Source organism: Polypterus senegalus, chromosome 3 (genome assembly GCF_016835505.1).
Source record: "Polypterus senegalus isolate Bchr_013 chromosome 3, ASM1683550v1, whole genome shotgun sequence".
Classification (NCBI taxonomy): domain Eukaryota; kingdom Metazoa; phylum Chordata; class Cladistia; order Polypteriformes; family Polypteridae; genus Polypterus; species Polypterus senegalus.
Genome location: NC_053156.1, coordinates 41,827,195 through 41,971,373, shown reverse-complemented (window position 1 = coordinate 41,971,373; position 144,179 = coordinate 41,827,195). Strand labels below are relative to the sequence as shown.

The 144,179-nt window shown below is 38.2% G+C and overlaps 2 protein-coding genes across 4 annotated transcripts; both read left to right on the top strand.

The window, feature by feature from the left end:
• The first annotated feature begins 33,442 nt into the window (after positions 1–33,442).
• asgrl2 (asialoglycoprotein receptor-like 2) lies at positions 33,443–86,366 on the top strand. 3 transcript variants are annotated; one of them, XM_039747057.1, is made up of 10 exons: positions 33,443–33,586; positions 51,440–51,529; positions 62,719–62,832; positions 63,159–63,269; positions 66,286–66,381; positions 70,794–70,865; positions 71,023–71,115; positions 77,039–77,190; positions 82,330–82,439; positions 85,978–86,366. In XM_039747057.1, the coding sequence occupies exons 3-10, from the start codon at positions 62,763–62,765 to the stop codon at positions 86,123–86,125; spliced, it is 852 nt and encodes a 283-aa protein (XP_039602991.1). In that variant the 5' UTR covers positions 33,443–33,586; positions 51,440–51,529; positions 62,719–62,762; the 3' UTR covers positions 86,126–86,366. The 3 variants fall into 3 exon arrangements, with proteins under 3 accessions (XP_039602991.1, XP_039602990.1, XP_039602992.1); XM_039747056.1 differs by lacking the exon at positions 51,440–51,529; XM_039747058.1 differs by lacking the exons at positions 33,443–33,586; positions 51,440–51,529 and adding an exon at positions 61,620–61,694.
• A 13,622-nt stretch (positions 86,367–99,988) lies between these two features.
• Positions 99,989–139,251, top strand: LOC120525068 (C-type lectin domain family 4 member M-like). The gene is made up of 16 exons (XM_039747044.1): positions 99,989–100,022; positions 102,118–102,230; positions 102,994–103,101; positions 107,567–107,593; positions 108,029–108,112; positions 112,484–112,579; positions 114,328–114,453; positions 114,871–114,966; positions 116,662–116,745; positions 120,553–120,648; positions 121,151–121,246; positions 121,328–121,417; positions 123,804–123,878; positions 131,096–131,235; positions 138,656–138,768; positions 138,898–139,251. The coding sequence occupies exons 2-16, from the start codon at positions 102,131–102,133 to the stop codon at positions 139,100–139,102; spliced, it is 1,536 nt and encodes a 511-aa protein (XP_039602978.1). The 5' UTR covers positions 99,989–100,022; positions 102,118–102,130; the 3' UTR covers positions 139,103–139,251.
• The last annotated feature ends 4,928 nt before the right edge of the window (positions 139,252–144,179 follow it).

The window sequence follows — 144,179 nt, the reverse complement described above, 5'->3', positions numbered from 1 at the left end:
ATAAAAGGCGAAAGATCAAAATCAAATACAAGGGAGTTCAAGTCAACTCAGGATCCCAGATTAGGAGCTGAGTGCAGCCATGCAGTGGGTGACACCTCAGCACCACACTAGTTTAGATGGAATAGAACAGTGTGAGGGTTTTTTATGGTGGCTGGAGTGCAAATTCTGCCACCAACCCCCAAAGCAATGAGTTGTGGTGTAAGGAACTTTAACAGAATTAGGTGATACTAGAAGTAGTTTTCCTCAGGTATTAATGAATTAACTAAATGTAACTAATAAGCTGGTTAGGTTTTTAGAGTCAGGAGATTCATTACAGGCAGTTCTAGACAGTCTTGGGCAGAAACATGGGAGATAAAAAAATTTAAAGACTTACACATATGTAGTGAAAATGTCACATCTGCTTATATATTAGAGGTATAAAGCTTGAAATTATATCTTATGAGAAGCATTTGAAAAAATCATAGTAAATATGTCACTTTTATTGTGGAATAACCTTGTCTCTACTTCAAAGAAGACAGTTAGAGAGTCCAGAGAATGATAATGCAATACAATTCTTTATTTGCACAGACCTATGCACAAATGTTTTTGTCCATGGAGTGAGCTCTTAATTAAGCAATTAATTTCCTTTTATACATTTTTCTGTTTACCATCACCTTATCTAGTACATCATGTCATCTTACTCCTAAGATGCAGTACTTTATCACTTCCTCCAATCAGCTAAAGCTACCAGTAATTTCTGTCTTTTGTCGATTCTCCCATTATTCTGAAAACCACTTTGTTAAGAGGAGTGTTTAGCAGATTTTCCTATCCATCTGAGCACCGCATCATAGGAAGGGTGTTTGGGCTTTGCCATGAGTTTATCCCTGCTTTCTTGAGTGGTGTTTGTTACTCATTTACCTCACTCTAACCTTGGAAAATTATGTTGTTGGCTTCTCTATGATGAAGCACTGACCTCATGTCCTTAAGCTTTAAATTATATTCAGTTAATGAAATCATTCTGTTATATATACAGTATAGAAGAAGATACGTATATCCCTTATATATATTTCTCTTCTGGTTTGTCCTGCTTCTTCTTCAAATCCTTTCCCGCCCACATGTAGCCCACAAAGCATTTCTCGATTCATATTCCTCATCTTCCAAACCCTTCCCAATGCTGCCTGTGGCCTCCCATACACCCCCACACTGCTTTTCTCGATTCCTATTTCTCCTTCGGACTACCGTGTTCCCCACTTCTCTCTCATGACCCCATTGGTTTCACGTCACCGCCCTATATCGAGCCTGACCGCATGACCTTTCACTTTGGCCATGTGTGCACCTGGGAGTCTTTTCCATAGACATAGAATTACTAGACGGTGCATGGCCAGCAGCATTGTATATCAACGTTGCCGCCATATTGTGAGTGGCACTACTGTGGAGTGAAGTAATGAATAAAGATGCCTCACGCATGCGCTGCTTGGGATTGTACAAACCTCTGTATGCTCCAAACCAGATCCAGGGGGATTACATTTCATAGGTAAGGCTGAACAATTGTTTTGGTTATATTTGTCCATTAGAAAATCCCATTTTATAATCTTAGCACTCAAGGTCACTTTACAATAAAATTTAACAACATTAGTAAAATTAAAACAAGAGAATGATAAATCAAAAAGCAATAATTAGGAAACAAACAAAGATAACTGTCAGTAACCGTGCAAAATTCACAATTGGTATACCAGTTTGAAAAGATAAGTTTTGAGGGCATTTTAAAAATGCGTTATTGAATTGAGCTGACATATATGAGAGGGAAGAGAATTCCAGAGTTGAGGAGCACTATGAGAGATGCTCGAGCTCCCATAGAACAGAGTTTGATGTGTGGTACAGAAAGTAGAGCTGCAGATGAGGATCTGAGCAAGCGAGAGGACTGCCAGTCTGTAGGAGATCAGTGAGGTAGGGGGGAGCTTTAAATGTTAAGAGCAGTATTGTGTATTGAATTCTGTAGTGAACAGGGAGCCAGTGAAGTTGAGAGAGAATAGGTGTAATATGTTCAGTGGATTTAGAACAGCAGGTTATTATCCTGGCAGCAGAAATTTGAAGAAGTTGTAATTGATGGATACGTTTTTGTGGGATGCCAGATAGAATAGCATTAAAGTAATGCATGAGGTGACTAGGGCATTAAGCAATACTTCAGTACTGTCAATCAATCAATCAATCAACATTTATTTATATAGCACATATTCATACAAAAAAATGTAGCTCAAAGTGCTTTACAAAATGAATAGAAAAATAGAAGACACAATAAAAAATAAACATAAGTCAACATTAATTAACATAGAATAAGAGTAAGGTCCGATGGCCAGGGTGGACAGAAAAACAAAAAACTCCAAAGCTGGAGAAAAAATAAAATCTGTAGGGTTCCAGACCAAGAGACCGCCCAGTCCCCTCTGGGCATTTTACCTAACATAAATCATCATATTTTCATGGAAGGACCTGATGATGATGGTCACGTAGACTTCTGGCTTTCAGTCCATCATTGTTGGAGCATCATGATGCTTTGAGTAGGTGGTGGTGGCGCAGGCCGCCACCACAAAGAAACCGGAAAAAGAAACAGAAGAGAGAGTAGGGGTCAGTACGGATTTTAGAGCCACCATGAATAGTTATTATGAAGAATTGAACATACAGAGTATCAGGATTATGTTAAAGTGAAGTTATAAAAAGGCCATGTTAAAGTAATGTGTTTTCAGCAGTGTTTTAAAGTGCTCTACTGTATTTGCCTGGCGAATTCCTATTGGCAGGCTATTCCAGATTTTAGGTGCATAGCAGCAGAAGGCCGCCTCACCACTTCTTTTAAGTTTAGCTTTTGGAATTATAAGGAGACACTCATTTGAAGATCTAAGGTTACGATTTGGAATATAACGTGTCAGGCATTCCGATATATAAGATGGAGCGAGATTATTTAAGGCTTTATAAACCATAAGCAGTATTTTAAAGTCAATCCTGAATGACACAGGCAACCAGTGTAGTGACATCAAAACTGGAGAAATGTGTTCGGATTTTCTTTTCCCAGTTAGGATTCTAGCAGCTGCATTCTGCACTCGTTGCAAATGATTTATGTCTTTTTTGGGTAGTCCTGAGAGGAGTGCGTTACAGTAATCTAGTCTACTGAAAACAAAAGCGTGAATTAATTTCTCAGCATCTTTCAATGATATAAGAGGTCTAACTTTAGCTATGTTTCTTAAATGAAAAAATGCTGTCCTAGTGGTCTGATGAATATGCGATTTAAAATTCAGATTACAGTCAACGGTTACCCCTAAATTTTTACTTCCGTCTTAACTTTTAATCCTAGTGCATTAAGTTTATTTCTGATAACCTCGCTGAATCCATTATTGCCAATTACCAAAATTTCAGTTTTCTCTTTATTTAGTTTGAGAAAATTACTATTCATCCATTCAGAAATACCAGTAAGACATTGTGTTAGTGTATCGAAAGAGTCGGAGTCATCAGGTGCTATTGATAAGTACAGCTGTGTGTCATCAGCATAGCTGTGGTAGCTCACATTGTAACCTGAGATAATCTGACCTAACGGAAGCATATAGATTGAGAATAACAGCGGACCCAGGATAGAGCCTTGTGGAACACCATATCGGATATCATGTGTCTTTGAGATTTGATTACCACAACTCACAAAGAATTTTCTCCCTGCCAGGTAGGATTCAAACCAATTTAAGACACTGCCAGAGAGGCCCACCCATTGACTAAGGCGATTTCTAAGAATATTATGATCAATGGTGTCAAATGCAGCACTCAGATCTAAGAGGATGAGAACAGATAAATGGCCTCTGTCTGCATTTACCCAAGTCATTTACTACTTTAACAAGTGCAGTTTCTGTACTGTGATTTGTTCTGAAGCCTGACTGAAAAGTATCAAGAATAGCATGTTTATTTAGGTGGTCATTTAACTGCATAATGACTGCCTTCTCTAAATTTTACTTAAGAAGGGCAGGTTAGAAATGGGTCTAAAATTTTCAAAGGCAGAGGGGTCAAGATTATGTTTCTTAAGAAGGGGTTTAACTACAGCAGTCTTAAGACAGTCTGGAAAGACCCCGTATCTAATGACAATTTACTATGTCCAGAATATTGTCAATTAGACGCCTGATATTTCTTTGAAAAACCTGGTTGGTATTGGGTCAAGGACGCAGGTGGAGGATTTCAGTTGAGAGATTATACTATGTAATTCAGGTAAATCTATCCTGGTGAAAGCATTTAATTTGTTTATAACGGAGTACCGGGGCTTTGGAGGTTCTGCAGTGTTGGGGAGATATACTATGTTATCTCTAATATCATTAATTTTTTGAGTGAAAAATACAGCAATGTTCTCACAGGTTTCACTGGAAGTATTCTGGGGCATTCCTTTGTGTTACCTGGGTTTAACAGACGGTCAATTGTTGAAAATAAGACTCTGGGATTACTAGCATTGTTATTTATAATATTAGAGAAATAGCAGCCTCTCAAGACGGACAGTGTTATTGTATTCTGTTATTTTAACTTTTAATATTTCATAGTGGATAGTTAGTTTAGTTTTCCTCCATTTACGCTCAGCTCTACGACATGTTCTTTTAAATCAGACACTCTTTGGGTCTTCCATGGAATAACAGTACTAGAGGATTTTTTAACTGTCTTTTCAGGTGCAACTATGTCAACAGCAGTTCTTACTTTAGAGTTAAAGTTTTCCACTTTACTATTTACATTATCCTCGCTATTATAGCTGGCATTATAAACGGACTGATTGCTTAGAATAGTTGTAAGCTTTAAAGCTGCTGATGAGTCAAAGAAGCGTTTTTTAACAAAATGCTTCTCATGAGCGTTTTCTATCTTTATTTCTATATTAAATAGTAGAAGGAAATGGTCTGATAGACCGATATCAGTGACCTGCTTTATATCAACTTTAAGTCCTTTAGTAATCACTAAGTCTAACGTATGACCTGCTTTATGTGTAGGCTGATTTACGAGCTGCCTCAAATCAAAAGAGTCCAGGAGGTTCATGAATTCCTTTACCTTTTGGTCACACTGATTGTCGACATGAAAGTTAAAGTCGCCGACTATTAAGAGTGCATCATAGTTTGTAACTAAAATTGACATTAAGTCAGAGAATTCCTCAAGGAAAGACGCGTTATATTTAGGAGGTCTATACACGGATAATACGAGAACGTGAGAATCTCCATGAATAACAACGGCGAGATACTCAAAGGACTTAAATTTACCAAAACTAACATCTTTACATTTTAATCGGCTCGAGTAAATGTTTGCCAAACCGCCCCCCCTTTTCCCCTGGCGGTCGGCACGAGTAAAACTGTAATCCGGAGGCGCAGATTCGATTAAAACTGCCGCCCCAGTGTGTTGCGAAAGAACAGGACGTCTAGAAATTTTTCGGAGATGGAAGAAGGCAATAATTGCATGTAAAAGATTCGCCAAAATCTGTTGTATGTAAACGATACTGTTTTAAACGTTATTGTTTTTTCATCAGAAAACCCGGTTTCCACGTCTACCTGTATTAGTTTAAATGGCATTTCTGCCACTCGCAATAGGGCGGATGCGCTGATGTGTCGTGTCGTGTCGACTGGGCAACACAGTGAATGCGGCATCTATCTATATATGTCTATGGTCTTTTCCGTAGCCTGCTACAGGAAGGTACTCTCTCCACCATTGGCATTGGTTTCACTCCTTGCTATTGTTTTCGCTCCTTGCTATTTTCGTTATACTGCGATGGTATCTTCTTTGTTGATGGGTTTTTCTACAACGTTATCTGTATTCCAGGATCCGGCAACTGCCTGTTCCTATCAGTGGGTTATTTCTTGGTGAGTTATTTCTTGACACAAACGGTTGACGAAGGCAATGCATTCTCACTACGACATCGGACAGTAGATTTCGTTGCATCACATTGGGACAAATTTGGAGATATTCTTTCTGTTGTTCTTTCCAATGCCAGTCAAGTTATCACAACAATTTAGGAGTACTATCAATACATGTCAACATCTGGAGTTTATGGTGGTGAAGCTGAAATTCAAGCTGTTTCCGAGATTCTCCATGCTACCATTGTCATTCACTTCAAACATGACCCCAACATCCCACCTTTCATTTACAATTCTGGAAATACTCTCTTCACCCTCACCGTTGCCTCATGCATCAACAAACACAGGATGTGGAGCGAAATGAAGATCCTAAAACTCACAAAAAATATGAAAGCTCTCCAAAGTGAAACTCAATTTGTTCAATGGCTTCTTCAAGTTGGGGATGGTAAAACTGGAGACACGGCAGAACTACCTTCTCAATGTTTACCACAACAACAAGACCCGGTTGCTCAAATTTACGGTGATATTAATTTCTCGACTGTGACTCCCCAAGAACTTGCTGCAAGAGCAATACTGTAAACCTTTCAAAACAAAACCCAGCCTTGCCAAACACAAGAAAATTCACTGCAACGACAAATTGTTTCAGTGTCACACTTGCACAAAACGTTTCACAACGCAGAACTATCTTCTCAAACACAGAAAAATTCACTCCGCTGAAAAATTACCTGCAACAAAACTTTTCAAACGCAAACCTGACTTGCTAAACACAAGAAAAGGCATTCTTCCCAACAACTATATGTGTGCCAGAAATGCAATAAAAAGTTTCTATTTTTACACCGCTGTATGCTACGGTGCGTGTCAGTTAGTGTGTATATATATAAACAGTAATTAAATATATATTGTAAGAAAGGCGCTATATTGCACCCGACCTGGCACAGACTTGACACAGGAGGCACGTATAAAACAGAAAGACTTTTATTTTTCTTCAGCTGGAAGGCACGTCTTCCCCGTAATCCCTCCAGCCACAACACAGTCCCAAGCACTTATCACTGAGTCACCACACTCCTCTCTTTCACCACCACTCCTCCACAGCTTTGTCCTCCTTCCACCCGACTCTATCCAAAGAGTGGTGGTTTCTGGCTCCCTTTTATCAGGCACCTGGAAGTGCTCCAGGTGGTTGATTGCTGGCCTCCAGCTGCACTTCCAGGTGCGGTAAAACCAGTACCCAAAAGGGGCCAGTCGTTCCTGGTGCAGCACCCCCTGGTGGCGCGTGCGGAACCCCACAGAGCTGCACAAAACTTCAATCCCCATGAAGCCCTGGGGGAGTCAGAGACACTGTTGAAACCCAGGGATGCTGCCATCTAGCACCCAGGGGAAGATACTGGGCTTCCCACCCTTGTCTGGCTAGCAGATGTAGTGAAAGGGCATCCCAGACAGGCATGGGCCCCGGCCATCTACCACTATATATACTGTATATATATTTTGTGAAAAACTATTTGCCCCCTTCCTGATTTCTTATTCTTTTGCATGTTTGTCACACAAAATGTTTCTGATCATCAAACACATTTAACCATTAGTCAAATATAACACAAGTAAACACAAAATGCAGTTTTTAAATGATGGTTTTTTATTATTTAGGGAGAAAAAAAAATCCCCTAAGGGATGCCAGATGGAGCCCTCCCTGCAGCATGGAGGTGCCCCGAATGCCAGCAGGGAATCATGGACAATGGAGTGTTTATTCTCAGCCCTGCTGTATACCATGGGGGCCGCCAGAGGACGCTGCAGGTAGGATCAAGGATTATTTTCCCTACAGCCCGTAAGTACATCCCAGTCATGTGGACAGAAGAAATGACGTACTTCCAGGATGAAGAAAAGGAGTTTTTATCCAACCCGGAAGTGTTGCCAGTTACATGGACAGAAAGACAGAGAAACACTTCTGGGTTGAGGACTATAAAGGACTGTGAGATCCCAGATGGGTGAGCTGAGTTGGGAGGAAGGGAACAACGCGTCTGGGAGAGGAGGATTGATTATTGGTTATTGTAGTGTTATATTGTTTATGAGTATTGTGGAGTGGAGGGTGCTGGCATCTGGTTTGAGGGTTCAAGGGGACGACAGCAACCCCTATCTGTCATTATATATATATATATTTTGTCACACACACGCGCATGGGAGGCAGCCAAAGGGCTTGAGTAAGGGCAGTTCCGAGACATACCGAGATGTGGCAGAGTGCACTGACTCTTTTTCTCCCTTGCCTGCAGACTATTCACGGGAGATTCCACCTGGTCCTCTTCACGTCACTTCTGGGACTGAGCCAATAGAAGGAGACCTTGTTGGCTCCGGCCCCTGTGATGTCACGTCTGGGCTCGCACCAATGGCAGAAGACCTTCATGTGCCCGACCCCTTTGACTTCACTTCCTGCCTTCCCCTTTAAAAGCCTCCTCCTTTTCCCTATTCCCTCAGTTCTGTTTTGGACTTGGTCTTCTGCTCCTGTTAGGGGTTGCCGCAGTGGATCATCTTCTTCCATATCTTTCTGTTCTCTACATCTTGTTCTGCTACACCCATCAGCTGCATGTCCTCTCTCATCACATCCATAAACCTTTGCTTAGGCCTTCCTCTTTTCCTCTTCCCTGGCAGCTCTATCCTTAGCATCCTTCTCCCAAAATACCCAGCATCTCTCCTCTGCACATGTTCAAACCAACGCAATCTCGCCTCTCTGACTTTGTCTCCCAACCGTCCAACTTGAGTTAACCCTCTAATGTGCTCATTTCTAATCCTATCCATCTTTGTCACACCAAGTGCAAATCTTCGTATCTTTAACTCTGCCACCTCCAGCTCTGTCTCCTGCTTTCTGGTCAGTGCTACCGTCTCCAACCCATAAAACATAGCTGGTCTCACTACCATCCTGTTGACCTTCCCTTTCACTCTTGCTGATATCCATCTGTCACAAATTACTCCTGGCACTCTTCTCCACCCATTCCACCCTGCCTGCACTCTCTTTTTCACCTCTCTTCCACAATCCCCATTACTCAGTACTTTTGATCCTAAGTATTTAAACTCATCCACCTTTGCCAACTCTACTCCTTGCATCTTCACCATTCCACTGACCTCCCTCTCATTTACACACATGTATTCTGTCTTGTTCCTACTGACCTTTATTCCTCTCCTCTCTAGAGCATATCTCCACTTCTCCAGGGTCTCCTCAACCTTCTCCCTAGTATCGCTACAGATCATAATGTCATCAGTAAATGTCATAGTCCATGGGGACTCCTGTCTAATCTCTGTCAACCTGTTCATCACCATTACAAATAAGAAAAGGTCTCAGAGCCGATCCCTGATGTAATCCCACCTCCACCTTGAATGCATCCGTCACTCCTACCGCAGACCTCACTACTGTCACACTTCTCTCATACATATTCTGTACAACTCTTACGTACTTCTCTGCCACTCCCGACTTCCTCATATAATACCACAGCTCCTCTCAAGGCACACTGTCATATGCTTTCTCCCATCCACAAAGATGCAATGCAACTCCTTCTGGCCTTCTCTAAACTTTTCCATCAACATGCTCAGAGCAAACATTGCATCTGTGGTGCTCTTTTTTGGCATAAAACCATACTGCTGCTCACTAATCAACACCTCACTTCTTAACCTAGTTTCCACTACTCTTTCCCATAACTTCATGATGTGGCTCATCAATTTTTTCCCCCTGTAGTTAATGCAGTTCTGCACATCCCCCTTATTCTTAAATATTGGCACCAGTACACTTCTTCTCCACTCCTCAGGCATCCTCTCACTTTCCAAGATTCTATTAAACAATCTGGTTAAAAACTCCACTGCCATCTCTCCTAGACACCTCCATGCTTCCAAAGGTATGTCTGGACCAATGGCCTTTCCATTTTTCATCCTCTTCATAGCTGTCCTTACTTCCTCCTTGCTAATCCATTGCACTTCCTGATTCACTATCTCCACATCATCCAACCTCATCTGTCTATCGTTCTCTTCATTCAACAGCCTCTCAAAGTACTCTTTCCATCTGCTCACCACACTCTCCTCACTTGCGAGTACGTTTCCATCTTTATCCTTTATCACGCTAACCTGCTGCACATCTTTCCCAGCTTGGTCCCTCTCTCTAGCCAATCAGTACAGGTCCTTTTCTCCCTCCTTGGTGTCCAACTGCTAATACAACTCTACATACGCCTTTTCTTTAGCCTTCGCCACCTCTCTCTTCACCTTGCACCTTACCTACTTGTACTCTTGTCTACTTTCTGCATCTCTCTGACTATCCCACTTCTTCTCTGCCATCCTCTTCTTCTGTATACTCTCCTGTATTTCCTCATTCCTCCACCAGGTTTCCTTTTCCTCCTTCCTCTTTCCAGATGTGATGCCAAGCACCCTTCTGGCTGTCACCCTTACTACATCTTGTGTAGTTTCCCAGCTGTCTGGTAACTCTTCACTGCCACCCAGTGCCTGTCTCACCTCCTCACTAAACTCAACCTTACTGTATTCCTTTTTCAAGTTCCACCATTTGATCCTTGGCTCTGCCCTCACTCTTTTCCTCTTTTAGATCTCCAACGTCATCCTACAGACCACCATCCTATGCTGCTTAACTACACTTTCTCCTGCCACCACTTTACTGTCTTCAATCTCCTTAAGATCAACTCTTCTGCATAGGATGTAATCTACCTGTGTGCATCTTCATCCGCTCTTGTACATAACCCTATGTTCCTCCCTCTTCTTAAAATACATATTCACCACAGCCAAGTCCATCCTTTTGGCAAAATCCACTATCCTCTGACCTTCTTCATTTCTCTACTTGACACCATAAGTACACATCACCTCCTCATCTCCACCATTCCCTTCACCAACATGCCCATTGAAATCCGCTCCAATCACCACTTTCAATCCATTAGGTACACTGTTCACCACTTTATCCAACTCACTCCAAAAATCTTCTTTCTCACCCATTGCACACCCAACTTGCGGTGCATATGCACTAACGACATTCATCACCACACCTCCAATTTCCAGCTTCATAATCATTACTCTGCCTGACACTCTTTTCACCTCCAAAACACTCTTGACATATTGTTCCTTCAGAATAACTCCTGCCCTATTTCTCCTCCCATCCACACCATGATAGAACAATTTGAATCCACCTCCAATCCGCCTGGCCTTACTCCCCTTCCATTTAGTCTCTTGCACGCACAATATATCAACCTTCCTTCTCTCCATCATATCTGCTAACTCCCTCCCCTTACCAGTCATACTGCCAACATTCAAAGTTCCCTCCCTCAGTTCCACTCTATTTACTCTCCTCGTCTCCTCCGGACACGTCTCTCCCCTCTTCTTCTCCTCCTTCTTCTTCTTTGGCCAACATTAGCCCTATTTATTTAAAATTTATTATAGTACTGGTGGGAGTCGTTGTTAACCTGGGGCTCGACCGATCTGGTACGGAAATTTGTATTGTTTTCCGCATATTGATTTGGCAAAATTTTACACCAGATGCCCTTCCTGACATAACTCTCCCCATCTATTCGGGCTTGGGACCGGCACAAAGAAACACACTGGTTTGTGCATCCCCTGTGGCTGGGTTATATACTGTATATCTGTCTATTATAAAAAAAAATCCTGGAAAGGAAAAACAGGGTGACGAGACGTGATCTTCTCGGATGTTCTTGGAAGACACTTAAAAGACCTGTGAGATGCAAACAATATCAAATAAGAGCTTGGCCAGCAAAACACTCAGTCGTGTAAAGGCACGTAGCACACACAGATCCTGTGCTCTCAGCACATATAAAGCGTATAAGGACAATACGTTCTAGATGAAACATCAACGACTAAGCAAAGAAGAAAGAGCAGCGTGCTGAAAAGAGACCCAAAAGCGTTGGAGAGAAAAAAAGGCTTATAAGAGATTATGAAAGCAATAGAATTTGAAAGCCTCAAAGAAACGATGGTGCGAGACACATGCAGAGAAAGGTAAAGAATATGAAAGCAGTACAATTCAAAAGTATTGTAGCATCCCAGCCAGGTTGAAGCCTTTTTTGTTTTAAGCGACTGTTAGGTCCAATTGAGGGAGGGCAGAGTACAGCACGGACGACTGATAGTGGGGTATTGATTGATGTGGTAAGGTGGGGGGGGTGAGACCCGGGGGATGTGGGGTTGGAGAAGGTGTTACAAAGTTGTGTTTGGGGTTAGGAAGTCTGCGATTACTCAAGTAAAACTTTTGTGACACTTTATTACGTCAGTCGCTACAGTATCAAAAAAGATAGTAAAGATCGCATTAGCGCAAAACAAAAGGAAATTAATCATCAGGACCAGGTATAATTGAAAAAATAGGTCAGAAATAAAAGGCAAAGAGCAAAAAACAGAGTCTTTTCACCTTTGCATCATTCAATGCACAAAACGTAGATTTACACAAAAATGGACCATACGCTATGAGAATCTGTGGTCCCACAACAGCTAAAGCAACAACACGTTTAATTTCAAAGAAAACACAATTTGGCCAGATGTATATTTATGATCACGGAGAAACGATGCAAATTTTAACAGGCAACTAGAAAGGTAATGTATATATTCCGCGAATAACATTAGACACCAAAGGAGAACTTGATATGCCACTCGTATTAAAATGTTTAGAGTTTCCCGTGAGAATAGCTTTTGCTATGACAATTAACAAATCACAGGGACAAACATTAGAAAAAGTCAGATTATTTATTAGAGAAACAGAAACAATATTCACTTACGGGCAATTATGTGTTGCGTTGTCACAATGTGTCTCCAAAAATGGAATCAAAATTCAATGTGATCTTGAAGAAAAGGTAATTCCAAATATTGTTTTTAATGAAGTATTAAAGTAAAAATGCAAATAATGAAACTGAAACAATTCCAAAGAAAAAAAAATCTTTTAAAATTGTATGTCCGATCAACCAAACACAGGGGTTGGCAGGCGAAGCGAGCAGGTGGCAGAGCCCCCTAGTGTGTGTATATATATATGTATATGTGCAGTACCATTAGGGCCCCCCTGTTTAGCTTAACTGATAGTAATTTATTGGCAACTAGATCCTAGGGTCTGGCTGGACAGTGGCATCCACGACTGTGTCACAATCAGATCACATACTGGTGAAAAACAAACCAACTCTCTAAATGGAATTTATAATAAATTTTTTAATCGCTTTATTACACCCACTGTAAGTTAGCAAAAATAAAATAAATTGTGGGAATAATATGTGAGAGATGTGGGTTATAGAAGTACATAAAAATCTGTAAAATGTGGACCTGCTTACTTTTCCAAGACAACTTTTTGAAGGAGGATGATTAAAATATAACATAAGCTAGAAAGTAGAAACTGTTCTGTGCTATAAAATGAAGCAATTTCAATTTGTCACAAATTAAAACAACAACACCGGCTGACAGGATGCTACTATACAATCGACCTGAGAAAATCGTCATCATAAAGTGTTTCACGCTCACAAATCCTTACAGTAGTTACACTAATGCACAAGCCATACTAAGGTACACAATAAAACAGATTACAGATGTGTTAAACTGTTGAAGTTTACAAAAATGGAACTGACTGACAAGTCACAAATCGAATTACTTATAATATCACTAGTACCTTAAAGTACTTGCTTGCTTGCCTTCTATTGTGCAAAAGTCTCAGCAATGTTTGAAACGTCAAGTTGTCTAGCACACTCGTTTTTGATTGAGAGTACAGCCAAGCCACTAAGTTTGTTTTACTACATGGTGCTTATAAGTTAATTTTTGATGAGCTTAACTTGGAGAAAGATCGTTCACATGCAGCAACAGTCACTAGTATGATCAGCAGTAACATGTAAGCCATGCAAACATCACTGAAGTAGATGACAGTGCACAGTGTTTATAGTTTATAGGAACTGTGAAGCACACTGTGTCTAGTACAAATCAAGGAAGTATGATTGGTGGGAACTGTTCAGAAAACCAAGACACCCACACTTCAGAAAGACTCCATCCCTGAATCTTGGCATGTGTTTATTAGTAAGCCAAAAGATTCAGTTAAAAAGCATTCTTCAGACAGGTCTTTTGCCAGTTAAAGGAATAGTTTGGTATTTTTTAAGGTAAAGTTATTTTATAACAATCATGGTATACACAAATTTGCCATCGGAAACTGTTCTTAAGTGGAACCATTATTTATAAAATTGAAAAAATACAGTGTCTGTTCTGTTTTAGTTTAAAATGGTGTGTAAGTGGCACTGGTTCAAATTGAAAGCAAAATCCACTTTAAGGTGGGTGAGGTTTTGATTTCAGAAAACATGCCTATCATGTTTCTGAAGTATATTATACATAAGTATAATAATACATTTTATCACATATATTTGGACAGGAAGATATGGAAAAAGATGATCCACTGTGGCAACCCCTAACGGGAGCAGCCAAAAGAAGAAGATCACATCTATTTGGAAATATTTTTCATGAGGTAAGGATACATTTCTGTTCACATGCCTGGGGTGCCGTTTTCTTGTAAGTAAGAAAGTGAAATAGAACAAAACCACATATGTCTGCAGTTTCTTAATGCAAAAATGCCTTTCCTTTGTCATTATTGGAAATATCACTGGTTTAAAAACAGCTTATTTGCATAAATTCTAAGAAGGATCTTACCCTGTTCACTTGATTCACTTTTTAAAAAGCAATAGCAACTTGTAGAACTAACAAAAGAAGCTGCAGGAAACCATAGCTCTAGTGTTGACATGTCCTTGTTGAAGTACACAGGCAATGAGAAGAAGAGCACAGCTACATTTATTGTAAAATGGCAGAATCTCACCAAAATATTAATTGTAAACAAATCAGAAGCAAGCTAGGAGAAAGGTTGGGGTTCCAGGGAAGTCCCATTTAATGTCCAGGTTAAAGGAAATTAATTGGTAAATAAATGAATGAAACAAATGGCTGTCTTTGTCAGTCTCCCAAGCATTGCTTCTTCTGCCAGGTCTGACTACCCTGGAAGCAGGTAAATTAATGAAAGCCAGGCTTTACATATAGTTGGCACCATAAGGGGCTTTCAGGGGCAGGACAGAGCTGAAATCATTTGTCCACATTTACTTTTCCTCCATTTTAAGGGCAGAAACAGAGACATGGTTATAAACTGTGTGTCCCCTTTAGTCTTTCTCTTATGTGTCCCTTAACCAAAATGCATGGGACACTCCACATGCTCATGTGTTTGACAATATATTTTTGAAAACGACTTGAACACTCTGTTTTATAATATACATCCAACCTTGAGATGAGGAGCTGTGCTGGAGAACATTTTTTGCCTGAATGTTCTCTAAGTATAAGTTTTAAGGCATTTGTTTTCATGTTTGGACCAATGCTCTTTAAAAACCAGTTTAAAACAAAAGAACAGGGATGGTATTTTTTTAAATATTAAATGCTTCACTTAAAAGCATAATTTCCCGTGGCAAATGAATGTATACCATGATTGAATGAGTCCTGAACTACCTTGAAAGCTTGCATATTGTAATCTTTTTAGTTAGCCAATCAAAGGTCTCATTTTGCATGATTGAAAAAAAAAGATTACCTTGAAAAATAATGAACTTAACCTTTAATGGAGTTGGTTACCTTTCACTTTTCAAGCCAAATATGTGTTCCTTGCCTAAGTTACAGGGCTAGGGACACTTTTTAGCCATTTCACCTTGGGTTGTTGTGATTAATCCTTTCACCATAACTAGAACTGAACTGCCCTTTTGAAGTCTTGCAAAGTTTTCTGGAGACACATAACAGGAAGGACCTTCAGAAGAGTGGCAGCGGACCCTCTTGCATCTGGAAAAGTCCAGACCTCTCCTAAACACAGAGAAAGACATTTACTGAGACAGTTCCCATTCTTTCATTTTTAGGTTTTACCTATGCCTCTGACCCAGCCCTTTTGGGAACTATGGTAGAATTAAATTCATAAGCTCTGTAATGCAACAGTGAGACCTTTTCACTTGCTTAGACTTTATTTTTTTGCAGGGTATACTTTTTCTAAGACTATGACATTTAAGATATAAAGGAATATTGAAGGCATTGAGTTTTTACAGTTTAAGCAAGTGATACGATATTTTGCAAAAGTTTAATGAATATGGAATTATAAGCTCTGTTGGGCTGAATGGTGTGTTTCTTTTCAGAATGTTGTTATGATTTTTGAACACTAGAGTATCCAGACAATAACTCGCACTGACTCAGGGAAACATGCTAACTCCACACAAATAGTTCAAATATAGAAATAAAAACACAAAAGTTTAAGTCTTTGACACAGTAGTGTAATCCACATTTCCACCATAACTAATAATAATCATTGATCCGTTCCTTTTCTAATGTCCTTGTCCAGTTCCGGAGGGATCAGTGCCTATTCTCCAGTCCATTATATGGTAAACATATTCATACTCATAAAGGGGTAATAAAGAGATCCCCATTAACATAACATGTACATTAATTTTATTTGAAATACAGTTTTAGACATGTGTTTAACTTGAATATATCTGAAAGTACATTTCATTTAATATTTTTTTTGTTTGTTTTTCATAGATCTTTTCCTTCTGTGTTGGTTATTTTATGTGCAATGTAGTTCATCAGCAGACCCCCGTGACCCTGTATTCGGATTCAGCGGGTTGGAAAATGGATGGATGGATGGATGTAGTTCATCTCCTGTGCCTATACTTATCAATCCATTTTTGATTCTCTTAAACATATATGTGGCCAAGTAAATGCTGAAGAAAATACAGCAGTAATGAATACATGATGGAAACCAAACCTGGACAGGGTACTAATCCATTGGAGGTCATTCTTACTTATGCATCACACTCCTTGTAGTTAGGCTAGAGTCACTGATCAAACTAACATATGTATCATTAAGTTGTGGAAGGAGATCTGGAAAAAAAAGAGGCAGACATCAGGAGAATGTGCAGACAATGGCTAGGCTGGGATCTAAACTCAGTTTTTACTCTGCTACAGTATCTACTTATACTCATATGTTACTGTTTAGAAAATTGCAACTGTTGAATGAGAATGCAAAAAATAAAATGTAGTTAAACATCAGTTAAGGTCATGGCTTCACAAAAGATGTCAGAGGTAGCGGTGTTGTTATAGTTGGAGGTGCTCTGTTGTTTCACACGTTAATGCAATCTTCATGCACTTGCCTAAACAGTCTTCTCTGTGTATTGCTAATCTGCTTAGGGACAGAGGGTAGCTGACTGGCTTGCATCTGCCAGAATGTTTTCATGCAGGAACTGGGGCCTTTCAGTTATCATCTCCAAGATTTGCCACATCCTGGAATTGTCCTTTTCACATTTCCCAAATAAGCCTTTACAGTATAGTACATTGCTTTTGTATATGATTGGATTTTTAGTCTGACTGATACTTTTGCTTTATTTTTTGTTTCAATGTGTAGTATATATTTTGTCTTTTTTATTCATGAAGTGGAATATTCTCATTGTTAAGTCCCCTTTAAGACTTCAGGGACTTTCACTCTATATGATGTAAAATGAACTAACATAAAATAAGTTTCAAATTAGGCTGAACTGTTAATATCATTCTGTTTTTCTTTGCAAATTCTTCTCTTGAAAGATGGAATGGTCCTTCACGCTTCTCTGGCAGCCTTTACATATTTGGCATATTTCAAAAATCATTAATGCCACAGAAGGGATGACAAAAATCTTTTCAATGAGGGACCAAAAGAAGTGACATGAGCCAAAAGACAAACAAATATTTTTAGCGAGGATGCCAAATATACCCTGCTATCAAGCCAAAAATGAAAAACTCTAAATTGTTGTTGAAAGTATGTACTGTATGTAGAGCAGAGGTGGTTTTCAAAGGGACGCTAAGTAAATAAGCACACGCTACTCTTTTTGTTATTTCTCCATAACCTAAGATGAATAAGAAATATAAGTCATGACCTTTATCATAACACACAATAGTTTCTTCCAAAATTTAGACTTTTTGTGTGAAGTATAACTTACTGGTTCCCATCCTGAAAACACTTCCCCTTAGTTCCTCTTGGTCTATAACTAGGTGTTATAATTCACTTTTTAATTAAAATAATTCTGTTCAATAAACTTTATTGATGGTTTTGAGGCTTTTATTGCTTCAGTCGTTACTCTACTTGCAATATTATTAGGCAAGTCAGTATTTGGACCTTATCATTATCTCTACAGTATGTACATATTCCAGCAGTAACCCATTTAAACCTGAATGCTTCTTGGATGTAATAATGTTCAGGTGATATGTCTTTATATAAAGAGGGAGGGTGTGGCTTAAAGTGATTAACACATTATATTAATGTGTGCATAATTATTAGGCAGCTTTGTTACCTTAGGGAAAATGAGACAAAAAAAGATATTTAACTGAGAGTGAAAAGTCAAATATTGTAAAATGCCTTTCAGACAAATGCAACACTCTGGAAATTCCTAACCTTTTTAGGTGTGACCACCAGTCAATCAAACATGTTCAATTTTGCAAAGCCATAAAGGAAAGTGTAATCACATTCTCCATTATTATCTGGTTTGGTTCAGCAATGACACACTCCAAATCTAAATTATAGTGTGTTGTGAGGTCTGCTGAGAAAATAATTGGCTGTGCTTTTTCCATCTGTGGCAGACCTGCATACATCTCATGTCACTAACCACATCATAAGGATCACCATGGGCTCATCTCACCCAGATCATCACTTATTCCAAAAACTCCCCTCTGGTAAACATTTCAGGTCAATTTAAACTAAAACTAACAGACCCCTCAGTAGTTTCTTTCCCAGAACCATAGCCACCCCAAACCAGTAAGTTAGCCTGTTTTCTTTTTGTATTCATGCATTCTGTCATATACTGTATAAAGGTGTGCCTGTGTGTGTAGAGTGTATGCACATGTATATGTGTGCATGCGCATACACACTATACACTCACTCTTTCACTTGCACATCATCATTTGCACATCTCCTTTCTAATTGTATCATTCTGCAACTTTGAAGTTTTTCTTTTTAACTTATGCTGTTTATGTTATTTGTGTGTAATGTTGTGTTCTGTTATAAGCAGCTCTCCAAGTCAAATTCCTGTATATTAAGTACTGGTGAATAAAAGTCACTCAGGTTCTGATTTTGAAAAAAAAGACTTGTGGAGAAGAAAAGGTGCAAATTAACTGCAAAAGACTTGAGAAGAATTAAACTTATACCTACAGGAACCCATCAGTTTCCCATGCCACCATATTCAAAATTAATATCTGGAGTTTCAAGTACAAAAAGTACAATGTGTCAAGTGCTCAGAGACATGGCTACGGTCAAGAAGGCTGAACCACTGCCTCTACTAAATAAGATTCACAAGCTGAAGTGTCAGGAGTGGGCTAAGAAATTTATGAATTTTGAATTTTCAAAGGTTTTATGGACAGATGAAATATAAGTGACACTTGATGGACCAGACAGGTAGGCTGATGGCTGTATTAGTAATTGACACAGGGCACCATCAAGGTAGGAGCTGCTATCATTTAGGATGAACTAGCTGGACCTTTTTAGGCTAAAGATGGACAGAAAATCAACTCCCAAACCCATTGTAAATTTCTGGAAGATACATTCTTCAAACAGTGGTACAGGAAGAAATCAGCAGCATTTAAGAAGGTCATGATCTTTATGCAGGACAGTGCTCAATCACATACATCCAAGTACTCCACTGCTTGGCTAGCCAACAAAGGCCTCAATGATGACAGAATAATGACTTGGCCCCCTTCCTCACCTAACTTAAATCGTTTTGAGCACTTGTGGCCCTTCTCAAATGTGTGACTTACAGTGAAGCAACTCAATACTCCTCTTTGAACAGCATGTAGAAGGCTGTGGTTGCTACTTCAGCAAAAAATCATTGTGAACAGATTAAAAAATTGACAGACCCTATAGCTGGGAGGCTCATGGAATTTGTTGAGAAGAAGAAGGCTATATTAGTCACTGTATATTTTCGAAGTGCCAAAAATTTCATTGTTAAGCGATATGTTATTTTGAAGTTACTTATTTGTTGCACTTACTGTAAAGCTTAATAACAGACAAGTGAGTGAGGTTAAAAATGATTTGTAATTTAGTTGCTTAATAATTCCACATATTAATAGGTGTTATTTTGGAAAAGTTGTCGCTTCTTCTACAATGTATTTTTGTGGTATGATTACTACTGATTACAGACTGACTTTTGTAAGCTGTTAATGCAAATTATTTTTCCTATGCGGACTTTCACTTCAGTGCTTGCACATGTGTAATGTGTTCCCTCATACAGAGTTTATCCTACAGCATGGATGTCAAATTCAGTAACAGGAGGGCCAAGGTGGCTGCAGGTTTTCATTCATGTCACTTTAGAAACCGATTACTAATGTTAATAGAACATATTGTGTAACTCTAATTTTAGCTGACTTTCATTTTAATTGTTCTATTTTTTTCTTTAAGAAGCAGCCATGCAATAATGAGATGTAAAATTAGCCAAGAGATAACCAACCTAACTGATAGATCCCATTTGCATTGATGTATTTTATAGAATATATTTCTGAATCAAATATTTCAAATGAAAAAATGAAGGTTTGAGAAATACTGATCTGTGGTGGTTAACAAAGCATTTGAATGTTGATCTCAGGAAAAAAACAATAACTTTTGGAAAGGGAGTGGTATGGCTGAATGAGAGCACTAACAGCCACAGAAGTAAATAACGGGATTGATTAACAGCTGCATATCAGATTGTCAGTCAGTCATTTTCCAACCCACTAGTCCTAACTACAGGGTCACAGGGGTCTGCTGGAACCTATACCAGCCAGCACAGGGTGCAAGGCAGGAATAAACCCCAGGCAGGGCACCAGCCCACCGCAGCATATGAGATTGAGTAAAGTGAAAATGGTGAACTTTTTGAGACTGCAGAGTTTGCTGGTCATCTCTTAGTTTACGTTGCATCCCAGAATTGTTTGGATGTGGATTAGGGAAAAAAAGTAAGTCAATAATAATTAAGGAAAAAGAAGTCAAAGTTAAATTAGCAGCAGCCCTCCAGGGTGTAAATGTGATACCCTTGCTGAATGTAAATACATATGTTGAGGCATGATGTAAGATGTTACATGAATAATACTCACTTTTTATTACAGGTAACACTGCCATCTGGCTCAGTTTTACCCTGCAGATGCCATAATTGAGGTATGTTATTCATATGGAGGTGTTGGACATGCCTACTTATATACAGTATCCTGTAAAATTGTCTCATAAAAGAATAGATTACTATAAAAAGTTTTTGCCACTGTTAATATCTGTGTAAATATGGCACCTTGGTATGTACTGCTATGTAAAAGACTGAACCAAAGTTTGGTAGTTCTGTCATTTGTTTGGCATGCATATCAATCAAACATGTAATATTATTATGAAAAAGAGGTTTTTAAAAGTACCTCAGGAAAAAGTTACTGATGTCAATTAGCCTGGAAAGATTTATCAACCCATTTACAAGACTCCAGGGTTACACTAAACTAGAGTCAGGGCTGCACTGAGCAGCATTGCTCTGAACAGAATAGAAGCCATTCTTTGTGCATATAATCTCTCCTGTTTATAATTTTCCATGAAGTCAAAAATTACATTATAATATTGATCTCATAAGAAATGATGTAATAAGGAACATCTACTGAAATATAATTGAGTAACTCTTTTCAATAATTGTTTTCCTAAAAAAATGAATATTTCATGTTGTTCTAAGTTAGAAATGATTTTATTTAGTTATTTAGATAATGTTCTTAGAAAACAGAACATATTCATTTTATTAGTGGTCATCAAAGGTATGGAATATTAACATGGAATAGCATGTTAATATTTGAAACATCATACATAGTGAATACAATCAAATAAAGTATATATTAGAATATAATATAATATAGGTGCAGTCTGTAGGCCTGTCCATGAAGAATGTTTACAATTTTCTATGAAGTCACAAAGAATCAGGACTTGCAGAATACTCTCATCTTGACTCAGCTATCAGAATGATGTCAGACAGAACTGGGTTCCATTAAAGTGGAAAGACAGACATCGATGCATAGGGAGGTCTGAAACAATGCTGTATAAAGAGTGGAATATTTTGACACTATTCCACTAGATCAGGGGGCCCCAGTGACTGCAGGTTTTCATTCTAACCCTTTTCTTAAAGGGTTTTTGCTCCTAATTAACTTCTTTTGAATTAATTTTATTTGACTTGCTCTTGAAGACCCGGACACCTTATTTGTTTATTTTTTTCTTAATTAGCAGCCAAAATGAACCAAAACATGACCAACATTATCGATCAAACTATCTGAAAGTAAAGAAAGGTGAAGGTCTCAGGAATGCTGATCTGCTCCGTTCCCCAAAACATTTTAACAGAACTCTTAGAAATGAGCAATTTTGGAAATGTATGCTATTGCACAATGAGAGCAGCAACAAGCCATTAAATTAAAGAATGGGTTTTTTTAACAACAAGACTCAGCACCTAATTAAGCAACTGGTTGGAGTTTGAGGCCGTGACTTAGTTTGTCTTCTGTAGGCTCACTCACTTCACATTTCATTTCTGTTTGGGTGCCATAAGAAACAAAGCAATTCAGAGGAAAGATGAAGAAGTTCAAGGGAACAAATCTTAAAAAACAAGTCAATTAAAATGAATTCATAAGAAGTTAATTAGGAGCAAAAACAGGTCATTAATAAGAAATGAGTTAGAATGAAAACATGCAGCCACTGGGGACCTCCATGACCAGATTTGGGGACCCCTGTACTAGGTGAACCTAATATCAGTGTTCATGACTGGTGATGGGCAAATCATGTTTTTTAAATGGTCTGCTGAATCAAGACTTAGATAAATTGCCATCACAAACTGTGGTACGAATGCTGCTCTGTAACAGAAAATGTCAGCACATCTGTATGGAGCACATCTGGGTTATGTAGCAAAATAATTAAATGATCTGAAACACACATACAAGTCTGTATCAGATTGGATGCAAATTGTAGTTTTGCAGTGGCCCAATCCAAGTCCAAACATTAATTCTTATGGAGATGTTGTGGCTGGTTCTAAACTGAACAGCTCAGAAATAAAAACCCACAAGTGCCATTCTAAGTTGAAGCAGCTCTTCAAGTAGGAATAGGACAAAATTCTTCCACCAAAACTGTAGGAAAGGTCTAGTTGCAGAGCATGCTCATAGTTTGTGTAACAAGTTATTAACATATAAGAGCGGGGGATATCTCAAACTATTTTATCTCATAAAGTATCTGCAGTAATCCTGAAAATAAACCTGGAAGCACACATATTTCATGTTTTCAATATTCTGTTTAATTTCACAACTATATTTTTGTTAGCTTTTCTTTAAATAATATTAATTTAAGATTCTATTCCGCAATAGACCACTAGATGCCACTGTAGCCTTACTTACAGTCTTTAAGCACATTAAATCTTTAGCAACATGAGTGAGAGGAGAGATTTTGGATCTTACTGAGAACAGTATCATGAGCACTGACATTTTTTGAAAACAGTGAAATAAATTGTGGTATGTTTATTGTAATGTTAACTGCACAAGGTAAATGGTATATCAGTATCACTTGCATTTGTTTCAAGAAACTCTACTTCCCCTCAGGGATTAATACATTAAACCAAATACTCACCTCCTGCTGGATTTTGTATTTACTGTCTTTTTTTTATCTGAATGTTATCAACGTATGGTTGGGTGATTCATGTGTTCCACTGTAGTTTTGCAGCCATGAGGATCTTTGCAAGTTTATGGAACTGTGTAAAAATATACCTGTTCGCCTTGTGTTCATATGAAAATTTCTCTCGGCACTACAGGTTCTTCCCATGTCCCAAATATATTTTTGTTAGGTTGGCTGGTGATTCTTCACCACGTATGACTGATTATGGATATGTAAATGAGTGGACTACAATTATTGAATAGTGTTGTGGACAGTAGCAAGTAGGATGTTCAAAACTCAACTCAATGTTGCTTAAAGAAATTAGGTGAATAGGATTGGTGAGCTTTCTTTGCCTGAATGGCCTGTTCTTGTAAAACATCTGCTAATCCAAAGCAAAACTGTTAGGTAGCTTGAGCCTATCCCAGCAAGTATCAGGCACAAGGCAGAAATAATCCTAAATAGGGAACCAGTCCATTTCAGAATGAACACACAAACACACACACACACATGTACAATTTAGGGCCAGTTTTGCAATGCAAGTTCACTTAACTTGAATGCTTTTGGACTGTGGGAGGAAGCCAGAGGACCAGAAAAAACCCATGCAAGAACACCTGGGACATGAAATCCAGTCTTCTAATTGCACCACTCTAACACCACACTGCCCTCTAATCTTCTACTGACACATATACTTTTATAATTTTGAATGCTTAGTATTTAATAAACAACTCACAAATCAACTTTTTCTATTTGAAATATTTATGCCAGGAGGACACCCTTTTGTGTTCCTGAACAGAACTGCCAACATTTGTTGAAGTTGCTTTCTGAATTTCATCTGATATGAGATATTAACCAAAGGTGACCTGTCATTGTTTGCAGACACTCTGCAGTCCAAAGAGGAACATCCATCTTAAGCCTTTAAATGCGGGCCAAACTAAATGAACTCTGATCCAATCTGATCAGTCTAACAGCTGAGAAGACAAAATCTTTCTAAGGGAAAAGGGGCATGTGGCAAAGACAAAGAGTGCAGTGTGCTGCAGGCCAACGTCTTCACTTGGACCAAGAACTTCAACCTACCAATCTATACAGTATTAGATATCATCCTTATGGTCTTGGACTTGCCAAGATAAATCAGAACTCTAAGTGGCTAAAGCCAGCTAAGGGCCTGCTTCCTCGTGTTTGATGGTTTCTGTGTAGCAGTCTCATAATTGTGTCAGGTCAACAGCAGGCTTTTATATGTTTTTAGCTTATCAGGGAACAAAAAATACTCCAGCTGTAGCTTCATGGTTTCGTCCTCTCTCACAACAATGAAATGAAAATAAAATATACACTCCATTTTTTGCTTATTATCCCTGTAATTACTGTCATATTTAATAAGCAAGACCATCCATGTGAGCTGGTAAATTGTAAAATAATAAATAAATACAAGAGGGAGTCAAGCTAAAGTTAGAAAATGGGATTTATTAGAAAATGGAATGAACCTTAACAAAACTGATAATGTCATTTCTCAATGTAGTCTCCACCCTTCTCAATGCACTTGTGCCACCCGACTGGAAGTGCCTGGATTCCAGCAGAATAAAAGGTTTTGTCTTGTCCTCACAACCACTCATGCACTGCTTTCTTCATTTCGTCATCTTCCTTGAATATGAACCTTTTCCTTGAACCACCCAGATGTTTTTTATGAGGTCCAAAAATGTTGGACATCACACAGTGCCAAATCTAGCGAATAAGGAGGATGTGGAAATACCTCAAACTTCAGTTTCTCTAAACAAGCCTTGGTGTTTTTAGCAGTTTGTGGGCGGATGGGCATTGTCTTGCAGCAAAAGGACACCTTCAGACACCAGTCTCCCGCTGCGTGGATTGAAGAGTAGGCTTCACATTGGTTTCCAGCAAGTCACAGTAACTTGCACTGGTGAATGTAGTACCCCGCGGCATGTAGTGTTCGACAATAATTTGGGTGCACGAATGGTTGCAAAGACGAGACAAAACCTTTTATTCTGCTGGCGCAAGTGCATTGAGAAGGGTGGAGAATACATTGAGAAATTACATTATCAGTTTTGTTAAGGTTTGTTCCATTTTCTAATAAATCCCATTTTCTAAGTTTACCTTGACTACTTGCAAAGAAAAAAAACTGAAAATAGCAGGTGCCTAATAACACAAAGAGTTAAAAAAACAAAGTTTAGCTGTTGCCTTCAAAATGATAGGCTCTGGAGAGTAGTCTTGTCAAAGGGTCAGAGATCCATAATTTGAATAAACTCATTTTCTGAATGAGATGCCACCTTACAGGAGTACCTCATTTTTATAGCTCGCAGACCCAAAGGTGTGTGGTCAGTTGCCCTTAATGCCCCACTCCAAGCTGTGGATGATAAAAAAAGGTACGAGAGTTAGTGATCATGCTCCCCCACCCTGGTGTCTCAGAGTGATAGTACACAGAATTTCTCTTAACTTGCCATTCTCTACAAACCCTGCAGGGTGCAGCTAGTTTATAAAGGAAAGTTGAACCTTCTCTTGATTAGACTAAAATTACTTTCAGTTACAAAATCAGTGTCTTCTAACAGGCCAGTTTTTCCGTACATCATAGTTGTCATCCTTTGCATTATAGATCTTTGTCCTACCTGGACTCTATTTTTGCACTTTCTGGATCAAGATGCCTGAAGAGGGGCCTCTGGAGAGATGCCAGGTCACCTCTGATTTACACCTTTGTTATTAGATGAAGTTCAGGCAGATCCTGGTATAAGCTGGAGTTTGGTCTATTACTTTGGAATGCAAGTGCGGGAAGGTGAAGCTGGATGCCTGTATCCCTGTTAAATCTGCTTTCTTAAAAGGCCTGGTGTGCCACTAAAGCTTAGCAGAATGATCAATGCCTACACTGCCCTGTCTATGGTTCATGTCTCCGTGAATTGTATAAAGCAATTTTAGAAAAAATAATTAATTTACATTTATTTTATGGGAGACAATGTTATAAATTCTGTTATAAAGCTATTTCCTTAACAAAGCAGCCATTCATATGGGGTTTCTTTTGACCGGCCCAAGACCAGAACTGCTTTCAAAATGGTGGTTATATAGCAAGAAAAAAACCTGTGACAGGAAACGGTTGGCAAAGTGGTGATGTGGCAACAGGAACTGGAAACAACGTTTTTCCGAAGAGCCGGAAGTGAGGTGTTTTGTGGGTGCCAGAAGTGACGTCATCAAAGGTGGCCGGAAGTGACGTTATCGCAGCCATTTTGGAACCCGGAAGTTGTGGTATTAGATTTCTTCTTGTTTTCTGTTGATGAGAGAAAAGAGTTCAGGTAAGTACCACGTGACAACCCCTTATCTCGCGATGTTTTACTCACCTTTAGGCTCTTTGACTGCCTCCTAATCGCCCATGTGTGACATGACCCCCGTCTCAGCCCAGACCCCTCGGGTCAGGCGACCTGCACCGCGAGGTCGTGAACACGAGAGAGAGCATCTGTGTTGGCCTGCAAGGAACCTTTACGATAAATGACACTAAAACGATAAGGTTGTAACTCCAAGAACCATCTAGTGATGCGCGGGTTTGACTCACGATGAAGGGACATCCACTGTAGGGCGGCATGATCCGTCACCAGAGTAAACTCGCATCCCAATAGGTAGTACCTTAAAGATGTGATAGCCCATTTGATCGCCAAGACCTCACGGTCCACCGCAGCATACTTGATCTCCCGTTCCAACAGTTTCCGGCTAAGGTACATAACGGGGTGTTCAGCACTGTTGACGCATTGGTTCAGCACGGCACCCAATCCTGTGCCCGATGCGTCGGTCTGGAGAATGAAAGGAATAGAAAAATTAGGAGATCTCAACACAGGCGCTGACATAAGGGCCAATTTTAGGTCACAGAATGCTTTGTCCACCGAATCGTCCCATACCACTTTTAAAGGCGCACTTTTCTTTGTTAAATTTGATAAGGGAGAAGCAATTTCAGGGAAGTGCGGTACAAAACAGTGATAGTAACTCGCCAACCCTAAAAATGCTTGAATCTGCCGCTTATTCATCGGACGGGGCCAATTCATGATGGCATCAATTTTATTACATTGTGGTTTAACAGTACCAACGTAGCCTAAATATTTGGCTTCCCTTAAACCGAAGAAACATTTCTTTGGGTTAATACGAAGCCCTGCTGATGCTAGTGTGGAGAGCACTGCTTTAACCTGCGATACATGATCCTTCCATGTGCCGGAATAAGTGACAACGTCATCCAACTAGGCGGCACTATAGGAATTGTGGGGCCGAAGCACTGTATCCACCAGACGTTGAAAAGTCGCTGGTGCCCCGTGCAAACCAAAAGGAAGAACCCTGTATTGCCAATGTCCACTGGGTGTACTAAAAGCGTTTTTTTCTTTAGCGGAGTCCGTTAAGGGAACTTGCCAATACCCTTTAGTCATGTCAAGAGTAGTTAGGAATCGAGTGTTTCCTAGCCGATCAAGTAAATTATCTACTCGCGGCATGGGATATGCATTGAATTTAGAGACCAGATTAAGTCGACGGAAGTCATTGCAGAACCTCCACGAGCCATCAGGTTTAGAAACTATGACAATTGGAATAGACCAAGGGCTAAAGCTTTCTTCAATAACCTCTAGATCCAGCATTCGTCTAATTTCCAGCTCCACTTCCGCTTTCTTTGCCTCCAGGAGCCTGTAAGGTCTCTCTCTGACAATCACTCCAGGGTCCGTAATGATGTCATGAACAATCAGTTCATCCAGGTCAGTTTGGCGATGATAGACTGACATTTTCAGATGTTTTATACGGAGTAATTTAGCTATTTCCCTTAACGTCTCCGATGTGAAAGGAGTCCCTTGGTCTGTTAAAACCTCTTTGGGGATCCCAACACGAACTAATATCCCTACTAACTCCTGTGCAATGGATTTAGTATTAGCTGAGTGCAATGGAACAGCTTCTGGAAAGCGAGTGGCATAATCAACTAATACCAAAATATATTTAAATCAATAAGGGGAAGGGGAACGAGGGGAGCTCGAGTCCTTCTAGGAATCTGGTGAAGTTGACACTCCGGGCAAGAAGCACAAAATCGCCGGACCTCTTCATTTATTCCCGGCCAATAAAATTGGAGTTTTATCCTCTCTAAAGTTTTTTCGGAGCCTAAATGGGCTCCTAGAAGGTGAGCATGTGCTAACTCACACACTTGTCGCCGAAAAGTGCGTGGGATTAACAACGATGCTTGCACTTCACCCCCGTGATTTGCCACTCTATATAATAATTCATTTTTAATAACAAAGAACGGTGTCAGTGGCATGGGTTCCAAAGTTGTACAACCCTCCGTGGACACTATAGCTTTCCTGGCATTTTTTAAGGAATCATCGTTCCACTGTTCTCTTTTAAATGATGAAGGTGTTAAAAGGAATTGTGAAGTTAAAGTTTGAATTGGGTCTGGCACGACCTCAAGGGGAGGGGCTTCTGCCTCTACGTCCTCCACGTTAACTGTAGCTCCCGCAGAGGACGATGGGACATCAATTTCTTCACATTGGGTGCTAGTATCAGCCCGTGCTACTGTGGGACATGGCGTGGAGGCAGTCAGAACAATATTTTCCATTACTAAGCCTTCATGTTTCTTTGGTATAGTTATGTTCTTACCGCTGGTAATTTCACTCCAATCTCTACCAAGTATGACTGGAAACGGGGGATCCGGTAATACAGCCATAGCCATGCTTGTCAGGATATTATTTACTGTTACTACACATCTGGCTGTCTTATAATATCGGATATCCCCGTGAATAAATTTAAGACCCCCAAATATCTGGTCATCTTGGGGCAGAGAGAAGACCCGGGCTGCAAGCAATGTGGAAAGCCAGAGAATATTAAGTGAATCTTAGGAATCTTCTTGTAGTATAGCTCTAACAGAGGAGAGATGTCACTGGAGAAATGACAAGTAACTAACAACATATACAGCACTTTTGGAGGAAGCAGCATGGAAATGCAGAAAGATTGGCAAAGAGACAGAGGCTTATTACTGTACCTTTGTCAGCAGTAGAGAAAAGAACCTCAGTCAATGGATAGTGGTGTGCTGGGAGCAGCCAGAGACTTGGAGATGATGGTTGACTTGAGATGATGAGCCACCTCACCCTCCCACAGGATATTGTCAGCATGACGCTAAAGCCAGAATTGTTAATCTGGTCCAGATCAGTGAAGATCCACATCACACTGGAGCTGACATTACCATAGGACTAGCAGATGCAGGAGGCCTACAGGAGTAAGATAAGCAAATATCAAGTACTGGTGGCTGACTGCATTCAGAAAAGGTAGAGAGCAGAGTGCCTGCATGTGAAAGTTAGAAAGTTATAGAAAGAGGTTCTCCATGCCAGTTCTCCATTGAAGATTCTGTGTATCAGAGGGCAGCAGTGGAAGAAGATCTGCAACAAAGTGCACAAAAAGATAAAGAAAGCATCACAGTGGTTGTAGCTCTTGTAGAGAGGAGCAATTGTCAAGCCGCCTGGCTCAGGTCAGGCCTCATCAACCCAGCCAGCAAACACTTCATAGGATGATGTACCAAGTGCTGATATCCTGATTTCGATAAAGTTATGTGTATTTTATAGTTGTTAATTTCTTTATATTATTTATATTTGCTGAATATGTGATTATGTGTTGATGTACTGTCTCTTAAAATATAAGAATGTTCCATGTTCTTTGTGGGTGGAACCCCCAAGAGGCAAAGGCACCTGTCAATCTCCATGTAGGATCTGCCCCCAGTCCTATAAAGGCTGTAAAAAAAGGCAATTCAGTGGGAATCATTGTGAAGTTTATTGGAGTGTGAGTGTTATTGTTTCTGATTCGATTTTCTGGATTTTTTGATCATTTTGCCATGGGCTGGGCTGACATCCTGGTTGGGATAAACCCCATACTCTTACCTGGCAGGGAGGCCAGTATAGTGGATGGTCAGGATGGGACTAGCTCCCTAGAGTACATTCTCCCTCAACACACTGGATGTCATAATTCCTGGATCAGTATACCCATTCCCATACCTGCAGGGCTTGTTGGGAATCCTGTGGGGCAGCCCTGCTGAGTTCTCTGGGCGCTGACATGGGAAGCTGCTGGGAAGGGCTGTCCCTACTATCTGGGGCTTCCACCTGACCTGGGAGTACTTCCTCCTTGACACCAGAAGTATTCCTGGGTCTGGCAAAAACTGTCCCCTGTGTCCTTTGGGTGGCAAGAATGGGGAGGAGGTGGATGAGACTGCCTGGCAGGTGCAGAAGGAGGAACATATTGCGTGTTGTGCAGGATCGAAGGAAGGAAACTGAAACCTTGTGGAGCTATTGTCTGAAATAAATGGCTTTTATTTGAACCCAGGACTATGTTGTGAAGTTGTGCATTGGGGTTTGGGGTGCTGCTGCAGGTCACAAAGGAAATTTTGGGGCTAATATTCCTTTTAGGCATGCAAAGCCTGATGCAGACCATTTGAAATGGAATTAAGTTAATTGAGTTGAGGCCTTTTCCAGGCAGGGGGAAGAGGCCTGGCCTGGCCAGGCCAGTAAAGACTTTGTGAGGCATTATTAAGGACTCACACCCTTTTGCTTTCATTAAGACTCTAGTTCATGTCAGCCAAAACATCCATTGATAAAGGGAGTCATCTGACAATGAGCCAGGTAGCAGCAATATCATCCAGCTGTATATATTGTGGACCACCAGGGGTCATACCAGCCACCTTACCCAACACAGACGGGCATGGACACAAGTGCAGGTGCAACACACCTTTATTTTTTCACGTGGTAATAGCTTCGCCCTGCTTCCCACCTTTACAGCACAGTTCTCCAGTAGATAACTGCAGGTCCTCTTCTTTCTTTCATCCTTTTCTCGCTACCACTCCTCCTCCAGCAAGTTTCGTCCTCTTCCACCTGACTCTGGCCTCTGGAGTAGTGGGTGCTGACTCCTTTTATAAGGCACCTGGAAGCTCTAGGTGCTCATTGACCTACTTCTGGCAGCACTTCTTTGTGTGACAGTAGTGCTGCATACAAGGGATTAGCAGTTCTCCAGGTGACCCTCTGGTGGTTTTCCACGGACCCCAGCAGGGTGAAGCTTCCAAGCTCCAAACTTGTGGCCCTACAGCAAGCCAGGGCAGCTGTCCTCTAGTGTCACAGGGAAGGTAAAGCCCAAAACACAGTCTCTCCTCCGGACCTTATTAAACAGGGGCATCCCGGCCAGGCATGGATTAAGGCCGTCTATCACAATACATAAACTACACAAATATCCAAATAAGAATTACAAGTTGTTAATTTTTGTCCAATCTGGGATACAAAGCAGCCATCAAGATGTCTTTTTAACTTTGTACCAACTGATCCACGATGTCATGACCCTAGATGTCACATCCCCAGCAACCAGGACCAACATCATGATGAATCCACAAAGTGATGGTATCTATCCTCAAAACAATCAAGAAAATTACCACAGAATTACACTCCTTCAGTATGAAAATCACATAAATGATGGCGAAAGGATTTTAACATCCCAGGAAAAGCCTGGAAAAAATGAAAAAGAACTCCATTCATAACAGGCAGTGTGAGGACTTTTGCATCTTTTTTTGAATGCAGCCTTTGAGTGTTAACTTATGTATCTAAAAAAGATCTACTGTGCCTCATTTAAAGATGAATGGCCACCTTTTGAATTTATTAATTCCATACTTGGAATGAAGCTTCAGACATTTTCCCCTGATGTGTGCGTTGTGCTGCATGTTCTTTATATGTTACCAGTCATGGCGACCAGTGCAGAGCATTGTTTAAATAAACTAAAATGGATAAAAAATTGATATACCAAGAAAAACTTAACAGTCTTGTGAATCTGCCAATTGAACAGGAGCTTGCATGTGTGTTGCATTTGTTTTAAAGTGTTAAAAATATGCACAGATAATCTTTGCATTTAGCCTTAACTGTAATAAAATAAGCATTGGAAATATTTTGCATTTGGCTTGAAATGCTACAAAATACACATAGGTATGGTTCTGTTACTGACAGTTCTGTTAAATGCTTGTGAGACTGAGAAGGGGACTGTTAGGACAGCCCTGTTTTGGGCCTTGCAGGAATAATGGGGCCCTTGCTTCTTTCCATTTATTTTTCCTCTGACCAGTTCCTTTTGGACACTCTTTCTGTCAAGATATCCATCAATGTCATTCTTAAATTTGTTTAACCTGTTTCAAGGTGATGGTGGGCAAGGCAAATAAACAGCAGGTGAGACCACCAGGTCTTTGAAGGGCCAATCATGCACTCACAATGGGCCAATTTGTGATCACCAGACAAACTATCCAACATGTTTTAGTACAGTGGGAGGAAAACACCAGAAAAACTCACACAGATAATGACTGGGCATGGTTTTCAATCAAAAGACCCTGGGATTGTCAGGTGACAGCACTATCACTATGCAGTCACAAACAGCAGTCCTGGGCAGCCTTGCAGTGGAGCCCATCAGAATGGAAAGGACCAGTTGTGGCAATTTGAGCTGATAAGAATGACATTTCATGACTCTTGTGTCTGTCTTTTGTGACAAAATGTACTGTATTACTGTATATGTTTTAATCTACTATATCAATATATTCATTACCAAAAAAGGAATATGAAAACCATTCAACTATGCTTATAATATGCCAATATGTTATAACTGATGAGTCAGCTTTTTAGTGTCTTGAATAGAATTCATCACTAACTGGTTGTCCATTTCAAAATTCCTCCAGTATGACTTCCTTTCCCTTAGGGACATCTTTATGAATTGACTGAAATGAACGACTTTTTATCTCTCAAGTGAGACTATATTAATGAAGGCTCTGGAAGGAGTGAAGTTCAGACAGGTAGACCTGTTTCCTATATAATGTGACAAACATCATTCTATCATTTCCCTCCTAAAACCCGTGCTTTGTGCAGAATGTGTACAGTAGCAGAACTTTTGTTGGTCTGACTTTTTTTTTTCTTTGTTGAAATCTTTTTCGGTTTATTTGCTTGTTAGCCTGAGTAAACTGGACAGTATTTGCAGCTCAAAGTACACTTTTACTGAAGTTCAGATGAAAGGTGGACAGGGGCCATTTTAGAGGACCGCTTTCATTTCTAAATTTATATCTTATTAAAGACCATACGAGGAAAGAGTGAATTAAAAAAAAGGGAGTGAAGATTAAAGACTAGAAAAGGTAAGTCAAAAACACAAAAAAATGTTATTTCAGAATGACAGTCTCAACACTGGCTTTCAATGGCTTTGTTGAAAAATCATCTTCTTAATAGTAGAATGTGTGGAGAGTTTGGGCCGGCTGCATGAGCAGCTGTTTAAAGGCAGGTAAATCTGTGTAGACACTGGGATTTTCTTTTTTTCTGTCATCAAAATCAGGAGCTCATTTTAACTTAATAAAAGCATACTATTTTATGTATTTATTTATTTGCTCTCCTACAGTAGATATTGCCTAAGTGTAGTTTGCATGGTTTCTACATGTCTGCAGGACACAGGACACAGAATGAGTGTCAGTGTCTACAAGATAGGGCCCAACGATGAACTAGCAAAATGTCAGTGGTTGTTTTCTGCACTCATGTTAAAGGAAGGCTATTGTCACCCTTGACCCTGAGTTGGATTAAGGGGCTTGATAATGCTATATATTAATTTTAGATGCCCCACCAAGGCCTGTTTTGTACTTTGTGCTCCATGCTGCAGGAATAGTCTGAGCTGGATTAAATGTGCGCAGAAGCTAGGAAACTGAATTGCTAGATGGGTTTAGCAAATTAATGGATTACTATCTAGGATTTATTATAACCTAATAAGGAGGTACAGTGGCAAGAGAAAGTATGTGAACCCTCTACAATTATGTATGTGAACCCTCTACTATTTTCTGGTTTTCTGCATTAATTGTTCATAAAATGTGATCTTGAACTTTTTCACAAGTATACACAAACTCAACATGCTTACACTAATAACACACAAGCAGTTCTAATCTTTCATGTCATTATTGTTCAAACATTCAAAGTGTATTTTGGAAAAAATATGTGAGCACTTAATAACAGGTAGAACTTTATTTGGCAGCAATAACCTTTAATAATCGCTTCCAGTAGCTACAGGTTAGGCTTGCATAATGTCCAGGAGGAATTTTAGACTATTCTTCATTTCAGAACTACTTTGGCTCAGCCATATTCTTAGGATGTCTGCTGTGAATGGCTCTCCTCCGCAGCATTTCTATTGGGTTCAGGTCTAGGCTCTGACTGGGCCACTCCAAAAGGTCGATTTTTCATTTTTTAATTTGAAACCATTTTCTAGCAGATTTATTTCAATATTTACAATCATTGTCCTGCTGCATCACCCAGCTTCTTAAAAGCTTTAGCTGGCAGACAACCACCCTGACATTATCTTGCAGGATTCCTTAATAAACCTGAAAATTCATTTTTACCTCGTTGGTGGCAAGCTGTCCACACCCTAAGACAGTAAAGCGGCTCCAAATGATATTACTCCCTCCAATGTACTTCACCGTTGGGATGTTTTCATGTTGCTATGTGGTTCCCATTTTACACCGTATACACCTCTGCATATTCTTCCCAAACAATTCAGCCTCAGTTTCATCAGCCCACAAAACGTTTTCCCAATTTGAGAGAAGTGGATTCCTCCCTGGTGTCCTGCCATGAACAATGTGTATATTCAATGGTCTGTGTATGGTAGAGTCATGAACATGGTGTTGAATCTAACCTGTTTCAATGATTCCTTCAAGCCTTGAGCTCTTTCTCCAGGGATACTTTTTATCTCATTGATCATTCCCCATTGTGTTTTGATTCATCTTGGCTGGGTGTCCACTTCTGGGGCGAACAGCATTATGTCTCTGTTTATAAACAGATTGTCTAGTGTATAGTGACAAATATCTAAACTCTTATGAAAAAGACTTATGCAAATCAACCATTCTTGCTCGTAGCTTTTCTCAGATCTCTTTTTTTGCTAGACATCCTTCACATAATCTTGTGCTTCTTTTGAATAGTAAATGTATCATGTCTGAATCTTTTTTGTAGGTCAAAATATTTCTAAACTGCACCCCCAGTCTCATTTTCTAACTCCTGTCTAAAATTAGCTTTTGTTGAAGTCATCAGACTAGGGCCTTGCACATTTTTTCCAGCCTAAACCTGTGAATGTTTGAATAATGTATTCAATATGAACAAGAACAATACCATAATTCAACACGTAAACGAATGATACAATAATTTGTGCATTACTAGCTAAATCAGACTTTTTTTGATTATTATAACTTAGATGACGATAAGACCATATTTTAAAGCAGTCTTATCCATAAACTAAGGGGGTCAAGGCCCCTGGTGCCATTCGTGCCCAACCTCCAGTTGCGGCCAGAATATTACTAAAATCTGTAAATGTACAAAAGAAAAATTATTATTTATTGCAGTCAAAATCACAAAATTCAAATATGTAAAAGAAAAATTAATTATTATTTAATGGAGTAAAAATCATGAAATGAGAATAAAATATTTATTCTTTTACAGATTGGAGTATTCCCGTTAAAGTGAGGTCCACTATGCTCAATGAGTATTTATAAGAGACTAAATAAATGATCCATTCGTTTTAACTGACATTCCTATAGATTAAAAAACTTTTTTTTAATTACTCATATAAATAACAGGAAAAATCACGTGAAAACTAAAGTGGAATGCAATGGGTCATCGTAACTCGACCTTCAGCTAACTAAACCACCTAAATACAAACATTGATGTTATGAATAGATAATTTTTTTTTAATACTTTGTTCCTGTGATAGAAAGTTTACTCGATCAAAAATAATGTAATTTATTGAATTAAATTATTACAATAAATTATTGAAATAATAATGATTTATTGAAATTAAAAACCATGACTTTCTTGATGTTAAAAACACAACTTTCTTGATATTTTAGTTTATAATTTAAAAATGGAATAAAAATCTGAAAATCTAACAACATCACATTACAGTTCGATAAATTCTGAAAAGAATGATACCAAACATATATATGTAGGTTTTAATATAAGCCCAATTTAAAGCGTCACAAAACGTGTGACATTAAAACATCACATAAAATTGTTGCACAAAATCGTTGTATTTTTAGGCTTAGGATTTTATATATATAGAGTAGATGTGGTTATTTCCGAATGGCTAACATACTTTATTTACATTGCCACTGCATAGACTTTTGTTTTACACTGCATAGTATCTTGTGGGCCCATCATTTATTGTGTGTAATAGCATCTTCCTTTGTGTTTTAGTATAACTATACTACATTAGACATGTACTGTATAAATGAAAGTTATACTGTGTGTGTATGTATGGAGCTGTCCATTCTGCTTACACTCAACCACAGCAATTAGATGGCACATGCATGCACTTTTACATTTTTTCTGCTCTTGCATGCACCACTCTACAAAATACCTGTGTGCAGAAAATACCACCATGCAACTACGACATTGTGTGAATGATATAGATGAAGAGAGAAATATTGAAATGAAGCAAACTCTGCCACTCAACAAAGTGCACATGAAACACCTCAGCAATGGAGGGTAAGGCTTGAAGTTTTCACAAAAAAAAAAAAACATTGTCTATCTGGAGGTATTTTCTTAAGACAAACATTAATAGGAATCATATGCCAGCGATACAGCTAAGATATGGTATTGCCAGTGTTTTCTTACAAAAGCCAGTGGGGCAGCAAACACAGATGGGTCCACGTCCTCTGCACTCAGTAATTCTTAAGAGTTAGCTGACATCTGTCCAAGTTTATGAATATAGTAAAACTACTAGGGAATCTTTGGGTTGTTTTTTGTCCTGAAGACCACACAGAGCTATTATACTATAAATTGAAAGGCATTGGCTCCCTGATACCCTAAAATTAATATTAGCACATTTGTAATATGTGATGTGTACAAACAGAAATTGAATATATATAATAGTTGGAAGGCAATGATCCCCATCACCAATCTCAAAGCAATGCTAGAAAAGACTTGTGATGGTAACATGAATTGAAAAGTATATCCAAGGTGCATTTGTGTCAATTATGTGATACCATAAACACAAATTTTTAGCTGGTAGCTCTCTATTTAACTTGTCAGTTTAACATGCAGCTTACAGTGTCGGTGACAGAATGATCCTATAGTGACCATGCAGCCCCATTAACCATAAATATATAAATTCAGTCATAATTACAGTTTTGTAATTATAGCAAAGTGTTTTTTTGTTTTTTTTTACCACAAACAACTGTCCATACATTTCACCCTATATTACTGAGAACACAATGCAAAAACTTTCAAATTGCAAAAAAAAAAAAAAAAAATGTCAAGACACTACTTGGAAAATCTGACCACATGATATAACTTTGCTGATATCTCTGTTGAAACTTAGGACGAGACACTTATGAGAATACAGGGGTAGCTTTTCTCTGGAGTGAGAAAACATGAGACGAAAGAAAATATCTTCATTTTATTTCTTTCTGACCGCATTGTTGTCTTGGAGAAACCAAAAAGCTATTAAGAAAATTTTCTTTTTGATTTTTCATTCCAATGGGAATGCAATCATAACATTTGATCAAACATAACTGTAAAGATTATCAGTAGAAATGTACCCATGATTCCTGTTTACTGTACCCTTTCTAACACATGCAAAATAAAATAATGTCATCATCCAATCAAAGCCTGATGTCAGAGTTTTTCCAAAAGGAGACCAATTTCAGAAAGCCTATTTACTGAGGTAAAAGTGGATGTGAAGAGTGTAATCAGAGAAATCATAAAAGGCAATGAACAATGGAAGATGATATATGTGGAGGTTTAAAGCAAATTTTAAAATAAGCCAGTTTAAGAGATGCTTGTACACACATGGGGGTGACCTGGGTTTGCTTCCTGGGTCCTCCCTGCGTGGAGTTTGCATGTTCTTCCCATGTCTGCGTGGGTTTCCTCCGGGTACTCCGGTTTCCTCCCACAGTGGATTGGTGATTCCAAATTGTCCCTAATGTGTGCTTGGGGTGTGGGTGTGTGTCCTGTGGTAGGTTGGCGCCCTGCCTGGGATTGGTTCCTGCCTTGCGCCCAGTGTTGGCTCGGATTGGCTCCAGCAGACCCCTGTGACCCTGTGTTCGGATTCAACGGGTTGTAAAATGGATGGATGGACACATGGGGGTGACACGGTGTTGAAGCGGTAGCACTGCTGTCTTGCAGGAAGCCACGTCGCTGATGTTCCCTGCTTTGAGTTTACATGTCTTCCTGCTGGGTTTCCACAGTGTGCTCTGGTTTCCATTCAAAGATATGCAGATTTGGGGATTTGGTGACACTAAAATGACCGCAGTGTATGTGAATGCTTGTATTCACCTTGCGATGACCTGAGGCCCCATCCAGGGATTGTTTCTGCGTCATGCCCAATGCTTGCTGGAATGGACACATCTCTGGATTGATGGATTTAATCATTAAACATCCTTTTCAGAGATATTGCGGTAAGGTGTCATCAGAATTTAATGGGTATTCCAGGCAATTCACAATACAGCGAAGCCGAACCTGTTTTCACCATGATAATATCTTGCACTGCTACCTGGGGGATTCCTCCACATTTACGTAAAGTATGCGTGCAAGTATAAACAGTAAAACGCTTGCGAAGCTGGAGCGTCCGCTGGAGCATGCATCGCGTCGCGTAATTGGCCTTATTGTTCTCACAGTTATAATTGGAATACTATCTATGTTGTAGCCTAGAATTTTTACCTTCACAATATTTATAATGTATTGGTGCCTATGACATATATTGTAGTCATTTGTAGACTCGTCATCAAACCTGCATAACTTAGTTCAGGATTGTAGGGACTGGATCATTAGGTGCAAGCTACGACTAGCCTTACATCTCATATACATGCTCACACTCACTGTGGGCCACTTTACGGGCTTCAATTAACCACATATGTTCACATCTTTGGAAATTTTTAGAAATAAAAAAAAACTTTGTATTACATTCATGGTTTTTGGGATAAATGTGAAGGTATCCACCCATCCATTATTCAACCTATTTAAGTCATTTGAACTGTAGCATATCCTGGGTGCTAGGCACACCCAACCACAGTGTCCAAATTTAGAATTGCAAACACTTGTGGTTTGTGGGCTTGTGGGTCCTGCTTCTCACTTTGTTGCTTCATCTGCCTGTGCTCCTGCTGAAAAAAAAACAAAAAAATGTAATCAGTTTTACCTCAAATATTGTATGTCACCAGGGATAAATTTATCAGTCTTACGATTACATGATTTATACCTCTAGCACTTTATCCCAAACCCAAGTCCAGCTTTCAGAATTGGGTAACAAATATGTACAAAAAATAAAGCAAAATATGTGAAATGATACAATGCAATCAAACAATGTATAAATAACTTAATAACATTAGAAATATACAGGTAAAATATGAAATACTAAGATAGAAAAATACAGCAGTAACTATATACAGAGTATAAAACTGTATGGCATGGTAATATTGGGAGAATATATGTGTTATAAAGAGGAAAGACTTGCGCAATTGCAGAGAGATTGAGGAAGAATGTTCTAAAGTTTTGGAGCAGACACACTAAATGACCAGGCTTCTATAGTAGAAAATTTAATTTGGGGAACGGAGAGAAGACCAGAGCCAGAAGACCTTAGGGAACAAGCTGGAATAGAAGGTTGAAGGAGAGCAGAAAGATAAGAAGGTGCAAGGGCATTGAGTACTCTGTATGTACTGTAAGTAAGAGAAAATTAAATTGAACACAATAAATCACAGGAAGCTAATACTGTATAACAGGAAAAGGATAAGAATAATATGGACAGATTTTCTGGTGTGAGTGAAAAGCCAGGCTGCTAAGTTTAATATATATTGTAATTCATTGAGAACTTTTAACAGCGAATCCAACATATAATAAGTTACATTTCTACCAGATGTGAGGTAATGAAGGTACAGTATACATTACAATTTCAGTGCCATGGAAACTAAGTGAAGAAAAACAGAGGCAGCATTATGTAGGTGATTGAAAGAGGCTTTACTTAGGGAGTTAATGTGAATGTGAAAAAAAGGGTCAAACATAAAACCAGGATTACAACATGTACTAGAGAAAGTAATTGTAATGATATCAAAGTTAAAGGAAATATCACTGACATTTGAGAGACTGGATCTGGACCGTACCAAATATGATCTCAGTCTTATCCTGCTTCAACATAAGAAAATTAAATGGCATTCAGTGGAGAAGGTGGAAAGGGACCAAAGGGGTGGGTGCTTAAGTATATTTGGGTTTTCTAGAAATTAAATTGCAAACCATGCTGATGATTACTTATAGTGCTCTGGCGAAGCAAAAAATGACCTGGAACAGAGCCGTGTGGGACACCTTGAGAAACTGGAGTGGTAGGAGACTGAGGTTTTGCAATAGAAAAGAAATGTAATAAGGTAGGACCTGAGGTATTATCACCAAATTTCCAGGTGACAGTGATGACGTCATGTTGTTCATTAACATGCTCACAATGGGGAAAATGCATGCATTGTATCCCAAAATGTTGTTAAATCAATACTCCCAGAAAACCAGGACAGAGTCCTGTTTTCAGTCCATGAGATCATTCCCAAGTAAACGTCTTTCCTCTGTGTGAAAGACATGTATGCATTTTGTCCTTTGTGAGAATACGACTGGATGACTTGATGTGTGGATTATATGACATGAGTAACGTGTGATTTTTTTTCATGGTTGTTTTTGATGTAGTTTGCTGTGATTCATCATTGGTCTACATAGACATCCATTCTATAAAAGGTTTGTTATCTCTACCATCCATATAAACATAAGATTTTCAGCCATTCCGACAAACTACATGGGGTATGTAACATATAAAAAATGTCAAGTTTAGGTGGAGTATTCCTCTAACTAGACTAGAGTCAAAGAAGTAGAGGAGGTCATTTATTGCTCTATGAAGATAAGTTTCTTTGCTATAATAGAAATGGAAACCTGACTGTAAAAGCTCAAACAAATTGCTATTGGACACATGTGCCTGTAATTGAGAGGGTTTCTCAAGAACCTTTGACAGAAAATGAAGGTTAGAGATGAGTCTGTTTCAGAGTTTGAGGATTATTGGAATTCCATCCATCCATTATCCAACCCACTATATCCTAACTACTGGGTCACGGGGGTCTGCTGGAGCCAATCCCAGCCAACATAGAGCGCAAGGCTGGAAACCAACCCCAGGCAGCGCGCCAGCCCACCGCAGGATTATTGGAATTAATTCTGAGAAAGTTGCAGGATTTCATCTTTTCCTTTATAAGTGGGTCTTGGCAAAAGCAGCAATAATGGAGTGAAACTTTAAAATCACATTTAAAAAATGAAATCCACAAAGAAAGAATTTTAAAACAGTAAAATGCTTAATAGGTTTAAAATATAGTAGAGTGAAAATGTATTTGTCTATCAAAATGTATTTGTTGCCACAGTTCATCAGGTAATTAATGGACAGATTTTGTTGTTTTTCATTTATATTTAATCATTTTCTACCTTGTTCTCTGCATGTTTTGACAAATCTCCATTTATGTGTGTGCCAGCTCTGTATTTAATAATTGGTTTAATCTATTCTTGTATTTTAACAGAGAATTGTTCACTGTGCTCTGTGAAGAGTGTTGTACAAAAATAAGTTTTATTGTGTATATTGTATTGTAGTGTATTGTATATACAGTAAATATTGGAGAAGATGTCATTAATACAAGTTAGACAGACCAGTGAGGGACTCCAGTGATGACCTCACCCCATTTGTCTCTTAGCTGTAATCTTTGTCTCCTACCCATTAGCCAACCTAAAACACAATTTTCATGGTAACAGTTTCTCATTGCAGATGGCACAGTGGTGCAGTGGTAGCACGGCTGCCTCACAGTAAGGAGACCTGGGTTCGCTTCCCGGGTCCTCCCTGTGTGGAGTTTGCATGTTCACCCCGTGTCCGTGTGGGTTTCCTCCCATAGTCCAAAGACATGCAGGTTAGGTGCATTGGCAATTCTAAATTGTCCCTAGTGTGTGCCAGGTGGTGGGCTGGTGCCTGCCCGGGACTAGTTTCTGCCCTGTGCTGGCTGGGATTGGCTCCAGCAGACCCTGTGTTGGGATATAGTGGGTTGGACAATGACTGACTGACAGTTTTACATTTTAAAATTAACTCTGTACTGTATCAAAGTCTTTTTGAAAGTTTAAGTAAAGTATGTTGTATGCTTTACTTTTGTCTACCACCGTAGTTGTCTGTTCAAAAAGTCTAACAGATAAATAGGCTTACTGCAGTATACAATAATAAAAACTACTTAGTAAATTTGCAAAGTTCAGATTGAGTAATATGTTTTTAAGTTTTTATGTCTGCACAGAGAGACAGACAGATAGTCCTCTAAAAGAGTGAACTTTAAACCTGTTACAGTTCTGTACAGTTTAGATAGCTTTTGTTTGTGGAAAGAAAGTAAAAGGTACTGTATGTTCATCAGACATTAAAAAGTTTTTTTTTTTTGTAAACTTTAAACTATATAAACTACTATAAACTATAGTAACATCAGATAGGAATGTACAAAAATTAATAATAAACTGGAAAAGTGAATATTTTGGTAATTGACTGTGATTATTAATACCATTTGTGCTACTATATGTTACTAGAAGTAATAAACCTGTAATTGAAAGACCACTACTTTCTTAAGAAGCTTCTAAAGAAAAGGAAAGTTTGAGATGGGTCTGAAGTTACTGAGAAACGAAGAATCAGAGGGTTTTTCCAGATAGTACTGACAATGTCAGTTTTTTAAGAAAGAGGAACCAGTCCAAAAAATGAGTTTTATTTATAACACAGGAAATGGGAGTCAAAAAGATAGGAAGACGGGCTTTTAGCAGTGATGTGGGACTGGATCAAGTGAACTGTTACGGGTACTCGATTTCACAATCAGCTCATGAATGTACACAGGATCAATGAGAGTAAAGCAACTAAAGAGAGTAACTGTATTAATATTATTACAATTAGACTAAATGTCAACTGGAGGGCAAAATGTAGTTACTCATATACAGTAAAAGAAACGATACGGGGACAATTAATTAATATAGATTACTTTTGCTAATATTCATAAATGAAAGATGATAACTCTAACCTCAAAGCCCGTGATTGGCAGCAGTAGCTGTCTTATTCAAACCAGAAGTTCCTATGGGTGGGATGTATTTGTTTTATATATATTTGTTTAATGTATATTGTGACCAATACAAACATCAAACCATAGACACAACCATTGTGACTCAAGTCCTGGTTCAAAAAAAAAGTTTTATTTGCACAAACACCTTACAAAAGTCACTAAAACAAAAGTGCAGTTCTCCTTCTTTTTTCCCCTCTCCTTCCACTCCTCCCAGGTGAGTTTTGTCTGTCTTCCACCCGACTCCAACACGCAAGAATGAGGGCATGTGGCTTCTTTTACTTTAGACCCAGGAGTAGTTCTGGTGCTAGGGTGTAGCCCATGGGAAGCAATTGTATGTCAAGTGGAAGTCCCACAAAATAGGGATCATAGGGGCAGACATGGAACCCGACAAGTCTTTCCCATGGGACTACTAGTTCCAAGCATGGCCTTGTGGGTGTCTATACAGGTAAACGCTGCAAAGGGATACTGCCACCTAGCTTGTTATGGGAGAATGTAGTCTTAAAAGGTTACTTACCCCTGTCCTTCCATCACACTGGCCTCCCGGTCAGGTATTGTTCCTTTGTCCAACTTTACCAGGATGCCAGTGTATCCACTTCCACAGTATCCTCTCCTGCCTGTCTCCTGGCCAAGATAGGATGATACTCATCTTATCTATCTATCTATCTATCTATCTATCTATCTATCTATCTATCTATCTATCTATCTATCTATCTATCTATCTATCTATCTATCTATCTATCTATCTATCTATGAGGAGAAGGTTGTGATTACAACAAAAACAGCTAACCTGTCAGCACAACAAACAGCCATTTCACATTACTGACAAACCTTTTATAAAAGACTAGATATGACAGTCCTCATCAACATAAAAATCCACTAAAAAGTTTAGGGTCAAGCAAAACACAATAAAATACCCCCAAATCATTTAATCCATGTTTTTCCATTTTGCAATGAATTAAGCTATCATTTCAAATTTATTAGATAGATAGATAGATAGATAGATAGAATTTTATTTGTCCCCAGTGGGAAATTTGGCTTTATATACAGTAGATGTTCAAATAATACACAAATAGATAAATAAATACTATACAGTGGTGTGAAAAACTATTTGCCCCCTTCCTGATTTCTTATTCTTTTGCATGTATGTCACACAAAATGTTTCTGATCATCAAACACATTTAACCATTAGTCAAATATAACACAAGTAAACACAAAATGCAGTTTTTAAATGATGGTTTTTATTATTTAGGGAGAAAAAAAAATCCAAACCTACATGGCCCTGTGTGAAAAGTAATTGCCCCTGAACCTAATAACTGGTTGGGCCACCCTTAGCAGCAATAACTGCAATCAAGCGTTTGCAATAACTTGCAATGAGTCTTTTACAGCGCTCTGTAGGAATTTTGGCCCACTCATCTTTGCAGAATTGTTGTAATTCAGCTTTATTTGAGGGTTTTCTAGCATGAACCGCCTTTTTAAGGTCATGCCATAGCATCTCAATTGGATTCAGGTCAGGACTTTGACTAGGCCACTCCAAAGTCTTCATTTTGTTTTTCTTCAGCCATTCAGAGGTGGATTTGCTGGTGTGTTTTGGGTCATTGTCCTGTTGCAGCACCCAAGATCGCTTCAGCTTGAGTTGACGAACAGATGGCCGGACATTCTCCTTCAGGATTTTTGGTAGACAGTAAAATTTATGGTTCCATCTATCACAGCAAGCCTTCCAGGTCCTGAAGCAGCAAAACAACCCCAGACCATCACACTACCACCACCATATTTTACTGTTGGTATGATGTTCTTTTTCTGAAATGCTGTGTTCCTTTTACGCCAGATGTAACGGACATTTGCCTTCCAAAAGTTCAACTTTTGTCTCATCAGTCCACAAGGTATTTTCCCAAAAGTCTTGGCAATCATTGAGATGTTTCTTAGCAAAATTGAGACGAGCCTAATGTTCTTTTGCTTAACAGTGGTTTGCGTCTTGGAAATCTGCCATGCAGGCCGTTTTGCCCAGTCTCTTTCTTATGGTGGGGTCGTGAACACTGACCTTAATTGAGGCAAGTGAGGCCTGCAGTTCTTTAGACGTTGTCCTGGGGTCTTTTGTGACCTCTCGGATGAGTCGCCTCTGTGCTCTTGGGGTAATTTTGGTCGGCCGGCCACTCCTGGGAAGGTTCACCACTGTTCCATGTTTTGCCATTTGTGGATAATGGCTCTCACTGTGGTTCGCTGGAGTCCCAAAGCTTTAGAAATGGCTTTATAACCTTTACCAGACTGATAGATCTCAATTACTTCTGTTCTCATTTGTTCCTGAGTTTCTTTGGATCTTGGCATGATGTTTAGCTTTTGAGGTGCTTTTGGTCTACTTCTCTGTGTCAGGCAGCTCCTATTTAAGTGATTTCTTGATTGAAACAGGTGTGGCAGTAATCAGGCCTGGGGGTGGCTACGGAAATTGAACTCAGGTGTGATACACCACAGTTAGGTTATTTTTGAACAAGGGGGCAATTACTTTTTCACACAGGGCCATGTAGGTTTGGGTTTTTTTCTCCCTAAATAATAAAAACCATCATTTAAAAACTGCATTTTGTGTTTACTTGTGTTATATTTGACTAATGGTTAAATGTGTTTGATGATCAGAAACATTTTGTGTGACAAACATGCAAAAGAATAAGAAATCAGGAAGGGGGCAAATAGTTTTTCACACCACTGTATATATGCACACACACTTTGGTCTGAACACACACCATTATAACTAACAAGGAAGAAAATATAAAAGGAAGGAAAACTTTTGACTTGGCTGTCACAGTCACAGTGAGGCATTATACAGATGTATTGCTATTGGTATAAAGGAGCCCCCGTAGCATTTCTTGACGTATGTCTGCTGAATAATTAATTGCCTGAAATTCCTCAGTGTTAGTGTGTTAGAGAGAGGATGTGCAGCATTGTTCATAATGGCATAATGGTACAGTCTTGTTTCAATTTTCTCCTCCGCTACAACCTCCAGGTTGTCCAAAATGCATCCTGTAACTGAGCTTGCCCTTTTATTAGCCTGTTGATACAGTGGGTCTCTCTTGAAGTGAAGTTATCAGCCCAGCACACCACAGCATAAAAAATCACACTGGCCATCATAGAGTTACAGAAGATGTCACTGCCCACATTAAAGAAGCACAGTCTCCTAAGGAAAAAATCCTGTTCTCCCCTTTCTTATATTGCTCCTCTTTGTTCTAAGAGTAGTCCAACCTGTTATTGATTTGGACGGTGAGTACTTGCAGGAGTGCACCACCTCTACAACCACTGCCTGAATAGTGACCAGACATTGGTATGGCTAAAATCAATAACCAGACCTTTGTTCATTTTGCTTTATGATCATTTCCCACTATACTTCTGCCAAGCTGAAATTATGGGTCTAAACTCAATACATGAAAATTTTCTGAGTATCACATGTTATATGTAAACCTTTGCCCAGAAATAATAGCTGGCATTGTGTACTTCAGTTGCTTGTGGCTTCTGTATGTTTGGTTGTGGGTTCAAATCCCGCAATTGACACGGTGAGAACCAGAACAAGTCACTTCACCACCTGGCTCCAATTAAAAAAAAAAAGAAAAGAAAAAGAAATTAACAATTCAAATATTGTAATTCACATTGGATAAAGGCATCTGCCAAATAACTAAATGAATGAAATATACTTTAGTCTCACATTCATACTTCATCAAGAATACACATTTTATGAATATATAATTAAAAATAAAACATATTGCCTCATTATCCCAGTATTTTTGTTTCTTGTTGTATATTATGAATTTTATTTGAAAAACTCTAAAAACTTATACACACAGAAAGAACCAGGCGGTATGGGAAATACAGGATACAAATTTATTGATATTTATGAAATTATGTACCTTGTCTATTGCAACATTCATTTGTGATACTGGCCCTACAAAACTATTTTTATTATATTCGATGCAGAATGATTCTCAATCCTGTACAATATTAATATGCTCAAAATGCTCCTGAAAAGCCTGTTGTACTCAAGCAGATACATATCTTCTGCCATCTGCTGGAATATATGTGCACTACAGGCAGAAGACGGCATTTAAACATAAGAGTGCAGTGGCAGCCTGCAGTTCCACCCTTCTCAATTTAAATGCTATTTTGAAAATGGGTCGCCTCAAGGTGAATATCCTTATGAGTTTCATAGTGAAATATTCAAAAGATGTAATGTTTAAAACAACAGCAACATTTATTTTTATAGTACATTTGCATACATGACAGTAGCTCAAAATGCTTTAAAACAATAAAAGCTAAACAGAGCTATGGAGGAAAGTAAAAACTAAAGGACTGTTGTTTATAACAGCAGAGAATTGTAATGTTCAGCTTAATAACAAATTATCTTTAAATGGCCAGAAAGGACTGGAAAAGAAAAACTCTAGCTGATAAGGTGATAGTAAAATTAAACCAAAAGTCCAGCCCACGAATGTGTCACCATTAAAAGGCTATTTTTGATGAGCTTTCTTTAGATTTCCACTTTTAGATGTTGTTGCAGCATACTTAGACCAGGAGACAGTGGCACCACCAAAAAACAAAAAAGGAAAACACAAAAAACTACTGATTAGTGACCAGTCTCTAAAATGGCATTTGTAGACAAGGGTCACATAAAACAATAGCCAGACCAGCAACCTCACAACAACAACATAACATTGATTTCTATAGCACATTTTCATATAAACAATGTAGCTCAAGGTGCTTTACATGATGCCAAAGAAAATAAAAAACAGGTAAGCATATTAAGGAATAAATAACCTAGAAAATAAAATCTATATAATTTATAAAACACAGATACTGTAAATAATGAATAGAAGGGTAGCATCTTTATATACAATATCATAATAAAAATAATTAAAGAAAAGTCTGGTGATAAGGAGAACAGAGAAAAAAACAAAGAAAAACTCAATTTAAGGACAGAAAAAAGCCATCTGCAGGGGTTCCAAAATTAAAGACCACCCAGCCCTACAATGCATTCTACCTAACATACATTTCCTTAAGTCATTCCTCATTGTATTCAGGGTTCTTCCATTTCAGAATTATTGATGCCACTCTGCTCCTGGGAGCACAAAAGTTTACAGATGGTTTAATCCCTTTGCCCTGTCAGTGCCTCACCACAATTTTACCATGGAGATCTACAGACAGTCCCATTGACCTCATGGCTTGGTTTTTGTCCTGATATGCAGTGTGAATTGTGGGGCCTTATATACACAGGTACACGTGTGCCCTTCCAAACCACGTCCAATAAATGTTTCTACAGATGGACTGGGTAATTGAATATAAATTGATGGGCAAAAATGGCAACTGTATCTATTTAAAATGAAATCTATAATGAAATGTGCAGAAAGTGAAGGAGTCTGATTACTCTCTAATCTACACTCACCTAAAGGATTATTAGGAACACCATACTAATACGGTGTTTGCCCCCCTTTCGGCTTCAGAACTGCCTTAATTCTACGTGGCATTGATTTAACAAGGTGCTGAAAGCATTCTTTAGAAATGTTGGCCCATATTGATAGGATAGCATCTTGCAGTTGAAGGAGATTTGTGGGATGCACATCCAGGGCACGAAGCTCCCGTTCCACCACATCCCAAAGATGCTCTATTGGGTTGGGATCTGGTGACTGTGGGGGCCATTTTAGTACAGTGAACTCATTGTCATGTTCAAGAAACCATTTTGAAATGATTCGAGCTTTGGGACATGGTGCATTATCCTGCTGGAAGTAGCCATCAGAGGATGGGTACATGGTGGTCATGAAGGGATGGACATGGTCAGAAACAATGCTCAGGTAGCCCATGGCATTTAAACAATGCCCAATTGGCACTCAGGGGCCTAAAGTGTGCCAAGAAAACATCCCCCACACCATTACACCACCACCACCACCACCAGCCTGTACAGTGGTAACAAGGCATGATGGATCCATGTTCTCATTCTGTTTACACCAAATTCTGACTCTACCATTTGAATGTCTCATCAGACCAGGCAACATTTTTCCAGTCTTCAACTGTCCAATTTTGGTGAGCTTGTGCAAATTGTAGCCTCTTTTTCCCTATTTGTAGTGGAGATGAGTGGTACCCAGTGGGGTCTTCTGCTGTTGTAGCCCATCCGCCTCAAGGTTGTGCGTGTTGTGGCTTCACAAATGCTTTGCTGCATACCTCGGTTGTAACGAGTGGTTATTTCAGTCAAAGTTGCTCTTCTATCAGCTTGAATCAGTCGGCCCATTCTCCTCTGACCTCTAGCATCAACAAGGCATTTTCGGCCACAGGAGTGCCGCATACTGGATGTTTTTCCCTTTTCACACCATTCTTTGTAAACCCTAGAAATGGTTGTGCGTGAAAATCCCAGTAACTGAGCAGATTGTGAAATACTCAGACCGGCCCGTCTGGCACCAACAACCATGCCATGCTCAAAATTGCTTAAATCACCTTTCTTTCCCATTCTGACATTCAGCTTGGAGTTCAGGAGATTGTCTTGACGAGGACCACACCCCTAAATGCATTGAAGCAACTGCCATGTGATTGGTTGATTAGATAATTGCATTAATGAGAAATTGAACAGGTGTTCCTAATAATCCTTTAGGTGAGTGTATGTTACTACTGTTTACAGATATTCTTTTACAGTTGATTACGGTAAGATAAAGCAACTTGCTCCGGGTCATAAAGTGATTCACAGGTGGGATGTATACTAATAATGTATGTATAGAGGTACATATACAGTATATTCAACCATACAACTTAAGTACAAATAAAAACTTTTGGCAATACGTGACTCACAGACGGACAACCATCAGTATAATTGCTGCTTTGTTAATTATAATTTGTCTAAGAAAACAATTAGAAGAAAACCAAGAGAAAAAAATGCCTTATTTCAGTGCTGTATTTTACTGAGTTCTAATCAATTTGAAAAAAAAAAAAAAAACTAAGAGAAGAAAATGCAGTACATAAAGCTTGCTGGCAGGACAGTGAACTCCATTCTAAATAAAGAGTGAAAGTTCCCTATTTTAATGTAAATCATAAATATCTGTTTATCTACAATTTTTTTCAGCCACTCTGAGAACCCCAATGGTCAGCACAGTTGCCATATTCTCAAAATAGTCAACACGGCACACAAAACTTATTTGCTTATTTGGCTGATGCCTTTATGCAAGGGAAAGTACGATATTTGAGATACAATTGGTTATGTTTTTTTTTTTTCAGTTGTAGCAAAGGCATGTGAAGTGACTTGTTCAGTAGCAGGGTTTGAGCCCAAAACCTCAGCGTCTTAAGTCCAAAGCCTTAACACCTACAGCATAGTGTCTGCCTAGATTACTAACTTGTTTAGTAAAAGTCCTCATTCTCAGTGCAAAACGCACTCAGCCACTCAAAACAAAAAAGTCCTTGCAGCAGTAGTGAATACTACTACTACAACTACTACTACTACCACTACTATTACTACCACCACTACTACTACTACTACTACTACTACTACTACTAATAATAATAATAATAATAATAATAATAATAATAATAATTCAATTAGTCACCAGCTAATCACTGGCAAAACACTGGTCATTATTTTTCCTGACTGTAGTCAGTTGTAAAGTGTGGTGCTTGTTGCTCACTATGTGTTGTGTTGCTCACTGTAGTACACTATCTGGAGAGGGAAAACTAAACTGTTTTGTACATGGGTGTCAAACAAAGTAATATAACCTACAGATATACATTTGTTGTCTGGCAACCTACTGGTTCTCATTCACAGGTGTCCAAAGAGTTGATGCTAAACACAAAACGTTTCACCATTAGGCCAGCTTCAATCATAAACAAGTCATGATTCAGGATAAGATCAATAATATTTGCTTGTACCTTATGTCATTACAGACCTCTGTTCTATGCAGTCATGTCCCAACACCTCTTTCAGCTTGCTTCTGAACTCTTCCTCTTCTTGGTGCTCACCTTTCTCCTTGACAGGTTTGTAAATGTCCTGTCCTTTAATTTTCCTTGATCAAATAAAGCTACAAAAACTGTTATTTTTGCATGGGCTGATTACTGTATCATTACAATACTACATCAACAAATCCAACCAAATCAACTGGAATGGTCGTTGACGAGTCCACCTCTGACCATCTGTATGGTTTGTCCATAAGTAAGGAGATATCTGAGGAAGATACACACAGGAAAATCTGCAGCACCAGATGGAGTCAGTCCTTGAGCTCTTCTGTCACCTGATCAGTTTGTCCTTAAGGCATCAGAAAGTGCTGCTGCTTTGGAAAACATCATGCACTGTTCCTTTTCCAAAGAAGGCACCAATCTTCACCTAATGACTAAACATCAGTGGCATGTACATCTCATGTCATGAAGAGTCTTGAGAGACTGGACATGGATTAAATGAGTCCTCCTGTGGTAGTCCAGCTAGAACCACTGCAATTGCATATAGGAAAAAGATTGAAGTGAAGGATCCAAGTATCTATCTGCTCCACAAGGCTTGCTCTTTCCTGGAAAAAGCTGGCAGCACTGTGAGGATTATGTTTTTCGATTTCTCTAGTGCCTTCAGTACCATCCAGCCATCCCTGTTAAGGAGTAAACCCAGGGATATTCAGGTGGATGAGCCTATGATGTCATGGGCAGTGGACTATCTGTCAGGCATACTGCAGGACTGTGTTTCTGATATGGATTTAAGCAACACTAGAGCACAAGAAGGAACAATCTCTTTACTCTTTATAGCACCAGGCCATGGCACTTGCAGAAATTCTAAGATAATTTTGCACTTATAAAGTGTATTGATAAAGGGGATTAAACCGAGGAGAGGCTCATGTGGAAAAGTTTGTTTCTTGGTGCAAAGAGAATTATCTGTATCTTAACATCACCAAAACCAATGAACTGGTTATTGATTTTAGCCATACCAATGTCTGGTCACTATTCAGGCAATGGATGTAGAGGTGGTGCACTCCTGCAACTACGTGGGGTCCAAATCAATAACAGGTTGGACTACTCTCAGAACAAAGAGGAACAATATAAGAAAGGGGAGTGCAGGCTCTTTTTCCTTAGGAGACTGTGCTTCTTTAATATGGGAAGTGACATCTTCTGTAACTCTGTGATGGCCAGTGTAATTTTTTACGCTGTGGTGTGCTGGGCTGGTAACTCCACTTCAAGAGAGACCCACTGTATCAACAGGATAAATAAAAGGGCAAGCTCAGTTACAGGATGCATTTTGGACACGTGATGGTTGTAGTGGAGGAGAAAATTGAAATAAGACAGTACCATTATGCCATTATGAACAATGCTGAACATCCTCTCTCTAACACACTGACACTGAGGTCTTTCAGGCAATGAATTATTCAGCAGACGTATGTCAAGAAACGCTATGGGGGCTCCTTTATACCAATAGCAATACATCTGTATAATGCCTCACTATGACTGTGAAAGCCAAGTCAAAAGTTTTCTTTCCTTTTATATTTTCTTCCTTGTTAGTTATAATGGTGTGTGTTCAGACCAAAGTGTGTGTGCATATATACAAGTCAAGTGAAGTCGGGGAGCATGCACTGGTACAGTGTGTTGCCGCACCCACTACACGACGAAACAACTCGGGATCCCGGTTTGCAACCCCTCAGGCTGACACACAGTCTAGACCCAGCCTCTGGAAATGACCCCCTATCTGCCACATCCAGGTGTTACGTGGGCGACCCCTTGGCCTGGTCTAGCCACTCGGGTCCCCAACAATGAGGATCTTACGAGCTGGATCACCCTCTGGGAAATGCGCCACAAGGCCGTAGTCCTGTAACTAATGTGCCTCATTCGGGACTCCATGAGCAACCGCTCATTCGACACAAAGTCAAACCAATGGTACCCAAAGATTTTCCTGAGAGTCACAGTACCAAAGGAGTCCAGTCTTCATCTCAGGTCACTGGATAGTGTCCATGTCTCACAACCATATAGCAAAACAGGAAGCACAAGGACTCTAAAGACTTGGACCTTCGTCCTTTTGCATAGATATCGGGAGCGCCACACACCCCTTTCCAGCGACCTCATGACCCCCCATGCTCTCCCAATCCATCTACTGACTTCATAGGAAGAGTCACCAGAGACATGAATGTCACTGCCAAGGTAAGTAAACCCCTCAACAAGGTCAACACTCTCTCCGCAAACAGACACAATGCTGATGGCTGTGCCCAAGAGGTCATTAAAAGTATGGATCTTGGTTTTTATCCAGGACACTCGCAAGCCCAGACACTCAGACTCCTCATTCAGTCTTTCGGGTGCCCTGATCAGAGCCTACATTGACTCCGCGAAGATCACAGCAGCGTCAGCAAAGTCATCATCAGTGAATCTTTCTTCACCAATAGATATCTCACATCTGCTGTACCCCATGACCTTGCCCAACACCCATTCCATACAAGCATTGAACAGAGTAGGAGCAAGAACACACCCCTGACGAACCCCAGAATCAACTGGGAAAAATGCAGAAGTCCTGCCTCCACTCTGCACAGCACTCACAGTACCAGTGTACAGGCCGGCCATGATATCCAGCAACCACACACATTTTCACGGCAGTCTCATACCATGAATATTGAAGTTTCTGCTCAGTTTTAAAAACTAGCAGCACCCAGTGTCGAAGAAGTGCTATAGCTTCTGTGTGGTCTCCTTTTTTTTAGATTCATATCAAATACACTGAAATTAATTGCATATCATTTTCAAATTTAATTCACTTGATTGTTACCATTTTGTAACAATATAATGGTGCAAGGAATGGTCACGCTATTTCAACTACCATAGCTGCTTTAACATTGTTAGAAGACACCACAAATGGAAGATTTGGAAGAGGGTGCAAATTTAGAGATAATGATGAGCTGGCTTCTATGTTGATTTAGATTTCCACTAGATATTCTTTTGGAGTTGTGTGCTGAACTGGCATTGGTTTTACAAAGCCAGACTTTGAAGAATTATGCTCAATCTGTTCCTTTGGAAGATCTTTCCACACTTAGGTTTTTAGCCACAGGAGCTTTTCAATGTGAACTTCCAGACTGATCGGGTATTTCTCAATCATCACTGAGTCACATTATGCCAGCTTTATAGGATTGTATTATCAACTTGTCATCCAGATATATAAGATTTCCTTACACTGCGGTTGAACTGACAAACATGAAAGCACAATTTGCAGCAACACCCGGTGTAGTCAACTGTATGCACATTACTATTGCAGTGGTGCGGGACAAGTTATTTCAGCTGGGGATGAAGAACCAAAAGAATGAGCTACCAATACATCATCTACAGCTGGCGAGGCTATAAAAATGGGAACTCCACACAGTTGCAGGTGCTTTTTCCAACTAATGTAGCAAAAGGGAGCAGTCCTTTACAGGACAGTGAGTCACCTCAAAGAGCCATGTAAAAGCAGATAATTTATCAGTTGTGGCTTTGAGCACTGACGCTACACTTACAAATGCGCCTGCAGAGAATTAATTTGCTCATATAAATAGAAAGAATTTCCACTCTATTAATGTGCTGCTCTATAGTGCACAGAAAGTGTGTTACATTGTGCAAGGATGTAGCATGCTGCATAATGTGGCACACAATCATAGCTTGCTTGTACCTGAAGAGATTGCAGTATGATGAGTCTGACCCATAAAATGATCAGCCAAATCAGACAGAGTTACAACTTTGTTTGAATGTAAGTAGCAGAATGCAAAAAAAGGTAATCAGATGCAGCATTTATTTTTCAACCAATTCATATAATTTATGGTCAGTACAACATATTAAAGCCCTTATATTCCTTAGTTCACTGGCCACATCTCTTACAGCAGTCACTTTTGCATTTTTTGACTCCAGAACAGCATCCGTCAGCACACAGCCAGATGGTCGCCCAGTGGTTTCTGAGGAAAAGATGTGTGTGCAGCTAGTGCACGCAAATGTTCTGGGCACAGCAGCACCGTCACCACATGGGTTTGTGTCCTCGACACAGGGGACAGGTTTTATAATATTGTGTGAAACAGAATAAACAGACAGTAGGCTGCGACTCGCCTTTTCACAGCAACTATGATATCTGTCCACTTCTTTTTTATTTCGGGCAATGTGCGACTCTCTGACCTTGAACTTTTGAGTGATTCTGTCACTTTGTAGTATTCGATCAGCTTCCTTTTGTTGCTTATACTACTGCTTTAGCCAACAAATAGTACAAATAGTCAAATAGTCACTGCATTGCCTTTTAACAAAATACTGAATGGAAGGGTCTATTTATAGTGATTTTCATATTCAAATATGCAAATTTCTGGGAGGAGTTGGGGTGTGGCTGTAGATGCATATGTGTGCGTTAAATTTCGCTTTCATTGGGATTTATAAAGCGGAAGTGCATGGAAATTGGTTCACACAGTTTTATGCATCCAGCTTTGCCCTGTTTTAGTGTGAATTCTATGCACAGCACTATACACAAGGCCCCTGGTGTCCATCAAAATGGGTAGCATTGTTGAATCAAAAAGTTTATGACTAACAACGTATGTTATTAATATATTCAGCAAGAAATAACAACACCTTGTTTTTTGAACAGGTAATAGTAATAATTATTCTTTACATTTATATAGCACTTTTCTCACTACTCTAAGCACTTTTTCATAGTGAGTGGGGAGCCACTTCAACCACCACTAAGGTGTAGCATCCACCTGGATGATGTGATGGCAGCCATTTTTGTGCCAGAACACTTATCACATATTAGTTGTTAGCTGGTGAAGAGGTGAAAGTTCGTTAGCCAATGATAGATAGGCATAATTAAGGTGCCCACTGCTGGCCTCACCAACACCTCTTCCAGCAGCAACCAAAGCCTTTACCTAGATGGTCTCCCATTCAAGTATTGGCCGGGCCCAAACATGTTTAGCTTCAGGTGGATGACCACTTCTGAAGTGAATATACTGTAGTATGGCTGCTGTTCTCCAGCCCCATGAGCCCTAAGAATATTATTAATTAGTATCAATACAGTATTGATATAACTTTTAAAAAATAATAATGCTGATGTTGATTTATGCTACTTTTTTGCTGTGCAGCTGCACAATTTAGGCTTTACAGTTGATGGTTAACTTACAGCCAACAGCCAATTACCTACCTTAAAATAAAATTGTAATTAAAGTAACTCACCAATAAAACACCTTCTTTATATAATATTCTTACAACCAGTGTCTGAAATACACTCTAGTAAACAAGGGGTTCCATTGGCTAAACATTGAAATCTGGTACTACATAATATAAAGTAAATTAATATATGGATAATGCAGTCACTTAGGACATGCATGTTTTACTTACAACAATCACATTAAATATAAATATGTCTCTACAAACAAAAACCACTCCAGATACAAGGACCATGGAGCTGTGGGTAATCACCACTGACCACTGCACCACAATTTGCTGCAAGCAATCCATTTCATTAACTCACTTATTTTTTAGATATACAGTATACTCTTTTAATTTCTATATGTATAAAACAAAACATAAAACTGGAGCAAAATAATTGCCTATGAGAATTTTGAACAACAGGATTATGTCACACGGGTGTATCAAAACTACAGCATTCCCTGTCAGATCAAGCCTTCAGTCCAAGGATGCCTTTGGATTCTCTCCTCTGGACAGTCTGAAGAGCTGCTTTGTCTTTTTTGAAGTGTGATGACCAGAGCTGCATTACCTGATGCAATGTTGGAGAAAACATGTAAATAGAATTACAAAGATTTGCTGAGCTGAATGGATGTTTGTTATTAAATTTGTTCTGCTCAGACTGTATAGTGAGACTTCTTTTGAACATTTCTTGGTTTATATTTAACATTTTTAAACAATATAACAAAATATTTTATGTGTCTTTTAACATTTTTGCACATTGTCTGTACAATGCCAATGTTGTGATAATATAAACTCCTAAATCCTTTTCATATGTTGCTTCCTGCACATCATAGTCATCCGTATTGTATTTATAATTAATGTTCCTTTTGCCCAATTGTAACACTTTGCAGTTTTCCACATTAAACTGTGTTTTCCGGGTATTCTTCCAGTTTTAAAACTTGTCCTGTTTTTGTTTGAGCTATTTTTGCTGCTGTCTTAATATTTCCACCCATTTGAGTTTTAGTCTCATTTATGAATTTGACATGTTTACTAACTATATCCAAACAGATGTCATTTATATAAATTAGACTGACCCCTGTTAAACTCTGCTGATGATCACATCTCATTCACCTCTTCTCTATACTCGTTGTTTCCAGCCAATTAATCAACTTAAAATACAATTTTAGGAACAGTATATGCTTTACAAAAATACACAAATAATAAAACTTACACAGTCTTGATTGAGTAACACGTTTTTTGAGTTATCAAGACTACAGACCCACATTTGGCACACAGATAGACAGATATCCCTTTAAAAAAAAAGTTTGAATTTTGATCAAGTCAAAGTACTTTTTGAATAAATAGCTATTACTTATGCCAGGAAATTAAAAAGTACGTTATCATAAATCATAAAGTATAAGTGTGTAACTCAGATGATAAAGTAGATCCAGCAGAATTCTCTCAGGTTAAGGCTGAATCACACACACAAGGAGATCAGTGGAAATTATTAGAAGTGCATTTAAGACTGAAGGCGGGAAGCACTTCTTTAAGCAAAGACCTGCAGTGGAAGCAGAAACCTTAACACCCCTTAAAAATGATCTGGATGAGATATTGGGACAACTCAGCTATTAGATAGCTAAACAAATGAGCTTCTTTGTCTGAATGGTTTTCTCTTTCTCTCGTTATGTGTGGTGAAAGACAGTGATTATCAATGGCCACTATATATTTATCGAAGAAACAACTATGTTAAAGCAAATAAAATATTTTATTAATATTTATGTTGCAATTAATATAAACCTTTTAACTATTTACAGGTGATCTCCATTGAAGTAATTCTGTGACTTCTAAAAACAATTTTCTGCACCAGTGGGGATTTGGGGTCTCATATTAAAGAGAGTAAATACACTGAAAAAGTATAACATTGATGTTGTTCATTCAACGTAAATTTTCTCTTTCTAGCAACTTAAGAATAGTCATTTAGTGTTGTAGCTTGAAATATTTGGTTTCAGATCTCAATCAAAGCAAAAAAACTTGTTTGTACCAAAGTAAGTTATGGTGGAGGGAATAAACATAAAAATCCTATTTCAGTTCACCTAATATTTTAGGTTGTTCGTGTGTTGTGTGGGAGGGGCCGTTTTTATATTCTTCCGTTCAAACTTTCCAGTATACTGGCTTTCCAACTGCTTAAAAAAGAATAACACATTCCCCAGTGGAGCAGACTTTCATAACAGAGTATTTCTGGTAAGTAACCCTGTTTCTCAACTGTTAATTTTAATTATAAGAACTCATAATAAAACATACTTTCAAGAAAGCTGTAGAAAAGGTTAATAATTTTTTGTTGTATATTTAAGATTTACACTGCAAAATGCTTGTGTATTTGCACTAGATTTTTAAATAAATGTAAAAATAATATTTCTAATAGCATAAAAACAGGTTACGACCAATAAACCATTTTAAATTGTAGCAACTTAAAAATAGATTTACTTTAGGATAAAACAAGTGAATTACATGAATCACTCTAAATGATTTGCCTCAACTTAAAAATTGTGAGTTCAATAAGATAAACAGAATTATATTGGTTCAGATTGAAAATATTAAGTGTGAATCATTACCTTAATTATTTTAAGTTGAATGGAAGTTATACTTTTTTCAGTGTACTTATGAGATCAATTATTTTATGTTTTATACTTGTAATTAATGTCAGCCGCTTTGCAGAGATTTGTTTTCATTAGAACAATAGGACAAATCATTCAGCCCAACAAAGCTTGCCAGTCCCATCCACTTAATTCTTCCAAAATAAACATCAAGTCTTGTTTTGAAAGCCACCAAAATTCTGTTGTCTACCACACTACTTGGTCACTTGTTCCACGTGTTTGTTGTTCTCTGTGTTAAGAAAACCTTCATAATGTTAGATAGATAGATAGATAGATAGATAGATAGATAGATAGATAGATAGATAGATAGATAGATAGATAGATAGATAGATAGATAGATAGATAGATAGATAGAACTTCATTTGACCCCAAGGGGAACTTTGGCTTTTTGCAGAAGCTTTTTAAATAAATAAGTACAATAATAAGTCTCTCTATTATAAAAAGAAATCTTGGGACGAGACGAGAATTTTTTTCCTGCGACTAGATGTGATCTTTTGAAGAATGACACAGAGACACTTTCACGTCATGTGAGACGGTCAAGTCATACTTACAACCTTTGGAAGCAAGTCCTGTGAGACGGTGACTTTTGCACGTCACGCCCTACTTACAAACATTTTCAAACTAGACCACAGTCATCAAACCTCTCAGTGTTAGAATGCTTTTGGCAGACACATCTCCTGTGCTCTCAGCTCTTAAAAATTGTACACGTTCTAGATGACATGTCAACGACCAAGCGAAGAAGAAAGAGCAGCGCATCGAAAAAAGACCCAAAAGCGTTGGAGAGAAAAGAATGCATAGACTTTGTGCCAAGAGATTTAATCACGCCCAGGGCCAGAAAAAGAAAAAGTAGAACGTCATAAGGAATTCAAAAAATTTGGCACGATACACATGCAGAGCAGGTTAGAGATAATGGAAATAGGAAAATTTGAAAGTCTCAAAAAAATTAAAGTAAAGATCACATTTGCACAAACGGAAACTATTACTCAGTGAAATAACAGAAAAATGAAAAGAGATCGAATAGTTGAGGATGTCTGGGGGAGAAGAGAGACAAGGCAGTGAGACAAAAGGACAGCTGCTGCAAACTCTTCTAAACGTTCGAAGTGCCACATGAAATGCACATCATGTGGCACAGCAGCAGCAGCAAGTCAGCAGTTGATCGAGCAAAGAGGAGGTAAAAAAAACAACTATTTGTTTCCCATTGTATCACCGTTTAAGAGGGTTTTCAGAGGAGCGACCATATCTCCTTCGGGTGCGTTCAGCGACCACAACGGTGCGTAGTGCTTGGGGGAGGGAAGGAGTTGGCGAGCGAAGCAAGCAGGGGGCAAAACCCCCTAGTAAATAAATAAATACACACACACTTTGGTCTGAACACACACCAGAATGAGTATAAAACAAAAAAATTAGGAGTAGTCTCCCCCAGACTTTCTTATTTATGGGGATGGATATTTAAGGAGTAAATCACAAGACAATGATTATATTTTTATATTATGTAAATTAAAGAACCATCAACAACAAATCAAATCAAATTAATAATATATTTAACAATTATAAAAAGTAAAGTTGAATAAATCGGACTCTGCAGCTCATGAATAAAAGGTAAAGTACCACTTCCTTTTAGCGGAAATAGCCCAAAAATTGCTAGAAATCTATGTTTTGTACCTAATACTTGTATGCAAAATTTGATTGACCTAAGTGAAAGCGTACTGAAGTTATCGTGTTTACACACACACACACATGCAAACACAAAAGCAGACACACAGACATAATTCCAAAAATGGTATTTTCAGACTCAGGGAGGTCTAACACATTGAGATTCATCAAAATCTCAAAATGGAATTTTTGGAGGATTCCAATACTTTCCCTACAAGAAAGTAAAAAAATAAAAAGAAAGATGAGTTCTTTCAAGTACTTGCAGTAGTTGACCACCTCTACATCTACTGCCTGAATAGTGACTGGAGGCTCATTGGTGTGGTGAAAGTCAATGCAGACAATTTTCTTTACATCAAGAAACAATATCCCCTCCTCTGTCTCATCCCCTTATCAATAAACCCCATACTTTAATAATCAGCTGAAAATGTCCTTAAGTGGCATGACCTGGTGTTATATTTATAGTCTGAGGTGCAAAGAGGGAAGAGAAAAGAGAACAGTCCTGTTCCTTGTGGTGCTCCAGTGTTGCTTACACAGTCCTTGAGTCTCACAAATTGCACCCTAACCCTGCATGTCACTGAGTTTTCTCATTAACAGGGATGGCTGGATGGTATTAAAAGCACTAGAGAAATCTAAAAACATAATCCTTACAGTGCTGCCATCTTTGTCCAGGAAGGAACAAGCCTTGTGGAGCAAATAGAATCTGTTGTGGCAGAAACACACTGCTCAAAGAAGGCATTTGGAGGCCACAGGATGTGCAGGTAGAATCAAGCTTTACTGCGTGGTGTACACATGGTCTGAATTCAAATGAAATGAGCAGTTAGCAACTCGGCTACCTTACATTTATTACAGTCCTTATCAAAAGTTTGCCTCACTCAGCCCATTTAACAATCCTAGCTGATTCAAACTTTTCGTTGTCCAGGTCCTGCCTCTAATTAGTTCCCCCATTATTTCCCAGCCTAATGAACGTAGCACTCTATCTTATCCATCATGGCCACCTTGAAGGCCTTCTCCCCACCTTGAACCCATCCAGTTCCTGCCATCATTATCTCTAGTCCTCAGCTCATGTTCACCACTTGGAGAGAAAGGGGATGGGAGGGTGGGGATAGTGGTTCTGCCTGACAGCCCCTCTCTACATACCCGACCTTCACTCATGAAATATTAGTGGTTTTCAGCTTGCTAAGAAAAATAAAACTGTACAGGCACAAGCCTTTTTGTGATTTAACGCTTGCTATACTAACGTGCACTAGGATATAATGCCTAATTTCATATATGCTCACGATTCTCTTTGAATATATGCAAATCATTAACTTTAAGAGTATACTTTTCTATATTTTCTGCATCCTCCACTTGCTGTGTAAAGAGTGTCGTGATGCTGTATGCTGTTAAGGCAGCTGATTGTCTTACCCTGATGTTGATTTTAGTAACATAGACTATAGAAGGGAAGATCTCATCTGAGCATTTGGACACTTAAATTCACTAGTGGCAAAATGAGCACACTAAAAGTGACACATGGCCAAAGGTTAAATGGAGGATAATTGGTTTTGGCAATTCTGATAAAGTTTTAATACCTTAGTAACAGATTTTGGAGTATGACTGCTTATTCAGTCATAAGGCATATGTTTATTCACATTTGAATTTATACACATTGTGACCCTCCCCATTTGGTTCTGTGCATGAGGAAGTTTCCTACTTGCATTTCTTCCATGTTCTGCTAACTTTGTAAAACTGTAGGCATGCTACAGCTCTAACATCTGTGCTTGTTTGCATCTCATTTCTCTTAAGAGCTACACAGCTAGACTAAAGCAGGGTGGCCCATCCGTGCACTCATGGCACACAGATTTCATGATGATTTTCAGTCTCTGGAGGTGGACGAGGATGCAGAAAAATGGAAGAGAGGTGAGAATGTTTGAAGTTTTTGGATTTCATGGTTTGATGTACAAATGTATTGTTAAATAATAAGGCTTCACTGATTGAATGTCATTTTCCAGTTGAATTTGGGTGACTCTGAAATGATTTAGAGACCAATCCAGTTTCACTGAGTAGAACAAAAATTTCTACTTTTCAATTGGGATAACAGTTCTGTTGACGTTAATGGCTTCTTCGACTGGAAATGAAACTGGTCTCCAGCTTTCTGCTGCCTTATTCATTCAAATCAGGAGTGAGCTGACAACTTCTACTGGCCTCAATGTATATTGTTTAACACATGATGTTTTTCTTCCCAGGTATGATGACTCAAGTAGGGCAGTCGGTTCGATCATCCAGATTGCAGTACATCACATTTGCAGTTGTTTCTATATTTCTCCTGGCTATTATAATAACAATTGGCGTCAATAGTAAGTTCCATCTGTTTTGTGTTGTCTTTTCATAAATAAGTGTTTGGTGGAGTACTAATGATGTGACCACATGGAGTTGGTGCTGTCTAACTGTTTGGTGGGACTTTTTTCTAAGACACTCTTTAAAAATGTTAATACACTAAACAGTCCACATCTTCTATCCTTGCGATCACAATGTGGTATGTGTAAGATCTTACTGTGAATTTGGCATATTGTGCCTTCTGTCAGAAGTTTATGTATTTTTGGAATCTAAATGTGAGACTGGAATAGGAACCCATGTGTGAGTTTTGTCTGTTCTCTATGACTTTTCATGGTTTCCCTTGTAAATTTTGTTTCTTTTATCTCAGGCACTGTCTAGTGTCTAATGGTGCAGACTATAAGCCCCCAAACTGCTGGTTCATCCCTTGCTTTGACCTCAATTACGGTTTATGCTTATACATCCTGATGAAGTTCACTATAGCAATCACTGAACCCACTGTACCATCATATCTACAGCAACATCCACAAGTTCCTAGAGAATTCCCCAATTTTTTCAGACTATTTGGGAGATATATTCCCTCTAGAGTATCCATGCCTTATAAACTTTGTAAGAGAGGTGCTGAGGGAGCATGCTAACTAAATGCTCAAACCTCCGTAAGTGTCCTTTTTTGATACAAGAATCAGATCTTCTAATCCAATCTCCTCCGGCATTGCTTAGCTGATATTAATATTATGAAACAATAGACAAGACAACTTGAGCAGGTACCTTAATTTGGCTGCTTTTAATTGAGATCTAATCTTTTTGGTCATGACTTGCAGCTCATGACCATAGGTTAGGATGGGGATAAAGGCTGGCTGTTAAATCAAGTGCTTTATAGAAGGAAGTCATTCTCTTTTAACTATCACTGTGCAGTGCAACACCAGATTATAATTGTTTCATTGTAAAGTGGTTTTGTTTGGCATGCACTATTGAAATTTTCTGTGTACATAAAACAAGAAGGATATGCATGTTTTGGTAATTAGCAATGTGTTTATGCTCGAGAGTTTGCTCTTTTAAACAGACTTGTGAACTGTCCTATTACTCTCAGGATAAACAAAAAGGAGGTGAGAATTACCAAAAATGCTAACATTTCTTCAGTTCATGCTCTGCTTTGCATGTTTGGTCACATTGTGTTTGCTTGAGGCAGTTAATGTGGTTAAGTGTTTAAGTCATTATATGACTTTATGTCACAAGGATGCCAATTCTGCACCCATTCCATTGGGTCCTGGATTTTGTCAGGTGGTGTACTGCTGTGTCAGGGGCATTGCATTTTAAATCCTAAGGTTGGCAGTTTAAACTGCATCTTTGACCCACTTGGCTAAGTGCAGAGTGTGAGCAAGTTGATCATACTGCCTGTGTGCCAGTTGTAGATAGTCTTTGTGATCAATTGCACTTTATAAAAAAAGGTGGTATATGTAACACATTCAGAAAGTATTTAAACCCCTATACTATTACGTAGTTTAGTATGTTGCAGCCTTATGCAAAAAACGTTATTTATCTACTATATACTAAAACATAAGGTCTGTGTGTCCAGTTCCTCTGAGCAATCTGATTAGACAGTTTGGCTATGGTGTAATTAGTCAGTTTGGCTATGTTGACGTAACGAAAGAGGAAACTTGAGTGTGAGACGCACGAGGAGGAGTAAAGGCATATGAGCCACACGGTGAGAGCTGCCTTCAAAGATGGCACTTACAAAACCAGACTGGAGGAGAAAAAGGTGCCTTGAAAATAATGCGGGAATGCACTCAAGAGCTGGAACACTGTTGAAGAGGCATTCCCACCAATACAAATACAGAGGAATGGCACTAAAAGTAGATGTAGGGAAAGACATAGAAAAGATTCCACTAAATGTCTGTGACAGGTACCACAGTTTTAAATAAATCTGAAAAGAAATATTCTAAAACCTTGCTTTTGCTTCTGAGGTATTAAGTCTTGCTTGATAAGGGGGAGAATTTGAACAATTTTAGCTTAAGTCTACAACATGACAAAATACAATAAAAGTGAAGGGGTCTAAATACTTTCTGAAGACACTTACATTATGTTTTAGTGTATATTTTCATTGGCTGGACCTTCATCTTGGACACTTGTCGGTTTTAGCCATGGCTTTATTATTGTAAGAAATACTTCTGTTCAGTAGTAAGGAAGCAAAAAAGCAAAAAACAGAGTTAACATGCTGTTCCTATCAATGAACTTGTGTCTTGTCCAGTGCTGATTCCTGCCTTGTATCTAAGCTTACCAGGATATACTCGGGCCTCCTCATAAACTGTTTTTAAAATAATCAGCTTTATAAATCGAATGTAGGAATACACCAACTATGCATAAGGTATTTTAAAATTGAACATTTACTGAAGTTGGTTTGTCCTTTTGTCTGTGTATGTTTTTGTCTGTTTCCCCTGATTTTCCTCCACCTTGCTGAAAGATGGTATGGTAATTTAATTGCCAACTTTAAACTGGCCACATATGAGTATGTATAAATGTGCACTAAGATGGACTGGTAATTTGACTTGGGATCATTCATGTCTTGTACCAGGTGGTCTTGCCTCCATGAACCTAGCGTGGATTAAGTGGATTAAGTGTGTTGGATAACGGAATCATTTTCTTGCACTCAAATATGCCTGTAAAATAACTACAATATATTACATTTTCCAAGTTTTATACTGTCCCAAAATTGTTCAGGACAGGTGAAATGGTAACTCTAACTTGGTCCCATGCAAATGTGAATGTGACGTGCAGTGGACTGGACTGTTGCCTCAGCCAGTGTTGGTCCCAGCCTTGTGCCCAATTCATTTGAAAAAGACACCAGCTTCCCATCACCATGAGCTAAAATGAGCAATCTTACAAAATGAATGAATGAATCAATTAATAAATTAATATGTACAAGCTAATTCTTGAATATCCAGTCTCTAGGTACATCTATTGGTAATTCTATGACAAAAGAAAACGAATCTTGGACTAGTATGTGAGTCACATCTTTTCTTTTCTTTTCTTTTTATAAAGATGTGAGAGTACAGAAGAAGTTTGAAATTCTAGAAAATTCAATAGCCAACTTCAGCTTCTCATCAAATATTGATATTCAACTGCTCAAAGATGAAGGTAAGCTGCATGTTCTCAGGGTTGGCCTAATCCCTGGGGCAAATTACAATGGAAACAATGTTAAGGACAGGGATTTTCTGCAAAAATGGTGAGCTGTTTAAGTCAATCAAGAGCCTCATTGTAAATTTCTTCCACTTGTTCCTCTTAATTCTTGTTTTATTGCTAAAATAAATCTCTAAATGCATCTACTTTTCTTTGGTAAGACAACTCAAAGGGCAGAAGCCTCATCAAGTAATGGTGCTGACATGAAGGATGCGTGTGGGCCCCTATAGTAATATTGATGACCAACACAAAACCTTAAGTAGCTGGCCTTCGAAATAGAAACAATCCTGCCATGTTATCCTTCTGCTGTGTAGAGTGTTTTTTTGAACATGAACAGCTGATCTGGCTGTGATTTTTACCATATTTTCCAGATATTTCATTTAACTCTGGCATTTATGACTGGTTCCTGGCTAGCACCTAATGACTCCAGGAGGAACTCCAGTGTCTTCATAACCTGTAATAAAAAAAAAAAACAGTATGCCTTGATTACCTTACCCTGAGGGATATTAAAAGAAAATAGAGAAACTGAGGAAGGCAAACATGATAAGAAATAGGATGAAACAATTGGTTATTTTCTGCAGTTCTTTCTGAAGTAAAAAATCTTTCTCAAGCACAACACTAACAGTACAATTGTACAAAACTCAATAACAGGAGTAATTTGACAGACTGGCATAAACATTGACTGGAAGACAGTGATGAGAGTAGAAGAAATGAAGGTAGGTAGGTAGGTGCTACAAGAAATATGATAAACCAATTGGTATTATCTGTGGATCTGCTTTCATAAAAAGCGTTCATGAAGCACTTTGCACACAGTGCAGTTGTAGAAAGCCCTATAACAGGAGCAAGTTAGCAGACTGGCATAGGAGCATACTGCATGGCGCTGATGAGAATAGAACTTGAGCATCGAAAATAGTTGTGTGACTCTAAACCACTAGGACACAATCTGGATATCAGTGACAATTTAGTATTTGTAGTAAGGGTAATTGTAATAATAGTGGTAGAGGTAGAAGTAGTAGTAATAGTAGTGCAGCCTGGAAATGGGGCTTAGAGCTTAAACAATGCACACAATGACTGGTGCCTCTAACCTGAGTAAATCGTTAGACATGCATTCCAGTGATTAGCCTAATTCCAGGTCTACAGGAGATGAGTTATTAAGAAAAATTTAAAAAGTGTAGCCTTTTTTAATTTAAGCAAAAGGAGATGAAGAGAGGACATGATTGAAGTATTTACAATTATGGAAGGTATTTGTACAGTGGATAGAGACTTTTACTTTAAAATGAGTTCATGAAGAACATGGGGACAAAGTTGGAAACTTGTTAAGGGTACATTTCACACAAATATTAAGAATTATTTTTTCACACAAAAAACCATAGACACATGAAATACGTTACCAAGTAGTGTGGTAGACAGTAGAACTTTAGGGACCTTCAAAACCTGACTTTATGCTATGGAGGAACTGAGTGGATAAGACTAGCTGGCATTGTTGGGATGAATGGCCTGTTCTCTACTGCATTGGGTCTTGTGTTATAATGAATATTGACAACCTTATAGCTCAAGATAATTGTGAAGAACAAGTTACAGTAAGCTCTATTTGTCATTTGGTTTAAACATGAAATAAAGCCCAAAACAGAGCTTTTGGTCTTATTGTAGCCTGTAAATAAGGTCCATTCCATTCAGAAGTCAGGCTCTGAATGATAGAGGACTTCTTGTGGTGAGGAGTTAATGAAAGAGAGGACGCAGAAGGGGTGGAGCCAGCAGTGTCTTGGCAGGAAGTGACATCAGTAGTCTTCCACTGAGTTTTAAAGTACAACCACAAAACAAACCTGATGCTTGCCTGTGTGACACAAGATAATATAAGCAGCTTTTAATATGTAATTTTGGTAAACATTGATTTACAATAATTAATAGTAATTATAGCAACCGCTCCACAGGTAATACAAAAAGATCACAGTAATGCCTTAATAACAGTAATACAATTATATAAGTAGTATTAATATTAGTAGTAGTAGTAGTAGTCTTACTGTCAAATATACAGAGAACAGTGCCATGATAGATGAGAATGTATTAAAACAATGTAATTTAAACTCATTTTATTTTAAAAGCAATGTAATAATAATCATCATCATCATCATCATCATAAAAATACACTGAAGTTAGTCAGGTAATTACATAGTAACTTCTGTGTAAAGACATAGCAAATAAAAGACGTTTAAAGTGTTGTCAAATTTTGCTCAGAACAAAACAAACTGAAGACTCTTGACCAAGGAATAAGGGATATGGGCAGATCTTCAAATCAAATACTCCATATTATTAAAATGTGTCTTTCCTGTTTATCTTGTGCACTGAGTTTTCCAGAAGTATGTATTAATAATATTTCAGCACAAAATGCATGCATTTTGCATGTTTTGAGCCTTCTTGTGACCGACTTGGTTTTCCAGGAGACTCCAAGACAGGCTTTTCATCTAAAGGAAAGAGCTGTACAGGGAAAGGGAAATTCAGTGAGCAACAGTGCCTTCTCTCTTCTCAGGGTGACACTGCTAACCTGACGTGAGCCCTAAAGATTTCCCTGTGACATGCTTGACATTATATAACTTTTTATTTGCCCGTGACTGCTGGTTGTAACACCTAGGACTATTCTTAAGCTGACTTAATTTTGTAAATAGGCCCTCTGTCCTGAACGCGGGATTCCTAAGAACAAAAGATTCCAAAATATGTCAAAAAATGCACACAGAGGGAGTCTGTCAAACCCTGGCTAGTTACAAAAAGGGTAAATTTAAGATCTTTATAAATAAAAAGATGTATTTTTACAAAAACTGTTCAGTGGCACAAAGCAATCTGAGGAGTATAAGAGCCTAAAGTAGTTGCTGGAAAAGGCAAAGGCAATCCAAGGCATACAACGTTCCAAAACACAAATAGTAGTCGAAAAACTGTGCATAGAGGTAAAAAAAAGTTCAGTACATTCACAACAACATAAAGGTAATCAAAAATCCAAAAAAACTCACCAACACCAGAGCATTCAATGGACCTCAAGGGGCTTTAGGTTTTTGTGCTTTTTCCCCACTGTGTGCCTTTACTTTTTCTCTGTACCCTAATAAGTTTTCATATGACACTCAGACAGTGGGCTACGACTCAACTTTGATATCTGACAACTTCCTTTTTATTCTTTTTTATTTCGGGCACTGCGCAACTTTGTAAACTTGAGCTTTCGAGTTTCTCCGACACGCTATGTCACTTTATCAACTTCCTTTTGTTGATTATACCACTGTTTAAACCAACAAATAGTACGTTTTTCTTTGCCTCCACTCGGTATTCACTGAAACTCCTTTATTTTCCCTCTTGCTTTTGCCATTACCTTTTCACAGAACACTGAGCTTAAGGGCTAATTATATTGATTTGTATATTCAAAGAGGCGTAATTCTGGGACGAGTTGGTGTGGAGCAGGCAGAATAATGTATGTGCGTTAATATTCACGCTGACCAGGATTTATGTAGCGGAGGAACGTGGAAGCTGGCGTTCGCGCAAATTTATGCATCTGGATCTTTTTGTGTTTAAGCACATTTCCGCTTTTGTGCTTACATCATGTTATAGTGTGAATTCTACACACGGTGTTATGCATGAGGCCCCAGGACTGTTGGGGGTGCTGGAGCCTATCCCAGCTAGAACAGGGCACAAGGCAGGAGTAAACCCTGAACAGGGTGCCAGTCCATTGCAGGGTGACTGCACAGATACGGGCCAGTTTACATAAACTACAAGAAATTTACAGAGACATGGAGTGAACATATAAAATCCACACAGGGAGGACTCAGAATGCAAACCCTGTTATCCTTACTGCAAGGCAGCAGCCAAACCATACACATAAAAAAAGCAAAACAATGTAAATTTTACAAGATCTAAACTATGCACAAAAAAAGGAGCTGAGAGATAATGTCTAATTAGAAAGTCAGATAAATCCTTGCTCCAAATGGAAATTCAGAGTAACAAGCCAAAAAGTTTAAAGTAAGAAGCTACATTCCGTAACTAATATTAGAATTGTCAAACACACAAGTAAGTAAGTATGTTATTTTTATTATTATAACCTTTAATTTTTGCCCTATTCCCAACCCACTCCCGCCAAGTTAATGTCAAGCCGGTACCAATTAATTTATTTCCCAGGCTTCTCATGGCTGTGGACTCAGCAAATGTCATTAAACAAACTGTCAAATTGCTTTTCTGAGTTCTCTTAACTTCACCTCTTTTCCTGTTCTTTGCTTCCTATTGTACTACCCCTTCAGTGTGTCACGTATTCTCAGCATATTGGTGTTCTTTTACAGAAGTCAAATGAGTTAGTTCAAAATATACTCTAAACTTTATCCTTTCCCTTTTTTATTCAGACCAAGTCTTTAAAGATGAACTCCTGAAACTACGAGATACAATACAAAGCATTGAACAACAGCTAGTGACGGGTGGGTAAAGCATCTCATTTCAATGTATTTTTTTCATCATTAAAATTATTTTGTTTTTTCATGTTAATTAATGAGCTTCCTTAGTATTGCCATATGTATAATACTTAAAGCTACAGGCACGCTCTAAATTTTTACTGTTATTATTGTGTTGTTATAGTGCAAAGGGTCCCTCCTGTTAGCAAAGATGTTAATCTTCTGAGGTCACAGCTGGAATCTTTGAAATGCCAATTTGAGAGGATTCAGAAAAATGGTAAATAAACAAAAATGTGACTTCTGTTTTAGGTTTATTTCTCCTGTGAGATATCATGTGGAATGGATATGTATGACTGGTTTAAAATCAATGCATTTGCCTGCCTTTATTTCTCATTGCACTTGTTTATGATGAACATAACAAGCAACAACAGCAACAACAATATTTATTTATATAGCATACTTTCATACAAACAATGTAGCTCAAAGTGCTTTTATAGATTAAATAAATAGGAAGTTGATGTATAAAACTTAAGCAAGCAAGATTAAGCAATAATATTATACAGTGTGTAACAAATGAAAAAGGTAAGGTCAGATGGCCAGGAGGACAGAAAAAACAACAAAAACTCCAGTTAGGCAGGATAAAAAAAACCAAAATCTGCATGGGTTCTAAGGCCAAAACACCACCCAGCCCCCACTGGGCATTCTAACTAAGACAAAGATGGCCTAAGTGATTCCTCGTGGTTTACAGGCTTCACATAGAAGAATTTGATGGTGATGGTCGGTGGTTATGTGGACATCTAGGACACCCACCATTCAATCCATAAACGCTGCACAGTTCCTTGATCAGATGGTGGTGGCGCAGATCACCACCAAAAAAAACCAGAAAAGACAACATTGAATAGTAAAGATTAGTAAGGAATTGCACAACCCAGCGGAAAATGATAATTTAATACCCTTATAGATTAATAGAGATAAATCTAAAATGTACCTATTAAAAATGCCATTTTAAAATAATGGGTTGTTCCACAATATTAGCCTGGTGAATTAATATTGGTAAAATATTTCATATTTTAGGTGCATAACAGCAAACAGCCACTTCACCACTTCTTTTCAGTTTGGCACTTATAATTTTAAGCAGACCTTCATTTGAAGATCTGAGCTAATGACTTGGAGTGTAGGGGACAGACATTTCAAAATCTAGCACAGAGACTATTTAAGGCTTTATTAAGGCTTTGACACGTCTCTGCAACATTGCATGGACATCGGGGACAGTGCCTCTGGATTGGCAGACCGGGGTGGTGGTCCCCCTCTTTAAAAGGGGGACCGGAGGGTGTGTTCCAACTACAGAGAGATCACACTCCTCAACCTCCCTGGAAAAGTCTATTCGGGGGTTCCGGAGAGGAGGGTCCGTCGGATAGTCGAACCTCGGATTCAGGAGGAACAGTGTGGTTTTTGTCCTGGTCGCGGAACAGTGGACCAGCTCTACACTCTTAGCAGAGTCCTGGAGGGTGCATTGGAGTTTGCCCAACCAGTCTACATGTGTTTTGTGGACTTGGAAAATGCATTCGACAGTGTCCCTCGGGGAATCCTGTGGGGGATGCTCTGGGAGTATGGGGTACCGGACCCCCTGATAAGAGCTGTTCGGTCCCTGTACAACCGGTGTCAGAGCTTGGTCCGCATTGCCCGCAGTAAGTCGAGCCCGTTTCCAGTGAGAGTTGGACTCCGCCAGGGCTGCCCTTTGTCACCGATTCTGTTCATAACTTTTATGGACAGAATTTCTAGGCGCTGCCAGGGTGTTGAAAGGGTCCGGTTTGGTGGACTCAGGATTGGGTCATTGGTTTTTGCAGATGATGTTGTCCTGTTTGCTTCATCAGGCAGTGATCTTCAGCTCTCTCTGGATCGGTTCGCAGCTGAGTGTGAAGCGGCTGGCATGAGAATCAGCACCTCCAAACCCGAGACCATCAGTCTGTCGTGGTGAAAAAAGAGCTGAACTTAAAGGCAAAGCTCTCAATTTACCAGTCGATCTACGTTCTTACCCTCACCTATGGTCATGAGCTATGAGTAGTGACCGAAAGAACGAGATCGCGAATACAAGCGGCCGAAATGAGTTTCCCCTGCAGGGTGTCTGGGCTTTCCCTTAAAGATAGGGTGAGAAGCTCAGTCTTCCGGGAGGGGCTTAGATGAGGTGGCTTGGGCATCTGATCAGGATGCCTCCTGGATGCCTCCCTGGTGAGGTGTTCGGGCACGTCCAACCGGGAGGAGGCCCCGGGCAAGACCCAGGACACGCTGAAGGGACTATGTCTCCCGGCTGGCCTGGGAACGCCTTGGGATTCTCCCAAAAGAGCTGGAAGAAGTGGCCGGGGAGAGGGAAGTCTGGGCCTCTCTGCTCAAGCTGCTGCCCCCGCAACCTGACCCCGGATAAGCGGAAGAGAATGGATGGATAGATGGATAAACCATTAGCAGTATTTTAAGTATTTTTTACTTTATTTTAAATCAATGTGATAATGCTAAAACGGGTGAAATGTGCTCAGTATTTCTTCTTGTAGTTAAGATTCTTGCTTATTCAGTGATCGTGATGTCAGAGAATCACTACAGAGTGCAATGTAATTGTTATTTACATGAGCTAATCAATATGCACCATAAATAGTGAGTACAGCGACCATACCTTGAAACGTTTGTCTTCCTTATCTGATGTATACTATAACTAAATTATTATGTGCATGTAAGATCATCTATCCATCCATTATCCAACCCGCTATATCCTAACTACAGAGTCACGGGGGTCTGCTGGAGCCAATCCCAGCCAACACAGGGCGCAAGGCAGTAAACAAACCCCGGGCAGGGTGCCAGCCCACCGCAGATGTAAGATCATACTTAAACAATATATAAAGTCACATTAAACCTACTATAACATTACATGATCAAATCACTTAATCCAACTGAAGGCCGTGGAGGCACCAGTCAGTCCATCTCAGGGTCATGTCATGCATAAACAGTGGATCAGTTTAGAGTAGCCAGTTAACTTAATATTCATGCCTTTGGGGAGGTGGGAAGAAATCCAATGTATCTGGAGAAAAACCCATGTAAATGGAAGGAGAAAACAAGTAAACTGCAGAACTCAGGGCACTGGATCCATGAGACAGTAGCTCTAACCACAGTATTAAAAATATATATACAGGTAGTCTCCAGGTTACGGACATCCGACCTACGACATAGGAACGGGGCCGCAGCTGCGAAGCAAGCGCCTCAGTACCTGCCACTCCGTCATCTTCGGTCTGGGGATGCTGCAAGCGGTGGCTGGATGGAGGCTGGAGGGGGGCGATTTCGCTGCCCGTACAGTGTAGTGTCTCTCGGCGGCTCCTGGCGGCAAGCGGTTTCACTGCCTGCTCACCACCACACACGGCTGCCCCGTATGTTCTTGGTGGCCGGCTGGTAATGCTGCAAGCGGTGACCCGGTTTTGGCTGAATGGAGGCCATTGAGGGTGAATGGGGCAGCGGGGGGAGTAGCATTGTAGTATGCATCGGATGGCTGCCTATTGAATGGGGGCGATTCACTACCTACCTTTGGCCGCACCGAGTTCGTTCTCGGTGGGCGGACGCTGCAGGCAAAATCTTCATCTTGTAGTACAGACATCAACAATTCATAAACACATCTTGTGCAGAGGTTTCTTTTGATGATGGTGGCTGAAGATATTTGATGTCCTGCTGTAAGAACAATGAACGGCATTCAACTCTCTTGAATTTTTTTCTGCCATCTAGAGGATAAAATTAAATAATACATTCTAGGTGACTTTTTTGACTTACTGTATTTAGCCTTTCACCTCTTGATGTTTTTCTTTTTGTTGACACTCTGTTTGAAATTGTTAAGACAAGGAAAAGGATATTGGAGAGACAAAAGCTGTGGTTGAAAAAATAGTGTGCCGTGGTCTGAAGCCAAAAGATCTAAATGAAACCAAAATTACCAAAGGCGAAACCCTTCATCAAAGTCAAGAAATACATATAAAGAATGTGTTGCTCTCAATTTGAAACACATTCTTAAAATTACAGAATTTTGATTTTTCTTTTTTTATTTAATTTGAAGAAAATAACATTCTGTACAATCAAGTCAAGCTTAACAAAACAGAATTTAAACCCGACCCGAGAGAAAGAGATGAGAGTCAACAGCATGGGCAAAAATAATAATAATAATAAAAAAAACAACAAAGAAAGGAGATTGTCTTTTTACATTCATAGTTGCTTGTATTACAATTTTATTAATTAGATCTTATACCATTTTAAAAAAGTTTTAAATAGATCTTCTAAGCGAGAATTGGATTTTTTTTCTAATTTCAGATATTATAGTCACTCACTGACTTATAAAAGGTAGGATGGGATTCTTCTATTTAAGCAGGATATGTCCACGTGCTAGTAGTGTGGTGATGGCTATTCCAATAAGTTTTGATTTTGATTGAATCCAGATTCATAGATGCTAGGATGAGCATCTCAAATAACTTCTGAGACATAACCTTACAATTTATAACTTTCAGGTGTCACATAATAGCAAAGGGGACATGTATCTAAGCACAATGAAGAATAAACAATATGGTGATGCCCACAATATACACACAGTTATAGACACTAAATTAAATAAAAATTCAAATTAATACAAATTAGCTCTAAAATGAGAAATAAGTGTATAAAAAAACTATAGAATCGTTACATTTCCATTTTTGTGTTGCCTGTAATTTTCTTCTGGCATCTTTTCCTGTAATAACTAATTTATGACAACACAGGTTCTACCTGAAGGGCCCAATTTAAGACCTTTGAAGCCCTTTTTTGTTACCTGTTCTACTTCCTTGTGTAACTTTTGTTGGTCCTTTGATAGTTTAAGGCTTTCATATTTGATCTCTTTGATTTTTGCTCTTGTTTTTGGACTTTGATTTTTAGATAGCAGGTTAAATTTGAATCTCTGTTTTTCTTTGTATTTTGTCATCTTTTTAAACATTTTGGTTTAGCGTTGTGTTTTGAATTTGCAGTATTTGGAAATTAATTGCTTTTAATATTCAAAATTGTAATTAATTAAGGAATGTAATGCTGACTATTTTTTAAATGGTTTTTCCGTCTCTATTTTGTGCAGTATATGAAGTGGAGACACATAACTCCTTTGGAGCTGCAACCTCCATGTTATTCTTACATTAGATGGAGAACTGGTGGGGGTGCTCCTTGGAGTTTTCATGGGGAACATAAACATAATGTACATCTGATTATACATCACAGAGGTTGTGTTGTGTTATTTGTGCTGGTATTCTGCCCAAAAGTTCCAAAAACTAGAGATGAGAGGGTATTACACTTCGAGCCCTGGTTTTAGGCAAAAATATATCAATTCTAAACACTTAATGGCTATTTAACTCTTGGTATTATCACCTCAAAAAATATATCACTTTCTGCCCTATTTCATGACTAATGGGAAGAATTTTGGAACCCCAAAGAAACACCACAAGATGTCAGGCAGCTGACGTGTCAGGTTAAGCAAGATGCCTGTACCAATGTTGTCCAACATCTACAGCAAGTATGCCTGGAGCCGTCTGGAGTGCTGTGGACTGTTATTGGGTAACCTTCAATGATGAGCTTTATTTCCATTTATCTGATTAGTATACAGACAACACTGCAGTACAACCAACACTATTGAAGAGTATACTAAGAGAACACAAAATGTCATGGAGGTTACTGCTGTTTACTAGGGGCAGTCTGACCACAAATGACAGCTCGAGTTTGTGTAAAACAAGTGTTTGTAACAAACCTCCCTGGTGGCATTCTCCAACACAATAATGTCACATGTAACTGCCATCTTCTGGAAATACCTACATGTCATTCCCTGAGCATTTATTTCCTCAGGACTATCCCCAATTTTCTGAGACACCATTTACTCTCTGGAAGTACAGCTACACAATGTCTGATTGGATACAGAACACCATTTTGGCCTCTGTAGGACCCATACCCTGCATTGCCATTTACTGTATGAGATATTATCCAGTAATAATCACTTTCATGGTTATTCTTTGAGCTTTATTCCAATACATTTTCTTTAACTCTTGATTTTTAACACAAGCATTGCTTTTCCCCTGTGTATTGTGTAAATTAGGCAAATGTTTCTAAGTGCAATTATTATTGTCATAAACTGTAAAATAATGATTTGGGATTCTTTTCTAATGATGCATTAGAAACAGGCAAAGTCTGCTGCTCGGAGGGCTGGGTGTTTTACTCTGGCAGCTGCTATTTCATCTCATCAGACAAGCTGGATTGGAATTCTGCTAGAGATTACTGTATTTCCTGGGAGGGTCATCTGCTCGTGGTGGATAATGATACTGAATGGGTGAGTAGAAATGATATTAGGTATTGTATTTTCAAACTTTTACTCCCAGCTGCCACAGTTTTATTCTATGTAAACTCATACATGGAGTGTTGTCACACAGTATGACACTACATTAGGACTAATTAGAATGCTCCTCACTGCAACTTTCAATAAAGACTAAGGGAATTGCCAGTGCCTCCATGTCTGTATTCCAAAAGGCTTTATAGTTCTCCATTGCATTCACATTGGATTGAAGTAAAATCTGGAGGCTCACCTTAAAGATCTGAATTGAAAGATATGATAAACACAGTGCCCACTATATTGTCTCACAAGGACTTAAGGACCAGTCTTGGGCTCCAGCAGACTGCTGTAGCCATGTTCAGAACTGAGCATTTGAGAAAGTGACTGTTTCTGTTTTGTATTATTAAATTTTGTTTCTTTTTTTTTATCAATCTCCATGTTTTTCAATGGGTGCTCTTATTTTGCAGTTACAGATGTGGTCTGTTCTTGGGAAACATGATACTCATCAATGTTAGTTTGATAGCAGTATAAAAGAAGGCGGCACAGATTTTGACTAAGCAAAGGAAACACTTAAATTCTAGTACTCGATCAACACCAAAAGAGAAACTAAAGAAGCAAAGAAAATTCTGATTTGGTTTAGTGACTTTGATTTGGATTCACTCCCAATAATACAAAGGATGATATTTAATGAATCTCATGTATCTGTAACAACAGACCTATTGAAGGTACAATCTTCACATTTCACTGCCCTCTAGGGAGATGGATACTGTTCAGAAAGGTTAGCCTGCATCAAACTACATCAATCCTCTCTTCATTTCCCAACACAATCCAAACAAAATTGATCGTGAGAGCAAAGTCAACGCAACAAAAAAAGGTGTATTCTGTATCATCATACTATAAACTCTGATATAAACAAACACAACAAAACAATAAGGTGCACAAATTATGACCCTTTCCTCACAGATGCCCACACTTGTACAAGTTATAAATAATTCTCCCTGTATGGAACATATACAGACACAAACATTGATAAAAAATTAAAAAAAGAAAATGGCATGGTTAAATGCAGTCCGATGATCTAGTGCAGGGGTGGCGAACTCCAGGCCTGGACTGCTGCAGTGGCTGCAAGTTTTCATTCAAACCCTTTTCCTAATCAGTGACCAGTTTTCACTGCTAATTAACATTTCCCCCATCACTTTAATAGCCCTGTTGAATTGATTCCTTTCTTCATTAAATGACAGCCAAGCAGAAATAAGATGTGAAATAGGCTAACAGACGACCTGATAAACTGGGGCTTCAAACTCCAACCAGTTTCACTCCAATCACTTTCTTAATGAAAAGCCAATTCTTGCTGTTAATTAAACCTGTTATTTAATTCCATGGCTTGTTGCTGCTCTCATTCTGCCACAGCACACATTTCCCAAACTATTGTTTTTCTGTTCTTCTTCTGTTCTTTTCTGTTCTAAGAGCACCATCAAAATATTTTGGTGACCTGAGAGATCAACCTTACCAAGACCATCACCTCTCTTTAATTTCAGATATTGTGTAATGGGCACAGGGGAGCTGGTCATGTGGTGGCTTGTTTTGTGTCTCATTATTGTTTGCCTGCTAATTAAAGAAAAAGAAACAACTATGGGGCCTGAGCCAAGTTAATTAAAAGAAGTAATCAGCAGCAAAAACTGGTCACTAATTAAGAAAATGGTAAGAATGAAAACCTGCAGCCACTGTGGCACTCAAGTCCTGGAGTTCACCACCCCGATCTAGTGGGTGAATGATCTGTCTTAGTGCATACTTGAGATATTAGTCTCAATCTTTTGATTCCACGACATATTACCAGGAGCAGATTTGTGCAGCCAGAACAGCGCTATCTCAAAGAGAGAAAACAAGTTCAAATCATCATCATGCTCCCCAAGACAACAAAGAAGCCATACTTGGAAGCTCAGATCTTATCTTCAATAGTCATCTTCCTATTTATGTGTTATCTTCAAGGTGGCTATGTCAGATACCATTCATCCTTTAGTGAAGGTTGCCTTTCTTTTCTTTTTGGCATCAATAGCTGCCTCCCTTCACTTCTATTCTCTCAATTCCCCCCTCATTCTGTGTTTGCGGCAATCCTTAAAAGTTCCAGCACTTCTTCCTTCAGTTGTTATGGCAACTCAAAACATCACACTTAGACAGCCATAAACCCCTACTGCTCATAACACAGGGTGTGGTGTGTAGATGGGTGCAGAATTGGTGATGGTGTGAGGAACCTCATCAGAATTGGCTGATGTTAAGTGCGGTGTTCACAGGGGTCAGTGCTAGGGCCGCTGCTATTTTTAATATATATAAATGTTTCAAGTAGGAATATAAGTAACAAGCTGGTTAAGTTGGCAGATGATATCAAGTGGATTGGCAGATAATTTGGAATCCATTAAATCATTACAGAAGGATTTGGACATCATACAGGCTTTGGTAGATTTGTGACAGATGAAGTTTAATGTCAGTAAATGTAAGGTATTACACATAGGAAATAAAAATGTTAGGTCTGAATACACAATGGGTGGTCGGAAAATCAAGAGTACACCTTATGAGAAAGATTTACCAGTCAAAGTGGACTGTACGCTATCAACCTTCAGATTGTGTTCAGAGGAAATTATGAAAGCTAACAGAATGTTACATTATATAGTGCCTTGATGTGTGGAGTACAAGTCAAAGGGGGTTCTGCTCAAGCTTTATAATTCACTGGTGAGGCCTCATCTGGAGTACTGTGTGCGGTTTTAGTCTCCAGGGCACAAAAAGCAACACTAGAAAAGGTTCACAGAACAGTAACTAGACTCATGCCAGGGCTATATAGGATGAATTATGAAGAGAGATTAAAAAAGCAGAGTCTTTTCAGTTTAAGCAAAAGTTTAAGAGGTGATATGATTGAAGTGTTTAAAATTATGAAGGGAATTAGCACATTGTATCAAGACTGTTATTTTAAAATTCATCAAGAACACGGGGACACAGTTTTTAATTACACAGAGAACCACAGACACTTGGAATAAGCTACCAAGTAGCGTCAAGGACAGTAAGACTTTAGGAAATTTCAAAACCAAACTTGATGTTTTCAAGAAGAATTAACTGGGTAGGACTGGTGAGCTTTATTCGGCTGAATGGCCTGTTCTTGTGTAGATTGTTCTAATGTTTTCTTTCCATCTCTTAAATTAAAGACCTTTACTCTTTTGGCCACTCGCAAAATACGCTTGATTCTTGTAACAAGCACCTAACATGTTAATTGCATGACCACTAGGGGGTGCTCTGAGCCCCAATTATAGATGCAAGTGTGCAGGCACAGATCAGGGTTCAAATGAAGCGTATTTTTAATTTTACAAAGTACCTTTTACAGGCACTTCCTCTGAAATACAGTGACAAACACAGTTCCAGTTATCTTCCCCTATTTTCCTCCAGGCAGACCTTGTTCACTACCTCCTGATTCCAACTCCCTGAGTGAAGTGAGGCCACCTCTTTAATCCTGGACCTGTAGTACTTCTGGCGCTGTACTAGGATATTGTTTGAGGAAGCAATTCTGTGTCAGGTGGAAGACTCATAAAGTGACAATAGTCCTTCCCTGCAGCTCTGCCTGGCAGCACTCATGGAACCCAGCAGGGCAGTGCAACGGGACTACAGTTCCCATTATGCCCTGTGGGGATGTGTATAAATGAACCAGTCCAGGTGTAGTGCCGCCTAGTGTGTCAGGGCAGTATACAGTCTTGGTAGGCTGTCTCCCCCAGTCTTTCAATTATACTGGCTTCCTGCCTGGGTAAAGGTGTTCTGTCCAACCCAGCTGGAATGCTAGTCCATCAATGTTTACACACCATGCCAGCCTCGGATACGAGGTCCATCCTCACTGGGATCCCAGTTCATCCATGCCATCCTTCACAAGTTACACTGTGTTCGTTCAGTACCCTATGAGTGACATCGCTGTCAGTATGAGTGTTGCTACAGTGTCACGGATATGGTTGCTCTTCTATTAATTTGCTCCAAGGAACAGACAAGTATGGTTCAATTTTTTCAGTACAAAAAGTGTTAAAGAAGCTGAAATTCATACTTGATTATATGTTAAGAATGGGGACAATTCTTTATCTTTGTGAGGAGTACAGGTATACACATAAATAGCAATACTGAAGTGTGAGACAAGTGTATAGCTGTATAGTGCTTGGGATGACCAGCAACATGAAACCCTGAGGAGAAGTGGGAAGACATTATGATCAGCATTTCCAGCAAGAAAGTACTGAGCAGGAGATATTAACATGGGAGGAAAAGTGTTAATTCCATCAAAATTAACAAAAAAGCAATCCAGGGCTTTCACTGGCAGCCCAGATGGAATGCACTCTAACCCAACCTGTCCCCAACTACTAGCTGAGGCTTTGGCCAAAGCTAGGCCCAAAAAAAGGAAACTGGCTTTAAAATGATAATAATAAAAAAAATAAAACTTTAGTGCTTCAAAATACAACGACAAACCAAAATATGAATCTTTCTAAATTAAAACATTAATCTTAACTTAATAAGGAAAAGAATAAATAATACTAAAAAGAGTAAAACAGGAGAACCCAAAGCAAACAAGTTCCAGTTTGCCAAGTCAATGGCAAACTCAGAAAACAGAAACAAATAAATTGTTTGCAGATTCAATTTTGCACTAAGATTTTGTTTATCACTAGTCAACATGTATGAACTTAAAAAAATACTTGAGTGTTTATCAACATTTTAAAAAGACAAGAGTTTGAATTTAGGTAACGTCATTTTGAAGTGGCCTGGCATCTGACAGAGTGTCACGCACAGTGGGGTGAAACTTTCTGGAGTCTGAATGTAAGTGGCAGACTCCACATTTCTTTGCCATGGTGGAAAGTGATGAGATGGCCAAATTAAAACTTTCACTTTCCCCCTAAATATACAGATGTTGTGAAGATCTGTAACCACTTTTCCTTTTGTAACTGCGAATATCCTGATTGTCTGTGCGCCACTATAATGAAGCAGGCTTGCTGTACAGAATGATAACACATACACACAATGGATGGAGCTTTTGAGATTTGAGCAATTGTATGCATATCTGAGAGTGGGGCTTATTTACAAAACAGTCAAATTTGATGCCTGAAGTTTTCTCTTTATGTTTTGCAGATGTTTGTCACAAGTTTCACTAAGCCAAGATACTACTGGATTGGGTTGACAGATGAAAGGACCGGCAAATGGGAGTGGGTTGACGGCACAGACTACAAGATGCATTCTCAGTAAGCCTTCTTCCATTTCACAAGAGCGACCTTTTATGTTTTACTGGCATGGTTTGTTCTTTTATACAGTATAATTCAACTGGCAAACCATCTTCTTATTTACTTAACTAGTTCAGGGTCATTGAGAGCCAATACCTGTCTCAGCAGCTCTGAGTAGAAGCATCACACTTCAGCACTCAACACAACTTGTAGTTGGAGAACACATTTCACTGCTTTGTTGCCTCTTTTAGTGACAAATTCAACAACTAGGATGGAAGAAGTGACTTTGTGCACAGTTTTATCTTAACTGTCCATCTTGATTTTAGGTCTTCTATTGTGCAATGATAATACAGAGAGGTTGTGTTAATTTGGCAACCTTTCCAGTGTTGTCTATAATAAAAATCGTGGCAGTATTCTATGCAGTTTCAAATATTCATACTATAATTTTTGAAAAACGATGCTCTCTGCTGTCTATACATTTATCCTTAATCTACATTAAGAACTTTGCACATATGCACATTAAACACAGGGTTACCACCAGTGACGAATAACCAGTCCGGGTAAGAAATATAATCATGGCTGCTAGAAAGGCATCTTTCAACCAAAAAAAAAAGTTTTTGTTTTTTTAAATAAATTAACAAGTATGTTAAACATACTTAATATCTTCTTCTTTCAGCTACTCCCATTAGGGGTTGCCACAGCGGATCATCTTTCTGTCCTCTGCATCTTGTTCTGTTACCCCCATCACCTGCATGTCCTCTCTCACCACATCCATAAACCTTCTCTTAGGCCTTCCTCTTTTTCTATTGCCTGGCAGCTTTACCCTTAGCTTCCTTCTCCCAATATACCCAGCATCTCTCCTCTGCACATGTCCAAACCAACGCAATCTTGCCTCCCTGACTTTGTCTCCCAGCCGTCCAACTTGAGCTGACCCTCTAATTTCCTCATTTCTAATCCTGTCCATCCTCGTCATACCCAATGCAAATCTTTAGCTCTGCTACCTCCAGCTCGGTCTCCTGCTTTCTGGTCAGTGCCACCGTCTCCAACCCATATAACATAGCTGGTCTCACTATCGCCCTTGTAGACAATCCCTTTCACTCTTGCTGATACCTATCTGTCACAAATCACTCCTGACACTCTTCTCCACCCATTCCACCCTACCTGCAAAATCAATCTAGAATTAAAAAAAAAAACAACTAACAAAAAAATTGAACCCCCATCGGAGATAAAGACAGAAGAGCCCAAGAGCAGCGAGAGAGAAAAAAAATCTTCTTCTCCCAATATTAATGCGTATTCTTTTTTTGTTTTTTCAATTAAGTCTTGTATGTATTAAAAAGGTTTTGGAAAGATCCTCTAGGTGAGAATTGATTTTTTTCCAATTTCAGATAATATAGAATGTCAGTAGCCAACTGAGTTATAAAAGGTGGCCTGGAATTCTTCCCGTTGAGCAGGTTAAGGCCACATGCCAGTGGTGCGATTATCAGCTATTACTATAAATTTGTCCTTATCCACTTTCAGCCCATCTGGAAGTCCACCAAATATCACTGTTAAGAGTAGTTTCTCTTATAAAAAGTGACTAATGGACGGACCCTGCACCCAGAGCCCAGTGCAGAGGTGATGGATCTGCTCTGTTTTAAGGGTATGTGACATGTAAGAGAGAGCTGCTTACAGCAGGATGCATTTATTTATTGTCTTTGTTGATTACTAACATATTCACATTGGCTCTAGCCTTTTAAACCTTCTGAGGAAAAAATAACTTTTATTTGAGGTTTCTTTTAGCAACTTAGAGTATCCATTGGAGGGTAAGGATAGGCCCTCTTAGCCACCTGTTGAAGTCCACTCATGTAATCAAAGTGCAGCATACTGGATTTAAAAGAGGAGAAGTTCATGAAAGATAACACAAAACAGTGAATGGACTTCTGTGACTGACTTCAAAGTTTGACGGGCTTTACCTTGTTCAAAACACTCAATTTTCTTCTTTCCTTGCATCCACCATTGTTCTTGACTTTTTATGGATATTGTGTGCATTGTACAGTAGTTGTGGTTGAGTACACATTGCTGTTTAACTCTTATATATAACCAGAGCCCATCCCTGCAACTTATGACTTGCTATAACAAAATTAAACCAATTACAAAGAGTTGTAGGAGCTGTTAAAAATGTATGAATGACTTGCTCTGGTCTCCACATTACACAGCTGGCAGGAATGGGCAAATTCCAGCTCTTTGTAATTTTCTTTAGATTGTATAAAAGAAGGCTATGAATCAAAATAGTTGTAAAATTCATGTAGTGTGATGTCGACATTGCACACGCGATGTCTGCTCTTGCTCATACATTACATCTAGAGTTGCCAATTCACCTAACCAGGACATCAATGGGATATGTGATCCAGGCAGGCAGTGTCTCAAGCAGAGTTCAAATCATGAGCACACCACTTCCACTGCTTTAATTCATTATGTAAAATTGAAATCTAGTGTTCTATTAAATTATCTGCCTAAGAGTCACTTTCCAAACCTTGAATATGGTTCTTAACTTTCTTAAGAGGTGCTGTAGTTACTGGCCTGTCTATCTAATTCAGCAGTGGCTTCTGTTCTCTCCTTCACCTCCACCCTACCATTGGGCTATTTAAAGTTGCACTAGACATTATTCTTATATTTTAAAATTCTATATTTTGGTGCTTTGCATAAGAGTATCAGCCACTTACCATAACTTAGAAAAATCATAACTTATTGTAACCTTTAAAAGTTGAACAACTTTGCTGCGTATTAACAATTTTTGCTACCGTCACCATTACTAACACTTACTGCTACAATGTCAGATTTTTTACGTAGAGTGCATTTTTAGCCTGCACCTGCTTAAAGCAAGAGCTGGCATTCATGCCTTGTTCCTTCAATGCGAAGGGTTGTGTTTTGTGTAAAATATTAATAGCCTTAGATGATTTATCAAAATAAATTAAATAGAAAGTTTTTATTTTGCCTCAAAAAAGTATTCAGAGCTTTGAAATACTGAAAAATGATCGGCACACATCCATCCATCCATCCATTTTCTAACCCGCTGAATCCAAATACAGGGTCACGGGGGTCTGCTGGAGCCAATCCCAGCCAACACAGGGCACAAGGCAGGAACCAACCCTGGGCAGGGTGCCAACCCATTCATTCCAGAATGAAACATTTCAACAGCCACTCAATTGTCAATATACTAACATTATGCATATTTAAGAAGATGATTCTGTTTGCCAATACAATTGTCTTTATTTTGCTCAAAAGTACTATATTGTCCACTTCTACCATTAAGACAATTGCTGCCTCTTGTTTAGCTCTGAACACCTTGGCTTCCTCACAAGCTGTAGATTTTCTTTCAGTTCTATGGAAACACAACTGCATTTGTGAGTACATTGACAGTAGTGCACTATATGGAGAGGGAAAGCTCTACTGTTTTATACATGGGCATCAAACCCACAGCCAACATATGCATATTTTTTTGTGTGGTGGCTTCTGATTCTTATATCATATAGTGTTCTTTCATAACTTTCTCTTTATGTATCATCTATTTATTTTTCAGACACTGGAAACCAGGGCAGCCTGACAACTGGAAAGGACACGGTCTTGGTGGTGGAGAGGACTGTGCCCATTTACACAATGATGGCCGTTATAATGACGATCACTGTAGTCGCCAGTACTTTTATGTTTGTGAGAAGAAAAATCCATGAGATAAAGCTGAAATGAAATCAGAGTCTCACTGACTATGAATTTGTTGGTGTCTGACAGAATTAGAGAGGGAAATTACAGCAATTTCTTCTTGTTTAACTCCGGTACTTATTCATATTATTTCAGTGCTTCAACATACAGAAAATAAAGTGATGCATTTGCTTTTTGTTGCATGGATGCTGGATATTTTAAGCTGTGATCTTTTTCAAAATAAAAATGCTCAGATTTTCTGCAGCTCTGTTATTGTTGTGTGTACCATTGGATAGTATTTTTTAACACTTTACGGCTTTTATTTGCTATTGGGTTTTTAGTTGAAGACTTCACCTCCACTCATGAGTATTGATGAGTTACCATAGACTTACCATTAAGTGGCAGAAGGCATAGAAATATTCATAATTTTTTGCAGCATAAAGTTATTTCATCCACTAGATCAGTGTTTCTCAACCTTTAAGTATTTGCGACCCGAGTTTTCATAACAGTTTTAATTGCACCCCCCCCCAACATTTTTTGAAATGTAGATGTATATTTTATTATACCTACTTAACTTTTATCAACATTTATCTAACTCTATATTCATTGTTCTAGTATCAGAATGTAGTTTAAGTTAATTTGTTTTGGTTTCAACAGATGTTTTTTTCATATTTTTGATTCTTGTTTTCTTTTTTTCACATCTTCGCGTCCTCCTTTTTGTTACTTTGCGCCCTGCAAGGGGGGCCCGCCCCACAGGTTGAGAACCACTGCACTAGATAGTAACAGAATACTTTCTGAGTTATTTGGGCTTAACACTGTAAAATGGATTGCAACATGTCACCCAAGCCTGACTCGGGGTTAACCATATTTGCATAGAATTCCAAGTCTGCATAATGCTCGGAGTTAATTGCCAAGGAGGTTAAAGTAATATCATCTACTCTGAATGCTTCTTTTGATTAGATGAATTGTAATTGTTAGTTTGGCTCCCAATATGTATGTACAAGTACGTTCACCCTTTGATGGACTCGCATCCTGTCGAGGGATTGTTCCTGCCTGTTACCAAATTCTTGCTGGAATAGGCTCTAGCTTTCTGCCAACCTGGTCCTATATAAGCAAGTTAGAAAGTGGATGGATATGGATGGATGGTTTAGTCATCTAACAATTTCACTTATATTTACAAATTCTATATATAATGCCTAGTCTGTCCATATTCCTCTTCAATTTTAGTAATCTTAAAGGTTCCTATATTTTATACTCTCATGGCATCGGGTCTAAAACCTCTGGTGATTTTTTTCAAACCATAAGCATTCCAAAATGATGCCCTGAAACTGAAAGTGTGGCAAAGTTATTGGCCATACATTTAGCTTTCCCTTGGACTGTTCTATTATTCAGTTTTTTGTCTCTTTACATACAATTGCAAGTGTCAGTTTTAAGATAGCTATGCATAGTAAAGTGCTATACACCTACAGACCAACAGTTTTTGCCATTGGAGTAATAAAGGAAACAGCCCACTGACTCAGTGGCTCAAACTGCTGTTTCACAGTTTCAACAGACTGGTTTAAATCTTGCCTGGGTCGCTCCGTACAGTTCTCTCCATGCTCATTTTTCTCTTATGCAATAAAAACATACACATTTAATTGTTTGCCACCTTTAAATTAGCCTTGCTTTGGTTGGGCTCTTTGGCCTGGCACTGTGGTAGATTGGCATCGTATCTGGGGTTGGTTCTTATCTTGTGCCATGTTTCTACACTGTTGGGTCTTCATTAAGATGGTTATGTAAAAGAATAAATGCATGTATAGGATATGCACCAAAATCTGAATTGGGTCACATAAAACCGGCTTTGTAATGCTAGCCTACATGCACACCCACTAGATAACTATAATGTTCCATCTATAGTTTACTCTTGTCTTGTGTCCACACAGATAAAAGGCTCACATTGTGCAACAGAAATGAAAAAAGCTTATGTCTGAGATGATATAGATAGCAGAGTGGCACACTGTAGCACTGAGCTGCCTCACATTTCGATCATCCTGGTTTTAAATCTTTTGCCTGTTTTTTCTCTGTATGGCTTTGCATGTTCTCCCTTTATTTAATCCCAGGATAAGTTAACTGACAGCTCTAAATATGACACACTCTGTGTGTTGTGGGTGTGTGCCCTGTGATGGACTAGTGCACAGTCCACGACTGCTTCCTGCCTGGCACCCAGTTTTGCTGGTCAGACTCCATAGACTGAATAGAATTTAATTTAGTGAATTTAAGAATGTTATATTATACAATGTTATGTTCTGTAAACAAGACATGGTTTCCACACTCCCTGTCCTCTTGTCAATGGTCCCCCTATACACAAGTCTCATTTCTGTTGAGTCATTGTCTTTTCAAGTGACAAGGAAACCAAAGAGGCCATCTTGAATGGTCAAATGTGCAAGTGTCCAGCTTGCATGAATTATTTGAAGCGAAGGCACTCAATAGACCCTCACAGCTTCCTTTACCTGTGGATTTGCTGCCCTCAGTGCAGTCTTAAATCTCCAAAAAAGCAGATGGTTCCATGACTACTTTATCTTTAAAACATGATGAGAGTTATATCTTACAAATTGGCTTTTGATGCACACACAAATTAATACAAATACAGTATATGTTTACATATTGATATATTTACATCTAATATGTTAGATTAGATTAGATTCATTTTATTAATTCCAAGGAGAAACTCAGATGCATACAGCAACAGAGACATAAAAAACAAGAATACAAAATCATAGGACAGATAATACAACCAATCAATCAATTAATCAATCAATAAGTGAATAAATACAAATAAATACAGTAAATGTATATTGTGCAGATATTTAAAAAATGTAAGTACATCGACAAGAAGTTACGAAATTGCCTGATAGCAGTAGGCAGAAAAGACCCTCAGAGGCGCTTTTTAGCACACCCGGATGGAACGAGCCTGTGGCTAAAAGTGCTCTATGACAGCGCCTCCTGCTGGATGGGATTTTTCATTATAGCATTCAGTTTAACAACCACAACTTTCAGTGTGTCCTGGCTTTGGTCTGTGATGGAGAAGACTTTCCTGATAAGTTTGTTCAGCCATTATGCTACTTTTGAACTCTGGTTGCTTCACCAGGAGAACACCACACTGGCTACTACAGACAGAAAGAACATTTCCAGCAGCTTGCTGTATTCATCAAAATATCTGAGTCTTCTTAAAAAAGTACAGTCGGACCTGGCCCTTCTTGTACAGAGCCACTGTGTTGTCAGACCAGTCCAGTCTGTTGTTAATGTGAAACCCCAAGTACTTGTAGCTCTGCACCATTTCCACATCCTCCTCCAGAATGGTGACTGGTCTTAGATGCTTCTTGGGTTGCTAGCAGTCCACCACCAGCTATTTTGTCTTGCTGATGTTGAGTTGCAAGTTGTTGCCCCTAAACCACAACACAAAGTCTTCCACAACCTTCCTGAACTCAGATGTGTCTCCAATGCAGCCTGTGATGTACAAGTCATCTGAAATTTTCTGTAGAAGGCAAGTGCAGGTATTGTACTGGAAGTCTGTAGTAACAGTTGGATAATCACAATTGAGGCATAGTGGGAGCACTGGGGGATTATTGGCCAATAATTGTTGTATACTAGTAGAGTATGAGTAAAATAATGAGCAGAGCTACTGTATGTATTACCTATTACCTATGTAATAATTTGTATGCTAATATCATGGAGTCTCAGGTCAGTTAATGTGATGTAATGTGCATAAGTGTACTGTGTGTACATGGGTGAAAGACTGGTTCGACATACATAAAAATGTACATGAAAGATCTGGTTAGGAATATAAATAATGAACTGTTAAAGTCTGCTGATGATACCACGCTAGATGGAACTGCAGATAATCCAGAATCAGTAAAACTCTTACAGATGGACCTGAACTAAACATGTGAAAAAAATATTAAATATTATATAAAATATAAATATAAAATATTAAATTTTAATACACAATGAGCGTTCTGAAACTCGAAAGTACCCCTTATGAGAAGGACCTGGGGGACTTGTCACTATCTACATCCAGTCAGTATACAAAAGCCATTAAGAAGACTAATAGAATATTAGGTTTAAATCACGATGGGTGGAGTACAAGACAAAGGAGGTTATACTTAAGCTTTATAATGCATTATTGAGGTCTCACCTGAAGTTCTGCATGAAAGACTGAACTCCAGAATTCCAAACAATAAAAAAAAAAAACATAGCATTAAAAAAGTCTAAAGAAAAACAAGTGTGGTTCCTGGACTGAGAGGAAAATTCTCAGTTATGAGAAAAGACTGTGGTTTTTATGTGCTGCTCTCTTCTGCCCTGGAACATAAGCTTATGGAAGACCAACTCTTTTTAATGTAATGAGACTCATCAGCATGGCTGTCCCTTTCCAGTACTTGCTATATCTGAGCTGCATTCCTAGTAGCAGTGCCAGTACTTTCAGATCACCAGATGTAACTATTGTACTGTATATGCATATTTATAATACAATGTATCTAAAAAAAATAGGCAACTGCAATAAAATGTTATGACTCAGGAAAATTTAAAGATGATTTTTGTAATCAACCGGTCCAAATTCATGACATACACCCAGAAGTGTGCAGGAAGCAAAGTCTTCATTGCCCAGTGTAATCTATGACCCAAGTTTGACAATCCTTTAGATGTTGTTGTACCACAATAGTTTTCAGTCCTTAAGATGTCACCAACAGTCTTTTTGTTTTGTACTAATTAAGCATTAATTCAACTTAAGGGTGTGCCATGTGCTAGAAAGTAAGTTGTGTTTAAATTTAAGGATAGTTTGTTTAAAGAAAATTTCTTTAATTTAGCAGTTACAGCACACATTTACTAAACCATAGAAAAACCCCATATAATACTTAAAAAAGGTTAGTTTTGACTTCTAAGTTTCATATTTTGGCAGAATGTTTTGCCTAAAAATGAGAATTTACAAAAAATTCCGAATTAGTATACACTGTCCTAATTCAGGTGTTCATAAAAAATGTAATAATTTACTCCTTGAGGTAGAAGTTCATAATAAACAAGAATAGTTGTGTCACATATTTAACATATTAACGTGTGTTGGTCAGTCAGCCATTTTCTAACGTTCTATATCCTAACACAGGGTCACGGGGGTCTGCTGGAGCCAACCCCAGGGCACAAGGCAGGAAACAAGCCCCTAGCAGGGTGCCAGCCCACCACAGGGCACACACACACCAAGGACAATTTAGGATCGCTAATGCGCCTAACCTGCATGTCTTTGGACTGTGGGAGAAGTGAACCCAGGTCTCCTTACTGCGAGGCAGCAGCGCTATCACTGTGCCACCGAGCTGCTCTATTAACATGTGTTTAAACACTAAATATGCTTGATTGTAGCAGAAATGTGTCAGTTTTCACCCACTGATGAAGTCCATAGAGAGACAGATCTCTAGTAAAGGATCCAAAATCAGAAAATACCATCATTAGTAATTACTGACCTTGAAACAGTCTAAAATGATATCTCACATGCTTATGTTTGAAATCTGTCACTTTTATCTATCTGGGAGTGACTCTTACAGGACTAGGACCAGCAGGAAAGAATCAAATATCAAAAATATCATATTAATGATCAGCAACCTTGAAATAACATAAAATGACACTCCACTTGCCTATATTTTTGATCCCAACATTTTCCAGTTTTATGAAAAGAAGAAACTTTGACTCCTAATATCCCATTAGCGGGTAAAGCCCTGCGTTTGGTTGATATCACTTGCACAGCTTCAGGTTCTTCTGATCATTTTTGCTGAAGACACCTATTGGTGTAATTTCCTGCACAATATATGGTACAAAAATGGACTAAAATGAGGATTTTTTGGGTCTGTAGAGACAAAAAGGAGGATGGAACTCCATAAATCTCAATGTCTTGCATATCTAGACATTGAGATGGGTCAAATGATATATCATATGGTATACTGGAGAGTTAGTAGATGCAAGAAAAAAAAAATTGTTCATAAACACAGTACAGATTTTGAATGGATTGGTGTGTCATCTTTGCATGTATTACGGATTTCAGTACCCTCAGAAAAATTATACAGTATTTGATACATTTGGGGCATAAGTCACATATTTTCACACCTGGATCTGGAAAATTGTAAGTAGAAACAACTAAAGAGCAAATTCCCAAAGCACACTCACTGTCACATCTGAGATTGTATTGCATTTCTAGAGCCTCAGTGTCTGTAAGAGCCAATGTTAGAAAGTTAAAGCTTTGACTAAACTCATATTGGTATTTTCTTAATTTCAATAGAACATAATTTTCTTTCATAGTCGTTGACAATGGTATAGCCTTTTCCCCCTGTAAGTTAGTTTGAGTTAGAACTTTCTTTCTATAACTAAGAGAAAAGCCAAGCAAAATGACACCTTTTATTGGCTAACTAAAAAGGTGTCATTTTGCTTGGCTTTTCTCTACAGTCATAATGGCTAACACGGTACAACACCCTAGTACAGTGGTGGCGAACCTATGGCACGCGTGCCAAAGGGGGCACTCAGAGCCCTCTCAGTGGGCACGCGCGCCGTCGCCCGAGCACAGAGTTCATTACTATAAAGCCAGAGGAATGCGGGCGGGCTGCTCCCCTCACCGCTCCCCCTCTTCACGCGCGCCGGAGGACTTCTCTCACATCACCCGCCCCTCTGCCCAGCAGCCCAATGGGAGCGCTTCCTCCCTCTCCTGTCTGGGGTAAGGTGGGCGGCACACATGCTGCTTGAGGGTGTGGCACGGAGTGCAACCTTTTGAGTCTGTGATTCCCGTGGTGGGGTTGGAGGGGATGTGGTATAGCGGGTCCACAGCTCAAAATTGAAAAGGCCAGTTTTAACAGATAATTGCCGCACTCGCGGTTTAAAGGGGGTTATGGTAGAGTGGCCGGAGCGGTTTCCGGGAGCTTTGTGATGCGGGCAGTCCTCGCTTAAGCGCACAGGTGAGGAGTCGTCCGCATCTGTAATTATTGCCGGTAGTTGCTAATCGCCACACCTGATCCACGACCCCGTAATAAATAATGGAAGCTTTGGGGGCGGAGCTTAATAGGGAAGACCTGCATGAAACACTTGAGAGGATCAAAGGGATGACAAAGGACAGCACAGTTAGTTGTGAAAATGAAATCCTTAAAGTGTGGAATTCTCTGCCAAATAATCTTAAGTCAATGAAGGCACTTGAGATTGCTTTCCTTACTTTGTTTGGAACATCTTATGCTTGTGCGCAGCTGTTTTCAGCTTTGAATTAAATCAAATCTGACACCAGAAACAGACTAACAGATGACCTGAGTGCTGCATGTGTTGCTCTCAAACTTACAAAGTATGAGCCAAGGTTAGACAAATTATCAGCATGCATACAACAGCAAAAAGCACATTAATTGTTCAAAAGCATACCGAATGCAAACGTTTACCTTTTAACAAAAAGTTGTTTGTATCATTGAAAGCTCTGTTATTATGTTTTTCTTTTTAAGACAAAAGATGTTAATGTATGAGTGGCTTTTCTAAATTAAAAGCTCAGTAGATAGACAGACAGAGCATCAGTATTGGCAGTTCAGTACAATTTATCATCCAGCTCCACTCCCAGGTATTTATAGGTCTGTACCCTCTGCACACACTCACCTCTGATGATCACGGGGTCCATGAGGGGCCTGGGCCTCCTAAAATCCACCACCAGCTCCTTGGCTATGCTGGTGTTCAGTTTTAGGTGGTATTCAGGTTAAATTGCCATGTTGGCACTTTGTGATAAATAAGTGGGTTTTGGATTGCAGTTTCTAAATGGTTCGCCATCACTGCCCTAGTACTACTTTCTATAACTAAGATACAGTGTGTTAATTGAATCAGTTGTTGTTTAGAACAGGTCCTAGTACGCAGGGACTTAAAACACCCATTTTCAGCTTTGAAATGGGTAGATATACAGTTTTCTGACCATTTTGAAATGGATTTGAATGATTTGAAATGTAACAAGATTTAAGCTTTGAACAGAACTTTTCTTAACAAAGAGCTTTAGGGTTTTTTTGGCTATTTCAATTGTCTCTTTTTTGTGTGAACTGTTTTACTTTGAATTTTAACTAAAACTTTTAAAAATTAAAAAAAGATATTTTGTCTGTGAAATTATTTCTGTGTGTCAGGCTTTTGTTGAATCCCATTTTTTATGCTAGAGCTGCTGAAGTTTGGTAATTTGGGAAAACACAGATACAGTGTCATAATGCATGTGAGCCTGTTCTAGAAATAATTTGCAGAAAGCAGAAGTCAACCATGGACAGATCATAGCTATGCACACACACACACACACACCTGGCCAGTTTAAAGCACTGAATTTAACCCGATAGACATGTTTAGAAAATTTTGAAAGAAAACCAGACCAGCCAGAGAAAAAAAAAAAATACATAACCAAAGATAGGTTATGCAAACTCCACACAAGCAGCATCCATGTGTGTGACCCAAACCTAGGACTCTGAAGCTGAGAAGCAGCAGCTCTCAGTTATTGCACCAAACTGCCACCCATAGATGTTTAGCTGAATGCAATTCCATTTATTTTTATGCAGCACTCTTCACTATAGACAGGTTTAGAGTGCTTAGGCAGATTTTCCAAATGAATATGGAATAACCCCAGACATATTCAAACTTGTTACCATCAAATAAATTATTTTATTGAACATTAAAGAAAGAAAGAAAGAAAGAAAGAAAGAAAGAAAGAAAGAAAGAAATGGACATGCCTTAGCAGAAGCTGCAGTTAAAGCAGGTTCTCCAATATTATAAATCTACAGGAAGATTGGAAGGAAGTCTGCTTGAATTTCTCCTTTTCTAGCCCACTGTTTTATTTCATCATGTCTATCAACTCAGTAAGTTAACAGTTTATGCTGCCTCATTAAATTGTGCAATCTGACCACCACCAGCCTGTGTTATCAAACCATCACTGGGACAATGAGGGAACGTGCTGAACTTGTACTGTCACTAATTAACCCATTATTGGCCAGTAGGGGAACTTTGCTAAAGGGCCCCTTGTTGCAGCCCACACATTGAGCCAGTGTGGTATTTAATTGGGTTTTCCCAAGCCTACACTACCCATGGTCTGCTCACAGGGGGCCACTGTGTGCATGCTTAATGTTTTAAGGGGAAAAACAAAAGCAAATCTTTAAATTGTGTTTCTTTAATACATAACACACTATTAAGTTATAGCAGGCACTGCACATCTCCTGTGGTTTTACAGTCAGTTACATGAGATCAGACAGATGTAGGGATTAGTAATGTTTTCGTTTATCATCAAAATTCATAAATAACTTTCGTTTTCCTCTTTTCAATAAAACAAATAAAGAAATTGTGCTGATAACATCAAATGTCAAAGCCACAAAATTCCTGCCTGCTGTGATGTACCCAATATATTTAAGAATACGCTGCAAATCTTCTCCTTACAGCTGTGTCCAGAGAAACAGTGCAGAGGAAGATTCTCAACGTGAACCCCCAGCAACTGTAAGTAATTCGGTCAATGAATAGGAGTAGTAGACGGGGCATCATAGATTTCTGAGGAGGTGGGCAGGTGAGGCTACGCTGCTTATTCAGGGTGCCTTTGAATTTTTCATTGTGAGTTCACTTATTTAAACAGCAACTTCTAGTTTTAAATAAATACGTTAAGCATATATATGGGTCCAATCTTATGATAAATACACTTTTGAGGATCACTTTGTCACTATATGAGTTAATTTTACAATGGAGATTTCTCTGTGAGAGAAAAGAGGAGAGCTATATGGAAATTAAAGTGGCAAAGACAATACAAATAGGAAAGGAAGGAAATCACTAAGAAAAGACTATTGGAGACAAAAATAATATAAAATGCTACTTCTTGAAATCACACAGACATGACAGTATTCCTAAAGTAACACATTTGCCTCAAGCATTAGCAAAGAGAAGAAATGATGTTCATCATAATAAGATAACAAATGTGGAAGACTGAAGACTAGCACTTGACTGGTGGGTTATGCCTACAGAAGTAGCCTCTTTAGCGTTATGTTTACCTTGGGAATAAACCAAGTAGAAAACTTAACATTTTTCACAACAAGAAAACAGTAATGTGTAACAGAAATATGTAAATACTAAAGCAACAACATAAAAATATAGATGTTATTAAGTTATCTTAGTCTAAATGACAAAAAACAGAGATTGTGTGTACTTGTGCTAGAGAAATTAATCATGGCCCCTGGAAAACCTACTGTAAACCGTTTGCAAAAAATCTTGGTGTGATTTTTGATAATGTCCTCAAATTTGATAAACAAATTAACTCCTTTTTTAAAGCCTGTTTCAGTAAGCTCATGGTATTAGCTAAATTGCAGCACTTTCTTTCTGTACATGATTTTGAAACACTAGTGCATGCATTTGTCTATTGTAACTCATTATAAATTAGAGCTAATCAGTCATCCAGAATGCTGCTGCCAGGATATTAGCGGGCACGTGGAAATAGAATCAAAATCACAATAGTCTTAAACTATTAACTGGCTTCCTGTTTGCTATAAGATTCCATCCATCCATCCATTATCCAACCCGCTATATCCTAACTACAGGGTCACAGGGGTCTGCTGGATCCAATCCCAGCCAACACAGGGCACAAGGCAGGAAGCAAACCCTGGGCAGGGTGCCAGCCCACCGCAGTGCTACAACATTGAGTTTTGAAATTTTACTGCTTGTTTTTAAGACCCTAAATGTTTAGCTCCCTTTTATCTTACTGACGTCTTACACCCTTAATCTCCTTCTGAGGTCCTCTGACCAGAATTTAATGGTTGTGCCAAGTTCTAGACTTAAGCTTAGAAGGGACCATGCTTTTGCAAAATCTGCCCCTAAGCTTTGGAATAGTCTACCATTTTATATTATGTCAGGACCAACTTTGGTCACTTTCAAATCACAAGCCTATCTTTTTGACTTAGCTTTCTAAACTTGCATATGAGTATTTATTTTTGGTTTATTTATTTAATATATATATATATATATATATATTGTATATACTGTATGTATTTGGCGTATATATATGGAAGCAATACAGATCTTTGGTCGACATCTGTTCTTTTTAAATGTGCTTTATGAATAAAATTTGACTTTGACATGACTTAATAAATACATTGGGAAAGGGATTTTGAGTGTCTGCTGCTGTACTGATGCATTTTTAGTACATGTCCTTCATGTGATATGTTTTAAAACAATCACCCACACATAGCCCGACGTTACACTTGGGGCAGTGGAAGCATTTTTCTTTGTGCACTTTTCTTATATTTTTTCTGTTGCTTGTACACGAGTGGGTAGAATGTTAATGACTGAACTGCACAATCAACATTCCACTTGTGTTATTGTAGGCTAACACAACTCAAGGCTTAATGACTTCACATTTCACCTAGAACAAACCATGCATGATGATTGTAATCATTTAGCCTTTTTTGCCATAAACCTTCTTGCACCACAGTGAAACTTCATGTGATCATATTCACTTGGCATATCACAGCGATTCAGTCATACAGTGCTGTATGCATCAGATTCACTCTCCGTGTCAACGTCCAATAACCAACTCACATTGTCATAACTATTGCTTGATTCAACTAATGGTTCAGTTTGTTCTAAAACTGGCTTTTAAGCTTCTCATTTATACACTATTGCGGTTTGGTTGAAAACTCCATTGCACTCGTGAATATTGATGAGTTAGTTTAGAATGGAAAAAAGCATAGAAATATTCATGATTTTTTGTAGCATTTTATTTCATCCACAAGATTGCAGCAGAATACTGTCAAGAGAGTTTTTTTGGGGCTTTACGCTGTATAGGGAATCATTAAACATAACCCCGAGTCTGACTCGGGGGGTTAATCGTAATGAGATGCAATCCTGAACCTGTGTCATGCTCAGGGTTAAAAGCAAAGAAATCAAAGAATAACAGTCAAGGAGATACAAATCAATAAATTCACCTTGATTAAGTAAAAGATGATGAGGGAGAATAGAGGGTGTTTACTGAATAGGATGCCAAAGTTCTCCTACTAGAGTTAAAACAGTGTGGAACCTCAGCTGTTGGCCATGTGCAAGGCTGGGATGAAAGGCAAGAGGGGAGAAATGCAACATGTTAGCCATGATAATAAAGGATTAAGTGTACAGGCACCCTAACCCTAAACAGAGCTATATGTGCCATACAGAGAAGCTCTAGTTGGATATCCTAGATACATGGAGCTTCCATAAACTAAGACTTGATATTCAGGACAGACTGTACATGACCCCAGCAGCAAATGTGAAATTATAGAGAGTGACTGAATGTAGATTTAAGAGGATTCGGAATAAGTACATGTCTGGTGGGTGTGTCTATAGGGTTAAGACATAGTAGAGAAGGTGACAACCAAAAAAGTACAAACCTAGGCTTGACTAAATGATCCTGAACACCCAACGGGAAACCTAGGGCAGCCCTACTGCACTCTGGTTAACAGAGTTGGGAATCTGGAGTGTCACTTATCAATAACAAGCAAAGCTAGTATTAAAAAGAAGTTAGAATAAATGCTTTAAAGTGGCAGCTATAATTAAACTGTGTTTAACTTCAGCATCAATGTGAAGCTGCCTGGCACAGCAGTGACAGTGAACACTTAGCCCAGTATTCCTGATTTATTTTGATGAAAACCTTTACTCAATCTTATAGTGTGAGCTTAATCTTAAAACGCTAACTTTAATTTTAAATTATTGAAGCCACCTTATACTATTGGTTAAATGAAATGCATACTTTGCAAGACCTCAGATCTTCAAATATTTCACATTCTATGTCTTACATCAGGGTTTAAAACATGAACAGCTAATCAGGCACACAATGTTTCCTGTTTGAAAAGAGGAATCTCTTATGACAGAAACAGAGTAGCTGCACTATATAACGCCACTGTATGAGTCATAAGCCAGCCATGTCATGAGTTCTCCATCTAACAATCATACCGGTAGTATCTTGCATTTCACAGGTAGGGTTAATTTTTATAAAAGAATACAATACAATACAATACAATTTATTTTTTTGTATAGCCCAAAATCACATAAGAAGTGCCGCAATGGGCTTTAAAAGGCCCTGCCTCTTGACAGCCCCCCAGCCTTGATTCTCTAAGACGGCAGTTCTCAACCTGTGGGGCGCGAAGTAACAAAAAAGGGGGCGCAAAAATGTGAAAAAAAGAAAACAAGAATCGAAAATATGAAAAATACATCTATTGAATCCAAAACAAATTAACTTAAACTACATTCTGATACTAGAAAAATAAATATAGATTTAGATAAATGTTGATAAAGTTACGTTGGTATAATAAAACTTGTAGCGGCGTATCAGCAGCAAAAAATAATAAATAATAATAAATTTTATTAGGGTTTCAAAAAAACGTTAGGGGGGCGCAATTAAAACTGTTATGAAAACTCGGGACGCAAATACTTAAATACTGAGGAATGCTGCACTAAGAAGACAAGAGAAAACTCCCAAAAAACCTCTTGAAGGGAAAAAATGGAAGAAACCTTGGGAAAGGCAGTTCTTAAAGAGACCCCTTTCCAGGTAGGTTGGGCATGCAGTGGGTGTCAAAAAGAAGGGGGTCAATACAATATAGTAAAATACATAGAACAGAACAAATCGTCAATACAGTATAAAAATAAAAATGTTATAAGTATGGAGTAGAATTTAACAGTAGATGATATCATATAATATGATTTGGCTTTGTTTAGAGTCCTGGAGAGCTCATCTATCAAGCTGCCTCCCCCATTTGGCCATTCCACAGCTGAACTAGCACTGTGAAATCCGATGAAAGGACCCCTTTTTCCCACGTTTCCTGCGATTCTCCATCAGGGATGACTTTACCTTAGGCAGGCAAAACAACTTGGCAGGTGGGCCATGGCACAAAGTGCCACATTGGAGTACCAAGAAGAGAAACAGAATAGGTGAGGGTTAGTAACAAATTATAACTATCATGTTACTTATGTTTTAGTGCTAATGACTAACAACAGAGATGCAGTCTGTACTGTTAATCAGCAGCTCTAGTCAGGATATGCAAAACTGAAGTCGTAAGTCTTCAGCCGGGATTTAAAAGCTGAGACTGAAGGGGTATCTCTTATAATAGCAGGCAGACCATTCCACAGTTTTATGGGCCCTGTAACTAAATGCTCGACCTCCCACTGTTATTTTATTAATCCTTGGAATCATAAGCAGACCAGCATCTTGAGATCTTAATTTATGCTCTAGTTTGCAAGTCATGATAAATTCAGACAAGTAAGCCGGACCTTGGCCATTTAATGCTTTATATGTTAAAAGGAGGATTTTGAAATCTGCCCAAAACTTAACCGGGAGCCAGTGTAAGGATTTAAGAACTGGAGTTATCCATCCATCCATCCATTATCCAACCGGATATATCCTAAGTTATGTGATCGTATTTTCTTGTTCTTGTAATAATTCTTGCAGCAGCATTTTGCATTAACTGGAGGCTGTATAAAGGACAGTTTGAACATCCAGTGAACACCGCATTGCAGTAGTCAATCCTACTAAAAATAAATGCATGAATTAATTTATCAGAATCCTGTTTATTTAGAAAGCGCCTTAATTTCCCCAAATTTTTAAGATGAAAGAAACATGATTTGGACAACTTCGTAATATGTGCTTTAAATGAGATGGTTGAGTCAAAGATAACTCCCAGTTTGCGGGCTGATATAGTAAAATTAATGGTGATTCCAACTGAGTTAAATGATGACAGAATATTGTTGTGATCAACGTCATTCCCTCCAACAATTAACATCTCTGTTTTATCTGTGTTTAAAGACAAATAGTTCTCATCCATCCACTCCTTTAATTCACTAACACAACTAATTAAAGACAACATCAGAGAAACTTCATTTGATCTAAACGAAAGGTATAACTGGGTGTCATCTGCATACGAGTGAAAATTAACATTATGTTTCCTAATGAGAGATCCCAGTGGAAGCATGTAAATGGAGAATAGTAAAGGTCCCAGTACTGCGGGACATCCTATCTCACTTCTGTGTATAATGACGGAGTCGTGTCAGCACATTTCTGTACATATTGGAATTGATTTGATAAATAAGAACTAAACAAAGCGAGCACGGGGCCTGTAAGCCCAACATCACCATGCCTGGGATGCTAGTTCAATGGACTCTATTCATTTATTTATCACCAACACTAATCATATACAGGTAAAATTCCATTACAACTAATATCTTTACAACAAAATTTTCATAACAACGAAGTATTTTTATGGTCCCGACAGTTTCCCCATATGACGCGAGTTTATAGAAATCTCATAACTACGAAGTATATTCAGCAGATACTTTCATTACAACATTGATGGACTGAAAGCCAGAAGTCTACGTGACCATCATCATCAGGTCCTTCCATGAGAACCCTAAATACAAAGAGGACTGTTTGACTTATGTTAGGTAGATTGCCCAGAGGGGACTGGGCGGTCTCTTGGTCTGGAACCCCTACAGATTGTATTTTTTTCTCCAGCCTTTGGAGTTTTTTTTTGTTTTTTCTGTCCACCCTGGCCATCGGACCTCACTTATTCTATGTTAATTAATGTTGACTTATGTTTATTTTTTATTGTGTCTTCTATTTTTCTATTCATTTTGTAAAGCACTTTGAACTACATTTTTTTGTATGAATATGTGCTATATAAATAAATGTTGATTGATTGATTGATTGAAGTGCCCAAAAGACCTTGAAATGCCTGAATGAATCATCCACAGAGCAATTAATTCTGTGGCCACACCTCAGTTGTGCACAATGATCCCCCAAACAGAAACATTGTAATTTTTTTTCTTTCTTCAAACTTTCCTTGTACTGTTTATTTTTTTTTTTTTTGCCTTCTTTGTTTCTTGTGGATTTCAGTGATACCTTTTGATTATTGCTCGTCAACATTTGAAAAACATCCATTGGAATTTAACTCATTGTCACCCTTCTATAGAAACGGCAGACACAATAAAACGATAACAGTTTCCTTTTCACAAGTTTACTTTTTTGTTGCAGTTTCCAGAAAGAAATGTGGGAAAAACAGTCTGAATCATCTATATTAATGAGTGAACTTCCAGCTTCTGATAATATCCACAAGTGCAACATTGAACCACAGTCAGGAAACACAGGTGAGCGATTTCTATTAACAAAACCAAAGGGCTGATTGAATTTGTTGGTATGGTTTTTCTTTGAGTGGAATATTAGCTAGTATTACAAAATCTTTATCATATGTAGTGCTGCCTTTCAAAGTAATATGTCAAAGAACTATCACATGAAAATCTTTAGTTAGCAATATATTAAATAAAATATGACCTCCAAGTTATTAAGAGTTTTGGAGATGTATTGTAAAAAAAGGGGTGGTGAGCTTTTTGATTGTTCATTTGCCTTTTCGTTCTATTTGGAACATCTTTCAGAATTATTCATTTATACTTGAAAGAAGGAAATCACTATTTTTATTTTTATTTACATCATAGCTTTTCAGGGGAAGATGTTAATATGTTAATTTGATTCTTTTAACTGTGTCATTGTGCTTGTTTGCTGCTGTTGAAAGAACTGCATTGCACTTGCTGCAAGAAAAAGAACAGCTGGTTTTGCAGTTTATTTTCTTCAGTTAAGGTATTGAGCTTAAAACGTGAAGAATTCAGGTTAAGTCTTCACCTTCAGTAGGTTATAACACTTGAAAAATATACATCAATATTTGGCTTTCAAAAATGTATATAACATGTGGCTTGTATTTCAACGAAGAAAAGTGTTGCTTAAAATAAAGTTGATCATTTTTTTTTGTTAGTTTCATCAATGTGTTTTATAAACTGTGCTATTTAAAATAACGTTTGATTAATGTTATATTGTGGCTTTTCTAATTCAATTCATTTATTTTTTATTCTTTTGTAGAGAACCTTAGAAAAGGAAAAGCATGGCACTCCTCCGTGCTACCGTACTGCCTTCTGGGGATTGGGATTCTACTTGTCTTGATGTCCATTGGCATTCTAAATGTCTTGTGTAAGCGTGCTTCATGGACAGGGGGATTCGTTACTTCATGAGTACAGTTCAGTTATCTTTCTTCTGTTGCAGGGCTTCTCTGCCCTGACACCTTTGTGTTAGATAAATCTGCACTAGAAATGTACATTATACATTATACATATGCACATTAGGATGGTCACCCATTCCCCTTATGCAGAAAATAAAAAATAACAATATTCTCAAACCCCCTTATTGTTCATTTACCTAAGCTGCACGTTTTTTGGGATATGAAGGAAACCTGATCGAAATCTCATCCAGACACAGGGAGATATGCAAAATCCACATAAACAGCAACAGGGCACAGTATTCAGTGTTGAATGGATAAAACAACACCACTAAACACTGCACTAATATGCCAATAGATAGATAGATAGATAGATAGATAGATAGATAGATAGATAGATAGATAGATAGATAGATAGAATATAAAAATTGTTTTTAATTCCTCAATAAAACACACCGACTGCCTGTATGAAAGTGTGAAACGTGTGCTTTCTGTATAAGCAAGTACCTTGATGACTTCAGATTCTCTCAACTTCAACTCCTCCACCCCCAAATTCTCGCCTGACTTTTATAAACCTCTCTATCAGTTAAAGAGGAACCTTGTCACCCATTCATTCCACTGTCACGCGTACTGTACTCCTCAGCTAACCTCATGCGCGTGTGCTTACCTTCTCGTGAGATGGTATGAATCTGGTGAGCATTCACAAATGCCTCCTGACTCCTCTGTCCTCCTTCCGATGCCCGACGAAACACATTTTTTTTTTAATTCTGCAGCCAGCATACGTCAAAAAAGCTGCAAAAAGCAATTTTTAAGAACTTTGCTGCACTTTACCTTTTTGGCACTTTTAAACCAGCAAGTGAGAAACTGTAAAAGAAATGAGTAGGGGATTAGTCGATACAACTCTCCAAAATCATTTTGAAGAAATGACCACAATGCCGTCCGAAATTCTCCATGTGTACCTGAAAGGATGCAGGTATATGCCATTTCTCTGATCTTTATTTCAATGACTGAAGACTAACAGGGTATAGTTAATTATATCAGCAGGATACCACAGAGAGAACCTGTGCTGTCCAGCAAAAAGGTGGTGAGGGCACATGTAAAGGTAAACTGTTGGGAAGGGAGTTGCATCCTCAAAAGAAAGTGATATATTTTTGATTTCTTTTTGTTGATCAAAAGAAAAAAAAGATACCATTTCTGACACATATGAGTGAAAACATGGGACCAGAGTAACAGTGTACATATCTATTTTGAAGTCACAAATTAAAACAAGATTGTATTTTACATGGTTCACTGGAAAAAGCTCCAAGATTTCATGGCTTAACAACACAGCATCATTCATGAAAAAAAAAAAAAATCTGAAACAACAAAATGTTGAATAATAATTCCAAAGATTAAGTAGAACAAATCCAAATATTTTTAAAGTGGATCACAAAAAGTAATCAAAAAGTAACTGTAATGAAAGTAAAATAAATGAATTTAAGGGCTTTGACTGGTTGTATCTGAATAAAACTGCGCAGGCAAAGGGTGGTAGATCTTGGAGGCATTACAAAGTAGCAATTGATCGGTGTCTCAAAGGCTAAAATCTAAATCTGAAATATCAGTTCAGTGAAGGAAGACATCTAAGAGAGTGCATCTCAAAACAAGTACTCCTACCCATGTATAACAGACTGTTCACAGGACCCATGCTAATGTATCTTTGTCATTGACTACATGAATGCTGTGAAAACAAAGACCACCCTGTCATTTAGAAGAGGGTGGAAGTAGTTGCTGGGGAGATCAATGTAATGGCACTGTCAAGTTCCATCAGCCTGGGGATGTGTTACCAACAGTATTAGCTGGAATTCCGTCATGCAAATGTGCCAATCAGAGTCAACTGCAGGGGAGCCTATAAAAAAGTTAAGTCTGCAAAGTCGCATGTGAATTCAAACTAGCAGAGAATATGAATTGCAAGAGCAGAGAACCCATACCGGCACTCGGAGTCAGCATTACAGTATTTACCTTTAACAGACAGTTGACTCACCGTGGCTAAAGTAAACATAAATGCAAACAATTAACTCTACAAACTAAATACATATGGTTTCAAGTTACAGTGCTTTGTTTGACACACACTCTTCATTAAATACTTAGTAACAATTTTACAACACTAAAACAAGGAAAACAGGCATGTTATTGTCTTTTTTCTTGGTACCCACAATGCCTCACTCGACTAATTACAACATCTGAGTCCATTCTCCTAACTATTTGACTCCAGTTTTCAGACAGAAACTTTAAAAAAACTTAAACTGCTGATTCTGGTAAATAGGTGATAACTACCTTAATTGAACACGTTTTTTCCACATTAATCACATTTTTTTAGTTTGTAGAAAACACTTGTAGCTGCATTTACCCAAAATTACCAAAGTTATGCAGGTTTAGTTTGCTTTATGGGATTCTGGTAATAGCTTGACACATTGAAATGATTTCACAGACAAAATGTCTTCAATTTTTAAAAGCTTTAGTAAAATTTCAAAATAAAACAGTTCACGCAACAATAGGAAAAAAATAATATAGCAAAGAAAAGAAACCTTCTGCTTAAAGCTTATATATCTTGTTTCATTCATTAAGTTTGCTCATACAGTCAAACCATTTCTGCATGGTCAGGAAATTGTGCATGTCTATCCAATTTACAAACTGCCAATGGGTCTTTCAGTCCCTACTAGCAATGAGCCTATTCCACACACTGATGTAATTAACCCACTGTATCACTGATATACTGTAGCTAAGAAAGTTAATCTCATATTAACTTACGGGGGTAAAGGCTATACCGTAATCTATAGCTATGAGGGAAAATTATATTCTATTCAAACTAAGAAAACACTAATATGAATTTAACTTAAAGCTTTAACTTTTTAAGACTGGCTCTTTCAACACTAATGGAGGGTTTTACTGTATTATTATTATTATTATTATTGTAGGCCCTGGCCATACACCACATTGAAACAGATAAAGATGATTTACAGTACAATTGTGATTATTATCTCATTGACCTGTAACAAATAAAGCAAATTTGGAGCACAGAATTCTTCGTTTTCATCAGGTGCTGCTGCATCACATCTCCAGGATGTGACACCTGCAGCCAGTCACTGTTCCTGTGGCATTTATACATTAGCCGTTGTCAGTGTGGGCTATCTCTGGATGCTGCTTTTTTCTTCCATACCCCAAAGACATGCAGTTGAGGCCAACTGACAACTCTTTACAAGTGTTCAGTTACGTGAATGACTTTGCCTAGTGAAGGTCTGGTGTCTTGTCCAGGACTGATTTTTGCATTGCGTCTGATGCTGCTGCCTCTTGTGGAACAAAATTAAAGCCACATTAGACAATTATTAAATAGGATGTATTTTTTTTTGATACATCGATGGATTTAAGGTCTTATGTCTTCAATAAACTTGTGAGTCTTGAGTTGTCAGTACAATGAGTTTATGTGCCCCCCTCGCATATTCATTCCCCAAGTGTTACACATGGCCGTATTTGAAATGATCATCACTGCAGGATTCATAATATTTATTGACCAGAGAAAGGATTAATTAGTCCTGATCAAATACTGGCTTTTAAAAAGGGAGTTAATTATTCTGCTGAATCGCTTTCTTTATCCATGCACTAACAAAGCTAGCCTGGTCACATTAAAATATATAATTATGTTTGTCTTAACCTTTCACATCTAGCAAAGAGACAGCAACAGACTTATGTCAAGTAGTTTCAAAAGGTATCCAACATTTCAGCAGTGTAAAACAAAGATTTTATGCTGCAGATAGAATTAAAATCCCATAAAGTACAATTTATAAAGGATTCATTGGATAGGCATAATAAAATTCCACCCCCTCACTGTGGCCCTGTACTGCCATAAGAAGCTGAAGGAATGAAGAGTTGTATTTTACTGGCAGAGGACTGCACCCTTGTATTTTATCAGTTTCTAATAGTGATTGACAGAGAGTCTAAAATTACATTTAGGATAATCATTTAAACTAATCTGTACTAAAATCTGCATTGTTAGATTGACTGGTGCCATTCTTATTTTTTAACTCAATGTTTTTGCATTTCCTGCTACCTTTGAATAATGCCGGCGTAAATGAGACGGATGTCACCATGCCCAGTAAGACCAAATCAGCAGTGTAGACTTTAGACGTAAAATGCAAAGATATCAAGTTCAATCCTATAACACTAAACGACCTTCATTTAATCTGCCAGGGTTATAATAAAATAGTAAAAACCACAAAAAGAAAACTTTGAGGGTGGTGTTCCCTGTAATTTGCTTAATACTTAATCATACTGGGCAAATCTAAAGCAGCCAACCCAGCAGGTTACACCCTTCATTTCATACAAAATGTGTGTTGTGAGATATTCTGTTTAGTATAATTATATAGTATAATTAGATATTCTTATTTGTATTTTATGTTTTTCCAGATAAATTAAAAGCTCTTCACGAAAAAGGTAAGAACACCTTTCTTTGCTTAAAGTGAATTATTGTTTACTTAATTAAAAATCATAAAATTATTGGTCCAGAGGACAAGGGAATCATAAAAATTATGACAATCTAGTCAGATGTAATGAAATAATTGATTTAAACACACCCTGAATTGTGGTCATGGCTCTGAGAAGTGAATCAATTTACAGTAGCTAGCACATTAAATTTGAATCCATGTGTTAAGTCATCTCACCTAGCTCTAATTCTTGAGATCTGAATCAATTCAGTTATTTAATCCATCTGTAATATTACTTTATGAATTCTCAGACTTGACATGTACTTTTAGCAAGATTCTATACTGTAAAAACTAATATTAAGGTATAATTAAAGTAATTTTGTTTTACATTAATTGTCTAATTGTCTATATGTGTAAGAAGTTTGCTTGTTATGCCTTTTTCTAGAAACCAATAACATGCAGGCAATGCAGGACAAGCAGTTGGCTTTAAAGTCTTTTCAGTCCAGCGGCACAGCAGACCTTGGTGAAGGTAAGCAGGGTGAAATGACAGAATGCAAAGAGCCTCGTCTCAAAGTAGGCCAGGACATTAAATTCATGGCATCTACAGCAAATATTCTCCATTTCTCTCTCATGCTAATAATGATAAAAGAAGAGCCTGATATTTTTTAGACTTTATCATAACATGCATATTTATGCATTGTCACAAAAACCAGACACAAGAGTCATGAAAAGGTTTGGGCAGCCACTTGTGTAATACTCCCTGGCTGCAAATGGGTAAATTGCTAGGACTGATGTGCTCAAAACAGAACTGATTAGCTTAATCAAATATGGTGCCTTTTAAAAACAAAAAAGGAAGTGAAGTCATCGAGGGTGGAAACGGAAGGGTCCTCTTCCATAGGTTCAGACCCGGACGCGATGTAATCAAAAAGGCTGGAACAGGAAGTCTCTTCGGTTATGAGTTCTTTACCGGAAGTGATTTTAACCAAGGGTCTGGAACCGGAAGTGACGTCATTAGGGCCAGGCGGAATTTTCTGTGAATGGTCTGCAGGAAAGTGAGAAAAAAAGCCAGTGCACTCCACCACCCCCTTGTCTGCCATGGAATTACTCTCATTTAGACCCTTTAGCTGCCTCTCATCTGCACATGTGTGACAGCATGTAAATATTGTGAGTTTATGTACCTCCAACTTACCATATTATATTTGTAGTTTTGTGTCAGTGGAAAGCACTTTATGTGTAAAAATAAAATGAATAAAATAAAGTTGAATAGCATTTAAGTTGGCATGGTGGTACATTGGTCAGCACGTTTTCCTAACGTATTCAGTGCATGAAAGTGCATTCAGTGCAATTCAATACATGATTGCCGTTTGTGTGTAGATTGCACATTATCCCTGTGCCCATGTGGGTTTTTCTCCTGGTGCTCCTATTTTTTTTCCATATCTGTTTTGAGTTAAGTGGAATTCTGAACTAACCTTGTATTGTTAAGTCAGTGAGTGGGCCCTGTGACCAGTGTGCAAAATTGTCCAAACTGATAATCTAGAATTAGAACATTTTCATACAACATTTATAAATGAAAGCTACAAAATTAAACATCTATTCCCCAATGTGTGCTAGGTGTCACCTAATTTGCACACCATAATTTTAAAAGTTATATAAAGGAGCAGATGGGCAGTCCCAAATTGAACTTATCCAGGAGACAGAAATGAAGTGAATCAGAACCTTTTTTAATGTTAGAATACTTGTTTGACCAGCATGAAGCACTGGTGGTAACCATGGATTCTCTCAGCACCAAAATAGATCTGTAAATAGTGGGCATGAAACAGTTCAATGTACAAATACACACAAATTTACAGTATATACACAAAGGTACACATGCACAGAATGAATACAAAAACAATGCATACATATAAACAACAATGGCAAATCTGAAAAGAACAATATCTTAATGATGTAGATAAAAAAGGTGTGTGATTAAGTTTACTACATTCTACTTTAATGACAAAATAAACTATGAGTTAAAGTGGACATATTGACCTTTTTTTTCCACTGTGTCCCTATTTTTTTTTTTTTTCTTTTCTCTGTACCCTAATGCACTTCCTTATGACACTCAGATGGTGAGCTATGACTCATGACTCACCTTTTCATGGCGACTTTGATATCTGACCAATTCTTTTTTATTTCGGGCCCTGTACGACTTTCTGAACTTGAACTTTTGAGATTCTCCACCACTCTGTATCACTCGATCAGCTTCCTTTTGTTGACTATACCGCTGCTTAAGCTAACAAATAGTTTTTCATGTGCTTTTGACGTTTTCTTTTAACCAAACACTGAACACAGGGTGATATTTATATTGATTTGCATACTAAAATATGCAAAATTATAGGAGAAGATGTGGTTGGACAGCAGGCACTTTTCACACTGCCCAGGATTTATGGAATGCATGGAAGTTGGCTTATGTATGGTTTTGTGCATCTAAATTGTTTTGTGCATACGCACATTTCCACTTTTGTCTGTACGCACGCAATTATGCATGAGGCCCCAGGTTTTAGCTTATGTATTTGCCGCCCAGTAATAAAATTAAAAGTTAGGTACTGCCATGCCACCTTCTACTTTAGGCCATTGCAGAGTCACCCTTTGGATGCAGGAATGTTTTGAATTCCAAAGAAATTAGGTTAAAATTTAAACTAATTTATTAAAGAATGATTTGTTAATGTATATGGGGATGATCTGAAATAGAAAAAGAAACTTGGTAAGGATGTTCATCTTGACAGTACTGATATTCTTTGCTAATTTCTGAAAGAGGGTAGACCATCTGTTCACATCTTGTTTAATTTTTTCCATGCTGATAGCAATATTTTGTTGAAAAAGATCTTTATATTTACTAGTGATGTTTGCCCCTACATATTTAAACTGATCTGATAAAATAAATGGGAAGGTGCCCAGTCTAATATTATGTGCTAGAGAGTTGACTGGAAAAAGCACAATTTTATTCAAATTAATTCTGAGTCCAGATATCTTTTGAAATTCTCATAGTGCATTTACGAATTCTGGCACAGAAGTTGGTGGGGGTGATGTACAGTTTACAGTACCATGTCATCGGCATATAGTGTTTTGTTTTGCTCAAATCCTCCTCCGATAATCCCCTTTATCTCTGAAGCATTTTGAAAGGTGGAATTCTTGCCGAGTACCATGTTCTAGTTTGAAGTAGTTTTAAATAATGTTGTGTTACAGGTGGTTGGGGGTGACCTCTGCCAGCCCACCTCAGACCATGTACGGGGCAACCAGCCTGGTTGCTATAGGGACCACGGCTACAGGGCTTTGAAGCTCAACCCTGTAGGGGCCTGTGGTCACCGCCAGGGGGTGCCCTGGACCTCAGCACTTTTTCCACACCCGGAAGTGCTGGGGGGAAGAGAAGCGGAGACACCCGGAGTGCTTCCAGGTGCGCAGCCAGCACTTCCACCACACTGGGGAGTGCCAGTGGAAGATTGCTGGGGAACACCTGGAGCACCTCCGGGTGATGATAAAAGGGGCCACCTCCCTCCATTCTGTAGCGAGAGTCAGGAGTGGAGTAGGATGGAACTCGGGAGGAGAGACAAGGAGGCGGCCTGAAGAGAAAGGCATTTGTGTTGTGGCCAGGACTTTGGGGGTTCTGTGGTGCACTTGTGACTGTAAATATGTTAAATAAATGTGTGTTGGGTGACGTCAACGTGTCCACCTGTCTCTGTCCGGGCCGGCTACCACAGTTGTTAATACAACAGAAGTTTCTGGAGCAGTATAAAGTAGTTTGATTCATTCACATACGAATTTGGTGAACCCAAATTTCAGTGAACCCAAATTTGTGCAATGTGGTGAATAGGTAGTCCAAACAATGTCAAATGCTTGTTCTGCTTTCAAAGATAATAAGATCTCTGGTGTGTTAGATTTTATGGGTAAATATATTTCATTAAACAAACATGGAAAATTAGAAGCTAATTGTCTGCCTTTAATAAATCCATTTTCGTCTAGTGATATTACAGAAGTAAGCTCCTTCTCTGTCTTTCTAACTAGAACTTTGGATAGTATCTTAGTGTCATTATTCAGGAGTGAGATTGGTCTGTATGATGCACATTGTAACAAGTCCTTATTTTTCTTTGGGAAGATGACAATTAATGCTTGGGAAAAAGTCTGAGGTAGAATTTTGTTGTCTCTGGCTTCTATAATTGTTGCTAACAGTAGTGGAGCAAACTTATATTATTTTTTTTTAATTCCACTGTGTAGCCATCAGATTTCCCACATTGGAGTGAGTTTATAAAGTCAAGTAATTTTGAGAGTGTCAGTGGTTTACCACGTAGCTGTGGTATTTATAATACATCAAAAACTCATTTTGATTATTAGCCTAGATTTAAAGATGAGCCGTTCCATTTCTTTTGTCATCAAAAAGGATAAATTTTGATTGAAAAACCTGTCTTTTCCTATAAAGTGCTTCATTTGGAGACCTGGCAAATTCTTCATCTATTCTGGTAATTATACTGATTCATTTCCAGTTTATTTTTGTGGGAAAGATATAATAAAAATAATCTGTCCTCTTAAAAAAGCCTTCAGAGTTTCCCGTAGCATTCCAGCAGAGGCGTCTGAGGTTTATTTTATGTAATTGTTTCTTGTGGTTTATATTAAAAATGTTATTGCATTATTAAATGAGATGTGAATAATTGTGATTACAATAGACCAGCATTTGTCCAGGACTGGTTCCTATGTGCTCATTGCTAGCAGGAGAGGCACCAGTGTTCTTGTAATTAGATAAGCAGGTTATAAAATAAATGGATGGATGAGATTTCTCTTTGTATGTTTTTTAAATATTTCAGTGACCAAACTGAAGCAAATAATACAATAGTTCCTAATTATAATAATCATTTCTAATTGCCAGATCTTCAGATTCTTAAGGAAGTGAAACTCACTCAAGAAATCATCAAAACCATTGGAGATTCAATCCAGGCCGGCCATCAATCTGTGCACAAGCAAGGTTAGGAGGGAGGTCTTGGGTGAGAAGTCACTGTCATTTAATGATCTGTGGTTATGCTGATAAGGTTTGGGCCCATACACAAAAGACAAGCTGAAGTAATTCCTGAACGTCTTCTACAATTACAATATACGGCCAAACTGTAGACACTTAATCATCACAACTATTCCAGCTTGCGGGACATTCCATACCAAAACAATAGCCGTATCAGAGTATCCATATGCTTTACACCACTCCAGCCGACACCTGTGTATTGTGTATAGTGATCTTCTAGTGTGTAGAGCTCCTCAGCCATGGAAACCCATTTCATGAAGCTCCCAACACACAGTTCCTGTGCTGATGCTGCTTCCTGAGGCAGTATGAAACTCTGCTGTGAGTGATGAAACAGAACAGCCTCATAAAAGATGGAACTGAGTGGTGATACAATATCACAAGTTTACAGTATCATTACTGTTGCGTGTACAGGTGAAATCATTCTTTGCATGTGGTAATCAACATGTAACATGTCTCTACTCTCCAATGCCATATTATGTGATATAACTACTATACCTCAAATGCTCTGTTTTTCTTACTATAAATCTCAGAACATATTTTTCATTAACAGCAGACACAAAAAGATATATCTAGCATTCACAAGCAGAATAAGAAAATATACAGTGAATTCAGAAAGTATTCCGATCCCTTAACCGTTGTAGAGTTTGTTTTTGAATAAATTAATTTTCCATCTTTGCCCATCAGTTTTCACTCAATAACCCATAATAACGAAATGAAAACATATTTTCTGAAAGGTTGGCAAATTAATTACCGGTAAGCATCAAAAACTGAAATCACTGATAAATATAAGTATTTACAGCCTTAATTCAGCACTTTGTAGAAGTAATTGCAATGATTACGGCTTCAGTGGGAATGTCTGTAAACTGCCATCTTCAAGTATCTCCACACATATTCTGTGTGGTTTAAGTCAAGGCTTTGACTGGGTCAATCCAGGAAAGTTAGAGAAGCTACACAAGCATTATCTTTGCTGTATGCTTTGCTTTATTGTTGTGAATGAATATTACCTGATGCCCTTGTGTGAGGTTGTGTGTGCCGTTGAGATGGTTTTCTTCAAGGACCTCTCTGTGTTTGGCTATATTCATCCTTCGCTCAAGTCTGGCAAGTCTCCCTGTCCCTGCCGTTCAGAAGATAAATGTGAACATCTCTAGAAGAATAACACATCTTTTTTGAAACTGAGGAATAAAACAGAAGTGGAGAATTTGAAATATTAAATTAAATTAAGTTCTGGTAAAGGCATATAAACGGCCTAACCTTAGGAATGATGGAGTTCACACGCCTTCCACGTGTTTGACAGTCCCAGATCATTCAAGTGGTAATATTCCTAGTTAACAAAAAAGAAAAAGAAAAAAGAATATTTTTATCACTAAAGTAATATTCAGCATTCTTCATAGGATTGTCTTCCACTGTCATTCACTTGGACAACCTTCCATTCTGACATTTTCTTTTTATTTCTTATTTGTGAATGGCATAGTTGTTAGCAATTCTTTCTCACAGCTTCAGGATCTCAGGTTCAAATTGTGGCCTTGTTGATTTCTATGTATAGTGTTTGTGGATTTTCCCCAGATTTTCTTTTTTTATCCTATACTGTTTATTAAAGATGTGCTGGTGAATTTGTTTGGTTGACTTACTTCACCATCTGTGACTCAGAATTGAAATAAGAGTTTCAGAAAATGGGTTATGTTTCTCATTTTATGCAGGACTAAAATTTGTTCAGGATTTGACCAACACTCAAGAACTGGTACAAAATCTCACTGCCTTGCAGAAACAAGCAGAGACAAGCACAATCTCCATACAGAGAGATCTACAGGCCCTGACTCACACAGGTATGCCGTTGACTGACATCATCTCTGAGTCTGGGGAGCACACCATATCAAAGATGGCATTTTGGAGGCATAAATCAAATAGGATCTTTTACTTGTTTTACCTCAGTTCTTTAATTGTGTTTATCTTGGTTCGCTTTGCATAAAACAGCATCTAATTACCTTTTTAGGACAGTTTTGATAAATGTATTGCAATTAACTATTCTCCTTTACTAAGATCAATAAAAGCTTATTGATTGGCCTTCAAACTAGGATGTGAAGTTTTATTTCTTCAACAAGTAAACCAACCATTAATACTAAAACAATAATGTGGTTTCCAAATTTTCATTCATGGTAGCTCTGTTGTGGGTATAGGGAGTACTTTGATATGCATCTTGTACCGTAACAGTAAACATATTTAGTCCTTTTGTTTCAAAATAGAAATTCAGGTTCTCAGAAGAGTGGAACAAATGGAATTTGACCTCCAGAATCTGAGCATCCAGATCATAGAGCGTGAGCTCAGCAACAATGAACAAGGTACATTTTAATGTTTTCCATATTGGTGTATTAAAGATTTGCAACAGTTTGGTAAAGATAGGTAAATACATATTAAAGGTGCTATAACAGTTTATAATAGACAGTATATATGTATAGAAGAAAAAAAACTGTGAACCCTTTATAGTTACCTGGAGTACAAATTGATTAGTAAAAGCATGTTCACATTAAAACACAAACACAATGTGTTATGCTAATAAAACAATTGTTCTTCTTCTTGTCAATACTGAATACATTGTGTAAAACAGTCAACATCCATTTTTACATTTTTAGTAAGTCATACTACCTCCATTAGCAGCAATGACTTTCCACTAAAAATCCTTGTAACTGCTGATCAGACTTGTATGATGGTTAAGAGGAATTTTAGGCAATTCCTCTTTACAAAAACAGCTTGCAACATGGCATAGCATTTCAATTGGGTTGTAAGTTCAAGAAAGCTCTTGGTGTGATCTTTATAGAATGTCCATTCCCAGGGAGAGCAGTAACAGCACTGACTTTCCTCAATTTGTAGAAAGTTTATCTTAATGTAAATTAATGAACCAGCAAGACTTTGGGAATGCTTTAGTAGGTTTTTTTGATCAGGATGGGGTTCTAGCATGTATATTTATTTGTCATCCTTTCTGATACCATGTTTTCAATTTGTAATAATGAGTTATTGAGTGTTGATTGATGAACAAAAATGTCATATTGATTCATTAAAAATAAAACACAGTAATTTGAATATGAGTCCAAACAATTCAAAATCAGTTCTCCAATATTTATACACATATACTTAGCAAAAAAAGAAACGTCCCTTTTTCAGGACTGTGTATTTCAACAATAAGGTTTTAAAAATCCAAATAACTTTACAGATCTTCATTGTAAAGGGTTTAAACAATGTTTTCCATGCATGTTCAATTAACCATAATCAATTAATTAACATGCACCTGTGGAATGGTCATTAAGACCTTAACAGCTTACAGAAAGTAGGCATTTAAGGTCACAGTTCTAAAAACGCAGGACACTAAAGAGACTTGTCTACCGACTGTGAAAAACACCCAAAGAAAGATGCCCAGGGTCCCTGCTCATCTGCGTGAACGTGCATTAGGCATGCTGCAGGGAGGCATGAGGACAGCTGATGTGGCTAGGGCAATAAATTGCCATGTCCGGACTGTGAGACGCCTAAGACAGCGCTACAGGGAGACAGGAAGGACAGCTGATCATCCTCGCAGTGGAAGAGCCCGGATCTCAATCCCATTGAGCACGTCTGGGACCTGTTGGATCGCAGGGTGAGGGCTAAGGCCATTCCCCCCAGAAATTTCCAGGAACTTGCAGGTGCCTTGGTGGAAGAGTGGGGTAACATCTCACAGCAAGAACTGACAAATCTGGTCCAGTCCATGAGGAGGAGATGCACTGCAGTACTTCAAGCAGCTGGTGGCCACTCCAGATACTGACTGGTACTTTTGATTTTGAGCCTCCCTTCATTCAGGGACACACTGTGAAACATTTTTAGTTTATGTCTTATGGTGTTGACTCTTTTACTGTTCATACAAATATTTATACATTAAGTTTACTGAAAGTAAAACAGTTGAAAGTCAGAGGACGTTTCTTTTTTTGCTGAGTATATATATATATATATATATATATATATATTTAAAGTATCGTTCAATATGTGTAATATATTTTTAAATATTGCAGTGCTACATCTTTTTGAAGAGATAAAACTGACCAAGGCAACAGCTGAAAATCTTAGCCTCGCCCTGGAGGCCACTCAAGAACAAGGTACAGAACCCATTCTTGAACTCCAAATTTCTAAACTGGTATAAACACTGAACTATACATGAACTGTTATAATTGGAGTTATTTTATGTGCTTCCTAAAGAGTTGTGACCATCTATGTGTTATTTGTTGGCTCTTTGCACCCAATGAAATCAACTTTGATGTTTATTTTTTGATTTAAGACTTCCTTAAAGAGTCTTAATTTTATTTATTTTTTTGCACTGCGCTGCAACGCCATTATGTTTTTCACATGGACACCACAATTTTCTGCCATTAGCATTGGTGGCTGCCATAGTAATGATTCCCAGAATTCTTCAGGGCGGCATAACACATGACATCATCAACGTGATGATATACAGGTCAGCACAAACACTTCCTTAGTATCCAAAATGAGATAAAATCTATGTTTATTATCTGTTATTTCTTTGGTGTGTTTTTGCTTATAAGATTTAAATTATCTGGCTTTTTGGCTTTGATTTTTTACTTAGTACTTTGGATTGATAGAAGGTTTTGATTCTCAAGTAACAAACTTTTGAATGGGTTTATTTACATCTCTTCACCTGGTCCATTCATGAAAACTACTCATTTTAAGTGAATTTCTGCAGGATCAAGTATTGTTTAAGGAATTGTACACACTTACTTACTTTCATTGTAGTGAAGTGATGTTAATACAGGGTGAGCCAAAATAAAGTACCACATTTCTCAAGGTCATTGCGCGAGGTAGAGGCAGCCGAGTGGGTTGGGGTGGAGGACCTGTGATAGGTGATCCCTTGTTTTTTAGTCAGCAACATGCCTTGGTTTGGTGTGCACCATGCTTTCACTGTCGAAGTGTTCTTCAAAATCTACGAATCTATTATCATTACACAATGCACCTTCCAAACGCACTTCAGCATTCCTCCTATTGGTGACAATCCAAATCGTAAAACAATTCTTCAAATTCTTTAGTGGGTAGCTAAATTTAGACAGATGGGTACAACATTTAATAAAAAATCTCCAGGCTGTCCTCGGACTGTATGAAGACCTGAAAACATCCAAGCTGTAAGCGTGTCAATTTTGCAATCTCCTAGATGTTCAGCACACAAACTTGCTTCTGCCTTAGGCATTTCCAACACTTCTTTGAGGAGGATTTTGCATGAGTGCCTTAATTTTCATCCATAAAAAATGATGGTAGTGCAGGAACTCACTGAGAGAGACCAAGAGAGCCGTAGAGAGTTGAGCACAACATTCTGCAAACTGTTCATTTAGATGTCATCATGATGTGCAGTGATGAGGCACATTTCCATTTGAATGGTTGCATACATAAGCAAAGCTTTCGCTATTGGGCAGTAACCCAAGGGCTATTTGAAGTGGAAGATATACATACACTGACCTCAAAATCTTAAAGTCCTCCAGGACGATATTCACCACGAAATCAATGCTATTCCCAGTGAAATGGCTGAATGAGTCATGCATGCGTTCAGAAAATGTCTTGAAGAGTGTATCACTAATGATGGCTACCACCTTAAAGACGTCATTTTTACACAGAGTGAAAAAAATCTATTTTGTATAACCTTTCTTGAGTCATAATGAAATTTATTTTATCTTGTAGCATTTGTGTGAAATAAACATTTGAAGTATGGTACTTCTTTTTGGTTCACCCTGTACTAATTAGAACAATTTTTATGAGAAGAGGCATTTCAGCCCAGTGTGCTTATGAATTCAGTTTACCTATCCATCCATCCATCCATCCATCCATTATCCAACCCGCTATATCCTAACTACAGGGTCACAGGGGTCTTCTGGAGCCAATCCCAGCCAACACAAGGCAGGAAACAAACCCCAGGCAGGGCACCAGCCCATCACAGTCAGTTTACCTAGATCTTCCAAAATAACATCAAGTCAAGTTTTGAAGGTTCCTAAAGTCCTACTCTTTATCATATACTACTTGATAATATATTCTATGTGTCTGTGGCTATCTGTATGAAAATAAAATATTCTGATGTTTTTTTGAGATTTGCTACTAACAAGTTTCCATCTAAGTCCCTGTGTTCTTGTTGAAGAATTCATTATAAAGTAACAGCTAGTATCCACCATACTGACTCCCTTCATGATACTGAACAATTCAATATTGTCCCTTCCTTATCTCTGTTTGCTTAAACTAAAAAGGTTCAGCTCCTTCAGTCTTCTCTCATAGCTCATACATTTCTGTCCTAAATTAGCCTATTTTTTTTCTCTAGACTTTCTCTAGTGTTGATAGACCTTTATTGTAATATGAACACCAAAACTGCCCATTTATGTTATGTTTCAATTGTTCACTCCTTTTAAAGTCTTGTGTTTTTGGGAGTATTGTGTTTTTTAGGATACTGTATCTAATACTGGTGTTGTTTTTTTGTTTTATTTTGATTTTAGTATTGTCAGAATTCATTCATGTCATTTCAAACACAGTGTGATGCTGTTGTTCTGGCCTTGCTATGGTTAGAGGTTGTGATACATAATGTTAGCAGTCAGTATAACGGTATAAATGTCTCACTGCCCACTTCCTCTCCATCTGAATTTGATGAATAATCCCTGATGCACTTAAAATTATCTGTCTACAATACATGAGTTTTTTGGTATTTAATTATTTGCCTAAGTTATTTTGAATGTAATTTAGCATTTGGTTTGATTTGTCAAAAGATTGACTTGATTTCCTGACCTTGTGTGTTTCATGACTTGTATTTCATGTTCTGGTCCTTGAGTCAAAATATTTCTTCTGTTTTTAGCAGAGCAACTTTTATGTGTTGCATGTTGACCTTCTAGTTAAACATTCTACAATTTTTCATAATGACACAATGGTTTGTGTGATCTTTTCTATGATCTTTATAGTTCAAAACTGTACTTATTTTAAATTGTTGCAGACTAACTTTTCACTGATTTGTGTTGGCACGCTTTATGATATTCATGAATAATGGAGAAAAGCAGATCCTGATTGAATTTAAATTTCTCTACAGAACACTTGTTTTTGTGGGATTATTTATTCATTGTGACTGTAATACATCTTTTTGTTGGACACTTTGCAAACACAAAGCACTTTTGCACTATCCTTTGAACATGACTATCGATGCCAGCTGCAGGCATCCTGGGCATTACTGTACTATGTCTCGGCATTATTGGCAGCTGCTATGTATTAATCTGTATCAGAACTAGTTTTCTTCATTTGTAAGATAAAAAATGGAAGTAATTATTTTAAACTTAATTAAAATTAATTTTAAAAAATTATTGGGTGTTATGCACTGATTCATGTCTGTAGATTGCCATTTAATGAAACTGCTGATACTCAACACCTGACGGTGTAAAATTTGTTAAAGTGTTATTTGGACACAGCTGATTTTTGTCTTGGAACCATGAGAAATAACTTGTGGTGTGGACCCCATTACTTCTAATTTATGTTTCATGGATTCTAAATTGGCCCTAGTGTGTGCTTGGTGTGTGGGTGTGTTTGTGTGTGTCCTGCGGTGGGTTGGCACCCTGCCCAGGATTGGTTCCTGCCTTGTGCCCTGTGTTGGCTGGGATTGGCTCCAGCAGACCCCCGTGACCCTATTCGGATTCAGCGGGTTAGAAAATGGATGGATGGATTCAGAACAGAATAACCAAATAGCATATTGTCTTGTCATGCATAAGGAAGTAGCATACAAGTGGCAAATTTTAACTCCATAAAGATGATGTTTTAACATGTCTACAAATAAAGGGTTTTATCTAAATTCTCTCCATTCTTAAACTCTTGTAATCTTCACATAAATTCCTGCTAATGGCTATTGAGTGTGACATCAGTGCATTTTCTTTGTTGACTAGGTTCTACAATTCTTCAAGGTTTGAAATCAGCACAACATGAAATCCAGAATCTCAGCTTGTCCTTGGACAGCCACACCAGAGATATTACAGACCAAGGTGATGCTTATTAAATTTAAACTTTCTAACTGATCTCCAAAATTGTTATATTACGATCACCCTTCAAACAAATCAGTGACATAGTATATCTTATTCAGAAGCCATCATGAGGTTGGTACTGTGTTTAATCTTACAAATTACTGGCCTGTGGTATCTCTTCACTAATTGTACTAATAATTTAGTCTGGCCATTTCATTATTTTGTGTTGCTGTGGTTAGCAGTGCTCTCTCATACCAGAATATAAATAATACAAATACAAGGTCAATAGTAAAGCAATGTTGTTTTGTGGGACATACAGTACATGAAAAGAAACACATGGTGAGGGATACATACCAATAATTTGGGATTACCACAAATACAGTATATGGGTGGATATTTTTTTATAGATTCTGATTTAATGCAACATACTGTGTAAAGGAGATGTTTTAATTTCATTATATTACATTAGATATCCTATCATGACAATCCCACAAATGAATCTGACATGTTTTCTTTATTTTAGAATGGCTGCTGGTTCAGGATATTAAGCAAATAGATTATGCAATACAGGCTCTGGGAGTACAACTGAAGGAATATTTGATGAATGACACAGAACAAGGTGATTCTTTGTGATTAGACAATAGTAAGGAGTTTTACAAAGAAAATTCTTAACACAGATCATGTGTACAATGTTGTACAGGGCTGCAGCTTCTGCAAGAGATTCAAAATGTCAAAGAAACAACAGAAAACATCAGCCTCTCTCAGGTGGATCTTCAAGATCAAGATCAAGGTATGAATTATCAAGAAACATCAAGTAACAACAAAGAAAACATGGATGTTAGTGTGTCACGCTTCAATTCAGAACCATGCTGTAGATATCAAAGAACAGGATAGATAGATGTGTTTATCTTTGTAGAGGGAGTAACATCTGACATTCCACAAAAGTATGAAAATCCACTCATTAATACCACCTAGGAAGACATTAATGAAAGCTGTAATTATTAATTTGGTTTTTGAATCTTTATATAATGTGTTCCTACACCTCTTAACAGTTGCCATTTTTATCAGTTTTCTTTTCACATTTGCTGTCTTCAAATTTCTGTCATACTAACTCTTTGTTAACTAGCAAATCTTTACCTGTCTATCTACAGCTCTCAAATAATAATAGCCATACATATGCAATATACACATAAATCCTTAAGTTTAATTCCAATTAAAAGTCACAGGAGGCTGACTCCTATCCCATTAGTAGAGGATGCAATGTGGGAAACAACTTTAGACAGGATGCCGGTCCATCACAGTAGTAATGAAGCAAACTTGAAGTTATTAGGCCAACATAATCCAGTTCTAGGTTCATGAGAAACCAGAGCCTGCACTGGCATTAGGTGATAACATTCAAGGATGACACTGTATCACAGGGCACAGTCCTCTCACATGGAGTCAGTGGTGAGCATATCCTTCACATCTTTATAATTTTGCAGTACCTGAAATAACAAAAAACACTATGCAGACACAAGCAAGACTTATGAAATTCACATGAGCAGTGCTTTTCCTGGAATTCAAACCCAGGTTGTTGAAGCTTTGAGAGAGACAATTGTGACATCCTGCAAGTGCAGCATGATATATTACTACAAAGTTAATATTAAACACAAAGTTACAGGCAATAAATTTACCAAAACTATATAAAAAACATGACACAACATGTACACAGAAAACGATATGTAAGAATATACATGGTATACATGCTATACAAGTGTGTAGATTGTACACTGTCAGGTAAGCTTCTGTGCAGCTGAAATTACTTTAAGATAGACATCTTTGCACTACTTACACTCTCACAGTTTAGAGTTTAGTGAAAATTTAACAAAGAAATAGGAAAGGCTTTGGATATGGCAGTGCTTAGAATTACAGCAATACCACAGCACTGTGAAAATAAGTGAACTATGCTTACACTTGAGAGACATATTTTTATCCAGTGAGTGTTTAGACTGTCACCATACAATGGATACAGAAAGTATTCAGACCTGTTTGCTTTCTGTATACTTTATAGTGTTGGAGATTTAATTTTAAATTGATAAATGTAAACATTTTTCCATTAATCTACATTCAGTAATCATAATGACAAAGTGAAAACATGTTTTCAGAAAGGTCTGAAAATTCATTAAAAACCAGAAACTGAAATAATTTAGACAAGAAGTATCCATTGCAATTAAAGAACAAAGAGAAAAGGTCTGAACTCATTAAAGGAGCTCCTGTTTTAACACTAGAATCCCTGGAGGCTAAGAAAAACATCATAATGCCAAGGCACCTTAAATTCCTTCGCATATATTCTTCAGCATCTTTGTTTGCAAATGTGTCGATCAGCACTGGCAGCATGAAGTCTGCTATCCCATCCCCCACTGACACAGCTGAAGTTCAGAATTTTGTCATTATTACTATAACATGAAAAAAAAAATCTGTTTTAGGTATGTCTTCAAAATTTCCTATCATCCAACGTTTACCCAGCTTGTTGTAGACACGGATCACACATGAAATGTATGTATTTCAATCAACAATATACTATTTACTCTATACAGTTCCAGACACCTTACATCTGGATAAACAGACTTGAGCTGGGAAAGTTTAGCTGCTGGCATCAGCTGTATCAGTGGTGGATGGGATAGCAGGCTGCATGCTGCCAGTGCTGATTGATACATTTGCAAAACAAAGACACTGATGAAGAGGTGCTAAGGAATTTAATGTGGGCCGGCATTACAACTTTTTTTGGAGGGTGGTGAGATTCTAGTGTTAATTCCTGAAGAAAAATCTCTCTGTTGGTCAACATACACCTCTGCTGTTCATCTCCATGCAATGAATGGCTTCACAGATTACCTTTTGCTCTATTTGTTACTCTACCTTCTTCTATGTAAAAGCCAAAATTCCAGTATACCATCTCTCATAAATTCTAATTGTCTGTTCTCGGTTTACAGAAATTTCCGGCAGCAAAATGACATGTGCACTTCCTCAAGTAACATATCAATTAACCTATTAAATATTTTTATATCTCTCATCCTCTTCTATCTCTTTCTACCCCTTATTCCATATCTTCTTCATCATTAGGCCTTATGGCACATTCCTGTAGGTAGCTTTTAATTCCATTTCTCTGCAGTATTAATGCAACTTCTTCATCTTCTCAGTTTTAAAGGTTGTCCAGAACCAGACGGATATGCTACACATGGTACTCAGCTTACTCTTTAAGGTTCCTGGTGTAGGTAAGTTTCATATTCAACAAATGAGTGTCTTGAGAAGCAGAAATGGTCACATTAATAATAAAATAATAATAATAATAATAATAATAATAATAATAATAATAATAATAATAATAACATTATTAATATAGTACCTTATCATACATTTTCATACAACTCAAGGTGCTTTCCACATTAATTAACAAAAACAAAGATATACCACATTTACTTGGATTACTATCATTAATTAATACTATGAGAATTTCTAATAAATGTAAGTATACTAAATACAAAATCAACCAGGTATTGTTAAATAAAATGTAACTACTGAAGTGCAAAACAAACCTTCACTCTTATCAGAAAAAGATTGTCTAATTAAAATATTTATATATTAAAGCTGACAATAGAATAGCCAGATCTAATTTATATATATACTAGCAGAATACCGCGCTTCGCAGCAGCGAAGCACTGCATTAAAATTTTTATTAAGAAGAAAATTTTACCTTTTTAAACTGAGGGAAAATATGCCAATAATTATTTGTTAAGGATCTCTTTGTATACCATGTTGTCAGTTCGGCCCTCCGGTTCTAACATAACAAAGCTGTGCGCTGAGCTTACTCTTGAGCATGCAACGCACAGTTGGCCATGTGAACAGTAATCTTGTCTCAAATCTCACATCTTGGATTGCTGCTGTCATAATCGGTTTGAGTTTCATGGTTTGTTTCAATTAAGTATTTGCAGAACTTGTGTTGAAGTGACATTTGGCATCTGTCAAGCATTGTAAGCATACAACCGGTTTCATCGATAACTTCACATCCAGCTTTTGAGAGTTTAAACATTCATAAACATCAAAGTGTCCAATACTGAAATCGTCACCTGTGAATCTAAGATGTTTAAGAGGCATTGGCGGTTGTCGAAAGGTGTAAAATATTTGGCCATTTTGGTACACTTGAAAGCGACAACCGAACAATTCAGCGGCAGCCATCAACTCACATGCAGAACCATAGGTGAAGGGCTTAAGCATTTCACTCTTCTAGTGCTCCTGTGTAGTATAATTATCTCCTGTACCGTCATCAGTCCCCACCTTGAACCTGTCCCAGTCATTCAATAAATAAGACACAATGTTCCTCCGGATATCAAGAGTGAGCCTGATATGGCCGTGCAATATGTAACTTAGAGAATGGAAAAGGTAGGTGGTATCTCCGGGCATGGAAACCACTCAGTAAGTGATAGTAATCTGATCGAAAGTGATCATCTCGATAGACATGGTAATGGGGGTTGGAATGATAAAGGAAATGGGTACCTGAGCAATGAAAAGTAAGTGTAAAATACCTATACAATAACTATAATTGTAATAAACAAACAATAAAACAGTGGAGAAGCCGTGGATTAAACAAAAAGGCTGTAGTTATCAGTAGGGAGACGTGAATCCCGTGGTGAAGGAAGGAAGGGAATGTAGAGACTGGAGCGACAGACGACCTTATATAGGCAGGCAGCCAACAGCATGGGAGGCATTGGGATGGGGGACCCAACGCCGCCTCACACGGTGACCGAGCTGCAGGCTATGGACGTATATATGTATGTAAGTAGGATTCAGTTAGCGTTGGGAACCCGTGTACCAAATTTCTTGAAGATGGGCCCATAAGTAACAAAGACTGTTGAAAAGTTCAATATGGTGGCCGACAGTGGCATCATACCACCGAAATAAGTACGTACATTGGTTTTGGTTAGTGCAGGGAAGCCACCTACCAAATTTCGAGAAGATGGGGCTATAAATAAGAAAGTTCAACATGGCAGACATTGTTGACCGTTATGACCATTACGCGTAGAATTTCGAAATGAAACCTGCTTAACTTTTGTAAGTAAGCTGTAAGGAATGAGCCTGCCAAATTTCAGCCTTCTACCTACACGGGAAGTTGGAGAATTAGTGACGTTGGAAAGTTCAATATGGCGGCCGACAGTGGTGTCATACCAATGAAATAAGTACGGACATTGGTTTCTGTTAAAAGTTCAATATGGCGGCCGACAGTGGCATCATACCACCAAAATAAGTACCAAATTTCAGCCTTCTACCTACACGGGAAGTTGGAGAATTAGTGACGTTGGAAAGTTCAATATGGCAGCTGACAGTGACGTCATACCACTGAAATAAGTATGTACATTGGTTTAAGTTAGCGCAGGGAAGCCGCCTACCAAATTTCGCGAAGATGGGGCCATGAATAAAAAAGTTCCATATGGCAGACGTTGTTGATCATTATGACAATTACGCATAGAATTTTGAAATGAAACCTGCTTAACTTTTGTAGGTAAGCTGTAAGGAATGGGCCAGCCAAATTTCAGCCTTCTACCTACACGGGAAGTTGGAGAATTAGTGACGTTTAGAAAATTCAATATGGCGGCCGACAGTGGCATCATACCACCGAAATAAGTACGTACATCGGTTTTGGTTAGCGCAGGGAAGCCGCCTACCAAATTTCGTGAAGATGGGGCCATAAATAAGAAAGTTCAACATGGCGGACGTTGTCGACCGTTATGACTTTTACGTGTAGAATTTCGAAATGAAACCTGCTTAACTTTTGTAAGTAAGCTGTAAGGAATAATCCTGCCAAATTTCAGCTTTCTACCTACACGGGAAGTTGGAGAATTAGTGATGAGTCAGTGAGTGAGTCAGTCAGTCAGTCAGTCAGTGAGGGCTTTGCCTTTTATTATTATAGATACAGTAATCCATCGCATCACTCTATTACGGATTTTAAATGTAAGCATATCTAAATATATATCACGGATTTTTCGCTGGTTCGCGGATTTCTGCGGACAATGGGTCTTTTCATTTATGGTACATGCTTCCTCAGTTTGTTTGCCCAGCTGATTTCATACAAGGGACGCTATTGGCGGATGGCTTATAAGCTACCCAATCAGGGCATGTATTACATATTAAATAAAACTCCTCAATGATATACGATATGCTTCCCGTGCGGTGCTTGATTGTTTGCTTTACTATGTCTCTTTCACTCTCTCTGGCTGACGGAGGGGGTGTGAGCAGAGGGGCTGTTTGCACAGAGGCTGTTTGCCTAGACGATACGGACGCTCCTCTACAAAATGCCACTTTATCGCGGTACTTCGGCATTCTTAAAAGCACGTATTGATTTTTGATTGTTTGCTTTTCTTAGCGAGCGCTCTCTCTGACATTCTCTGCTCCTGACAGCGCTCCTTTGAAGAGAAGATATGTTTGCATTCTTTTAATTGTGAGAAAGAACTGTCATCTCTGTCTTGTCATGGAGCACAGTTTAAACGTTTGACTAAAGGGTGTTATTTCATGTCTAGAGGGCTCTAATAATGTTAACACTGTGGGAGAGTTTATAAGGGCTTAAAATATAAAAAATAACCACACAAACACATGGTTTCTACTTCGCGGATTTTCACCTATCGAGGAGGAATTACTGTATATATATATATATATATATACAGTATATACACGAGGGATTATAAAGTGTCGGGGAATTCGTCCATCCTTGTATACTGTGAAGTTATTCTTGAGAAGAATATGCTCAAAGTTGTAGTCATAACAACAGACAAAAACAAATGACAGAGTATTTATGAGGTGGGGATGGAAATTGGCACAGGATGCTGGGAAGGAACCACTGTGTTGGATGGGTAGTAGTGATGTCATTAGATGGGGACCAGAGAGAAAGGAAGGAACCTGGAAGTGGCTGCCATCTTTGTCTATCCTGAAGTAACAAAGAGATATATATATATATACAGCTGTGCTTGAAAATTTGTGAACCCTTTAGAATTTTATATATTTCTGCATAAATATGACCTAAAACATCATCAGAGTTTCACTCAAGTCCTAAAAGTAGACAAAGAGAAACAAGTTACACAAATATTATACTTGGTCATTTATTTATTAAAGAAAATGATCGAATATTACATATTTGAGAGTGGCAAAAGTATGTGAACCTTTGCTTTCAGTATCTGGTGTGACCTCCCTTTGCAGCAATAACTGCAACTAAACATTTCTGGTAACTTTTGATCATTGCTGCACACCGGCTTGGAGGAATTTTAGCCCATTCCTCCGTACAGAACAGCTTCATCTCTGGGATGTTGGTGGGTTTCCTCACATTAACTGCTCGCTTCAGGTCCTTCCACAACTTTTCGATTGGATTAAGGTCAGGACTTTGACTTGGCCATTCCAAAACATTAACTTTATTCTTCTTTAACCATTCTTTGGTAGAACGACTTGTGTGCTTAGGGTCGTTGTCTTGCTGCATGACCCACCTTCTCTTGACATTCAGTTCATGGACAGATGTCCTGACATTTTCCTTTAGAATTCTCTCATATAATTCAGAATTCATTGTTTTATCAATGAAGGCAAGCCGTCCTGGCCCAGATGCAGCAAAACAGGCCCAAAGCATGATACTACCACCACCATATTTCACAGATGGGATAAGGTTCTTATGCTGGAATGCTGTGTTTTTATCCTTTCTCCAAACATAACGCTTTTCATTTAAAACAAAAACAAAAAAAAAATGAACATGAACGTTAGCCAATGTGAGGGAGGCCTTCAGTTGCTTAGAAGTTACCCTGTGATCCTTTGTGACCTCGCCGACTATTACACGCCTTGCTCTTGGAGTGATCTTTGTTGGTCAACCACTCCTGGGGAGGGTAACAATGGTCTTGAATTTTTTCCATTTGTACACAATCTGTCTGACTGCGGATTGGTGGAGTCCAAACTCTTTAGAGATGGTTTTGTAACCTTTTCCAGCCTGATGAGCATCAACAACTCTTCTTCTGAGGTCCTCAGAAATCTCCTTTGTTCGTGCCATGATACACTTCCAAAAACATGTGTTGTGAAGAGCAGACTTTGATAGATCCTGTTCTTTAAATAATACAGGGTGCCCACTCACACCTGATTGTCATCCCATTGATTGAAAACACCGGACTCTAATTTCACCTTCATACTAACTGCTAATCCTAGAGGTCCAAATACTTTTTCCACTCATAAATATGTAATATTCGATCATTTTCCTTAATAAATAAATGACCAAGTATAATATTTTGTCTCATTTGTTTAACTGGTTTCTCTTTATCTACTTTTAGGACTTGAGTGAAAATCTGATGATGTTTTAGGTCATATTTATGCAGAAATATAGAAAATTCTAAAGGGTTCACAAACTTTCAAGCACAACTGTTTTACCTAGGCATATGTACATTGCAACCCATTCAGGAGAAACAGTTTGATGTCATTAAAGTTAATGAAATGAAAAGATACAAAAGCAAATCATAGCGGGGTCAGCTGATTAGGATCTAGATGAAGTTCCTCATTCCTGAATGTGATTGTTTGACCAGCTAACACGGAGAAGAGGAAAAGAAAAAACTCCTATGAGGCGTAGGAGTAAAATAATTTTCTGGGGGGCAATGGTCAGAAGACAGAAGTGAGCAAATCAAATAGTTAGGTCTGATGGTAATCAGTTTCTGCATCATACAATGCCAGCTGATTGCCAACCCTCCACTGGGGACAACTGATTAGCGCAGTCGATAATAAGGTTTCCAAGTCCTCCTTGTTTCTTCCAGTGCCCCAGATGACTGCAGAATAGAGTCCTTTGATCTGGTGTGGATGGCACATAGCGCCACCATATAGGATGGTAAACAATAACATAAAAAAGCAATGGATTGATGCTGGGTTCTTATTAATGCATCAAGGAGCCAAACTTATAATTAGATCATTATGTTATGATGTAATTACTGAAAAGCCAGATTTAAAAAAACAAGGATTTTGGACGTTTTTTGAAATGGTCCACAGATTTAGCCCTGCATATTTCTATTGGTAAATTATTCCAAATTTTAGGTGCATAAAAACAGAAAGCTGCCTCATCAGTTCTTTTATGCTTAGATCTAGGAATAACAAGCAAACCAGAATTTGCAGATCTAAGACTGTGTTTTGGTAAATAAGGAAAAGGCATTCAACAGGTATAGTCAAGATTGTTTAAAGCCTTATTTATAAGTAGAAGTATTTGAAAATCAATTATAAAGGACGTCAGTCAATGTAAAAATATTAGCAATGGGGATATATGTTCATATTTTTTCTTTTTGGTTAAAATTCTTGCTGCTGCATTGTGGACAAGCTGTAGCAGATTTAAGTTATTTTATAGGTACTTCTGATAGGAGAGCTTTGCAGTAATCTAGTTAGGTAAACACAAACACATGTATTAATTGTGCATACAAATTTTCTGACATTATATATTTTAATATCCCTAATAGGTTTAAAATTTGCTATTTGCAAATTACACATAGATGGCAATGACCAATTTAGGGCTGCACATCTTAACTTGAAAAGGAACAAAATATAGGAGAGGAGATCCTAAAATCAGTAAAGATGAGAGTGTGACTTGCTCTAGGGCTATTCCTAGCCAGAGGTTAGTGAGGTCACCTTAACTATACCAAGGGGTCCCATTTAAAGGATCATTGGGGTGGTTGCAGGAGCAACTCTAGGTATAGGTTGTGTAGGCACTGGCCTAGGGGACGCTATGAGCCCTACTTCTGTTGCAGGAAATGTGTGCCAACCCCCTACCCACCAGTTGCAATCAAAAGGATGACAGTTTCAAATGAGGACCCCCCACTCATTGATTTCATATGCAATCACCGTGAGTTGGCAGTTTTAGTCCCCCAACGACTCTGCAATTTCAGTCGCAGATCTGAAAAGGTGACTCTCACTTCTTTGGGACGCAGTGTACCCTTGAGTCAGCCAAAGGTGGCAAACATTATATATGCTTTATTTTGTACTACCGTGAGCCTTTAAAGAAAACAATAGACTGTCTGAACACACCCAAATGCCTTTCAGCTTTTTAAAGCAAGTCTGTTTGGCCACCATGATACATTGAAAGATTTTGAGGAGACAATACAACAACAACAACAACAACATTTATTTATATAGCACATTTTCATACAAACAGTAGCTCAAAGTGCTTTACATATTAAAGAATAGAAAAATGAAAGACATAATTATAAAAAATAAATCAACATTAACATCGAATAAGAGTAAGGTTCAATGGCCAGGGGGGACAGAAAAAACAAAAAAACTCCAGACGGCTGGAGAAAAAATAATGATAGACAATGATAGAAAGCTGTTTCTAGGACAGACCTTCTGCACTGTTTGTTAAACAGTTTTGATAATGATGGAAATTTGAGAGGGAGAGTAAGATTTTTGGCTATTAGATTAAGATTTCTTTTTTTACTTTTTTCAGATTCCTGTCCAACCAATTTCCAGCATTTTAAAGAGAGTTGCTACCATTTTTCAACTGAAAAAAAGCAATGGCAAGAGGCTCAGACTTTCTGCTCCACCCTGAAATCACACCTTCTTGTCATCAATGATGCAAATGAACAAGCAAGTTATTTTCTTTTCTGTACTTAAAGAAGCAAAGATCGATCCATTGTGCTCTGTCTTGTCTATTGAGTTAAGCTGATATACTAGTTGATCTGGTATACCGGATGAAATTGTTCCTACGGTACAGATTTCAAAAAAAATTTCACTGACCTGGGGCCTCATGTATAACGACGTGCGTAGAATTCGCATTATAACATGACGTAAGTACAAAAGCCAAAATGTGCTTACGCACAGAAAAAATCCAGATGCAGGAATCTGTGCGTATTCCAAGTTCCGCGTTCTTCCGCTCCATATATCCCGGTCAGTGAAAAGTAACGCTCGTGCACGCGCCTTCTGTCCTGCCCCAACTCCTCCCAGAATTACGCCTCTTTGAATATGCAAATCAATATAAATCACCCTTAAGATCAGCATTCTGTGAAAAGACAATGGGAAAAGTATGGGGAAAATATAAGAATTTCAGTGAATACCAAGTGGAGGCAAAGGAAAAACATACATACTTTGTTTATTTAAACCGTGGTATAATCAACAAAAGGAAGTTGATCGAGTGACATAGCATGTTGGAGAAACTTGAAAGCTTACGTTCACAAAGTTGCACAGTGCCAGAAATAAAAAAGAAGTCACATATCAAAGTCGCCGTGAAAAGGCGAGTTGTAGCCCACCATCTGAGTGTCATATGAAAGCTTATTAGGGTACAGAGAAAAAAGGCACACAGTGGGGAAAAAGCATGAAATGTCAACTTCAATCTCGAACTTTCCACTTTAAGTATGTAGTTTATTTTGTCATTAAAGTAGAACATCATAAACTTCATCTTAAAATCATTTAATTAACCAGTTTCTCAAATCACATTGTAATTAAAGTAGCAAGTTAAATGCTTTGTTTTGTATGTGATCTTCTATGTGCTCTATGTGTGTGAATCACTACTTGCTTCTTAAACCGGCTCTCTTCCTCTGACTGGACACAGAATCCATTACATACGTTATAGTACAGCTCTTTGAATAACTAAAATACTGAGATGTATACGTGATATTATTTTCATGATGATAGGAGTTAAAGCACATTAAACATGAGTTTCACAGTGCAGTGATTGTGCGCGACCTTCGATGACATTATTTATTGCAGCAGTACTCATGGGCGGCTCTAGGCTTGTGGCGGCCCTGGGCAGAGAAAGAATCGGTGGCCCCTTCACCCGCCAATATCAATATGATATCTTATGCATGTTGGATGGCCACGTCCGTTGCGGACACTGCATAGCCGCCTCGTGTTCATGACACAAGCGTTTAACTTTTGTCGAAATTTGCCGTTGCATTTTTAGCTGTGTCGTTATTTTCTCTTTCTGTTTTATATTCAATATATATTTGCGTGGCCACCCCTGCAGTCCTTGCTTTTCTTTCTCCAAGTATCCAATCGCCACACAATCAGCTCTGTAATAGACGTTAAGCCATCTGTAAGCTTAGAGAGCTGATTCTTCAAAACGTTTAAGGAACATTGAAATATCTTTGTAGTACGTGTTTAATTATTCTATCCTTCACACCAGTCCCAGTGAAGAATATAGATTATTTAAATGAAATTAATGTTTTATCTGTATAATATAATAAACATATTTTGTTGCATTTCATCTTAAAAATGATATTGTCATCATATGTAAATATGCGCTTTATAAAGTGGCCCAGGTTTTGTAATATTATAACTGTAGTGCAAGTTTACAGTGGGGTAATTGTACTTATAAGTGTAAACAGTTCTACAAGGAGCAATTGATTGAGTGCGTTTAAAGTTCTTGGGATGAAACTGTTTCTGAACTGCGAGGTCCGTACAGGAAAGGCTTTGAAACATATTGATGTGGCTCTGGTAGCGTGTGCTTGAAGCTGTATACCGATAATTCTCTTTCCGATCAGCTGCTGCTGTGATTCCCCACTTAAATACAGTGATATAAATACTCCAAGTGGTGCAGTGAGAGTAATATGGAAAAAGATGATCCGTTGTGGAAACTCCTAACTGGAGCAGCTGAAAGAAGAAGAAGAAGAAGGTGCAGTGAGAGTAACAACGCTAAAGCAGTTATGGTATTTGGAATACTATGGCTATTCCCTGGACCATTATATTGTTACAAGTTAATTACAATCAGATGCATTACACTAATAAACAATTTGCGGTTAGTTTAAGTGTATTTATAAAGCAGCGTCAGGAAAATAAAGAGTAACCACACAGGAACAGTAGCACTGCTTTGACGCTGAGTGCCGCCAGTCTGCATAACCGAGCGGAGAACTTGCGTACGACAAGGTATGAAGTACCGTGGAAAAGTGCATGGCTTTATGCCAATTGTAGGTTTTATACATCGTGATTTGAACGTGGAAAAGTTCTTATGCAACATTTCTGTGCGTACGCACTGTTCATTCATGAGGCCCCTGGTGAGTACAAATGAAAAATTAACAGATCACAAAACATATAAATCTGTGCATGGAAAAGGGAACAGCAAATGTGATATGTTTATGTATTAATGTCTTAAATGTGATGTCTTTCTATTGTATATAGGGTTGCAGGTGACCTGTAACAAGTAAGGTTACTTCTTTAAAAATATAACCCTTAGTGACCTGCAGTTCAGACTGATTAGTGAACTGATACTGATGCCAATCTGCTACGACTCTACATTGGATTAAATGGTTTTGACAATGTGTGCCAATATAAGTATGGTAATAAGCCAGAGGTTTAAAACAGAGATAAAGGACAGGAAACTTACATGTCTGGTTCTGTGTTGGCTTGTTAGTGGCATAGATGAGTGAGTGAGAAGGAAGCTTCTATCAAATCTTTTGGAGTAGCTGAGTATTAACAGATAAAATTTATGACTTTTTGCATAATTAATCATTACTTTATTTGTCAGTTCTGAACAATACATATTGCAGTCTGAAAAGTATTTACAAATACATTACATTGGCATCTACTGTAATCATCAGAATTTAAAATTTTACTGTGATATAATTTTTGGCCAAGCTGTCCACTTCAATGTATTGGACCCATGTAATGTTGACATCACTTTACATTCTTAGCACTAGAATTACCAAAGCCTATGAAAAAACTTGCAAACCCAGCCCGCTTTAAATCCATTCGCACCTTTCCGTCAGCATCTTTTGTTTTATAAATGTGTCAATAAGAGCAAGCAGCCTGCTATTCCATCCGCTCACCACCGCAGAAACGGCAAAAATTGCTCTGCCAGCTCAAGCCTTGTTCATCTGTTAGTGAGGTACCGGGAGCTGTATAAGGTAAATAATATATAGTTATTTGGAACACATGCATTTCATGTGTGTTCCTTGTCTACAAAGATCTATGTAAGTGTAGCATGACAGAAATGTTGAACACAAACCTGAACACCAGGTCGTGGTTTGAAACCTTACCACGTTACAAAATAAACATTTGAGTAGTGAGCTGCTCTTATTGTTACTATTATACAATAAAAACATACATTTGATTTGAGTCTGTAACAGCCAGTGTAAATGTATGGTGCTTGTAAAGGTTAGTATTTTTTTTTATTCAGTTTTATTCTCTCAGTTGCATTCATGCTCGCCCTGATCTGACACAGCTGTTAAACACAAATAAAGACATGCTAGAACAGAGGATAACTCAGATGAGGATGAGGGCTCCACATTGGAGAAAGAGAACAGAAGCCCTTCCTGCAAGGAAAGTCCACTCACATATAAGAACAATGTAGCTGCACCAGGCGTAAAGGAGAAAGATGGCACTGTTTGGATGCAACAACAGGTCGAGTGTCATCCTGCAAGTCAGTCTGCTCCACACCAGTCTTTCAACGAAACAGTATGACTTACAGAGCTTAGAGAGCGATTTTTGCCGTTTCTGTGGTGGTGGGGGTATGGGATAGCAGGCTTCTTGCTACTTGCATTTATCGACACATTTACAAAACAAAAGACACTGACAGAGACGTGCAAACGGATTTAAGGTGGGCCAGGTTTACGAGTTTTTTCGTAGGCTTTGGTAATTCTAGTGTTAGGCAAAATTCCTACAGATTTTGCTTAGACTCTAAAATCACTGAAGAAAATTGGTGCATAAAATCTTCTCTTCATTGTGGCTCAGTGGGTAGGTCATTTTCTTTATGAATATGAACTAAAAAGCATGTGTGAAAGAGTGCAGGCAGTGTGGTGTAGTGATTAAGGTACAGCACTTAAAACCATAAATAGACGCCCTCGCTCGCTTGCTCACGCTCTCCTTCTTTCTCTTTTTGCTTTTTCTACCTTACAACTTCTCATGTCCAACCACATGCCTCAGTTTCTCTGAGTGCCACACTTTTCTCTGATATCCTAAAGACATAAATGTTAAGTTTCAACATTAGAACAATTGTGATGAGAACAGGTCATTCAGCCCAACATGCTCGACCACTCTGTTCACCTAGATTGTCCAAAGTTCAGGTTTGAGAATTCCTGAACTCCTCTATTCCATGATCACACCATTACATAATTTATAACATGTGTCTATGGTTCTTTCTGTAGAGAAAAACTTTCTAATATTTGCAGAAAATCTGTCCTTAACAAATGTGTTCTTATTGTAGCTCTTATTTTAAAGTAACAACTAGGATCTACAGTATATGTCCCCTCTTAGTCTCTGTTAGCTTAAATTGAAAAGGTTCATTCTCTCCTTGTAGATTATACCTTTTAGTCTTAGAAGCATCCTAGTTTCTCTTTTCTTGATTTTCTCTAGTGCTGCTATGTATTTTATGTAGTATGGATACCAAAAATGAACACAGTAGTCCATGTGAGCCTCATTAGTGCCTTATAAAGCTTAAGCAAATGTCACATTCTGCAACTTCTGGTCCTGGCGTTATGTCAAATTTGACTGAAGTTACTAATTGCATTGTCTGAACATTTACTGACTGAGTGCCATTTTCCAATGCAGTTGAGCTTTCCCCTGTTTGGATCAACCAATAGCGTGCAGCATGATACAACACATGCTATATGAAGAATTAACAGCTATGGCGAGTTTAGCCACAATCTTGGCCATTTTTTATTCTTTTTTTTCCATTCAAGTCATCAGACAGATGAGCTTCTCTTCTTTTTGTGCTTGTGAAGTCCAAAACACCCACATTTCTTTTTCCTTGTCTCTGCATTATTTGTATTGAGCATTCATTGGTTTCCAGCTCTCATGCACACAGAGCCACCCCTACAAGTAAAGACAAAATCAAACTTGTTTGATCTGTTCAAGCGAGTCGTAGACTGGTTGGAGTGAGTTGTTAGTTAGCATGCCACATTAGACAACTGCCATAACGGGAGTGAACTGCCAGCTGCCTCCAACTCACTAAAATTGTGAAAATGAAAGTTATGATTGAATAGGCCTGCTACCTGTGCAATAGACCCCATCTCCACCACACTTACCAAATTCTGCCTTAATTTCATAATCCTGACTGCTACAAAAATAAATTCACTTGATACTGGCTCTGTGCCAGGTACTTTGAACATCATTTATGTTAAAAAAAGTATTGTCTTGATACTGACAATCTAAACAATTTTTAGTCAATCTCTATTTACTTTTTCTGTCTGAAGTTCTTGAGCATGTGGTGGCCTGCCAGCTCATTAGTTACTTAACTTGTAATAAGCTAATGTAACGTTTACAGTCTGGTTACAGAGCACATCACAAGTGGTGACCACTAGGGGACACTCTTGATGTAGCCCCAAAAACAGAATGTCTCAGACACCACAAAAGTACAGGAACAAGGCTAAAACAAATATATGTTGTCAAAACTCTGCAAACTTCAAAAAGAAACAGACATAACATATAAATCCCTTAAATAAAACCTATATATCAATGAGCAGTAATACTGAAACTTGTTGCTAGATGCTACAGAACTGCACTATTAACAGCGAACAACATTTATTTATAAAGCACATTTTCATACAAACAGTAGCTCAAAGTGCTTTACATATTAAAGAATAGAAAAATGAAAGACACAATTATAAAACAAAATAAATCAACATTAATTAACATCGAATAAGAGTAAAGTTCAATGGTCAGGGGGGACAGAAAAAACAAAAAAACTCCAGACGGCTGGAGAAAAATAAAATCTGTAGGGATTCCAGACCATGAGACCGCCCAGTCCCCTCTGGGCATTCTACCTAACATAAATGAAACAGTCCTCTTTGGATTTAGGATTCTCACGGAAGGGCTTGATGATGATGATGGTCACGTAGACTTCTGCCTTTTAATCCGTCCATCATTGTTGGAGCATCATGAAGCTTTGAGTAGGTGGTGGTGGCGCAGGCCGCCTCACCACTTCTTTTAAGTTTTGTTCTTGGAATTCTAAGGAGACACTCATTTGAAGATCTGAGGTTACGATTTGGAATATAAGGTGTCAGACATTCTGATATATAAGATGGAGCGAGATTATTTAAGGCTTTATAAACCATAAGCAGAATTTTAAAGTCAATCCTGAATGACACAGGTAACCAGTGTAGTGACATTAAAACTGGAGAAATGTGTTCGGATTTTCTTTTCCTAGTTAGGATTCTAGCTGCTGCATTCTGCACTCGTTGCAAGTGATTTATGTCTTTTTTGGGTAGTCCTGAGAGGAGTGCGTTACAGTAATCTAGTCGACTGAAAACAAACGCGTGAACTAATTTCTCAGCATCTTTCAGTGATATAAGAGGTCTACCTTTACTTATGTTTCTTAAGTGAAAAAATGCTGTCCTAATGATCTGATTAATATGTGATTTAAAATTCAGATTACAGTCAACAATCACCCCTAAGCTTTTTACCTCCGTCTTGACTTTTAATCCTAATGTATCCAGTTTATTTCTAATAGCCTCATTGTATCCATTATCTGATCACTAAAATTTCAGTTTTCTCTTTATTTAACTTGAGAAAATTACTATTCATCCATTCTGAATGGTAACATTGGTAGATATATTAGGTTCATAGGTTCACTGTTGCCACATACTGTATATAGAGTGCAGTGAAATTCTAACATGTTAATCAACATGCAACACATCCTCGCCCACTGACACTGTGATCAGTGAGTATTAACACTTTACTGCAAAAATTGCTTCTTAATTAACTGTCTTCCTTCTCTGGAAATATTATGTTTCCATGAAGCTAGAATTTCAGCATAACAGAACCTGAAACATAACATATAAACATATAAATATTAAACAGGAACACTAAATACTCTTAGATAGCAGAATCTCAATAAAAAAGTAAATAAATAAACAACAAACCTCTGAACACACCGGAATAAATAAAAGAAATAAAACCTCTGACTTGGATAAAGAAACAAATCAGTCACAGTGGGGCAATATTAAAGTGCTAATGAAGGAGGTCAGGATTAAAAATGAGCTTTGACTTTAAATCTATAAAGCCATAATATAATATTTTAATTGAATATTTCTGAAATAAAACAGATCACATGGAAGATTTCTGCTATGTTTTTCAGAATTATGTCAAAACAACTGCCAAAGGAGAACTATATTGGATTGGACTACATGATAGTGTGAATGAAGGAGCTTTTCAGTGGGTGGATGGCACAGACTTTAAAAATGTAGACAAGTGAGTGTTTCAGTATTTTTTCCAATTTGTACCTGGAAGCTGTCATGCTGTCAGTGTTTTAATGTACTTTATATTAATGAAAACAGAATCTTAAGTAATGCATCTACTGTATATCTATAATTCATGTAGGTTCTGGGATGAGAATCAACCGGACAATTGGAAAGACAGTGAAGATTGTATTAATATTAGCATTTCTGGTAATTGGAATGATAACAAATGTACATCAAACTTAAAATTCATTTGTGAGAAAAAAAACAGCCTTGATGACTGGATTCAGAAGCAATTGAAGGAAATCAACTTAAAAAGGGACAGCAAACTTATAAGACAGCCATGAAACCAAAGAGAAGGACAAAAGATTAGCTGTCTTAAATTTTTAACCTTTGCCAAGTTATTACTAATAATCAGTTCAACCAAAGCTGAAAAAACATTTATCAAGAAAAATGTATATACAGGTATTCAAAAATATACCAAATAAATTCCAAAAACTGGTAAAAACAAACAATAGTTGTTTTTTTTGGCTTGTTTTCTTTGATGTCTTCCTGTTTGGTTGGATCTCCCGGGATGGACATATTCTGAGCTGATTTCTTTTCTTCCCCAGTTAGTGGAAAATATGTTCTGTCTTACTAATAACATTATTGTTATTGAACAAGAAGCCGCTATCTGCGACTGGCAATATTGAAATTTTCTTCTCTGGATGGGCAATTTTTTTTTTTACTTTCCATTTGTACTTTACTATTGCCTTGGACAACAGCTTGCATACATTTTGCTATATTACCAACGAGAGTTTTTCCCATTTTCTGGCAGTTATGTTTAGTCAATTTAAAATCTTTCAGTTCCTTATGTTGTTCCAATTACAGCATGACATGCATGCAGAATTCTGACACAGTGGTCTGATTGTGGGTGACAAGCAGATTTTTGTGAATGGTAGTATTGGTTTCCCACTTTGTATGTATGTGTATGCAGTACTGGTGTACTTAATAAGCTATGATGGCTATGCTGAGGCACCTTCTGTAATTATTTCCCATTTCTATTATTTTCACTACCTGATCTGTGCATTTCGGGAACTGCAGGTCTGACATTGTGGTCAGCAACACAGGAGAACAGCAGGGGACTGTACTTTCTCCGGTTCTGTTCAGCCTATATACATTAGACTTCCAATACAATTCGGAGTCCTTCCACGTACAAAAGTTCCCTGACGACACTGCTATTGTGGGCTGCATCAGGAGTGGGCAGGAGGAGGAGTTTAGGAAGTTAATCAAAGACTTTGTTAAATGGTGCGACTCAAACCACTTACACCTGAACACCAGCAAGACCAAGGAACTGGTGGTGGATTTTAGGAGGCCCAGGGCCCTCATGGACCCCGTGATCATCAGAGGAGACTGTGCAGACCTATAAATACCTGGGAGTGCAGCTGAATGACAAATTGGACTGGAATGCCAATACTGATGCTCTGTGTAAGAAAGGTCAGAGCCGACTATACTTCCTTAGAAGGTTGGTGTCCTTCAATATCTGCAATAAGATGCTGCAGATGTTCTACCAGACGGTTGTGGTGAGTGCCTTTTTCTACGCGGTGGTGTGCTGGGGATGGCAGCATAAAGAAGAAGGACGTCTCATGCCTGGATAAACTTGTTAGGAAGGCAGGCTCTATTGTAGGAACGAAACTGGACAGTTTGAAATCTGTGGCAGAGCGACGGGCAATAAGTAAATTCCTGTCAATCATGGAGAATTCACTGCATCCACTGAACAGTGTCATCTCCAGGCAGAAGAGTAGCTTTAGTGACAGACTTTTGTCACTGTCCTGCTCCACTGACAGACTGAGGAGATCGTTCCTCCCCCACACTATGCGACTCTTCAATTCCACCCAGGGGAGTAAATGCTAACATTATTCAAAGTTATTGTCTGCTTGTACATGCATTTTTATTACTCTTTAATTTAATATTTTTTTTGTATCAGTATACTGCTGCTGGATTATGTGAATTTCCCCTTGGGATTAATAAAGTATCTATCTATCGATCTATCTAACCACCAATGCCTCTTAAACATCTTAGATTCACAGGTGACGATTTGACTAGTGGACACTTTGATGTTTATGAATGTTTAAACTCTCAAAAGCTGGAGGTGAATTTATCGATGAAACCAGTTGTATGGTTACAGCACTTGACAGATGCCAAATGTCACTTCAACACAACAAGTCCTGCAAATACTAATGTAATTGAAACAAACCGTGAAACTCAAACCAATTATGACAGCAGCAATCCAAGCTGTGAGATTTGTGGCAAGATTGCTTTTCATATGGCCAACTGTACGTTGCATGCTCAAGAGTAAGCTCAGAGCACAGCTTGGTCATATTACAACCGGAGGGCCGAACTGACAATGTGACATACAAAGAGATCCTTAATAAATAATTATTGGTATATTTTCCCTCAGATTATAAAGTTTTACTTTTCTTCTTAATAAAAATTTTAAGGCAGTACTTCGCCGCTGCGAAGCGTGGGTATTTTGCTAGTATTAACAATAAGAGCAGCTCACTACTGAAAACGGAAAATACAGGTGGCAGTTAGGATCGAACTGGAGTCTCTCAACGACAAGTCAGCAAATCTTACCACTACACCACAGAAGCTGTTGTCTTATCCTTGAACCTTTTGTGAAAGTGTTTATTTGATCTCTGGAATTCAGGCTTCACACATTATATAGTTTATGCCAATATTTTGTCATTTACTATTAAAATATCAAAAACATTTCTGTTTTAACAATGTGTTTACACAGATTATTGTAGAAATGGAACAGAAATGAAATGCGTGTGTTCCTAACAACGATCTATTTCCACTCTAAAACTCCAGCACTTCACACCCAGGTAATCAATCAAGGCATGAGCTGGGAGGACTTTGTGCACGTTCTGTGGCGGTGGGAGATGGGATACCAGGCTGCTTGCTGCTTGTCCTTATTGGCACATTTACAGGACAAAAGACGCTGACAGCGAGGTGTGAAAGGATTTAAGGTGGGCTGGATTTACAAGATTTTTCATAGGCTCTGGTAATTCTAGTGTTAGTTTGAACCTAATTATTCCTTTATATAGTGATTCAAAAGCTGATGGTGTAAAGGTATCGATGGTATAAAGAGTTTAGGAGTTATGTGCATTTCAGCAAATAAAATCACTACAACAAACAATTGTTCTGCAAGCTCCTCAAAATTGCCAAATGGCCATAAGATCTAGGCATTCAGCCAGGAAAGTTATTATTTTTAAACTGTAGTTAGTTCTTCCTTTCTGATTGCTGACTTATTCAAAATGTTAAATTTAAAATTGCTTACGCTTAGTATTGCAAATTATTATATATTAGTAAGTAAAAATTAGGACCACAGCTTCATAATCTGAAACTGAATGAATTCCAATATGCATGATTAATAGTTTTAATTTATAATCTCTAACTAAAATTAAATTAATAATCAAATGCACTTTGTTGCTTGGTTCAATCTGAGGGGAAAAAATGCTAAAAGTCTTTAAAAAAAGGAGGGTAAATTCAGGGAAGCTGGAATTCTGCCACCAGACTAAGGAGAGGAGACTGCAATCTTAAAAAAAACACCCGCTCCTCTCAGTGGAGTAACTAGAATTTGCTGGGTTCAATAAATGAATGAATAAATGAGGTCCCTCTCATGCAAAATTAAATGAAATCCCATTTAAAAACAACAATCATCAATGAGTCATGTATATAAGCAACAAAACAGTCAATAGTCAAAATTCTGCTTTATGGAGTTGTGGGGTTAATGCCACAATTAACCATTTTTAGCTGGGTGGAATGAAAGAGAAGCCATGAGGTTTACAAAGAAAAAACATAAATGTGCAGTATTATTTAATCATTATTAATGATGAAAACCTTATCAAGTTTAAAATTGCTCTCTTCTATCTTTCTTAGAAGTCTAGGTGTCTGCTGCCTTTTTATAATTAGTAATTATCCTTGCTTAATATTATGATATCTGGAACATCACATGACCATTTGACATTAAGAACAGATTGTCTGAGAGAGAGCGAGAGACAAGAACAGAGACAGAGAGACTCCATGTGATCAGAGAGACTTCATTCACCTGGATTTAGAAGATGCCGCCCATGTATCAGGTGTACAGTTCAATCTAACAGCCTCCCGGTGACACTCCAACTCTGACACAGATGCTACCGTTATTTTGACAGAAAGTAGTGTTTAACCTTTCTTACTTTGAAGTAAGGGTTTACATCCAGACTACTTTTTACAAAAAGATGCTGCGGTGCTAGAAAATGTCCAGAGGAGAATGACTAGGCTGATTCTGAGAGTAATAGGTTTGCGCTATGACAAAAGATTGAAGGTGTTGAACTTTTTCAATTTAAGTATTAGAGATTAAAAGATGACTCAAATAAAGTGTTTAACATTCTGAAAGGAATTATTAGAATGGATCCCAGCTATTTCTTTAAAATAAATTCTGCACCCAAAACACAGGGACAACACTAGCAATTTGCTGAGGGACACAGATGATAAAAAGTTTTTCTTCATGCATAGAACCATGAACACAGTAAGTGTGCTAGAGATTAGGACTTTAGGAACCTTCAGATCTTGAGTTCCTACTATATTGGTCATTCCAAGTGAATAGGATTGACAAGCTTGTTGGGCTGAATGGTCTGTTCTTGACACAATTATTCCAATGTTCTAATGGTTGCTGTTACTCATTATTTGCTATCATATATTTATTTTTGTTCATATTCTATCCTAATTAATTCTGCTTTGCTTTTATATTACTAAACTTCACCTGTATATCTTGAATGACTAAAGTAGTAAAGTAGATAAAGGGCACCAGATAAAGGGGGTTGTAACATTCTTTCTCACAGGTTAGCAGGCTAGAGGGCGATGCTCCCAACAGAGGATACCACACAGGGAGTAATGCATTGTTGGCTGGTAAGTGGCCTAAGGTGTATCAGCCCTCATGTGTTTAGATTATTCTTGGTAACTAAGGAGTGGCAGCCTTTAGGTCTTGGCTAATTATCTGGGGACACCATGAAGATCTGTCTGCCTTTATGTTTCTAGTACAGTGATTCCTAAATATTTTTTTTTAGCTCAGTCTCCACAGAGCATCATCCAGGGGGTCTCTCCCTCTTGTGGAAAAGCTGTCGATCATCATCTGTGGAGTCATGGTACAGGAGGATTGTTTTCCCCTTTGTAAGCAGTGACCCCTCGCAAAGTATTCTGCAAACATCTTGTAACCCTTTCTCATTCAGTAATATTGTAATTCACGACCCATAGTTTAAGAAACACTGATCTAGATTTTATTTGGGGATCATGGCATTTCAGGCTTTAGGTTTAGGTTATATCCAGGGACATTCTTGTGTTGTTCATGCCAAAACAAGTGAATCCCTATGTGAGGAATGGAGAAATGCAGGCTGTGCAGAC

Coding starts and splice junctions, on each gene's coding strand:
- asgrl2 (XM_039747056.1), top strand. CDS start 62,763: ATGGCACACAGATTTCATGATGATTTTCAGTCTCTGGAGGTGGACGAG. Junction 62,833..63,158: donor TGCAGAAAAATGGAAGAGAG/GTGAGAATGTTT, acceptor TTTTCTTCCCAG/GTATGATGACTCAAGTAGGG. Junction 63,270..66,285: donor AATAACAATTGGCGTCAATA/GTAAGTTCCATC, acceptor CTTTTTATAAAG/ATGTGAGAGTACAGAAGAAG.
- LOC120525068 (XM_039747044.1), top strand. CDS start 102,131: ATGTGGGAAAAACAGTCTGAATCATCTATATTAATGAGTGAACTTCCA. Junction 112,580..114,327: donor TCAATCTGTGCACAAGCAAG/GTTAGGAGGGAG, acceptor CATTTTATGCAG/GACTAAAATTTGTTCAGGAT. Junction 120,649..121,150: donor CAGAGATATTACAGACCAAG/GTGATGCTTATT, acceptor TCTTTATTTTAG/AATGGCTGCTGGTTCAGGAT.